Source organism: Suncus etruscus, chromosome 19, assembly GCF_024139225.1.
Source record: "Suncus etruscus isolate mSunEtr1 chromosome 19, mSunEtr1.pri.cur, whole genome shotgun sequence".
Lineage (NCBI taxonomy): Eukaryota > Metazoa > Chordata > Mammalia > Eulipotyphla > Soricidae > Suncus > Suncus etruscus.
In genome coordinates, this window is record NC_064866.1 from 31620230 (window position 1) to 31764408 (window position 144179).

Here is a 144179-nt window from a genome sequence, read left to right on the forward strand (position 1 = left end):
CCTCTCTTCTCCAGGAGAATGGATTTTGTTGCTTCCAAGATGCATCCTTTTAAGCCTCTGAGCCTCTGCCCATGCATTTTTTTTTTCTGGAAAGCTTCTTTGCATTCTTGAGTCCCATACAAATACAACTCTGTGACCTGCTCCTTATTTTCCCCAGGCAGAGACATGTGTTCCTGCTTTACTCACAGCTTTCTATGCACCAATGAATAAACCCACAGCATCCTGTAGATGATTGGAGGCATCTGTATACATTGCTGAATGGGGAAAAGCTCTTCTTAGCTTCCTCAACTGATAGGTATGATATTGAAACACATACAATGTTGAGGAGAATTAATATGTTTATTGGCAGTGCAAGGCACATGTAATTATCCAGTGGATGTTAACTATCATCACCGAACCAACGCATTCATGCTCTTTGACTAGCTCTTTCGTCTGAAAACATTTTGGAACATAGATTTTATTGGTGTAGGATCAATTCAATTGAAAGACAGAACATTGACTTGTCTTTTTGTCACAGTGCTCAGTTTAATCATATCTGAGGATCACAGAAGACTCAAATAGGCATAATATCTGGGGAATCCAGGAAATTCATTTCAACTAGGAATCAATGAATTTGACTTAGTTACATTACACATAGGCAACGCCATAGTTTCCTTGTTATTAATCTTGGTTACCATATTTGGTGGAAACTACAGTTGTTATATAGTTGTTATGTAGTTACTATAGTTGGTGAAACTGTTCAAATTTCCGATATTAGGCTTGAATGTTACAAATCGTGCTTTTTGTTGTTGTTTTTGAGCTACACCTGATAATTCTTAGGGTTTATTCCTGGCTCTACATTCAAGGATCACTCCTTGTACTCTCTCTCCAGCCCCACGAGTCAGACATTTCTTTGTCAAGCTGATGGAAAAGTAGCTGATGGAGGTATGATCCCCAATGTTAATAACATCAAGACTTCACAATTAAGGAAGGAGCCATAGCACAGCGGGCAGAGCATTTGCTTTGTATGCTGTTGACTGGGTTTGATCCCCGGCATCCCATATGGTCCCCTGAGCCTTCCAGGAGTGATTTCTGAGTGCAAAACCAGGAGTAACCCCTGAGCACCACCAGGTATGGCCGATCCCCCCCCCCCAAAAAAAACCCTAAAGATTTCACAAACACACAGAAGGGAAAGTTAATTTAACTGCTTAATATTCTCTTCCCTATATTTAATAATTCAATCTTCACCCAGAATATGGACATCCCTGCACTTTATAAAGTTTTATATAAATGCTTTATTATACATGCATAATATGCTGTTTTCATTTGTGCTTAGGAAGCACCCAATTACCATCATAAAGAAAGGTTAAGAGGCAGCCCAGATACTTGCTAGGCCTATATTCAGGGAGACCTACCCTATCTTGTGGTTGCTGCACTTAACTTAAACAGTGTGACTTTCCCATAACTGCTCAAGCTGCCTAAAAATAAATCAAAATCGAGGGGTTTATGTTGGACGTGCATGCACAAATCTGCTTTGGCATAAGCTCTTGAATAGATGGTTCTTTTACGCCTACTACCCTGACTTGGTTCAGCGCAAGAGGGCCAAGAGCAATTTCTGGAAGTCTCCGGAGGTATCTGAGCGAACCATGTCAACGAGAGGCTTCTTATACTTCTCTTGAAACTTAGCTTTTATCCCCTGAAGATCCACCTATAGGAGAGATAACAGTAGAAATGGGGACAAGAACATTTGTGACACATTTGTCATAAACAAAGTGAAGGATTGTTCTAACACATAAGTGATCATTTGTTCATTTTGAGTCTTGAAACCATTGAGCAAGGACAGTTATTATTCCTATTTGATGAAACAGAAAAGGGAAGCTAAATTCATCTGTCTAAAATTACAGAGATGCCTATATTTCAGCCTGAATTTATTTAGGACACAAAAACTTGCATTTCCTCTGACTTTGATATGAACCTTATAGACAGTGATTTTTGGGTAAAAAGACAAAAATAGGAGAATGGATCTGATTTGGATTTCAGGACCCACTCTGCTCATCTTAGTATTAAAAAAGTGTTCATACTGAGATTTGAAATTAAATATATTTCCCCCTCTTGGATCCTGATTCACCAAGATATTACTGTCAATTAACAAAATTTATCACAATGTCATTTTGTGGGATTTGTATTCAATCAAATGAATTAAAACCATGGTAAAGTCATGAGCTGGAAGTGAGGTAAGGACTCAGAAAAGAACATGAAAAGTTTATTCTTCTCTAAAGTCTCTTAACAACCTATGGCAAGGGAGATAGCATTGGCACCTGACAGGGTATGATTTCAATAGTGAGTCTCATTAGAAGCACAAACCTTTCTTTACTCAGAAAGCTTTTGTTGTTTTTTGTTTTGTGATTTAGTCTCAACCTTGTATTCTAGACTCAGAAGCTGCGGATCAACTTTCTGGTTTCTTTTCTTTAGCCCCAATTAGAGGTAGAATAGGAGAAAGATGAGAGGAGACAGGAGAGGGAGGAATTGTTCCAAGTGGCTGCCAAACAGGAGACTATGCCAGAGGGACAATGGCCCCCTAGTGGTGTGCTTTCTGGCTGGATGAGGAGGACAGAGTGGAAATGGTCGCTGTAGGGGTGGAGTAGGGAACACAGAGGACCTCTGTTCTATTCCCTGTGACTTTAGGAGTTCAGGGGACTTGCCAGTTCTACTGCAATCGAAAAGATACATTTGAGAAAATGGATCACATGTAGAAATGACCCAGTACATGTGGTCATGACTTGAACTTCTTAGAATAAGCATCTCTAACCTGTGGAGAAGGAACCTGGAAATATGGAACCCTGAAATGCTCCAGACCCATCTAAATTCCAGGGGTCCTCTGGGTTTCTTTTCCTGCTCTGTTACCAACCTGCTTCTTCGGGTCTTGCAAAGGCAGAACAATAGAGAAGTTAGAGATTAGAAAGAAAAGGGAAAGAGAGATTGAGAGCCAAGGAGAAGAGTGAGTGAAGAGAACTGAGGGTGAGGGACAGAGATTGAGTAAGGAAAGGAGGACTCAGAGAAAGAGATGAACTTCAAGAGTGAAAGAAAAGTGTAAATAGAGGAAGGAGAAGAAAAAAGGGGAGGCGAGAGGATGGGGCAGAGAAATTCCAGGAATAGAAGTCACAACGAAAGAACAGTCTTATTGCTAAATTCTATTTAAAAATAATTTCAGATGTTAAGTATTTGTTGAAAGTCTGTGGCCAGAATTTGGGTTAGTAGCTTTCCCCCCTCCTTTTATTTAATAAGTTTTTGAGGGACAAGGTCTGTGGTTTTCAAGTGTTAGGTTCTGCTTCATTCCTAAGGGTTTCTTTTTACTGCAGAAGCAATGACTTTTCTCTTTTATTTGTAGTTTCTTTTCTTGGTGACATTGTATTTGGGATTCTGCACTGAATACTGACAGCAGTCCCCAAGCCCTTGGGGGAGGTAATATGGCTTCTCATGAGGCAAACATTAGTTCTCAGAAGAGAAACAAAAAAAAATCAAATATTTTCTGCTGACAAATATTTTTTATGTACACACAAGAAGATATGTAATAGATGCATAGCGTTGAGTATTTCTCAGAAGAAAACAGTGGTGAAGGAAGCACTAAATGTAAAAAAGTTCCCCAGTGGGTGCTGAATAGTAATAAAGAGAAGGATGCACATTGTCTTATACTGATGTCTTTTGTGAAAAATTGTGCTTTGAGATGTTCAGTAAAGGCCTGGATGAGGGTTGAGGAATTCATTTGCTTGCTATGATGTGAGGTGAACTTGTCTGTGGCTGACCTCTCAGGTCCCCTGCTTGGTCAACCTCAAGATGGATTCACTGTGGGTTGCCTGAACCTAGAACGCCTGTCCAGGTTACTTCCCAATGCTCTGGAGTCACCAATGACTAAAATAGAAACAACTATCATTTTTTCCCCAATGTTGTTCTTTTCTAAATATGAAACAGTTTGAAGCAAAGTACTACACATCTCTCTCCCAAAAATAAAGTCTGGGAAGACTGTTTCTGACATCCTTTGGCTATTCATAGGCCTGGATGACAGAGAGAAGTGAGCTGAGGAGCTGAGGAAGGGGGTCATGCCTCAACCCTGGTCACAATAAAGGATGAACTCTGGAAGTCAGAAGAAGTGGAGTTGAGGGGGTGCAAATCTTACCTCAGCCCGGGTCACAATGATGTGAATGAGTGTTTTCTCATCAGTCCCAGCTCCCTTCATGGCCTCATACAGACAGTCTGCAAAATAACCCTCACAGTCCTGGGCACATCTTACTGTGGGGGTAGAGAGTGAGAGAAAAGACAAGGTAAGGCTTTCAAATCTAGAGTCACATGAAGATCCCTATCCTTTAACCATTGAGGAAATAGATTTGTCATAGTGTAGCACCTGATTGTCCTTGGACCTGACTAAACTGAAAAGCAGATGCCTGAAAGAAGCCAACTTCACACTGTTGTATAAAGGATTCTGGAAGATTCCTCCCAAACCAGAGAACTTGGGCTCTTAAATCAGAACCCAGCCAAAACCCCTTCAGACAAATAAAAACTTTTTCAGCTTCTTTCAGGTCCTAGGAGGAGGAGGAGGAGGAGGAAGAAGAATTTGAAGTTTACTCTCAGACTCTCCCTGCAGCGTTCAAGTTTCTCACCAGCAGAAACCATTTTTTACAGTGAAGGAGAAATATCACTCTGGAGTGAGCTTCAGAGGGGAAACACAGAATGGCCACTATCTCCTTGTAAGAAAACCTCAGTTCTGAGAACACCACATGGAACTGGGCTGTTCCCTGAGCTATGTTACCTGCATCCCTTTGTTTTCTTCCTAGTTTTGCTGTGGGAGCCTCAGCCAATAGTATCTTTTTATTTCTTCACCATCTCCCTAGGTTGGGATCTAGGATATGGCTGGATGAGAGGTTTGGATTTCAGGCCACCTTCTAAGGAAGCTGGCAGTCGCTTTTTTGGTCCTCTCCTGGCTCACTAGCTTTCTTCTGAAGCATAATTTCAATTCACCAGTAGGGTGATGTAGTGCTTCTACTTCAGGGAACAGATTCATTCTTTTTTTACTCCCTTCTCCCAGGCTTATTTGGGTTACTGTGACTAACACTTTGGAAGAATGAGCCATTTACTCTTTCTTCTTTAATAGGTGGGATAATTAGGGGCCCTACCCAGTTTAGGGTTTACTTTAAGGGGCTTATTCTCAGGTCTGTGCTTAGGTATCACTCTTACCAGTGCTCAGGAGACCATATGTAGTGCTGGAGATTAAGCCAACATTGGTTGGAAGCAGACAGTCTCCTTGTACTATGTCTCTATTTCTCAGGATTTTAATATTTATTATCATAAACCTAGAAGACACCATTTCTAAAATTCAAGCTCAGAACACGGTGGTGGTGGGTTTACACAGCTTTAATATGCTTTGTAATAGGACCTCTTGCTTCCCAGGTAATTACTTATTCATAGGGAGTTTAGGAGGAAGGAAGAGGAATAGCATGAGGGAAGCTGAGGTTTGGGGGTCTATCTCCTTCAACAATAGACTGACTGGCAGCCATCAAAGTATTTGTGAGAAACAGGATCCCAGACCCAGTTGTCTGACCTCTTTACTCCCAAACTAGTCAGGGTAGTCTGAGATAGTGGTCTCACAATATAAGCACCTCTCTGTGCAGTTCCAACTGATATTGTGATGCCTGGATATCTAATGTCTGTGGCACTTGTTTACCTCCTCTGGCATTCCTTCCTCATGATATTTGGAGAAGAGAATTTCCAACTTTTCTACTGTGCATACAGACAGTACCTGACGAACAATATTTGGAGGGGCCAGGGCAGGTGAAAGAGATGGCAGCTAACCTCTGCTCTCTCTTTTAGGCTACCAGCTCCAGAGAACATTAGGTAATCCCTTAGAGAAGTTTTGGCATGTGTGTGTGTGTGTGTGTGTGTGTGTGTGTGTGTGTGTGTGTGTGTTGTTAAGGCATTTTAAACTAAAATTTGTTAGTTACCATTGGCTTATATAACACAATGGTCAGTGAATAGTTTAAAATCCCGGATTGTGTATTAGCCTTACAGTAACCACCAAATTTCCATAATCAGATTGCCTTTTGGGAGCTCCTAAAAGTGTGACTTCCAGCTGCTGTATTTGAAGGTTTTAAATGCAGAACCTAGAGGGGAGCGCAGGAGATTGTGTCTTTACATCCCTCCCCTCGGTGATTTGATGCAGGTGGTCTATGGACCCCCACTTTGAGAAGGGCTATGACAAGGAATATAATTGTGGGACTCATTTAGTTTCCTATCCCCTCTTCCTCCTTAGTTGTCTCTCAAGTAGGCGTCCTTATGAATTCAGTGGGAAAAGATTCTGTAAAATATAGTCACAAAGACTGATTCTACCATTTAGTTTCTTTACCAGTTGTTTCTATATCAATTTTATATCTTCTTTCTAACTCCTGTGTTTCATGATTCCTGTCTCTAAGGACTGCACTTTTCTTTGTTCCTGAACCCTCAAAACTTTGGCTGGGTTTATTTTATTTTTTACTATAGCTTACTTAATCTGTAGATTTATGTTTCCACTTTAAGAACTTAATCACCATTGAACTTTAACTCTAAACTTTGGTGGATGGAATGTCTCATAAGCAGTACTTAGGGGACTCCAGTGTCGCTCCAGACAATACTTAACAGACCATGTCAGATGGTCAATTCTTGGGCCCTATGATATGGTGTTGTGAGGGTTAGGGGCCATCAGGGCTAGCCTGGCATTGCATATGGGGTACATGCGGTTTAGAGGCTCAAAATCAAAGCTTTACATAAGCTTTACAGCATACCTCTAGCCTTCTGAGCTATCTTTCTTGACTTGGCTTTAAAACTACTTCAGAGCAGGAACTGAATTTTATTTATTTCTTACTTCACTACTAAAGAACTTCCTTGGTTCAAGCAGATGCTAAGGTAGAGACAAATAATATAATGACTTTATTACCATGAATAATTAATGCCTTTTAACTGAACTCTAGTATTTTCCTTATTCTCTGCACTGCAAGCATGGAAGGAAGGATTGTATGCCTTTGAATATGGCCAGGAGTAGATTGTGCCTTTTACTTTTTTTAGGCCCAAAGGACCCATCCAGGTGGATCTAGTGCAGGTCAGAGTGACAATCCAAAAGTTTAGATTTTGATTACAATCAAAATCCTCAGACTTTGAACGCAAATGGATGGAAGAAAATTATCAATTGCTGACATTGTTCCCCCAAAGGGGGAAAGAAAACCCCTCAAGCCTCAAAAAGCAAAACCACCCCCAAAGTCTGGCAGCTTGAGCACATTTTTTAACTACCAGGGCTGCCTTTCAGTTTTCTCCTCTTCTGCGGATGGTTCTTCCGTTTCTTCTGCCATTTGGGATGGTGCCCTGGACTCCTTGCCACAGGCAAGGACAATGGACAATGCCTTCATTCCAGGGTTTGCAGAAAGGAAAAAAAGGACGTGCCAGACACAGTCCTATGCCCATCGCTTTGCTATTTCCTGCCTCTGGGCAATACCTGGATAGAAGGTTTGGGGATTACTTGGTCTTCCTCTCTTTCTAAACAGACCTCATTCATTACAAATGTTGAAGGGAACCAAATGGACAAAGATAGCCTCGAGCCATCAGGCATATGCAAAAATTTATTCATGGATCTGAGATGTGGGGCCTTTTGAGTATGTGTCATAGGACCACATACTCCACTTGAGACAAGGCTATGCCTCTGGGCGGTTGACAGATGTTGGTGCAGACCCACCATCCTAGGAAGTGCCTCAGTGGATCATATCCCAGATTCCCTCTAGGAACCTAGTGCTGCCTGCTTGGTGCTCACTGCTGTCTCTCTTCAGTAATGGCCTCTAGGTGGGGATCTTCCTTGCCCAAATGCTCTGAGGAGCTTCAAGAATCCACGAATTAGTTTGACCTGAGTTATAGTGACCCAACTCTTTTCTTGTACTTTGGACATACGGCTCTCCAAACCCTGCTATGATTACATAAAGTTCACTCTCTCCCTTATTCAATACTGTGGTTATATGTTCCCTGATTATTTCCCTTAAATATCCAGTATGCATACATCTGTCTCTGCCTCTGTTTCCAGAAAGTCTGACCCAAGAAAGAGGTTCTCATAGCTTTTTACCTAGAGTCAAATAGGCTGCCTGCAGATGTCCTGATGTTTCTTCTTTGATGGACTCCTCTATGTCTTTGCCAACGAGCTGGAAAAAGAAAATCCAGTCATTGTTTTTATTGATTTTTATTTTTTTCAATTAAAAACATGTTCGCCAGCCATTATTTTAGGTTTTCCTTTTGATACTGTATTTGGGGTCTTTCCTCTCCAGAAAACACTAAGCTATGTTTATTGCAGCATTTGTAGATAAGATCTAAAATATGGAGGCACCCCAAGTGCTCACTAAGAGAGGATTGATTAGAGGAAATGGGGTACGTGTATACCAGAGTTCTCCAAAATGGGTGATACTATATCCCAAAGGGATGGAGTCACCCAGGAGGGGAGTAGCCTTTGGGGAGGGGACAAATGATTTGTTTATGGCTTCTATTGGTTCACAGAGTAATTTAAAATAAAAAAAAATATGGAGGCACCCCAAGTGCTCACTAAGAGAGGATCTATAATAGAATATTATTCCATTTTGCAGCCATTTGCATCAAAAGCTGAAGAGATAAAAAAAAAGTAAGGGGTTGGAGCAGTGGCGCAGGTTGTAAGGCATCTGCCTTGCGTGTGCTAGCCTAGGACTGACAGTGGTTCAATCCCCCAACATTCCATATGGTTCTCCAAGGCAGAAGCAATTTCTGAGCGCATAGCCGGAAGTAACCACTGAGCATCACCGGGTGTGGCCCAAAAACCAAAAGAAGAAGAAGAAGAAGAAGAAGAAGAAGAAGAAGAAGAAGAAGAAGAGGAGGAGGAGGAGGCGGAGGAGGGAGGAGAAGGGAGGAAGGAGGAGAAGGAGGAGGAGGAGAAGAAGGAGAAGGAGAAGAGAAGGAGAAGAAGAAGGAGAAGGAGAAGGAGAAGGAGAAGAAGATGAAGAAGAAGAAGAAGAAGAAGAAGAAGAAGAAGAAGAAGAAGAAGAAGAAGAAGAAGAAGAAGAAGAAAAGGAGGAAAGAGACAAGGAGGAGAGATAAGTCTTGAGTGGTAGTATTTATGTATGAATATTAAAAAATAAAATTTATGAATAGATAAAATAGAAGACAAATCTGTGGACATTAACAGCAGAACAAAGGCCATCTAAGGGGAAGGAGGCAGGGAGAGAAGAGTTGGTGTATGAAAATACAAGGTGGTTTTATAAAAGAAAATAAAGCATTAAATTTCTCTAGCTGTGGTCATGTGACAAGTTGGTCATGTCTCCTGCCCAACTTCATGCCTTGCAGGGCTGTGGGCAATCATCTCTAGCCACTTGAAAGGGTTCTTCTGGCCTAGTTTGCTTAGATTTGACCCCAATCAAGACCACCTACTTGGCCCCAGTTTCTTTCTCTGTAAAATCAAAACAATGAGTGCATACTAAAATTGATTCTTCAGTTTTTATTTGCAATAATTAAAAACATTTTTTTCTATTTTCAGTGTTCTAGGAGGTTGTGCTTCTAATCATCTTCTCCACACCTTCTGGGTCTCTCATTTCAGTGCTCAGTTATCCCCAGTTTGGGAGAAATGAGTTTGAACTGTGAGGTTCCTGGTGAAGGTTAGGGCTAATGTTTCAGAGAGGGAGGCTACATTAGCTGGAAGTGGGGGGCCAGACCATTCCAAATACCCCTCTATTTCACACTGGACCCTATTTTGCTACTCATTCACACAGAGCTCTGTACAGCATTGCCTATTAGGGTTCTTTCCAAATATTTACAGAAGCTGAAGTTCAGAGTAAATTGTGACTATGCTTAACACAAGTACCACCCAGGCCAAGCACAGGACAGACAAATAACAAGAAAAGAGCTCTGTGTTGAATTTGGGAAAGGCCAGCAAGTATTAACTATATAGTGAGACTTTTTTCTTAGAGACTATCTTCAGACACAATTATGAGTCTATACATAATTGGGGTCTTTCGGGACAGGGCAGAGGAGTTTGTGTTAAAAGTATGTAAACAAAATACTTTGGATTGTATGCACAGATGTGGGGGAGAAGGGTGCGGATGGAACAAAGTGAGGCTCCTTCATCTCTTTGCCGTGGTTTGCCTGTCTAGAGTCCTGGTGTTTGTGTGTACTGGACTATACTAGAAGCACTTTCAGTCTAGCCTTCTCTTTAGTAGCTCTTAACCTTGGGCTTAATCTAAGAGCTGCTTATTTGGAAAAGGCTGCTCCCACTTTCCCAGAAACAGGGTTCTTGTTCCTTAGACTGAGATCATGTTTCATGGGGATATTGCCATCACACAGTTTGGCCTTTACTTAATTAAAGGTCATGCCAGGCATTTACTTTATGTTTCTTTCTTTTTTTTTCTTTTTTTGTTTTGGTTTTTGGGTCACACCTGGCAGTGCTCAGGGGTTATTCCTGGCTCCAGGCTCAGAAATTTCTCCTGGCAGGAACAGGGGACCATATGGGGCGCCGGGATTCGAACCGAAGACCTGAAAGGCAAACGCCTTACCTTCATGCTATCTCTCCGGCCCCTACTTTCTGTTTCTAATGTTCAGACTGGCCCAGAACCAGGTACTTCACATTTCTGTCGAATTCTAATATTCACAACAGATAAAACAGTAGCAGAGTAGTTGTTTTGGGGTTATGGTAGGTGGGTTCCTTCCACCAGCCCAATGCAATAATGCCAGGTTTCTATCCACTCAGGGGCTCTTCATTGCATATCTTAGAGGGCATTATTTGCCCATAACAAGATAATATTGCCCCTCTAATCTGTCTATTTCTGGTCCCTGCCTGCTATGTAGAACTTTCAAGGTGCCTCCAGGGGTGCTGTGCAATGCTTCATAGAAACCACTGGCCTTGGCTATTGTAACTCTCCTTCATAATGTGGCAGACTTTTCTTCGCCTTCACTAGGAATTTTAATGCTTACAGAGCTCTTTGGAGTCCAGGCTTTCTGATCTCAGTAACAAAAATATTTTAGCAAGGTGAGTTGCAAATGAGCCACAAAAAGGTTTTAGTCTAATTAAGCTGATAACAAGTCAAACTTTTGTCCTCTGGCTTTGTCTATAGCCATAGAATAAAGTCTTGGCTTCATGAAATAAAATCATATCTGGGTTTAAGGACACTTAAAGGGGAGAGGGACAGTTAGAGGGTGTTTCGGGAGACAGCTAGCTTAACTGTTAGCAATTGTACCTGTGATTATACTGATAAGATCCCTATTGGGACACTTACTTTGACAGGATAATTATGCCTCTCCACTTTGATGAACTACGAACCTATTCTTATCTTGCACAGTGCTGAACTTGAGAAAGAAATACTGCTGAGATATCTGGTATTTCTGAGGGTGTCTGTGGTTAAGAATTAGGTTTAGAGGACCAAGACAAGGCAAACTCTTGAGTTTGGGGGGGCAAAGAATTAAAATTCAACTTGATACCAGGGCAATCAATCCTACATAATATACTCCAGTAATCTCAAGCCAGCAGTTTAGCATGGCAGAGATCCTAAGAACACAGATGGAACCAGGATCTTGAGAAGCCAGGATGAAGGGAAATCAATAATCAAGGCTTTCAGATAAAGGAAATCAGCATTTTAGAGATTGGCTTCATAGGAAGAATTATCAATTTTACTCTAGGTCTATTGGTCCTCTCTAGGTGTTTAATAAACACAAGATACTGTTATTTGAGCATCCAGGGTATCCCAGAAACTAAGTGCCTTAATTCAATAAATCCTTACAAACTCTATGAAGAAGGTGCTATTATATTATTATTATTATTATTATTATTATTATTATTAGTTTAGAGTTGGGAAAACTAAGGCAGAGAACTTTGAATAACTAGCCAAGTCATTAAACACTTGTAAGGCTACTCCAAATATGGATATCTTGTAGGCTTTAAGCTTGCTCTTTACCCTTTTACTCCAACATGTGCAGAATTACTGGGTAATTTATTAAACACAGGGATTTTGAGGCAGAAACATGAGTAGGGAACTGAGGATTTTCAATTTGAAGATTGTTCTCATTCAACACTGTGTGGGGATTAACTTTGAGAACTATTGGCCTAGAAACTGAGTATCTTCTGGTATTGGGTAGTTTGTATATGTACAATACACACACACGCACACATATGCATGCTATGAGTATCTCTATAGTCCACATCTGTGGCAGGCAGCCCCTGAAACTTTGGTCCACGGCCTAATTCATGTGGGAAAAGGATCAGGGAGAAATCTTCCAGCTCAGAGTCCACAGCGCTCTAGGCACAGCGGACCCACAAACAGGCCAGCTGCCTTTGATCAGGACACTGGGAATGATCTGAAAGCAGATGGCCCTTCAGGCTCGTATACAGTGATGATAAAATTCCAGAGCATTATCCATCTACTGGCAACCATAGGAAATGCTTTTTTGAGTGAGCAGCGGCCAGCTCCAGCCAGGGTAGGAGCTGGGGGAATCTTGGAGTTCTCATCCACTTGTGCTACTGGCTTGCTGTGTGGTCCTGATATGTTACAGATGGTTCCCTCCTGTAACAGGCTTTCCTGTCTGGCATCTGACAATGGCTGTTCAGCCTACCTCACAGTTACAGTACTGTTGGGAAGTTGGGAAGTACAGGCACAGGGTTCTTGGGCTAGGTAAAAGCACTCTACAAATACAAAATAGAATCTAAAATATATTTAATCATCTTGCTATTAAAGACTGAACTGGAAATGACTTACCATTCAGTGCCTTGAAGTAGATTGCTTACTTTGTTGGCTTAAATTATCTTTAGATAAAATAAAATGGTCTGAAAATAATTTTAAGACCCATTTTTTTTTCAGGAGTGTGTCTGAGGTATACCTATCTTCCTAGGGAGAAATGGGCAGTGATAGCCCACTTGTAAATTGTAATAATAATAGTAGGGAATATTTACATGCCTACCACATGCTAGATACCATTCTGTGTTATTTTTCTTGCTTCTTTTTCTTTTTGGTTTTGGAGCTGCACCTGGTGGAGCTCAGAGTTTACTACTGGTTCAGTGCTCAAGGATCACTCCTGGTATGCTGGAGGATCATAGATGGTGCCACTCTGGGCCCTAGAGTAATTCTTTGTTGGTGGAAGGTTGGCCAGCATTTGTAGGATATTGGCCAGCCTTTCTGGCTACTATCACCCTGTAGATATCAGTAGCACCACATGCTCTGCACCCAACATGATATGACAACTCTGACCTCACCCAAGTGCTTCAATTCAATACAATCAAGCATGCCTGGGTGAAGGGGAGGGGACAAAAATCACCTCTCAGTTGAGAAACGCAACTATAAAAGATTCCTCCAGTAGCATTTGTCCATTCTTGGCTTCCTTTGGCAGGAAGTTAAGATTTAGTTTTAGCATAAACTTGATTGCTCTAGAATTTAGTTACTTACCATTTGATAGGCTTGGAAGGTAGCTCGTAGCTGTTTGTAGCTCCTCTTGGCCAAGACTTCATTGAAAGCAAGCTCATCTGTTCCCCAGCGGCCTTCCCCTGCCTTGATGAGCAAATGAAGACATTTTGAAAAAGTCCTTTGGGAAAAAACTAAATGTTTAGGGTTGTGATCATACTTACAATAGAGGAAATTAGAAAATAAGCCCTTAGAGAGCAGGAATTGACTATCCAGCACTTTATTTTATATTTTAGTGGAAATACAAGTATTTATGGACCAGATAGTACCACAGGTAGGGCACTTGCACACAAATCCAGCTGACCTGGATTTTGATTCTGGTACCCTATATGTATTCATGAGCCCTGCCAGGAACAATTCCAGAATTCAGAGCCAGGAACAAGCTCTGACCAATCCAGTGTGGATGAGAGAAAGAATATTTATGTATTTATTTATTTGTTTGTTTTGACTTGGGGGCTACACTCGTGGCTCTGTATGAGGCTAACTCTGATGGTACAAAGGAAAACATGGGTTGCTAGGGATCAAACCCAAGTCTCCAATATCCAAGAATATATGCTCAACCTATTGAAACCTCTCTTTGACCTAAGAATATGACAAATACTTTAAGTATAATCTATTTATTATCTATACTCTTATACCCTCCCTAGTCCAAGATAGATCAGAAGTGGTAATCCTCAAAATATAAGACTAGATTCATTATTTTCTATTCATGAAGCATGTTATCGATCTTTTTCCAAGTAATTCCCAGTCATATGAAATAAAGATTTGTTGAAAATAATGGCAAGAAATTAAAACAAAAGATTTTGCCAATGGGGCCAGACCGATAGCACAGTGGATTTGCCTTGCATGATGCTGACCTGGGTTCAATCCCCAGCACCCCCAAATGGTCACCCCAAGCCTGTCAGAAGTGATTTCTGAGCACAGAGCCAGGAGTACCCCTAGGGGAGTGCCGCTGCTGAATGTGGCCCAAAAGCCAAAAACAAAAACAAGACAAAACAATACAAAAGATTTTGCGACATCTGGTATATCTGGGCACACTTACATCATACAGATCTTTGGCATCCCGGTCAGCTAAATCTTTGTCCACATCATCTTCTTTATCACGATTAGCCTAGAAAGATCAGCATAATGTTACTGAGTTCCTGCTTGGCCACAGAAAGGAAAAATCCTGCCCTCATTCGTCACGGGAACAGATTACTCTAGAGTCAATGTTGCTCTTTGCTGCCATCTTTTGGGCACAACCGATTCATTTCCAAGCCAACACTTTCTATTCCTTTTCTGGGTCCTTCAGAAACTCCTGTAAATTCGCTATAAAGCAGATAGACAATCAGTTTATGAGGCCTGATAGGGTGAGTTCACTGAAAATGAGTAGACCTCTTTCCAAACTAGTAAATGTCACCTTACTGGCCCCAGTATCATGAACCCTAAGAATTGGTCAAGTAAGGTCTTGGACATCCAACCTTATGGCAAGCAGAAATCTAAGCTATCCCACTTCTATAGTCCAGCTCTCCTGAGTGAGTGAAGTTATAAATATTATGAGCTATCATTCCAATAATTATCTTGTTTTAAATAGAGCTGAGGGAACATCTACATATTTAGTTAAGATTTAAGTGAATAGTCAGGGATGTGCTGAGTGGGGCTTAACTTATCTACTGGCCTTTCTCCATGCTATGAATTGTCTGGGAGACACCTAGCAGGGAAGTGCTGGTGACCCCTCAGAGCTGAGAATGGTATCTGGTTGGCTTCTAACAACGAAGTAGGTCATCAGTTTTCTTGTTACAGGAGCTGAATTCTACGCACAATCAGATCTGTATTAAGATGAGAGCTCCCAGGTTTCAATGTAAGCCCAAGCCTGACAAACATTTTGTTATAGCTGGAGGAGACTTGACAAGAGAATTGACTAGCCAGTACCTGATTCCTTAATCTACCATAAGATCATAAATCTGAATCATTTGAATGCTAAATTCGAGTCAATTTGTCATTACAGCAAGGACAATACTTATACTTTCTACCTACTATTTTGATATTAGTCTATGTTTATAGAGAAAACTGAACCAGAAAAAAAATGAGCAAAACTCATAAAGATGGGTATACTAATGACAGGACAGACTCTGTCTGGAGTTCTAAGATTGGGTCGTAAAAGGCTCAGTTCTGAAAGTCCCACTTTCTCAGCTGACTTTGCAATTCTTACAGGTCTAGCTAGGCTGGGGTGAATCCTAGAAGGGGAATAGTGAGTTGTACAAAGAACCCTTTGGCAATCAGGTGATGTGGTTTTTGTGCCTATGTTCTTTATGCCTATGTTCCTTTCTGACTGTGTAAACCTGGACAGGTTACCCTTTCCCCCTGGGAGGAAGCTTCTCTCATTGAGCATAATAATAATGCTTAACAAGATCATTAATTTAAAAGAAAAAAGGACCACAAATTGCAAAGGATTAGCAGATTGTTATGTTGGGGAAAATACTGGTAGGATCATTTCCCAGTGACTGGGCTGATGGGGACCACATTGATTATCTCAATAATATTTCATATAAGAAGAACATGATTTGCAATGCCTGTCCCCCACATTGGTGCTATGTGGCTGAAGATAATCTCCCAAGATTATAAAGAAGGTGAGATCTCTTTTGTCCTACCTCGAGCAGGGACACCAGAATTTTTCTTAGGTTTCCACTTGTATCATCTTTGACATCTGATTCAAGGCTCTTATTAAAGACTTTGGAAGAAGAAAAAGGGAGGAGAGAAAGCACACGATTTGTTTCCCATTTATTTTTGCTGAGATATTTTGAAAAAGAACATTCCTTTTTCAAAGTCAGAACAAAAGGTTACTTACGCCTTTGGTAGGCCTCTTTAATAGCAACGATCTCCTAGGAGAGGTAATAAAAAAAAGTGAATTATCTAAGGTGGAATTACTTAAGGGTGATTCAGAAAGGCAGGAAAAAGGAGGTAGAGGCCTCCTCTCCCTGCAGACTCAGTGGACTCTAAAGACACCAGCCTGATTAGTACCTGGCACCTTGGCACCTTGCCTCTGGCACCTAAGATCATGGCCCTAAAGCTGCAAAGGAAGGCCTGTTGCATTTCCTTCCTTCCTTCCTTCCTACATTCCTTCCTTCCTTCCTCCTTTCTTCCTGTCCTCTTTATTTCTTTCTCTTTCTCTCTTTTCCTTCCTTCCTTCCTTCCTTCCTTCCTTCCTCCTTTCCTTTTTCTTTCTTTCTTTCTTTCTTTCTTTCATCTTTCATTCTTTCTTTCTCTCGTTCTCTCTTTCATTCTTTCTTTCTTTCTTTCTTCTTTCTTTCTTTCTTTTTCTTTCTTTCTTTCTTCTTTCTTTCTTACTTTCTTCTTCCTTCCTTCCTTCCTTCCTTCCTTCCTTCCTTCCTTCCTTCTTCTTTCTTTCTTTCTTTCTTTCTTTCTTTCTTTCTTTCTTTCTTTCTTTCTTTCTTTCTTTCTTTCTTCTTTCTTCTTTCTTCTTTCTTTCGTTCTTTCTTTCTTTCTTTCTTTCTTTCTTTCTTTCTTTCTTTCTTTCTTTCTTTCTTCATTCCTTCTTTCTTTCCTTCCTTTTTGCCTGCCTTTCTGCCTCCTTCCTTCCTTCTCCTTCCCAACCTCCCTCCTTTCCTCCCTCCCTCCTTCCCTCCCTCCTTCCCTCCCTCCCTCCCTCCCTCCCTTCCTTCCTTCCTTCCTTCCTTCCTTCCTTCCTTCCTTCCTTCCTTCCTTCCTATTTTTCAGATATATCCATTTCTTGCCTCCATGCCCTTTATTCCAAATCTACTAAATCAGCATTTCTTGGAGAAATAGAAATGAATAGGAAATAAGATGCTATCTATAAGTTGAATGCATATGGTTGGCTAAAAAAACCTATGGTTGAAAAATTCTTATCTTTAGCTTTTTGGGGGGGGGGTCACACCCAGCAGTGCTCAGGGGTTACTCCTGGCTCTATGCTCAGAAATCGCTCCTAACAGGCTCAGGGGACCATATGGGATTCCTGGATTCAAACTACTATCCTTCTGCATGCAAGGCCCTATCTCCATGCTGTCTCTCCAGCATATTTTCACTGAATTGAATTATAACTTAGATAAAGTAGTTGCAATAGAAATGATATCTTGTGGTGTAGATTTATAGTTAGTGTGCCCCACCAAAGTGCCCAAGACTCCCCACTAGTGTAACTTCTGTCCCCTCCAATCTGCCTCTTCATTAAACCTCATATTCCTTTGCTTGATCTTCTCAGTTTTATAATTCAGGGTCAAGGTTTTATTGTCATTTGATACTATTATGCCTTTGCTTTGTCTCTGTATATATTACAGCTGAATGAGACTATACAGAATTTGGACATGTTATATTTTCTATTCAGTGTGTCTTCAAGATTCAACTATGCATTTACAGGGTGTTTCTAAATTACTTGCACTGCTCAAGGTCACCAAGGCCAGAGTGTTTCAGGGATCAAACTTTGTACTTCACACTGGCCTAGAGGAACTCTCCCACAGTTGTCCCCTGCCTGGCCCTGCTGAGTGTTGGTATAGACATGCAATGTTCCAACCTATCACAAGTCACACTTTATTTAGTCAGCCTCGTCTTAGGTTGTTGTCCAATTTTTCTCTTTCCAACAAGCCTGTTCCTTTCAGCCAATCATGCTTCTTCTTGTGTGCTGCACATTTCTCTCTAGAACATGGCTGGCAGGAGTGGTTTTCTCCTCAGCAGTGCTTGATAAGCAACTCACATAGGTGCTGCCTTAATGCACACCTGAACTAGTAGTGTGTCAGAGTAGATACTACCCACTGCTTCCCCTGTGAGTTGTTTCAATTGACAGGGAGAAGGTGGAGGGCAATAGTGGGTGGATGCATGGTGGAAGGGGGTGGGGTAGAGGCTGACCATTGACTTGTGCTAGAGAATCCATCCTCGCTACCACTGGTTTCCTTTCAACCCAGACTATGATCTGCATGAACCTGAGGTTTGCTTTTCTCCTGACTTTGTTTTTTAATTCTTGTTAAACATATTTTACAGAAAAGAAAAAGGAGATTTGTTTTGTTGTTAGAGGTCAGGTTTGAAGAGTAATGAGACTAAAGGAATAATAGCATACAGTCAAATATGATTAGAAAAAAATAATAAACTAAACTGTCTTGAGGTGAACTGTGCTCCCTAACCTTACTATGTACACTCCTTTTCCCCTTCTCAGACCTCTCTCTCCACTTGACTGTGATGGTTCTGGAAGGAGTCTTTACCTGTGACTCTTTGAAGGAGAGTTTTCTAAGATCTCACAGGTGGCAGAGAAGTTAAGGAAGCTTAGGAAGTCATTGTAATTTGGACCAAGATCACCCAGTGCAGGATGGTGGACATAACTGCACAGAGTTTCAATCATCAGGGGTTGAAATGGCCATTTAGTGTCTGTACTATTGTAATTTTGTCTTAAATGACTATTTTGTTTCCTACCTAGTGGACTCAGGAGTGTTGGGGTTTCTGTCCTTTTTTTTGCTGGCCTTCTCCATCCTCTTATGGGTTGTGAAAGACAGAGGAGGAGACTTCAAAGATCTTTAGGGCCTTTTACTCAAAAGTTTTTTGAGGGGCCGGGAAGGTGGCGCTAGAGGTAAGGTGTCTGCCTTGCAAGCGCTAGTATAGGACGGACCGCGGTTCGATCCCTCGGCATCCCATATGGTTCCCCCAAACCAGGGGCGATTTCTGAGCGCATAGCCAGGAGTAACCCCTGAGCATCAAACGGGTGTGGCTCAAAAACCAAAAAAAAAAAAAGATTTTTGGCTTTCTGGGGTCTGGAAACAAAGACCAATTAGCTTCCACTGGTGTATGAATAGATTTCTTTTCAGCTCCAGAAATGGTGGCATGTACTCACTTGGGAGCACACAAGACTTGGAGAGGTGCGTCAAGTTATGGGAGAAATTAATTATTATCAGCACCCTACCTGTCTTTTTATACAGTCACATCTCAGAGACATTGTGGGCTTGGTTGCATATTACCCCCAATAAATCCACCCAAACAATGAAGTGAGTCATAACCTATGTTTGGGTTTCCCAAGTAGATAGGCCAGTTATATTGATACTATGATCAATAGCATGTGCAGTAGATTTATGTTTACATAAAAACAATGTACATCTTTTACTAAATATTAACTAAATACTAAATACTATTTTATCAGGGCCAGCGAGATATAGGGGTTAAGGCACTAGCCTTCCATGTCACCAACCCAGATTTGATCCCTGCCATCACATACAGTCTCCTGAGCATTGCCAGCGGTCACTACTGAACACAGAGCCAGAAGATCCCCTGAACACAGCAGGGTGTATCCCCACGCTTAAAATTTTCTATTGCTGAAAAATGCTAACTATCATTTGGACAATTGGGGAAATGGCTTAATAGGTTGGCTTGTAATAGGACTGCTTCGGTTTTCAGTCATTAAAAAAAATTACAATATCTTGGGCACCTGGAGATAGCTCAAGGGTGAAGTGCCTTGCAAAGCATGAGACCATAGATTCTATCCCCGGTTCCACCTCATATGCATCAAGTTCAAGAATCACTGTTATTTGTTTTCCCTGTGAACAGCCACAAAGTTGTTCAGGCACCACAATTGAATGTGTACGCATGTGCTGATAATGCCACAATCAAGCATGTGATCACCAGGCCAAGTATTTGCAACTCCCACTCAACAAAAAGTGGGAAGAGAAAGGGAAGGAAAAAAACAAAACAAAACACATAATCTGCAAAGTTCAATGAAGGTCAGGGAAATAAAATATGGCTGCAATCCATTTTGTACTCTAGGCTCATCATGGCAGAAACCTCATACCTGCCTTGCTCAGAAGACCTGCAAAGAAGAATGTGGAATCTTGCCTCTTGGATACGAATTTGACTAGAGAAACAAAAGCCAGATTGACCATCATTCTGGAAGATAATGTTGTATAAATACAAGGTAAAAAATTCCAAAATTGACTTCTGTAATATTCAAAGAGGTGTTTTAGTTGAGGCCAAGCAGGAACAACTGCCCACATGCTAGGCTCACTCCTAGAGTCCAATGTGGGAAACAGTTTCTCTTTTGACTGCTATAACCATCTGTGATGGGGGTAACACTCCTATCTAGACTGAGTGCTCAGCAGAGACTAACCTTGTTAGTTCTTGTGCACAGGATCTCAATGAGCACTGACTCATCCGTGCCTAGGCCCTTCATAGCCTTCTGCAGCTGCCGGGCATCATATTCCCTAGGCAGATCCAGAAGGGCCAAGGCTGTTTTCTCAAAATTTCCACTCAGCTCACTTTTGAGTACTTCTTCCAGGTCCTGCAGAAAGACAGAAAAAGAGCCTTGATTGTCACATGCCTTCGAGGAGAGGACCATATGTCTGCTATCCTGTCAGGGCCTGTCAAGGACAGCCAGAAACTTTGTAGGGACACAGGGAGGATCTCTAGGCACTAGCAAACCATCCTGGCAGGCATGGGTCATCCCATGTGGTTCTTCCTCATCCCCCAAGGCTGGTAGTGAGGCCAGAGAAAACCCTCTTTTTAGGGCTGGAGAGTTCAAAGATGAACCATAAGAGCAACAAAAGTTTTCAGGGCACTTTAGAGCTCAGAGAAATTTCAAAATGGCCCACCCAGGTGAAGCACTGGCATTATTTCACCTAGTGGATCTCAGAAAGGTGAATCTCATCCCTCAAAAAAATAATAGACTAGAAAGGACTATAAAGGTTTGTGATCTGTGGTAGATGAGGCCACTGATGATTATAGTCACTGCAATAAGATGTCTTGAGAATGGGGGGCTCTACTATAATAATTGCAGAGGACCTTCCTTCTTCTGGGAAAGCCTGGCAGCTGTAACCATGCCCACAAACATAGTCACTATGTTTGAGCTGGGCCAGCTCCTTAGATAAAGTCTTTTCTTGAACAAAATGTAAACCAAGCTGTGAAAGATTATGGTTACACTGGCCCATGCAGCACAAGCTGGCCATGTCAGGAGGAGAAAGTGTGCCAAACCCTGACTCTGCCTAAGCCATGCTTGTTGCCTCCATCTTCAGAATCACCATTTACCCAATAGTCTGCCTCATCACTGACCCTCTACTATCTTCTGCAGGATGCTGATCTGACCACACTTCAGGTATGCTGCTTGTTGGGTTGATATTTTGGGTTTTTTTTTTTTTGGAGTGAGTGTGGGCACCCTCCCATTATCTTCCTTCTTCTGGGAAAACCTGGAAGCTGCAATTATGCCCACAAAAGTAGTTGCTATGATTTAACCTTCTTCCATATATTAGGAACAGAGAATGTTTGCAGATCAAAAATAGTTTATTTAGGAATCCAGGAATTTAGCTCAGTGAGAGACATTATTTCAAACCCAGGTTCAGTCCCCAGTACCACAAAAAGGTCTTTCCTTCCCTGTGAAAGTTTATTTTAGCATGAAATCATTATTTTGTCCTTCTTATTTACTTTTTTGGTGGGAGGCATACTTACCTGTGCTCCGAACTTATTCTTGGTTCTGTATTCAGAGATCACGCCTGGCAGTGCTGAGGACCATATGTGGTGCTGAGTTTCAAACTTAAGCCAACTGTGTGCAAGCAAGCCCCTTAACCACTGTTCATATCTAATAAATTACTTCTAAAAGGAACCTTTAGGCTCTGGACCTTCAAGAAAGTCCAAAAGATTTGAACACAGGCCCTGGAATCTGTATTGTTAAAGGAACCTTCAATAGTCCCTCCTCCGTCCCATAAATCTAGTCCATCTCAGCCTATATCCCATGAAAGCTTTGTGTTCGGCCTCTGTGATGTGGATCCAAACAAAGAATGGAAGTCCCCTTTTTCAAATTCGTTGGGCATTATATTGGACAGTGGAGAAGAGAAACTCCAGCTGCCTTTTCTCACAAGCCACAAGCATAGAAACAAGTCTTTGTATGTTTACATTCAATTTTGGACATAGCAGCCTCCTCATCATACCGCAGCGTTAGCCCTGCTTGCTTGCTAACAAGCTGTGTTTCTCGTCATGGCTGTACTCTTTGGATCTCAGTTGACACGTGAATGTCGTTTTGGTTATCTCTCATCTTGCTTTGTCATGGTCATTCTAGATCACGCTTTTGGTGATCTCAACTTTCTAAAATACAACTGAGAGAATAGATGGTTGGCAAAGTTCTATGCTGAGATGAGCTACCCTTCCTACTTTTTGCAGAGGCGTGATCCCTCATTTCAAAGCTCAGGATCTTATTTTACACTAACCTGGCATCCACTTTATCTTCTTGGAAGACATAGACATAGCATTTGCAGGGCTACTACAATTAGGCACTTTGTCATGGATAAACAACTCATGAGACCCAACTAAACTAGAAAGTCCTTTATATTTCATAGTGGTAGTCAGTGAATGACATTGACACATTAGATTGTGAGGTGAGAAACATATTTTGCTGGTTGAATTGTCTGGGTCTTTAGTTTATCAGCACATAGGAGCAGTTGTTGACCCTGGAGTCAGAAGACTGGGATTGGAATTCTGGGTTTTCACTTCCTCAGTTTGTGATTGTCTCTAAGTCATGTAGACAGATGAATTTCACTTTTCCTTTCAGCAAAATGGAAATCATTTCACTCAAAATGGCCTTTCTTTTCCAGGACGGGATACTGTTTATCATGCTTGGTTCTCCCAACTCCCTAAAGGAATTAAGCAATTATCATTTGTGAAGCCTAGATATAAAGAGGTGGTTTCCCTCTGTCAAATACAGAAATTTATCTTTGTATTCGGTTTATAACAGTGATAAGAACTATCAGGTTTTAGAAATATGGATTAGAATATGCAATAATTGATATTCATTTTGCATAATGATAATTTCAATGACACTAACAGTCAAATTGTGTTCATTATGTTATTAAAGATAACAGAAACCTTAGTGAAAATGTAAAGACTTCTGTATATATGGCAACAGAAAGAAGGAAAATAAAGAAATGTAAAGAAAAATTATAAAATGTAAAGACAGAAAAAATATGCTGATATTTAATGAAATGGGGTGTATGCTTGAGTTTTTGAAACAATTGATTTTAAAGATTAGATCATTCTTGAAGGTGGCTAAATAAATGAAGAGTTTTAATATGAATATTGTCCTCTGAAAATTGATCTTAAAATTACTGACTTATTTCTTAGTTAATAATTGGAATCAGTGCAAATGAGTGGGGAAAATGACATAGAAAGATGAAGTTTTTTTAAAAAATAATGAGATGAAGATTTTTAAAATAATGAGTTAAAGTTAAGAAAGTTACAAAGAACTTTCAAATTTTTCCGGAATTTAATGTAAGTATTAAGTAGCTTCATTATTTTCCTCTTCAGTAACAGAATAACGGCTTGAATCCATTCTCTGCCGCTTTAACAATAAAATTGTAGCCGAAATAGTCAAGATCAAGGGCACTGTAAATGTCCTTTCCAATGACCCTTGGAATTACCTTGCCATATGTTGCCTTGTACTTTTGCTTTATTTGTTGCCTCTCTGCTGATGTCCTGTTTGATAATATCTGAATGATGGCTGCTTCATCAGTTCCTAAAGGGCAGAAAAAGAAAACAAGGCCACAGTGAAAAAGATACAAGATGGAGATTTCTTTTAATAAGGCTGGGGGAACGAAGGTGGTGATCAGAGGAGGGGTAAAACATGGATTGAACATTAGCTTCTTCTGCTGACAACTGTGACGTCTCTCACTCTACAAATATTGAGGCCTCACAAGGGAAGAGTATAGTATCAGGTATTGCGCTAGAAAGAGGAAAGAGCTCAACATGTACCTGTATGTCTCTCTTAAATGTATAATCAAGAGAAATGAAAACATGCTCTCACAAAACTTGCTTGTGAATATTAACAGTGTCTTCAGAAGATCCCAAAGAGGAAAATAACTGATGTGTCCATCTAGGCACAAGTGAATCTATAATATATGTGCTACATTGAATATTATTTGATAGAAAATAAGGAATGAAGTTTGGGTATGTCATGTAATAAGTATTTGATCAATTAGGCACCAAGCTAATAGCTTTGGTCTCCATTGGTTATATCAGAGACTGTACAGTCAGCTACACCATTGAGGTTTGTTCAATTACCTACGATCTTCACACAAAGACAGAATCATCTAGCAACACATTTCTTCATAAAATATTAGCCCTTAGGCAGTGCATAATTCAGCACAGTTCATTTCTATTCAAGCCCAGAATAGAAAAATCTACAGACACAGAATTTGGGTGATACTATATGATGCTATGTGGGAAAGAAATAAAGAAATCCTTGCAGGAGACCTTGGGGACCTGAGCAGGCTACCCTCCTGGGGTTTCCTGTTCCAGTGTTTGAGAACTTGGAAACCTAAGGCAGAAAGAAATTCTAACAGATTGGGAAAGCATTAGCAACCCAGCTAGTCCAAACTCACTCATGGACAAGGAAACTGAGGCACAGTGCTTCTGCTTAGTTCTTGCATGTACCTGTTCAGCCATGTTTGAATTTGTTGACTGTTCTTTGCCTGAAACATTGTCATGATTGCCTTGTGTCTTCCATGTTCCCCAGTTCACCTCTGCACCCTCCATCAACCCAACCATTCTTTTTACTTCTCCTTTTAAATCAGCTCGCAGTTCTCATTGCTAATTATATACTCTTCCTATCCAGTGATGCAATATTCCCTAACTATTGATCCTAGTCCCTCTCTTTCCTGAGTTCAGATTTTTATTTCTAGATCTCTGTGACCATTTCCCCCAAGGCATTTCAATTTCCCATAGAGCTATGGCTGAGCTCCTCTTGTCTGTCCCTAAATTTAGCCTCACCTTGTTACTTCATCTCTGTGCATGATATAACCTGAGTTAGAAACTCCAAAGTCGCTTTCAGAGGCCCACCCAAAGCACTCCTCTTCTTTCCAATATGCCAAGTCCCACCTCTCTAACTTACAAGACTCTGCCTCTTCCTTCTTGCTGCTCCTATCTAATAGACCATATAGTACCAGGTCCTACTATGTAGTCTGGCCTCCACACTGGGTAAGAATCAGCATTCAGAAGCTCAAAGGTGCATATTTTATACCCTAATTAAAATACCTTTAGTGATCCCTCATGAGTCCTAGAAATAAATTAGAATTTCTTTCCAAGGCATTAAAGGATTACTGTAATTTGATCTTTATTTTGGTTTGGTTTGGTTTTAAGTCTGCCTTTGCACTCAGAAATCACTCCTGGGGTCTCAGAGGACCATATGGGATACTGGGGATTGAACCCAGGTCAGCCATATGCAAGGCAAGTACTTTAATCGCTGTATTATCCCTCTGGCTTCTGTTACTTGATCATAAATTCTTCTTACCCCATCTCTGTGCAGAACCACATCAAATTCCTTTGGTCAGTAGCCCAGGCACCTTTATAAATATTGAAACACTGGGTTTTTGCTTCATCTGTTTGTCTATGGACCATTGATTCATGTTCTGACATTCTGAATTCCAGGGTCCCAGAGCATTGTAGTTATATGGTAGTGAACCCTGTCAATAGTTGGTTGCGTCTATGGCATTCTATTTGGGTGACCCAGAAATTAGTCCAGGTTTATTGAGATAGGCTGTGGTCTGATTGGAGGGGTGTATTCTAAGAAGATACATTTGGGTAGAACACATTTAAATTTTTGATATACTGTTTTATTCAGCAATGGAATAAGTTGATGGAAACTATGACTAAGCTCAAGCTAATTTCCTTGCCCTTAGGTAAAAGAAATCAACTGGTGCAGAGTGAGATTTTACAGCAATTATCACACCTTCTGTTTTTTTTCCAACCACCTTTGTATAGTTCTACTTGAGATTCCTACTAGTGGAATTACTTAACTAAAATATTCTGTCTAGAGGCACTACTCTGAATTCATATCATACAGAGCCACACATGAAGGAGGAAAAAGTTTGTGGAGATCAACATTTCTCTGGCAGCCCCAAGTGCTAGAAGCGGATGAGGAGGAGGAGAGGGAAATAACCCTTGAAGACAAGCAGACTGGAGTCTTGGGACACAATTGAGAGCTGTGTTTGTCCAACACTGCAGCAAATGCGACTTCAAGCATATAAGTATGACTGGACTGAAATGCACTCATGATGACATGAGTCTCAAAGATTCCAGAAAGAATGCCAAACATCTCAATAACTTACATTCTTATAATTTGTTTAAAGTGTTATATCTTGGGTTAAATACAATATATTATTAAAATTGATTTAATTAATTTGTTTGTTTGAGTTTGGGGGCCATACCTGGCTATGTTTAGGGATTTCTCCTGACTCTATCCTTAGGTGTCACTCCTGACAGTGCCCAGGTTGTCTCTTAGGTGCCATGCCATGAACAAGACAAGTTCCTTACCCACAGTACTACATCTCAGGCCCCTGTCAGTTTGATTTTACTTTTAAAAAAAATGGAACTAGGGCCTTGATAAATGGTGTCCTTCTTTAGCTAATGATCTATCATTGCATATGGTCCCCTGAACACTACCAGCAGTGATTTTAGAGCTCAGAGCCAGGAGTAAGCCTGATTTGGACAAACTTACACACACACACACACACACACACACACACACACACACACACCTATTCCTAGATGGAGCTTCTAGAAATGCTTAAGTTACTCTTGTTATCCACATTATATTTCTATTGGGAAGTACTGCTTTGACTCACACTTTTCCTCTTTGTAGATGGATGAAAATCTATACAACAATAATGGCTTCTGTTCAAATAGTAGCACTTTGTCCATTATAGGCCCAGCAGTGTGTATTTTAACAGAACCTTCCATTTGACTCCTACTGTACCCACACTTTGGGGGTCACTTATTATTATCGGTAACTTGAATCCCCCTAAATCAAATGCTAACTCTCGTACCTGATTATCTGTGACCTTATTTGGAAAGAGGGTCTTTGTAGAATTAAACTAAAATGTAATCATGGAGTCAGATATATTCCTATAAGACTAGAGCTCTTATAAAAATATAAAAAGAGGAAATTTGAACAGAGACCTAATTTTACAGAGATAAGACTATGTGAAGAGATAGAGAAAGCATTCCATAAAGGATAAACAAGTAGAGAAATAGAAACCAAAGAATGTCTACTGGTGGCTAGGTTTGAAGCCATAGAAAGACAGGAGAAAAGACCAAATCTTCCTTCACACTCTTAGCAGGAACTTTGCTTCTCTACTCCTTGATATTAGATTTTTGGCTACCAGAATGTAACATAGATATTTCTGTGGTTTCCTTCCAGTTTGGGATACTTTGTATAGCTGCTCTAGGAAATGAAACACCCACTATCCTTGGCAATAGCTCCAAACTTCACAAAAAATTAACCACAAAATAATTCCTATTTGCGACCGAAGTCTGGCCATTTGTACATTCTGCTCTCGATACCTGTTATTTGTGCAAAGTATGTGTACAATAATTTTTAAATGGAATTGAATCAGTTGGACCTATATAATAAAACTTACTCAGCCGAGAGATCAGGATTCTGAATGAAGAAGAAAAGGTACAGAGACCCTTTGATAGGAAGGTTGGTGGCTGGAAGGTTGGTTGCAAGGCATGGAGGGTGCCCTGACTGGATATAAGGAAGGGGTTAAAAAACAATGAGTTCTGGCAAACATTTAAGGCCTTTTTTCCTTGATTAAACTCTGGTCTAGTCATATCTCTAAAAATACAGCCAGGAATTAGAGAGACAGTCTACCCTGTAGGGGTCAGAGAATTGTGATCCTGTCCCAGCTTAACTCTCAGCTTTATGTCCTTGGACTGTTCACTTAGCTATTTTAGCCTTTATCATTCTGGAAGCAATCTAGTTGTTTGATTCTAATAAGAACAGGAAGACTAGCATGAGCTCACTTGCAAAAATAGCAATTAATTGCCAGCCTCATTCTGTTCTGTTCCAACACTGTTATTTATGTTTTCTTTCCTTCCTTTTCTCCTGCAGTTTCACTATGTAATGTGGCTCCAATTGCTTCCTCTATGATGTGACTTTCTGAAACAAACAAAAACAAAGACAAAAAAAACCCACACTTCTCAGTGCCAGAAATTGCGCGTCCAAGAAGGATTTGTTTTCTTTTTAAATATCTCAAGTCTTTCTCTCTTGCTTTCCATGTGGGTTCTCCCTGCCAAAGTCTAGAAACGTCTCCTGTTTCATGCCTAGATCCTCAGAGTGGTCAGCCTAGAAAGGAGGCATTTGTTCTCCCTGGTCACACGTTGCCATACTGTGCTGGTGAGAATTCTGTGGCCCATGCCTTCCTCCCTTTTCTCTCACTTCACATCAAATTGGCAGCCGTAAAGACCTTACTGTTCCAATTGCTTTTTATTTCTTAGAGTACTTCCCCATACCCTCCCCGCATTGCTCAGCAGAACTACTGTTAAGAAGATCCCACAAGGGGCTCCTGCCTTCCTCTCCCCGTCTCTAATCAGAATTCACTGTCCACATACAACCTTTCTTGGACAAATTGGCCTTGCCTTGCCAGAGTAGGTCAATAGAATGGTGTCACATTGCAAACAAGTGTGGCCAATGATACCATTTTCCTTTGGCTTCTACTTTTTGTTTTGTTTTGGTGTGGTTTGTTTTGGTTTTGGTTTGGGGGCCACACCTGGTGACGCTAAGGGGTTACTCCTGTTTACGTGCTCAGAAATCGCTCCTGACTTGGGAGACCAAATGGGACTCCAGGGATCAAACCGTGGTCCATCTTAGGCTAGTGCAGGCAAGGCTTACCCCTTGTGCCACTGCTCTGGCCCCAGGATTCTACTTTTTTATAACAGAGGTTGGGATTCCAGACCATTTTGCCAAATCATAACTCTTCATGAAGTACTAGTTTCAGTTACTCTAACCCTCACTTCCTAACTCTGACCTTGGGCAGTTTGATTAACTTCTGAGTCTCAGCATTGTCAATTTTTCAGTTATTATAAAAATTTTGCTTTACATATTTGTTAGAAAGATTTACCAAGTTCATGTGAGGGTAGTCCTTAGCAAAGGGGAGGAATTCTCAATAGTAGCACGTATCCACCTTGCCTTTTGTGCTCACATGCAAAAGAAAGAAGAGAATTCTTTCTACTTTGACATTTCGTAGGTAGGCGCTGCATCTGTGCTTGCTGAATTGAACTCAGTGCGGCCAAGGACAGTTAAGTATGCATCATTAACTGCATTAAATTATTCCCACACCCTCTTCAGCTCCTGTCTCCAGCCTATCTCCAGGTGTCAGGAACTCTCTGGAGAAACAACAGGGAAACACCTGGGAGTGTGGCACAATCACTCAGTCAAACTCAACTGTAAACACCCTGCCACCTCCAGGCTCCTAACAACCCTTGGATAGGCTAAATACAAGGTTAGTCAGGTCAGAATATAAACAAGGAGCTATTTGTGAGAACCGCTGTGCTATCATTTCCCTACCAGGTATTCTCCAACCCTATATTTTTTAGGACTCTCCCCAACATTTCTGAGACCAGACAGATTATTCTATAGTTAGATGATTTATATTATTAAACTCCATCTTAGAACTTTTGTCATGGATCCCAGCTCTTTCCACATTCCCATGAGTCTACTTGTAAGTAAAAATACTGCATTTGTTTCTGTGTGTGTGTTATTTTAGTAAAACATGCTAAATGGAAAAGCCTAGATATCAAATGGTACATGTTGTATGATTTATATTGTTATGAAATGTCTAGAATAGACAAATTCATTGAGACAGACTGGAGATTACTTGGACCTACTGGGAGGAAAATTTGGGTGTGACTGCTAATTGGAGGGAAAGATTTTTTATTTTTGCATAATGAGAATGTTCTGAAATCACAAGTGATGGTTACACAACTCATGAAGATATTAAAATCTATTGTATTGAGCCTTGCAAAAGGATGTTTTATGATATGTGAATGAAATCACAATAAGAAAAGGATTCAGTGAAACAACTGTAGGCTCACTAGATCCAACAACTATTAATGGCACTGAGTCATGTCTTCTCAATCCTACCTCATACCTTCCCAGACAGTAGCTGTGGGGCTGAAGTGGATTGGATACTCTGTCTGTAAACTGGGTGCATTTAGAGTGAGTGGGAGAAGGAGGAAAGGAGAAGAGGCTAGGAACAAAAATAGATTCATTTATGGGTATTGTGGCATGAGAAAATTCACATCTGGAAACCATAGTGCTCAGAGAGTAGGAGACAATATGACCTGACCTGTCTAGCTGTGTTTGAGATTGTACCCTCTTCCAGGCCTTTTTTTTTTTTTTTTAATCATACCCGGCGGCGGCACTCAGGGATTACTCCTGGCTCTCAGAAATCACCCCTGGCAGGCACAGGGAACCATTGGGATGTCGGGATTCAAACCACCGTCCTTCTGCAAGCATGCCAAACACCCTACCTCCATGCTATCTCTCTGGCCCCCTTCCAGGCTTCTGAGACAGAGATTTGCTTCATCAGTGATGTTCTTAGATCTCAGAATCCCTTTTTCTGGGTCTTAGTCTTAAACTATATGTTCCTTGTTCCACCTTCTTATTAGGTATATTATACTTCTGATCTTAGTCTCTCATTCTTGGTATACACAGACCTGTAAGGTGGATGCAAAGTTTGTTCCATTTGGATCTTTGACCTTTTAGTTTCACTTGATTTTGATCTAGTTGTCACACAAATTCTAGAATCAATCCTCACATCTGCTTTCCTACCACCTCTCATCAAAGGAATATATAAGGGGCTTCTATGACATTAGATTGTGTGAACTATACATCTCCTGGCTTTCACCTTAATATCAAATTCAATGTAATACTGTCCTATTTTAGTGATTATATTGAAATTTTTTTGGGCCACATCCAGCGTTGCTCAGGGGTTACTCCTGGCTGTCTGCTCAGAAATAGCTCCTGGCAGGCACGGGGGACCATATGGGACACCGGGATTCGAACCAACCACCTTTGGTCCTGGACCGGCTGCTTGCAAGGCAAACGCCGCTGTGCTATCTCTCCGGGCCCGATTATATTGAATTTTGAAGAGTGAAAAAATCTGTTATCACTTTGAGATGTTTTATAAAGAGGACTTATGAAATAAGCATATTTCCTTAGATATATCAAATCCACAGATCTTCCTAAGAGCATAGGAAAGTTAGACAGAAGATCAAGTTTAATCAACTTCAAAAGTAAAATTTTAAACAGAGTATCTTTCCTACCCATTCCTTTGCAGGCTTTGTACAGGGTTTTAGCATCTCGATTCACATCAAAACGCAAATGGCTTCTCTCTTTGGTCTGGAAAAAAAATAATTGAAAAGGTAAGTGGACAATATAAGCATTATTAAATTATTTCTGAATGAATGTTCGCCGTCAGCCAAATGAAGGGCCAGCTGCCCACTGTACACGTGACACATGTGGAAATCAGCTGGGGAAGTTCTGCCCCAGAGAGATGGCTGATACTTCTTAGGGCCAGCTGGCTTTGGGTGACCACAGAGAATGGACCTCTCTGTTCTCAAGTACAATCAGTCTGGTCAGCTCCAGGATTAACCCTACCTTTGTGTGCCTGTCTTTGAAACAGAGAGTAATACAGTGGACCAATGTTCTGGAATACAGATTCTCTCTTTTAGCAATGAAACATGATTAGCGTGATTAGGGAATAGCATTGCCAACCAGAAACCGAGGGACCTGGAGTCTTATTACAGATTTACGTGACAACCTGGGTTAAAACTTGCCATTCCAATTACAAACATGTTTGTAACCATGGTGCTTAAAAAAAAAAAAAACCTTGCTGTCCATATCAGCGTTCCTCAACTAGAGGTCATATGATATGGGTATCTATGGGCTCCTAGGATAGGCAGGTTAAAAATAGCATAAATGGGATTTTATGGCATGAAAATGGGGGTCAACTCATAGGAGAGAGGGAATGCATGAAGGGAACAAGACTGGAAGGGAGTCACAGTTAGTAGGAAGCTAAGAAATGAAGTCTACATAATGAGAAACATAATTTGTTAGAGCTAACCATATGGACCAATAAGATTACAGTAATTGGGTTTTACTGTTTTTAGGGGAGAGCAGTGGTTTATATCCTAAGTTCATGTTTCTTGTGATGAGTGATTAGCATAATTATATATTTATTTTTCCACAGCTACTGACGTTCATATTACTATTATTTGCTTCATGTTTTAACATTACACGGGTTCACTTTGCTTTTTATTTATTGAGGTGATGGTTGGATCACAATTGGCAGTGCATGGGAATACTCCAAGCTCTCAGAGTCTGGGCAAGCCAACCTGGGCCACTAATACGGGTGGCCTGGAGAGAAGGGTTGTCTTCTGGACCATGGCTAAAGGAGAATCTTGATATCACAGAGCTCAAGGTTCTTCCGGACCACCTCCCAGGACCCTGTATTTGATCTGGATCCTGAAACAAATGGAGTGGGTTTACATGGGCAGAACATCTGCCATGCGTACACAACACCTTCCTCTATAGTCCATTGCTCACAATTAAAGTTAAGAATAGGTCTTCATAGTCTGCTTGATGGAAAGAAAAATAGGTATGGACAGGTCAAGGGGTTTGTCTGCAGGTTCCCAAAATGGGGAGTGCACCCAGTTCTGCCCTAATCAAGGGTAGGGTCTTTGGGTTCTGTAGGGACATGAGAGGGTCTGTTTTCCTTTACAAATTTTGTGGAGGGAGTGAGGACTGGGATAACTATCTGTTGTTTCCAAAGACTAGCTATAAGAATTTATAGGATTTAGCACAAAAATGAGATTGCTTTGCACATGCCAACCCTGATTTGATCCATACGTAGTTCCCCAAGTCCTGCATGGAGTGATCTCTGAGTACAAGGCAGGAAGATGCCCTGAGAACAACCAGGTATGGCCGACAATCTATACTTGAGGAGAACCATTGAATGTCCTTTGTGATGGGCTCATTTGCAAAGCCTGTGCAGTAGCCCTTTGAATAATCTTTCCTGCCATTATTGTCTTTTTTTAATGTCTAACTGTGAAAATGCTGTTTAAAAACACACGAGTCAAATATGCCTTAGGGTTTAAAGCAAGTAAAAAACCTGTGTATTCATTCACTTACAACCTCATAAACATGACTCCCTGCTGACGTCTCAGGTATCCACATTTAGTATCTGACCCACATTCCTGCAGACCCACTTCAAGTGAAGTTCTGTTCTGGGCTCTCAGGTTTCAAAAGCTAAATTTCCTGATTGGTAAAACAGGCTTGGGCTGAGGCTCCCAAGTCAGCTGACTGTGGAAGGACGCTAACAGAACAATGGGAAAAGAGCAGGAAAGCCCTGCTCCATATTTGCTCTAGAAAAATGTCCTGTTGTGGTGAAAGTTCCAAGCAATATTTTTTTATTGCCTAAAATAAAATGAAATTAAACAGAATAGAATGGAATGGAATCGAATAGAACAGAATAGAATAAAGTAAAGTAAAGAAAAAAAAAATCACATAATTGCTCCACTATCCAATATCTTGTTATTAGAAGGGAAAGTCTGAACTCTCCTCTGGAGCGGTTGGGAAAAATAACCAACATGGCTCCTGACGTCAGCCTGGAGCCTGTGGTCATGCTTAATCTAAGTTATTAATTAAACAAGAAAAAAATGTTAGTCTCTAGACAAATAATTTTATTTTACTTTATTTAAACACCATGGTTTACAAAATAGAAGAAGCTACTCTGTCACGAGCACTAAGGTAGAAAAAAAAACATTTTAGCCAAACCTAGTTTCTGGACATAGGGACTGCCCAGGAACTCTGATAAATCTCTAACTGCACCAGCACAGGCCCTGACCAAGTCTATCCCTGGAGAGAAGCTCCAGCTTGAATAAAGGACTGTGATAAAGACACAAAAGTGGACCACCAAAAGTTTCGAGCTCTTCTCCTTGTCAGTGCCTCAGGTACAATCTCCTATCCAAGCTGAAAACCCCACAAAGGGGTAGTGTGTGTGTGTGTGTGTGTGTGTGTGTGTGTGTGTGTGTGTTTTCCTCATTGTTGTTGTTTGGTCATGCCTGACAGTATTCAGGGGTTACTTCTGGCTCAGAACTCAGAAATTACTTCTGGCAGTGCGGTGCTCTGGGGGACCATATGGGATACTGGTGATTGAAAACTGGTAGACCATGGACAAGGCAAGAGCACTCCCCACTTTTCTATTACTTCAGCCTATAAGAAGTAGTTTGGCCTTTCTCCCTAGCCTGGGGAGTGCTGGGAGGCTTGGCAGACCCCCAACCGCCCTTGTCTTTTTCCCCTGACTCCAGGCCTTCCCTGGGTGCCAGCTCAGATGGCCAGAAGTGGGTTCAGGTGGACTCTTAGTGGTCCTCAGGCTTCCCTCCTCCCTCTATACTCCAGGGGGGAGGTGCATGGGGAGGAGGGCGGACAGACATCTGGCTTCCGGTTTCCTCGATTCTGGAGACCAGCTCTTGCCAGGTATAGGGTTTTTCTCCCCTGGACTTCAGGCCTTCCCTGGGCACCAGTCTAGGTGGACTCTATAGGGGTCAACAGGCTTCCCCCCTACCTCTCCCTACACTAATGGGAATGTGCTCTGGGAAAAGGGCGGGCCATTCTAGCACTGGTTTATGTTAGAACAGTCAGTGGAAATTTTTTCTCCTTGTTTTCATATTGATAGTATTGTATGCTCATATTCTATATATCCATAATATCCATCTTGTATTGTGACCTTGATACTGCCCTACAAAGCTCATTTCTAATATTTTACTGCTTCAGTCCCAACCCTTATTTCCCCCCATCTTCCCATGTAGGTACAGCTAATGACATGAAGCTCACCACATAGAGTGATAAGTTCAGTTAGAGAAATAACTACACTGAAAACTATCCTAACAATGTGAATGAATGAGGGAAAAAGAAAGCCTGTCTCGAGTAAAGGTGTGGGTGGGGTGGGGAGTAGGTAGATCTGGGAAATTGGTGGTGGGAATCCTGCACTGGTGAAGGGGGGTGTTCTTTACATGACTGTAATCATACAATACAATTATATCTGTAATCACGGTGTTTAAATAAAGGTAATTTAAAAAAAAGGTAAAATGTCTCTCAGTAAGATACATATTAATATATTTCATTTAGGAATTCAAATGTTTATTTTGTAAGTCAAAACACAGGAAATGTAAAGAAAACCATACCCAACAAAACCCTAGCAACATTTAAAAAAAAAGAAGTAGTTTGGGGAAAAACTCTGCAAAGGCATGCAGGTTACTTTCCCATTCTGGGTTGGAATGGGGAATGAAGGGGCATTAGCTGTATCTTCACCTGAGATAGGGATTCTCATATCTCCTTTTTAGAGGCCTCTGTCCCCTCTCTATTTTTTGGGGGGGGCCACACCCATTTGATGCTCAGGGGTTACTCCTGGCTAAGCGCTCAGAAATTGCCCCTGGCTTGGGGGGACCATATGGGACGCCGGGGGATCGAACCGCGGTCCTTCCTTGGCTAGTGCTTGCAAGGCAGACACCTTACCTCTAGCGCCATCTCACAGGCCCCCTGTTTTCCCTCTCTTGAAGACTATTCTCTCTTTTTCCATTTTTATAATGTTTAAATAAGGCTATTTTACTTTACTACTCATCTCCTAAGCCTCTGTTCTATGAGAGAAGATGTTCCTGAAAAACCAACGGCTTTCTTGCAAAGAGCACGTTCTCACCACAGCCTGGGTTCCATGATTTCCCCCCAAAAAATGGATGTCAGGGTCATCTCTCACACTGGGTAGAACAAATAGAATTCAGGTGTGGTTTGATGGCTGCCTTGTGGGGTAGATGAGATACAAGGTCTGTGCTCACAGCAGACTTATGTCATTTCTGAACTTTTCCCAGGTGACTGAGGTGGGTAGAGAGATGAAAGCATAGATGCCCCTATTGAGCTGCCATCTCTCTTCTCCCCACATCACCTAAGTAATTTGAAAAAGAAATGAACACAGAAATCTAATTTTTTCCACGTGTGCATGGAATCTCGCTTAGCTTTTGTCTTTTAGATACTGAGATTTTTTCAATTGCCCATATTTAAATTTGTCAAGTGTAGAAACTATCTCTTTGTTCCATTCTTAGCAACTAAAATTTGATTTGGAATTCAAATTATATGTATAATTATATAAATATTATATTTATCACACATAATATGTTATTTCTATGATATTCTATGATATACATTAATTTCATTTCTATAACATGGTAGATGATGTAAAAAATGGTATGTTGCTTATATATTGCATATATTTAATATTTATATATTATATTTCACGTTGTCCCACACAACACTGTGTTTGTTGTCGGTGATCCCTAAAGATGCATTGTCAAGTTTGAGACCATGGCCTTTTTGTCTGAGTAGATCTAATCCAGAGCTCACCTTGTATTATTAGTGGGACTGTGGGCAAGTTTCAGAATATCTCTGCTGTAGTTTTCTTTAGGTAAAGTGAGAATAACAAGTCTTGCACATCTATCTGTACATCTCTTATATGAATTTGTATAAGATAAATTCTTGAACTAAATCACCACGAGATACACAGTTACAAAGGTGTTCATGATTGAGTTTCAGTCATGCAATGTCCAACACCCATCCATTCCTTCAACAGTGTACATTTTTCACCAGCAATGTCCCTGTTTCCTCCCACCATCTACCTTGCCTGCGTCTATGGCAGACACTTTTTCTTCTCTTTTCCTTTTTTACCATTATATACTGTGGCTTGCAGTATTACTACCGAAGGAGTATCATGCATATCACTTTACCTCCTTTCAGCACCCAGTTCTTGTCCAGAGTAATAATGTCCAACTGTCATTGTCATGACAATGCCAATGCCCTTCTCTGCCCTGATTGCACTTCCGTGCTATTTGTGGCAAGCTTCCTAACTAGGCCTTGTGACCAGTCCTCCTGCCCCTCATCTTTGGAATTATTACTACAATATCTTGTTTATTTTATATCCCAAGATATATATTTGTATATGTTATATATACCTTGGGACATTAAAAAAACAAGAATAGATGTTAATAAATGTTAGCAAGTGAACATATGCATATTAATATAGATTTATACATTTTATCACACAAATAAGTGTGATTATTCTATGTCTATCTTGTGTGAATTTTTATTTATTTATTTATTTTATTTTTTGCAGCTAGAGAAATAATTACACTGAGAACCATCATAACAAAATGTGATTGAATGAGGGAAGTAGACAGCTTGTCTAGAGCACAGGCCATGGTGAGGTGGGGAGGAGGGACACTTGAGACATTGGTGATGGGAATGTTGCACTGGTGAAAGGTTTTTTTAAATATAAAAATAATATATATATATATATAACACGAATAAATAGCCTTGAAAAATCACCCTTGGAGGGGCTCAGGGAACCATAGGGGAGAGCAGACATTAAAAAAATTTTTTTAAAGACTATGCTTTCAGGGATCATTTCTATAGTATGTGACTAGAGAAATCTCTTATTGTGTAGAGCACCCGAAGCCATGAGGAGGAGCCACAAGGAGGAGCCAGAGAGTCCTCTCCTGAGCGTGAAGCCGGCCCTAGGTGTCGCTTCTGTGGCTGCCTTTGGTCCTTGATGATCATTCTCCCTTTCCTCTGGGAAGGGTAGAGGGAGAGGGTGCAGTCTGAGTGGTAACCAAAAAAAAAAAAATTAAATGGGTTGCATTGACCCCTTTTGTAATGACTAAAAAAAAAAATTATTTATTTTTGGGTTTTGGGCCATACCCAGTGACACTCAGGGTTACTCCTGGCCTCCTGGCTATGCACTCAGAAATCGCTCTTGGCTTGGGGGACCATTTGGGATGCCACGGATAGAACCAAGGTTCATCCTAGATTGGCCAAGTTCAAGGCAAACACCTTACTGCTGTGCTATTGCTCTGGCCCCCTTGTGTGAATTTGAATGAATAATTCATGCAAGGCATCTAAAAGGAAATGTAATAGTTGTCGAGGACAAGTCAACAATGCACTTCCCAGAAAACTTCATAAACAATTTTCTGCATGAGGAGATTTCCCCTTGAGGGTTTTTACTGATCATTGTGACTTTGGTCTGGAGTTCTAGGCATGCCATTCCAATAGGGCAAGAGTGGTTTATAAATTCAGGTTGAAAAGGCCAAGTAATCCGGGGTGCCACCCACACATCGCATCATATTTTGTTAACTCTAACAAGTGTGGTAATTTCATCTTTGAGTTTGTGAAGCACTTATTGCAGTACAGCAGGGAGGAAGAACTTGTAATAGTGTGAAGTCAGGCTCACAATGGAAATAGATAGTTCACTCTCTAAGAATTTCTGCCTGATGCATGAGTAAGCTGGGAATTTAACAGTCGTGGTTCTGAATTCTCTCCAGCTTGTCTACATGTAGCCATGGCTTTATATTCCTACATCTAAAATAAGGAAAAGTGAATGATGTGTTTTTTCCAAGAAAAAACAGGCACAGAAAAGGAGGCAGTGTCTCCTGGGCAGATTGCAAGCTGAAAATACTCGTTTGGTGAAATGACTCACTGATAAGCCCATTAATCTTGTAGCAGATTAATGCCCAGGAGGAAGTTTCTTCTGATACCCAAACCCCTCTCCCACAGTAACACACACACACACACACACACACACACACACACACACACACACACACACACGAGTGACCAGCCTGACCATCTAATAGAAAAGGGCTCTGAGAGAGGAGTTTGTGGAAAAGTGAGCTGAGGAAGACAGTTTGAAAATTGGTTGTTTTATGTGTTACATCATAACCAGAACTTTTCAGGACCCAACCTTATGTACATTCATTCATATTAAGTACACATCTACTTGTGGGTCTTAGTAACCTGACCATCTATTTGTATAGCAGTAAGAATGGGAAGGAGAAAGTACACTGTCTTCAGAGAGGGTTAATTTAAAAACAACATTGAGCATGTGTCCCTTGAATGTTTTTTCCTCTCTGCATTCCTACTTTTTAAAAATATTTCTTCATCTATTTTCCTTCCTTTCCCCTTTACTCTCTCTACCTTCCTTCATCAGATAAGCATTAAGAATCTATTGTGTGTAGAGGGGCCAGAGTGATAGCACAGTGGTAGGGCATTTTCCTTGCACGTGGCTGACCTGAGAAGAACTCAGGTTTGATCCCTTCCTGGCAGAACCAGGAGTAACCTCTGAGCATTGCCAAGTGTGGCCCAAAAACAAACACAAAAACAAAATTCTATTGTGTGTAAAGCTCTACCCCAGGGAAGGAATACTCAATAATCTAAGAAATATAGTCCTTGACATGCAGGAACTTGAAAATACATCAGTGCAATTGTATTATGATATAATATGGTAGCTCTATTCTTTTGTCTAATATACATATGTCTATTAGACACATGATGTTCTTTGTTGTTGTTGTTGTTGTTTGGGTCACACCCAGCAGTGCTCAGGTGTTACTCCTGGATCTGCCCTCAGAAATTGCTCCTCGTAGGCACTGAGGACCATATGGGATGCCAAGATTTGAACCACCGTTTGTCCTGAGTCAGCTTCATGCAAGGCAAATGCCCTACCGCTGTGCTATCTCTATGGTCCCACATGATGTTCTTGGGGCATTATATATTCACACATATATAGGGTTTCAGATAAATTATATATTCTGCAACATATTCCAGTCTTGTCAAATACAAATATGGGAGATTGAAGAATCTACATTCCACTATGAGACAAAGAGTGATAATTGCACCATGATATGGCAGCATTATAGTGCTTTGTCTATTACAAATATGTTATTGGGCCATATATAAATATATAATATATATATATAATTGGGCTATATATAAATAGACATGATATGGATTCTAGATCAAATTTACATCACATAGATATACAGAAACACTATTATTATTTACAAAATATAGATATTACCAGAAAACAAAAATAACACTGCTTTATGAGTTTGTGTGATAAGCATATTGAGTATAAATTGCTGAAAAATAAAAAGAAATTCTAGGGGCTGGAGAGATAGCATGGAGGTAAGGCATTTGCCTTTCATGCAGAAGGTCATTGGTTCAAATCCCAGCATCCCATATGGTCCCCCATGCCTGCCAGGAGTGATTTCTGAGTGTGGAGCCAGGAGTAACCCCTGAGCATTGCTGGGTGTGACCTAAAAACAAAACAAAACAAAAAAAAGAAATTATAGAAAGATAAGTTGAGAATGGTGCTGGTTTTTGAGTAATGAATTAGGGAGCTGAAGAGATAGAAGAAGGTTTAAAATACTTACCTTGCATTTGAACAATCCTGACTTGGATTCCTAGTACCATATTTAGCCTTTGAGCACAGCTAAGAGCAACCCCCTGAATACACAGACAGGAGTAGCCCCTGAGCATTGCCCAGGTGCAACCACAACACCCATCCCTCCAAAAAGAAAAGAGAAATTAGGAGAACAAAAATATGAAAAAGGAATGAGAAGGATGGAGGCAGGGCAAGCAGTGGGAAGAGTGGAGCAGAATGCTTTCAGAATCTGTGCACCTGTAGACTCCTGGGATCCATAAGGCACTACTGTAAGAACAAAGTTGACTGACCTGAACATGACTTAGAAATTACAATATAGACCTGGGTGTTAGATACACTGAATATCAGTGTCACTATAGTGTCAGCTATACTGCCTCATGTTGGTTATAGAACCCCAAAGGTAGACCCATCTTTCTGGCTCCTTATGTCTTGTCTTGAAGGTAGGATTGCCTCTGCATGGGGATGATCTGGCAACAGTGTCCAGGACTAAGGGGCATATGGCAGCTTGCATATGCTCTGGGACTGATGCATGTAGGAGGTAGGATGCTCAGGTTCGAGGGATGAATGGGGCACTATAAACTCTAGCATTAAAGCATAAGAGGAGTGGCATTGTGATTATTTGTTCCTCCCAGTGCAGTTCCCCAGCAGTCCTGACATGCTACAGTCAGCTCAGTAAATATTTGAAAGTGGCTGGTTGGTATCGAAGTTCAGAGACAGAAGGTTTCCTGGGAAGTGCTGAGGGAAGAGGACTTTTGCACTGATGTAAAGGGAGCAGCTGTTGTTGACACTGGCATGAAATCAGGAAAAGGCTAAGTTGATTACAAATGAGGGCCAGGCTAAAAAGCAGGCATTGAAGGCTAGGATATCTGAGCAGAAACACCAGGCAGGTAGGAGACTGGACAAAAGAAAGCCTCAGATGAGCTTGCATTCTCCTTCATAGAAGTTATGTCATAGCTGCTAATTGATGATATCTTCAGAAAGGGTAGTGATTTGGATTAAGTTGAACTTGTATAAATTTTATGATCATTCTAGTTGTGAAAACCAAGTTAAGTTAGGAATTTTTATTTGATCACAAAGAAACTCTATATTACCTTATGAATGGTATATTTATTTATTTATTTACTTATTTTCTTTTTCTATTTTTTGGGGGGGGCAAACCCAGCTATGGTGCTCAGGGGTTACTTCTAGGTCTGTGCTCAGAAATTGCTCCTGGCAGGCTCGAGGGACCATATGGGATGCTCGGGATCAAATACAGGCCAGCTATGTGCAAGGCAAACACCTTACCCAAGAGTCTATCATTCCAGCCCTGACTCTTATCTTTTTCTAAGTCACTTTTTACCTAGCTAAAAGATGATTGGAATAACTCCACCTCTTAGAGGTTCCTATAAGGATATGTATCAAAAGGGCTGGGCAGGATGTTTGGCTGGCATGTGGCAAACGCTTGGTCAGTGCTTGAGTCTGATCATATCAAGTAAAAAAATGAACCCTGATATGGTGCTTTTGGGGTACCTTAAAATAACTGGCCAGACAGATGCTGTTTTGTATTTCTAGGTTAGGAATAGAAGAGAATAAGAAGAGTTTATTGGATAAACATTTAAAATTGAGAATGAGAGCAAACTATAAAGCACTTAGTATAAATTACTTATCAAAACTACTTACATTTAATAAATAACTCATTGAATCCTGATACAACTCTATGACATAGGTATCATTACCTCCACATTGATAAATAAGCAAATCAAGATATAGAGGCTAATATAGCTTACCAGAGAATACTCAACTGGTAAGGAATGAAACTCAAATGTAAACAGTTTGGATCTAGAAATTTACTGATGCCTCATGAGTTAATTATTTTGTACCTGTAATAATGATTTTTTTGGTTCACCTTCTTCAACTTTGTAAAAATTTAATAGTAAGGTCAGAGAAATAACAAGTAGGACTTGTTAAGGACTTGCATTGCTGACCCTGGTTTGATTTCTGGAATAAAACTTAGTCCCCCAAATGCCTCCAGGTGAGCTTAGAGTTAGGAATAAGCTCTGTGGACACCTTAGTGTGGCCCATAAACCAAACACTAAGGAAACAAACAAGCAAAGCCCCTCCAAATTTAATGTGAGAAAAGCTTACTACAACTTTTAGAATGCTGATCTTTCACAGAAACATCAGTTGAGATCTGTAACATTCACATATCAAGGAGTCAGGGACCCTTTGTAGAGTTGGCAGCTAAAAACTGCTCATGGTAAGAGAAAATAGAAAGTAGAATGAAAAATAAAGATCACTCGCCACCATTTGTAAGGAAAAAAGCAGAAATCTTCTAGGATCGGCTACCAATCAGATGTCCACTCCTCCCAGCTAAGGTTAGCCAGGTGCATTTCCCCCATAAGCCCTTGTCACCCCAACTCTGGGGATGCTATTTTAGTGGGGCTGGGATGCAGGGAACCCAAAGGCAGGTTTTAAACCCAGGCTGCCTGTAAATGTCCCTTCCCCCACCTGCTTCTACTGGGCCACAGGTCAGAAGCCCATCCTCCTCTTGATCAGAAGAGATCTCTATGGCATAGTCCCACTGACTCACAAATCCTGCTGACACTTCAGTCTATACCAGACAGTCCTAAGCAGACCAGGCACAACTTTTTGTCCCTTAAAAAATATACCTCCCAAAGCAAAAGAAAATCCAACATACTAATTTGCAACATCTCTACCATACTTGGGTAATCTCAAGTATCTAGCATAAAGAAGCCCTAAAACAAATATACCTTTAAACCACCTCTTACATAATTAAACAGACCACTATTTTAAAAAAACACCCTGAAACTCCAGCACCCATACCCACCCTATACAAAGAACAATGGGTAACTAAGGAAGACAACAGCAGCTAGAATATGGAAAGAAATCCTAGCAGATTTCCAAGTCCTACAAAATGCACAAACTTCATAGATGGGGAACTAAAATCAGCATTTAATGTCTTAGCAATGGAATTCAGAGAATCACTAGCCAAAGAAATTAATAAATCCATAGTCAAGTCATACAACTCAAAAAAGAACTCTATCAGAAGATGAGAAAGTTCATACAAATGGAACTAAGGAAACTAAAAAAAAACATGCTAGCAATCCACAGTAGCAGAATTACACAAATACAGAATCACATGGATGTACTTGAAGACAAAATGCAAGCCAGCAACAACAAATAAGTCAATAAAGAAATGAGAGACAAAACACTGGAAGAAAATGAAAGGCATTTAATGAACAAAGACAAAAGAAACAACCTATGACTTATAGAAATACTAGAAGGGGATGATAAAGGGAAAGGAAAAGAACAAGTAGTGAGGTAAATAATAGCAGAGAATTTTCCCACTCTCTAGAAAGAGACACCTGTACAAATCTAAGAGGCAAAAAGAATTCGGAATAAAATAGACCCTAATAGATCAACACCAAGACATATAGTAATTAAAATGGCAAAAAACAAAGAGAGAAATGAATTATTCAAAGCAATATGGGAGGGAAAAAACCTCAAGTACAAAGGAAAGAACATAAGAATCAAACCAGATCTCCCATTTGAAACAATTCAAGCAAGAGGACAATGGAATGAAATATTTAAACTACTGAATGAAAGAAATTTCCAACCTAGAGTCCACTACCTGGCAAAACTCTAATTTACATGGAAGGGAGGACTAAAAACATTCTTAGACAAAAAAGAACTTGCAATATTTATGCTAACCTAACTGACTCTAAATGAACTACTCAGAGATCAATTACACAATCCAAACACCTAGTTGTAATAACAACAACCCTACACAACATAACAGTACAACAACCCTTTCTGTCAATATTCTCCATAAATGCCAATGGACTAAACTCCTCAGTAAGAGACACAGAGTAGAGAGTTAGATCAGGAAACAAAACCCAGATATCTGCTGCCTGCAGGATACGCACCTAAAAGATTAGGATAAACACAGGCTTAGAATAAAAGGATGAAAATCAATTATTAAAATCACTTGAAAACAAAACAAAACAAAAAGCTGGGACAGCCATACTTATATCAAACCAAATTGCATTCAATCTCAAGAAAGTGCTCAGAGACAAAGATGGACACTACTTATTAACCAGGGGAACATTACACAAAGAAATACCAGATTTTCCAGTGTATAACATGACTTTTTAAACCATGAAAAACTTAAAAGTCAGGGGTCATCTTTTATGCCAGTATACAGCATGCTGAAACTTACACCAGCTTCAGGGACAAGTGATCTGCCCCCTTCTTAGTGCCACATCCCATCCTGCTGCCAGGTGTCATCACTCAGTCTTCTGCTTGTCCTGATTCATCTTTCAGGGCACACAGAGGAGCTGAGTTACCGAGTGCTGCATCCCATCCAGCCGCCGGGTGTCATTGTTGGTATGTGGCTTTCTGGTGCTCAGTCCTCTGTTCAGTTTTTATGGGACACAGGGGAGGCGCTCTGTCTCCCTCTAGTTGTTCTATATCTGAACCCCAGCCAACTGCTCTTGGAGGACCCCCCCTCCCTGCTCTCAATGTAGATCACAATTAAAAAAAATCATAGTCACTCACTACAAATGACAAATGTAAAATGACTGTTGGCACCCCAAAGTCTAGCTTTATTAAATATATGCTGTTAACCTTTGAGGGTTCTACTCTTTCTCACGTTTTTTAATCTCCATTTGGTGTGCATTAAAAGAGAGGTAGTCTTATATGGCGAATATAGCCCAAACCCTATATATTTTTTATAATAATTTTTATTTTTTTTTAAAAAACCAAAAAAAAAATAATAATATTATTATTTTGACCAAAGTGGATTACAAATCTTTCACAGTGCTATTTTAGGTACATATTGACATTGAATCAGGGGAATTCCCACCACCAAAGTTGTCCTCCCTCCACCCACATTCCCAGCATGCATCCCCTATTCCCCCTCAGGAAAAATAGGGGGTCATCTTATATGTCCAGTCATCTTATACTCTGGAAAATACGGTACTAACAATGATCAACATTTATGTACCAAATGTAGAGTCAGCAAAATATGTAAGGCTTTATTCACAAACCTAGAGAAACATATGAACGAAATGTGGTAGTAGTAGGAGACTTAAACACACCATTATCACAGTTAGACAGATCCACTAGAGATATAAGCAAAAACATGAGCCCTAAAAGAAAAACTAGTAGAACTAGGAATAATGAACTTATACAGGACGCTCCATCCTCAAAAAACAGAATGCACATTCTTCTCAAGTGCACATGGAACCTTATCTAGAATAGACCATGTCTTAGAACAAAAATCTAACTTACATAAAATCACAAATATAAGAGTTATACCCAGTACCCTATCAGACCACAACACAACAGAGATCAATGTTGACTGTAAAAAGATGTGGAGAAAATCTAACACTTGGAGACTAAGCAACATGCTGTCAACAACAGCTGGATCAAAGAGGACATCCAGGAAGAAATAAAAAGATTCCTTGAGATGAATGACAATAAAAACAAATTGCCAAAATCTATGGGATACGGCAAAAGCAGAAATTAAGAGAAAACTCTTAGCAATATAGGCCTATGCCAATGAAAGAGGAAAATGACAAAATCAACAGCTTAAAGGGACACTTTAAATATCTGGAAAACCAGCAGCAAAGGAACCCAAACACAGGTAGAAGAAAAGAAATAATAAAAACAATAGCAGAACTAAACAAAATATAAACAAAGAAAACAATACAAAGAATCCAAGAGAGCAAATCAAGTCAAATCAAACAGGAGCTGTTTTTTTTAAAGGATAAACAAGATAGAAAAACCTCTGGCAAGACTCACAACGTTAAAAAGGAAAAACACTCAAATAAATTGGATCATAAAAGAAAAGGGAGAGATTACAACACAGCATTAAGAAAAACAACACATCATGAGGACATGGAGAACCCAGAATAAATGGACAAAGTCCTGGAAAAATATCATGGTAGGAGGAAGGATAAAGTCTAAACAGGCCAATCACATGTAAGTAATTGAAACAGTTATTAAGAAACTCCCCAAGAATATGATTCCAGGACCAGACAGTTTTACAGGTGAATTCTATCAAACATTCAGAGAATTACTCCCATTGATCTTTAGACTCTTCCAAAACATCAAAAAGACAGGAATCCTCCCTAATTCTTTTTATGAAGCTAATATCATGCTCATTCCCAAAGTTAACAAAGATACCACCAAGAAAGAAAAACTACAGACCAATTGTACTAATGAATATGGATGCAAAAAACCCTAACAAAATCTTAGATAATTGAATCTAACAATACATCAAAAGGACTTCATTATGACCAAGTGGGTTTCATCCCAGGAGGCAAGGATGGTTCAACTTATGCATATCAATCAACATGATACACCCCATCAATGAAAAGAAAGATAAAAACCACATGATCATATCAATCAATGCAGAGAAGGCATTTGACAAAATCCAACATTTGTTCATAATGAAAACACTCAGCAAAATAGGGCTAGAAGGAACCTTCCTCAAGATAGTTACAGCTATCTATAAGAGGACCACGGCCAACATTATCCTTGATGGCAAAAATCTGAAAATATTTCCACTAAGGTCAGGCACTGGGCAAGGCTGTCCAATATCTCTACTCTTATTCAACATAATATTAGAAGTCCTAGAAATAAGGAGCGGAGAGATAGCATGGAGGTAAGGCATTTGCCTTTCATGCAGACGGTCATTGGTTTGAATATTGGCATCTCATATGGTCCCCTGAGTCTGCCAGGAGTGAATTCTGAGCATAGAGCCAGGAATAATCCCTGAGTGCTGCGGGTGTGACCCCAAAATACAAAAATAAAAAAGAAGTCCTAGAAATAACAATCAGACAAGAGAAGAAATCAGAAAAATTCAAATAGGGTAAGAGGAAATCAAACTATCTCTATTTGTAGATGATATGATGATTGAAAACCCTAAAGAGTCCAAGTAAATCTCCTGCAAACAATAAACCAATACAGCAAAGTGGCTGGCTAAAAAGTCAAACCACATAAGATAGTTGCATTCCTTTATGCAAATAATGAGACAGAGGAGAAAGAGAAAAAGGAGTCCATCCAATTTAAAATACTACCTAAAAATATCAAATACCTCGGAATCAACCTAACAAAAGAGGGGAAAGACCTATATCATAAAAATTTAGAAACACTTCAGAAAGAAATGGAAGAGTACTTAAGGAATAGGAAGAACATCTCATACACATGGGTAGAAAAAATCAATATCATCAAAATGAATATCTTACCTAAACTACTATATAGATTAATGTAATCCTTATGCAAATTCAGACAACATTTTTTAAGGACTTAGAACCATCAATAATAAAGTTCATGTGGAGCTACAAAAGACCTAGGTTAGCCAAATCCATATTGAAAAACAAGAAATTACCTAACTTTACCTAATTTGAAGCTTCAATACAAAGCCATAGTGATCAATACAGCATGGTACAGGAACAAAGAGTCTCAGGCCAATGGGTCAGAATAGAATATTCAGTAACACACCCTAAATATATGGTCAACTAATATTTGACAAAGAGCTAAGAACTTGAAATGAAACAAAGAGACTTCTTCAACAAATGGTGTTGGAACAACTGGATAAACACCTATAAGAAATTAAAGATTAGTACACACCTCATACCGTACACAAAAGTCAACTCAAAATGGATTAGAGACCTTGAAATCACCCTGAAACTATAAAGTTTATTGAGGAAAACAGAACACTCCAAGACTTACGTCTCAAAGAAAATCTTTGATGAGAGGCCAAAGTGATAGCATAGCAGTAAGGAATTTGCCTTGCATGCAGATGACCTGCGATGTACCCAGGTTTGATCTCAACATCCCATGGGTCTCCAAGCCTTCTAGGAGGGACTTCTGAGCACAGAGCCAGGAGAAACCCCTGAGCACTGTCAGGTGTGGCCCAAAATCCAAAAATAAATTTATTTAATTCTTCATTAAAAAAAGTCTTTGGTGATAGGCTGCCCAAGAGCCATAGCATCAAACCTAAATAAATGGGACTACATCACACTAAAAAAGTTTCTGTGCAGCAAAAGAAACACAGGCCTAGCCTAAAAAGACAACTAACTGATTGAGAAAAAATTTTTACACTCAACACATCAGATAAAGGTTTGATATCTGGGATATACAAAATATTCACAAAGGTTAGCTCCATATAAACTAAAAAAAAAAAACTATCAAAAAATGGGAAGAAACAAACAGACATTTCTCTGAGGAAGATCAATAGATAGCCAAGAGACACATGAAAACATATTGATCATCACTTATTTGTAGGGAAATTTACATCAGTGAGGATGGCACATATCAAAAAAACAATGGGAACAATCTGTTGGTGATGATATGGTAAGAAAAGAACTCTCATCCACTGCTGGTGGGAATGCTGCCTGGTCCACCACCCTAGGGAAAACAGTATGGAGGGTTCTCAGTAAATTCAAAATTGAGCTACCTTATGACCCAGAAATCCCTTGCTTGGGTATCTCAAGGACAGAAATACATTCATCCAAAGGTATATAGGTATGCTCACCACTATTCATAGCAGTACTCAGTACCATAGCTAAGATTTGGAATTCACCCTTGATGTCCAACAACAGATGATTGAATCATAAAGATGTGGTACATATACACAATGGAATACTACATAGAGATAAGAAATAATACAATCATGCAATTTGCAGCAACATGGATGGAACTAGAAAATATTGTGTTAAATGAAGTTAGCCAGAAGGATAAATACAGAATGACGCCACTGATATGTGATATTTAGAGTAATTCCAAGAAGAAACAGAATGTTCCAAATGGCGATACTCTGAACACTGTAGTAGTCAGGTTATAGTGAGGAGAAGGAAACAAACCAACCAGAAGAGGAGAAACACCAAGCCATGGCTGTCTTTTATACTACAAAGAAACCTTCAACATCAGAATCAGTTGTTTACAATGAACAGTTGTCCAATCAACTTCTCACTACAAAGGCCTATAATAATGTTTTAATGTTTTTTATCCCCGGAATCAGGTGCAAAATACATTTGGAAGCCAGACAACCTGCAGTGCTCGCTTATCAGTATGTCTTAGTGCCTTAATTTTTTATGTATAAAATAACTTCAACTTCTCTGTCCACAGTGATTCTTGGAGATAAAGGTTATAGGTATAGGTATAGGGTTGTGCACTCTAACTTCACAATTTAGTATTTTATCATATTAGACTCCAAATACAGTGCTCAATAGGACAATGTCTTGATAAAATACTCCAATTTACCCATTTCCCTTTTGGGTACATCTGTTACTAAGACAAAATATTTAGGCCCATAGAGACCACTGAAATATGCACGCCATAGACTGTTGTTACAGACCCTATTCTAGTGACAGATTATCAGGCATAGGCTAGTTCTAGGGAAAAGAACTATCTACTTATAGGTTTTCACAGATTGTTAGGAAGCTAGAGACCTCTGAAGGGTGTCAAACTTCAGATATCCAATTTACTGCTGTGTTGGGAGCAACAAAAGTGAAGTTGAAGGAGCTGGTGATGTGGGGTGATGATGGCTAATTTTCTTAAATGTTAAAGGAGCCATGCCTTTTGCATTAGAAAAGAATGATCCATGTCCTTCTATTGCCAAAGGCTGTTTTTGTTCTTTTATCTCCCATTCAATGAGATTGTAGCTTGAGATTCATTGCATGCAGGCAATGAATATATATATTCATATATATATATATATATATTCATTGCCTGCATAAGTATATATATATATATATATATATATATATATATACTCAGAGATTTTCAGTAGTTGGTGATAAATTGGCAGATGAAATTGGGAGGAAAATTCTGGAGACAGAACTGGGCTCTTAGAACATGGAAGGGTGTGTGCGAAAGAACAGAACTAATTGAAGAAGTTCAATTTGCTGAAAAGGAAACAAAGTAAAATAGCTAGATTTTTTTTTTTTTTTTTTGGTTTTTGGACTACACCCGGCGATGCTCAGGAGTTACTCCTGGCTGTCTGCTCAGAAATAGCTCCTGGCAGGCATGGGGACCATATGGGACACCGGGATTCGAACCAACCACCTTTGGTCCTGGATCGGCTGCTTGCAAGGCAAATGCCGCTGTGCTATCTCTCCGGGCCCAAAATAGCTAGATTTGATGGGAACAATTTCTGTTTCAATCAGAAACGAAACAACAAATGGTTTTCTTTTTCTGTAGTGGTGAGAGCATTTAAATATGCTTGGAAGCCCAACCCCTTCATCCTTTTCTTAAAAGTACTTTTAAGCATTTCAGTCTTCCTTTTAATTACTTATCACAACCACCCAAACTCATTAATGGAACAGTGAATCATTATTACTGAGTTTCTATCTGGTCTTTAGATATTCGTTCTCTCTCTCTCTCTCTCTCTCTCTCTCTCTCTCGCTCTCTCTTTCTCTTTCTCTCTCTCTCTGTCTCTCTCTCTCTCTGTCTCTCTCTCTCTGTCTCTCTCTCTCTGTCTCTCTCTCTCTTTCTTTTGCCTAATCCATATAAGTAGCAGTAGCAGCAGCTGCAGCAGCAGTGGTGGTGGTGGTAGTGGTGATGGTTTTAAAATGTTAGGATCTAAGATTTAGAATTAACTGTAATCTAAATGTTGATATTAGAACATGGCGAGCCTTTGCTTAGAAATAACATTATAAATAACATTGCATTGGCTTCTATACTCTGCTTGCTTAAGGAAGTTAACTGCTGTAAACCTGATTTTGCTGTGAGCCTAAGTGCAACCATGACAGGCTGCAGTTTTAAAGTATAAATACTAAGAGCAGCCAGTTCCTGGAACTAGATCCTAGGGGAGGGGTATTCCAAGAACTGACCTCCTTGTCAGATTTCAGAGGCTAAACAGCAGCTTCCATTCAGCCAGATGACAACCGCACTCTGGATCTGGAGATGTCTGATCACCCCTCACTGATTTCTGTTTCAATTTCACTATGATTCTCTAGACTGAGGCTCAATTCAGTGCTCACTCATGGCTAAAATATAAAATCATTCTTCATTTCCAATCACATTTTTGGGGCTGCAAGAGAGGGTCACATGCAGTACTTAAGAGTTCAGGGGTCACAATCAGCAATACTCAATCAATTGGGCCACAATTCAATTCTTGTGTCTGAGCATATGGTGCTATACAGGTCCTGTGATACTGGGTGAGGGAACCACTAGGTTACCTTAGAGGGGCTCAGGTGTGATCAGGGTCTACACCCTGCACCAGTTGGAGGACAATGTGCTACAAGGGATATGAAGCTGGGGTCCCAAATATTAAGATCATATTCCCCTGACCCTTCTCTCTTCCAAGTATAGTCCCATTTATACCTTCCAGCAGACCCTACCTTCTTCTCTAAGGGGCCCTGTTTCCCATGGCATGCAATTCTCAGTTATTCCAGAGGCTACATCAACTGAGCTTGCCAGGCCCTCATTGGTGACAAATCACAAACTGTTTTCCATTTTTTGACTGAATTTATGTTGGCTAAAATTTGGCACAAAAGGGGGACAGATAGATAGTACAGCAAGTATGGTGCCTGTCTTGCACACAATTAACCAAGTTTCTATCTCCTGCATCCTATACGGTTCCTTGAGCACTACCAGGAGTGATTCCTGAGTGTGAGCCAGGAGTAACTCTTAAATATCACCAGGGTATGGCCCCCAAACAAACAAAAATTGATACAAACTAGATATGAATATGGCCATCTTCACTACACTGTGACTGATTGTGGAGCATCATTTGATGTGGCAGCATTTGCAGGTTGGCTCTCTTTTATGGCGGAAGCCCCCTGTAAAATCACTTTGCTGAGTGGAAGCCACAACTTGGGGAGAGAAGGAATTTCTCCAAATCACGTTTCTCAAACTGCACCTGAGACCTAACTGGAGAGCATAGAGAACATCTCAGCACCAAACAAGCAAACCAACGAACAAATAGCACCAGCACCAGCAACCTTCTTCAGACTCTCAGGGTCTCTGGTACTGGTGGTTCCATATGCAGAATTGGAGCACTAGCTTCCCTGACTCATGTTTCTCAGGTTTTAAACAAAGAAGGGCTTGAGCTTCTTGTTAAGTGCAGGTTCTGGGACTAGAGAGATAGAATATCTATTCTATCTATTCATGCGTCCTGCATACAGTCAACCCTGATTCAACCACCAGCACCACAACATCCCCTAAGCATTCCTGTAGATAGAACCAACACTACTGAGGTGGTTTGGATAATCTCCAGTATTGTCGAATCCAAGTAATAACACATTATTGGGCCCTTGCATTGAACTTCTACCTGATTGACTGGGAATCTCAGGGAACCAATTGCTCCCCCTGCAAATAAATAACTACACTAAATAGATACGCTAATTCTAATTTAGTAGATCTGAGTGGGCCTAACTGACATTTTGACCATGTCCCCAGACAACAGAGATGCTGTTACTTGTTCAGGGATAGTACTTTAGGCTGAACTACTTTAGAACAGTGCTCTTCAACCTTTATACACGTGGACAAGAACCTATGAGCATACCTGTCCATAGACCAACTCTTATAACCACTGCAGAGACAACAGGTCTTCAACCTTTCTATACCTGTGAACTTTTGCCTTTGGACCTAAAGTTGAAAACAACTTTAAAACACCCTTCTAGTTAATCAGCCTTGAAAATAAATTTCTAGGAAGCATGAGACTTCTTGAGTTGGTGATTATTTCTACATTGAGTTGTGGTTCTCCTCTATTTCGTTCCCTCAATAATGCTTTGCTCTGACCATAGAAACACGCTCATAGCAAACCCATCTTGATATTAATCTCAGTTCTCTATTTTCCTCTTGATAACAACTCATATACTGAAACAGAATTAAAGATATTCCAAGCTAAAACTGAGTAGAATTTTCTGATCATCCAATTTTTCTGTTTAGGAAATGTCAATGTGTGCCTGGACACCTCTTTAGGCTGAGCAAACTCTTTGAACATTGTGTGTTTCAGCAAATGATAATAATCCATCAGCTCAGCTATTACTACTCCAAAAAGATTATTCACAAATAATAGTTCTAGGGATAGAGTAAAAATACAATGGTAAGGGCCAATGGTAATGGCCATCCCAGGCATCCCATATGGTCCCCGAGCATGTCAGAAGTGATCTCTGAGTACAGTCAGAAGCAACCTGTGAGCATCTCTAGGTGTAGCCCCCCCCCAAAAAAATGAACAAAAGATACTAGGCCTTCAAATAAAAAAATATTATCAATGAAGGCAAAAGATCTGGGAAAAGCAACACACACAGAATTTCCCATAATTCTAATGTCATCAGGTTCAAAATTGGTAATCTGGGTTTTTTGGTCTGTGGACATATTCTTAGGGATTCTAAACTTTCCTAGGAGACTTTTAAAATTGTATAATGATGATTACTTAAAATTAAAAAGGACACATTGGATCATTAAAATGATTAAAGGGCTAGCATATACCTGTATTTATGTTGCTATTTGTGATCACACACATGCCACACAACCAAACTTTATGTGTTCTGGCTCCAACAGAGGAAAGTTTAATGCAGAAATAATGCTTTGTGGCTGGGGATGTAGCTCAAAGATCTAGAATGACTTTTGTGTGTTGGACGCCAGGAATTGATCCCCAGCAGTGTATGCTATAGCAGCACTGACCTATTAGCACTGAGATGACTGTAAGTCCTTGTACACTAGTGGGTTTACACTTCCCCCAGGCCAAGAAAACTACAGCTATGAGCCAATAGAATGCCCGACTGTGTCATGAAGGGGTATATAAGTAGAAGCATGTCAACAGGTTGAATAAGGGGCAGACTATTGTTGTGAAGAGAACAAGAAGTCACAGACAACATCATAAATTACATGTGCTGCAACTCAAAAGAAACCATATTATAGCAATTAGGACCTTTTTTATACTGAGCAGCACCATTTAATCAAGACAACATTATTTAGGGCAGTGTTTTTAAACCACTGATGCTGGTCGACAGGTATAAAAAAAAAGATAAAAAAAATAACGAAACAAAGCAAAACACTCTGTGGCACTAAATCAATAATGTTGCATAGTTCATGGCACCTCTTAGTACAATATGGAAGCAACCCAAATGCCCAACACCAGATGGAAACTTTAAGTCATGCTGTTTGCAGCCACTTAAATGGAAGTGGAAGGTATCATGCTGAGCAAAATAAGCCAGAGGCAGAAAAACAAACACAGGATGATCTCATTCACCTGCACTATATTGAGAAACAAATCAAAGGTGCAAAAAATAATCATTTGATAACAAATCTTGGATACTAGAATACAGACCTGTAAATACTAGTTGGAGAGGAGAAAGAAAAACAAAGAGGCTGCCAGGGAGTAATCCGGGAATGTAAGTGAATGGTCTGGAGTACTCAGGAATGTCTCCCTTAGTGGAGTCTCCTTCAGACTTCCAGTGCCATCACTGTTCATCTGACCTTTGGTGACAGCCAGGTTGTTGTTGGGGAGTGAATAGGGAACTTCACGTCTTAATCCCTTCCACCAAACTCAAATGGGGCTGTCTTTTTTGAGTATTTACCATCATCCTTCTGGGTCCCAGCACCATTGCTGAATCTTTGTTCCCTAGGGACAGTGACACCAGTGTCTGGGTGGGAACAGGGAGGCTCCAGGCCTAATCCCCTCTACCAAGCTCAAACAGGGCCTCCTCTCCAGCCTTCCCTCAGTCTCCTTTTGGGTTCCAATGACATTACTGAAACCCCTTTCCTTCCAATCAGTCCTCCTTTACCCAAGTCATTTCAATATATATCATAGACTTCCTGGCAGATTGAATCTAGCACTTCTTCCAACACCCTGATACTCCGGCACTCCAAGCATTTAATGCAAAGATCAATGGAGAGACTAAAGAAGACAGCTACTGTGGGAGATAAGAAGAAAAATTCGGGCAAATTTCCAAGTCCACCCAAAAGCCTGAGCTTTATAGATAAGGACCTAAAATCAATACTTAATGGTTTAGCAATGGAAATCAAGGAGTTACTAGTCCGAGAAATGAAGAAATCTATAGATGAACAATTCAACCAACTCAAAGAAGAACTCTTTCAGGAAATGAGAGAATCCATACAAACAGAACTGAATGAACTAAAAAAACATGTTAGCAAGCCATAATAGTAGAATTACACAGGCGGAGAATCACACAGACGAACTTGAAGACAAACTACAAGCCAGTAGTGATAAAGAAGTAAAAAAATGAAAGGAGACACAAAACCCTGGAAGAAAATGTAAGGTATTTAATGAAAAGAGAAATAATCTCTGAATTATTGGAATTCCAGAAGGGGAAGAAAATGGGAAAGAGGAAGAACAAGTAGTGAGGAAGGTAATAGAGAACTTCCCTACCCTTGGGAAAGAGGTTTCTCTACAAATCTAAGAGGCAAAAAGAGTGCCAAACAGAATTGACCATAACAGAACAACACCAAGACATTTAGTAATCCAAATAGCAAAAAACAGAGAGAGAGAGAAAGAGAGAGAGAGAGAGAGAAGAGAGAGAGAGATCAACTCTTTAAAGCAGTAAGGGAGAAAAAAAAACCTTAAGTATAAAGGAAACAACATAAGAATCAAACCAGATCTTCCATTTGAAACAATTCAGGCAAGAAAAGAGTGTAATGACATCCAAACTACTGAATAAAAGCAACTTTCAACCTATAGTCCACTACTCAGCTAAATTCTCATTTACACGGGAGGGAAGGTTATTAACGTTCTCAGACCAAAAAAAAAAAAAAGAACTCACAAAATTTGCACTAACCAAACCTACCCTAAATGAGCTACTCAAAGAGCAATTACGCAAACCAAATCCTCAGTTGTAACAACAACCCTCCACAATATAATAGCTTAACAGCCCTTTCCATCAATATTTTCCTTTAAATGTCAATGTATTAAACTTTCCCATCAAAAATGAATACAGCTTTCATGATTGGCCAATCATGGTTGTCCCAGAAAATGAAAAATCTTTCCATCTGACTTGCCAGCCTCATATTTTTTTTTTTTTTTTTTTTTTTTTTTTTTTTGTGGTTTTTGGGTCACACCCGGCAGTGCTCAGGGGTTTTTCTGGCTCCGTGCTCAGAAATTGCTCCTGGCATGCACGGGGGACCATATGGGACGCCGGGATTTGAACCGATGACCTTCTGCATGAAAGGTAAATGCCTTACCTCCATGCTATCTCTCCGGCCCCATTATTTTTTAAGTGTTCTGTCCCATTTCACCTGGGTCGGCTTTTCAACTGTAACCCATGGATCGATCCTTAGTGTCTATCTATGTGTGTGCATCAGTGCATGCGTTGGCCACCTCAATGTCTGTCTAATGTCCATCTGTAATATGATCAGTCTATCAGGTGTCCAATCAACTGCTCTTTATAGATGTCTATAATAATGTTCTAAAGCTTTTTTATTCACAGAAACGGGTGCAGAATGCATTTGGAAGCCATGGACTCCCACTATAGTGCTTGCTGTAAGTAGTTTTAATGTCTTAAGTTTCTTTCTTTCTTTCTTTCTTTTCTTTCTTTTCTTTCTTTCTTCTTTCTTTCTTCTTTCTTTCTTTCTTTCTTTCTTTTTCTTTCTTTCTTTCTTTCTTTCTTTCTTTTCTTTCTTTCTTTTCTTTTCTTTCTTTTCTTTCTTTCTTTCTTTCTTTTTTCTTTCTCTCTCTTTCTCTCTCTTTTTCTTTCTTTCTTTCTTTCTTTCTTTCTTTTTCTTTCTTTCTTTCTTCTTTCTTTCTTCTCTCTCTTTCTCTCTTTCTTTCTCTCTCTCTTTCTCTCTTTCTTCTCTTTCTCTCTTTCTGTCTGTCTTTCTGTCTTTCTTTCTTTCTTTCTTTCTTTCTTCTTTCTTTCTTTCTTTCTTTCTTTCTTTCTTCTTTCTTTCTTTCTTTCTTTCTTTCTTCTCTCTCTCTCTCTCTCTCTTCTTTCTTCTTTCTTTCTTTCTTTCTTTCTTTCTTTCTTTCTTTCTTTCTTTCTTTCGTTGTTGTTTGGGTCACACCCGGCAATGCTAAGGGGTTACTCCTGGCTCTACACTCCTGGCAGGGTTGGGGGACCATATGGGATGCCAGGATTTGAACCACTATCCTTCTGCATGCAAGGCAAATATCCTAACTCCATGCTATCTCCCCAGACCCTAATGTCTTAATTTTTTTTGTTTTGGTTTTTGGGTCACACCCAGCAGCGCTCAGGGGTTACTCCTGGCTCTATGCTCAGAAGTCGCCCCTGGCAGGCACAGGGGATCATATGGGATGCCGGGATTTGAACCACTGTCCTTCTGCACGCAAGGCAAACGCCTTACCTCCATGCTATCTCTCCGGCCCCCTAATGTCTTAATTTTTTTATGTCTATAATAACTCCTTGATTTTTTTGTCCACAGTGGTACTTGGAGATATAGGTTGGTCACCCCAATTCCACATTGCAATGCTATATTATATTAGACTCAGAAGACAGGACTCATTATGATAATGTCACGACTAAAATTCTAATTTATTCATTTTCTACTTAATTATGCCTGCTAATATAATCTAATATTTATGTCCACAGAGAGAAATGGAATATGCAACTGTATGCCATGTACTCCTGTTACAGTGTTCACTTATTTAATATGTTATTGTAATCTGTTTTCAATTGTAGGTAGTTTACCATTATACCATAATGCTCATGTTTTAGATTGCTTTTAAGAAAGGAACCTGGATGCTCAGGACAATATTTCATGGTGTAGACTCCTCTTACAGTACTCAGTACTATAATCACTTAGTTTTCTAGACTTAAAAATTATGATTGTTTTTAAGAATATTCTATACACAATCTAGCCCTTGAAGCCTTTCTTCAGTAAAGGTTACCCTTTCATGATTGGCCAATGTCTAATGTCTTAATTTTTTCTAATGTCCATTGGTAATAAACATAATGTCTGTCATTGTTGTATATTGCCCTTCCCCCTGTTATATATAACCCCTTGTTCCCCCTTTGCTTACCACCTTACAAATATTTTTAACCCTTCATGCCCTCACCCCCATTTATTATTTCCCCCCATTAAATCCTTTTTACCCTCAGTTCTTAACTCCTAAGGAAGTGAAACATTCCTCCCACCCCAGCCAGCTGCCAACCAGCTGCCAAAGTGAAGATAGATTCTCAGCCTAAGAAGAAGCTGCCACTGTTGCTGCTGATTTGCTCTCAGTGGCCTTTTCCCCTCATCTCCCTTCACTGTGGACTGTTGCTCACTACTGGATTCGGTTTCTGAGAAGCCCCCAGCTCAAGGATATTTCCTAATATGTGACTGTTTGGAGCCAGTTTTTAGACTTCACAAGACCAAATCACAGGCTGAAGCAATTCTCTGGATTTTATCCCCTCCTCCCCAGACTATTTCAAAAGACTTAAAGGGGACATGTATATTTTCTTTGAATATTTCTTTAGATGTATTTTCTTAATAGGTATCACTTTTACTGTCTATCTTCTTATGTAGTGGAAATATGTTTCTATAGTGTTCTGAGTTCATGTTATAACCAGGTTATAGGGATTTTTTAACTTGTTATCTTTACCCCCATATTCAATAGTAGTACCATGTTGCATTGTTCCTTTTTGCATAGGCACATTAAAGTGGGAAAACCTTACATGTGCAAACAAGTTATTATTTAAAAGAGATAGGAACACATACATTTTTTTTATTGCAGTGGGGTCTTCCACCCTGAACACTTGTCACAATGACTTGGCTTAGACTTCAGAAAATTGGACATTGACAATTCACCCCTGAAAGTTGGACCCCATCTTTGGAAACAGCATGGTTTTCTACACTAGCATTAGGAATTGGACACCAGGGAAGGCCATACTGCTGCCCTGGTATCAACTTATTCCAGAGTAGGTTTATATGACATCCTGATGACTTGGTTGGTAACAACAACAACCTGCTTTCAGGACAGGGTTCTCTGCATTGTCAACTAATGCTGTGATGAAACCAGAAGACACTATGTGTCACCTTGACTTCAACATAGGATCTGTACAGAAACCAGGATGTTTAACTATAGAAACCTGACAGCAACAACTGTGATTGTGAAGAGCTTTTACTGGGACCACAGGAAAGACTTTGGGGTTAGACAACTTAGCACACCTGGAGTCTGTAGTTGATCTTATGCCAAGATAGTTCATGGGTAAGTTCTCCCTGTTTATAAGCCAAAGGTTTTTACTTTCTATTTTCTCCAAGTTTTGCTGTGCCTATGCAAACAACAAATACCATATACACACCTTTTTCATTGTATTTTTAATCTCTTTAAAAATGAGAGATCTTACTCAACCTTCTACTATTGTATTAATGACTTTATTGGAGATACAATAATTTCTACAAATATACTTGCTACTGAGCTTTCTCTTTCCTTTCTCTTCTCTTCCATTTTATTTTTCAGTTTTTCTTTCTATTTATCTCAATAACTTTGCTTCTCCTTATCTTGAAAAAATGTATTATGATCCATTATTTCAGCTATGTGATGCATTTTTTTAAATAAAAACTTAAGTAAAAACAAAAAAAACCCTACAACTGCAAGTTAGCATGTAATGGGGGCAGGAGCGTGAAAAATAGAACACTGAACTGAAGGTGATAGGGACGTGAGTGGGAGGGCCACGAGCACTTTGGTGGTGAAGATAGGCAATATCTTTGTGTATCAGTACTAGAAACTTTTTTCTCCTACCTCTGCCACCCAGTACTAGAAACTTGAACTTGATTGTAATCCTGTAAGATGTATGTAATTAATAATATGTAATATGTAATAATATTAGAACTATATTAAAATATAAACACATGTGTTTTAAACAACTACCAGCACTCCAATATTTTTTTTTCATTTTTTTTTACAAGCATTGTCACTTTTTTTGTTGTTTGTTGTTGTTGGGGGTCACAACCAGCAGCGCTCAAGTGTTACTCCTGGCTCTATGCTCAGAAATTGCTTCTGGCAGGCTTGGGGGACCATATGGGATGCAGGGATCCGAACCACCATTCTTCTGCATGCATGGCAAACACCTACCTCCATGCTATCTCTCCAGTTCCTCAAGCACTGTCACTTTAAGGTTTACATATTTAAGTTACATTCTAATACAACTGTGCCATTGCTAAATGTCCTTTTGAAACATAAGGCTCAGAACAAATTTATGCCTCTTACCTGTTCAACTCTAACAGTCTTTTACTTTTCTTTTTGGTTTTTGGCCACACCCAGTGGTGCTCAGTGCTTACTCCTGGTTCTCTACTCAGTGATCACTCCTGGTGGCCCATGAAGGACAAATTGGTATGCAGGGGTTTGAACCTGGGCCAGCCATGTGCAAAGAAAACACGCTACTGGGGCCGGTGAGGTGGAGCTAGAGGTAAGGTGTCTGCCTTGCTAGTGATAACCAAGGAAGGACCCGGTTCGATCCCCGGCATCCCATATGGTCCCCCCAAGCCAGGGGCAATTTCTGAGCGCTTAGCCAGGAGTAACCCCTGAGCATCAAACGGGTGTGCCCCCCCACAAAAAAAAAAAACACGCTACTGTTGTACCATCTCCTGGAGCCCTAACCATGTTTTTCTAAGGTGTCTTATTGTAGCGTCATGCTCTTCATCCCAAGGCAATGTTAAGGCAACATAAGTGGAACTCATCATTCCCTTGAGCTGTTATTTACACAGCTGTCCCAGGAAGCAATTTTCCCTCCTGGAAGTAATGCCTGAGAATGATATTTTCAGACCACAGATTGTTAAGGGTCTGAGATGACAAGATATTGGTGGGTTGCAGGGTCCCACAAGAGTCCCTGGTTATATCTGTAATTCAGGGAGAGAAGCAATGCTTACAGGCTGCTGGGTGTCTGGCTCTCCTCCACCTGCCAGGTGGCTGAGTGGTCGCACGGCTGCTGAGGGTTGGGTGTCCCCTTTGGGTAACTGCTGACTGCCTTTAGAGAGGATGAAAGACTGGCTCTGAGGATTGGAAAAAGAAATACAGAAAAAATGCTAGACTGCTGATAGCCTGTTGCTCCAATGAGGTAGATTAAATATATCTTCCTTGATTGTTAATATAGTGGCCAGTTACATTTGCTTGTATGCAAATGATCCGAAATCAAACTCAGACACCTCGAATGGTCTCCTGTCTGACCTCCCCAGGAATAATTCCTGAGCACAGAGCCAAGAATAAGCTCTGAGCACAGTTGGGTATGGTTGAATCCCTTTTCCCACCTTCACCCAGATTGTTTCTCGGGAAGACATGTTGAGTGGAAAGCTTGGCTAGTATGGAAATGCTATTTACAGATGATATTTTCCAAGAATGCCTTTTCAAGACACTTGTAGGCCTGTAACCACCTGAGTGTGAGTTCAATTTCTAGCAAAAACAAAACAAAACAAAAAAACCACACACACAAACACACAAAAATACCCCCTAATAAACAAAATCATTGTTTACAGAAAAAAATTGTATTTTCTTTGTTCCCAGTGTGTACATATAATAAATTATTATTGCTAGGGAAACAACTGTAGGACAGTAAAACCTGATTAAAACTTTTTATCACTTCAGCTTTTGACATGTGTTTTTCAATATAAAATAATTAGGATAGAACTTTGACCTGCCTTGTAACTCCTTGCTTTGGAGTCATATTTTAGTCATTAATAGTTTCTAGGCATGAAATTCACAAGAGTCAATACATTATAGAGGAAAGTAAAATATTAAGTACACTCCATGATTCTATTAAAATGTATTATTGTTAGTTTACAAATAACATTGAATATTTTCTTTTTTAAAATACTTCATAAGAGTTGAAGAAACACTTTTGCCTTGCTCTACCAATTGCAACATACATTCTATCTTCTCAACAAAACTCTGATAGCTGCTGACACTTGGGTTTTATGCAACTTGCAACAGATTTATAGATATAGTCACATATCCTATAAATACATATGCACCATTTGCTCTCTGCTGGGTCCACTTTATTATTTTCTTTCAAACCCACCTCTTCAACCTCTCCTAAGAAATTTTTTGCTACTAAAGAAGAAATAATAGCTGCATTTTAAAAGCCTAGCATATTGTGATAGTCAAAAAAATTGGACAATCACAATAACAAAGTATAAAAGTATTGTTCATGACTTTGGTACATGCGGCAAATATTAATATTTGCCCAAAGCAATGAATACTCACATGATGGTTGCCCATATTCGTTTTTCTGAGATAGTTCCTCTGTATGTTATCAAGAGAACAGTTCTTCAAACCACGTTTGATCTTCCCAGGGAATTATATCTCTTGAGTTTAATAAGTAACTCAGGCACTGAATTTGAATACATTGATGGGATAGTTAGGGAGTGGCAATAGTTACAAATTAGCTTAAACTAATTAATCTGTCTTTGTAGTCCATATTTTCAAAATAATAAATTTTTTAATAAATCAAGTATAGATTTTTAAGTTGAATTACTTATTTACAACTAAAGATATAGTCTGTATCGTTTCTGAATTGTTGAGTTTTTCGTTGCTTCTAGGGTATTATTTAAGACCTTATAAGTTAGATAGAGAAATAGTATAGAAGGTAGTGTGTTTAACTTGCATGCATTTGACCTAGTTTCAATCCCCTGGACTCCAACCCAGCTAGAAGTAATCCCTGAGTGCAGAGTCAAGGGTAGGCCCTGAGCACTGCTGGTTATAGCCCCAAACCCAAAGGAATAATAAATTAAAATATTATACCTTATAATAATAATAATAAGCACATTATATAAACAAGAATGAAAAAACTTACACTTTTATTAGTATCACTAACGCAAAGAATCCTTTTGTGGCATTGGTGGTATTCGAGGACCAGATATGCTAGGGATCCAACTCTGGGCCTCATACATGCCAGACTTGTACTCTACTTTTTGAGCTCTATCCTCACCCACCAGAGAATCTTTCTGAATGCTACATTGAGTTAAGTTAAGATCATTTTTATAATTCAACTTATTCAAATGAAAAAGTAACCCGTGCAGATTGTACATTTTTTCTAAGAGCATGAAATGATAACATGAACAGTCAGTTCATTGACCACTATCGTTCATCACCCAACAGGTTTCTTCCTGAAACTGAAGCAGTAATGGTACCCACACACAGGATATCTGTATGTCTTTTTTTACTTACTACCAATGGCCTGTTTTCCTCCCAACAAATGAGTTGTATGATGCATTCTCCCCCATGTCTGTTTCATATGCTAAATATACACATGAAACTAGTTGATTCCTTCTTCAGTGGATTAACCTAAGATAATTCTGTATATTACCCAAACCTTGCTATTCAAAGTAATTTAGGTTGTGATATTTTTTACATTAATATATATTCTTTTTTAAAATTACTTTTTGTGTGTATGCATGTATTAGGAGAATAACTCTTAGAATGGAGATCTGGTCAAAGCATGTGTGGCTTAGAAATTCCCAAGCGTATTTCTAAGTTGTTCACAGATATATAAAATGGCCAAATTACTCTCAAAGACTAGCTAACTTTGAATTGATTACCACAATATAAAATATAAAATATGATGCAATAATACCCAGTGCTTATTTGCCCTCTTACTAGCCCCCCCAAACTTTTGTTTTGTGACTTTGTCACTTTAGCCAGTTTAGAAGATTTTCAAAAAATAATATCACTGTTTAATTTCTTTGATTTTTATAGAATTAAATATTCTTTCAAGTGATTTGTGACTTCTGAGGTCTGCTTATTTACATCCTTTATTTTTATTTTAACAGAATTTTCTCATTGATTTGTTTGTTTGTTTTTGGGTCACACCCAGCAGCATTCAGAGTTTCTCCTGGCTCAATGCTCAGAAATCACTCTTGGCAGGCTTGGGGACCATATGAGATGCAGGGATTCGAACCACCATCCTTCTGCAAGCAAGGCAAACGCCCTACCTCCATGCCTACCTTCATGTGTAGCCCAAATCTTATTGATTTGTAACAAAAAACTTCATAATATAATCTAAGATTTTTGTTATTAATGATTATTTTCCCTTGAATATTTTTGTCTTCTGTCTATTTTTATGTTTTAAATATGTGTATGAAGAAGATGTTAGTTTTTATGCACTTATATACTAATCTTTACATTGCTTAGGAAAATGTTTCTATAATAAGATAATTGGCATTTCATGTACAGTTCCCTATTTTTTGATAGCTCAATTTTAAAAATGCTTTATTTTCTCTTATGCATTTGAATAAATTTTTGTTTGAAAGGAGGAAAGAATGAATTTAGCTTTAGTTTTGGTTGCTCAATTGTTCCTGAAGTGTTATTAAATAATTCAGCTTTACTCCTTTAGTCTAGATGGCATTTTTATTTAGTCTAAAATGGCATTTTTATTTGGTCTAAGATGACTAAATTTCTGCAGTCAAATGCTCTACCACTGAACTATACCCCCTCAATGGGAGATTACTAAATTTCTATATAGCATTGTAGTAAAAATTTGATTACACATGGTTATTCTTGTTCTTTTCACCTTTATTGAGTGATTTTAATTTTGTAGAGCTGTTGAACTACCAAAGTGAGCAAGATGGATATAAAATTATTCTTCCTAGATTTGTTTTCATCAAATAAAGGAGCTATATAAGAAAAAGAATACCAGTATTTTCATAATATAATAATAGTATTGGTGTTCTGAAATAGAGGCTTGTGTGTGTGTGTGTGTGTGTGTGCCTATGCGTGACTTATTTTAAATAGAAAGAAGATTCTGCTAACATTTAAATTATAAACCAAAGGATGAAAAGGAGCTCGTTGTTTGGAAAAAAGAAAAAGAGCTAAGATAGAAGGTTTTAGTTTATGTTAAGACCAGAAATATGGGGTTTGCGGGCCAGAGCAATAGTACAGCGGTAGGGTGTTTGCCTTACATGCAGCATACCTTGAATGGTCCCCCTGTGTCTACCAGAAGCCATTTCTGAGCATAGTCAGGAGTAACCTCTGAGGACCACCGGGTATAGCCCAAAAACCAAAACAAAAAAAAATGAAAAAAGAAAAAGACTCAGAAATACGAAAAAATTTTCAGATGGGAGGAAATGAAAGCAATGAAAGGTGCCAAAAGACTGGAGTGAGTAGACTCAGACAAATGTTGAGTGTTGGTGGTAGTGGGGTGTTGAGACAAAATCTCCGCTGGGAATTATCAGTGGAACAAAAACTGAACATGAGTGACTGAGGAAAATTTTGAACATGAGCTGTGGCTTGCAGGCTATGGTTCATTGCTCCCCCTCCCACCTTCCTGTGATTGACTCACCTCTGGCCCACCTTTGCATTGGCCTTAACAACCCCCTCTGCGTCATTATCCTCTCCTAAACCCCCTCTGATAAGTCTCCTTCACCGCCCCCACTCATTTCCTGCTCTACTAAAAGCTCAAAGTTCAGATGAAACTGGACGATTTATGCAGCACTCTGTGGAGATAAGCTTTGTTCGGGGATACCTGTGGGTTTCTGAACAGGAAATGAATACTTTAAGAAGAGATATAGTTTATGACTGGGGGGAGCAGAATAATTGAAAGCTTAGTTGTCAACTAAGAGGTGGATATTCCTTTTAATTTTTTTTCTAGATGGCCACTACAATAGACACCACTTAGGATTGTGTTACTATTGATTTACAATATCATGGAATTTTAGGAGTTTAACTGAATAACTGTGTGTATATGACTTGCTGCTACCAGTATCAAAGTTCTATTGCCTTTGCGTCTTGTCCTTTCCTTCTCAGTTCTTTAACTTCTAGTTATAGAGTTAAAATGGTCTTATGACCTATCCATGAGGTACCAAATATTTTTAACTACAGAGTAGTATTTGATTGAATATATAAATATATACACTTCCTTTTTATCCGGTTAGTAAGATGAGTATTTCCATTGATTTTTTTTAACTATTCTGACCTATGCTACTATGAACATAGAGTTTTAAATATCCTTTATAGTTAGTGTTTTAATTTCACTTAGATAAATGCCGAACAGTGATAGTGACACATTTTTTGTTTATTTACAATTTATTTATTTATATAAATTGCTTTATTTAAATCACATAGTTGATCACAATACATTTCTTTCTGGTAAGTGGGATATTATTATAATATGTATAATAATTATTTGTAATAATTATTATTAAAAAAAAAAGGGGGCCGGAGAGATAACATGGAGGTAAGGCATTTGCCTTGCATGTGGACAGTGGTTCGAATCCCGGCATCCCACATGGTCCCCTGTGCCTGCCAGGGGCGATTTCTGAGCATAAAGCCAGGAGTAACTCCTGAGTGCTGCCGGGTGTGACCCAAAAACCAAAAAAAAAAAAAAAAAAAGAGAGAGAGAGAGAAAAGAAAAGAAAAAATAGGACAGCAACAAGAAAATTTGTGAAAATTAATGTTTCTCCCAATTAGGTCACTAAGTCTATATTGTCAGAAGGTTTAGTAAGCTCTTGTTGCTAGTTGATCATTATATTACTCTTTTTGTTTCTGAACATTAGGTGGCTTCACATACATGCTGGAATCTAAATTGGTGTGTTCCTATGGGATGACAGAATTAAAAATTGGAGTTGTCTGATAGTCCAGGAATTCCAAGCACTATTGCTAATATTGTGACTTTCGTGGGGGCATATTTTCAGCTGGTAAGCCTTCTGGAAGTGTGAGAAGACAGGTGGGGTGGGCAAAGAAGATGCCCATACTTACTCCAAAACATCCTGGTAATGTCAGCATACCTGAACTTTTGGTTAGATTGGTGTCTCTGCAGAGAATTATAGATGAAGCTGGGCCACTGGCAAAGTGACCGTTGTAGGTGTGTGACTGTTGTGGGTGTGGATGCAGGTGGTGTGGCTAGTGCAGGGCAAAACTTAACTGGCCTTTTCCTCCTGTGATAGCTATTTTTTCAACTGCACAGCTGGTGTAATGATTTTTCACGGCTTGGTTTACATCTCTTTCAAGAAAAAAAATGAGTTTTTATAAAGAGTTAGAATCTAAGACTTAGATTTAACTGCACCTAAATGTTGAGGTTAGAATATGGTGTGACTTTATTTTATTTTAGGTTTTTGAGTCACTAGTGGCACTCAGAGGTTACTACTGGCTCTGAGCTCAGAAATCGCCACTGGCAGGCATAGGAGACCATATGGGATGTCGGGATTCGAACCACATCTGTCCTGGATCGACTGCGTGTGAGGCAAACATCCTACTGCTGGGCTCTCTCTCCCATTCCTGGTGTGACTTTAGAGATAACATTGCTTTGAGTAGCTTCTATATTCTGCTTGCTTGAGGAAGTTAACTGCTGTAAACCTAGCTTTTGCTGTGAGCCTAAGTACAGCCATGACAGGCTCTAGTTTTAAGGTAAAAAGAGTAGGCCCAGAAGAACAGCCAGTTCCTGGAACCAGACCCTGGGGGTAAATGCCAGGAAATGCCTCCATATATGGCTAAACATCTAAACATCTGACAGATGGCCAGATGACAACCGTACCCTGGTCTGCAGCAATGGCTAGCCAGATGACACAACACCCTGGATCTGGGGGCACGCAGCCCACCCAAACGTATGTCTAATGCTATATTTGAACTGCAATCAATCCTAGCCCAATCGTGTACTAAGGACCAAAAATCTTCAAAGATCACTACCCAGATGCAGGGATCCCCTAGACTGAACCCTAGATACCCCTTTAAATTTGGCCAGTGAGCCATTCTGAGGTTCCTCATTTTTTTAGGAGATGTTGGCCCCCAGCATGCTGGAATAAACTCCTTTGCATTTACATTACTGCTTGTCTCTCTGGTGGTCTTTTGGGTGATGGATCCTGAGTTTGGGACTTAACAAAAACTGACCAAATGCAAACATGGCTACTGTGTTTGTGGATGTGGTTTTGGTTGCCAGGTTTTCTAGAAATCTTGACGTATTTTACACAATTTTCATGATCACCTTTTTTGTTTTGTTTTGGTTTTGGTTTTTGGTTTTGGGGCCACACCTGGTGACGCTCAGGGGTTACTCCTGTCTATGGGCTCAGAAATCGCTCCTGGCTTAGGGAACCATATGGGACACCAAGGACTGAACCCAGGACAGACCTGGGTTAGCTGTGTATAAGGCAAATGCCCTACTGCTGTGCTATTGCTTTGGACCTCGTGATCACCTTTTTAAAGGAATCTCCATACTGTTATCTAGAGATGTTACACCAATTTACACTATGAGTGCCAGAATTCCTTTTTCTATATACTCTATATAAAAAACTTCTTTTTCAAATCTTTTTTGATATGACCTTTATTATAGCTATGTGGTGTCAATATGGTTTTGATTTGTATTTCACTAATGAGAAATTATATTAAATTAATCATCTAAATGTCATTTTTAAGACGTGTCTATTTAGATTTTTTGTCCATTTTCTGATTGCTTTTCTGTTATTGATGTTAAGATATGGGTGATCTTCTTCACTTGCAGGTGGGCTGGATAATTCTAAGCAACAACAGCAGGGGTGAGGAAGTGAATTTTATAACTGGTGAAAAGAGAAGGACTTCTTGGGAAGAAGAGATGAGTGAGGGAGGTGAAGAGGGCACAGAAGAGAGAAGGAAGTGGTTTTATTTCTTTTAGAAATATTTGGTGACTCAAAATCGTTGCAAGTGCTCCATATCTTTCTCTACTTATCTGAACAAGTTTATTTATCTCTTGAATTTGGATGGTGATCAACATGGTGATGTCAGCCAAAACCCTCTCAAGTTGCTAAGACTCAATAACAAATAAGTCATAACTCATGATAAATAATTTTGTCAGTACTTTCTTTTGTACTGCTTACCACAGCAAACAATTTAACACCTCAAAACAAACAAAAAACAAACAAATTCTGGAGCTAGAGACATAGCTCAAAGAAATAGCTCATTTGCATGCGAGAGGCCTGGGTTTGATCCCTGGCAACATATAGTCCCCTGAGCACTGTCAGGAGTAATTTTCAACTACTGAGTTGAGAATCAGCCCCTAAATAAAAGAAAACACATTGATTATGCATTTTGTAGCCATACACACACACACACACACACACACACATGCATGACACTTTTAATCCTAATTCTCAGTACTAGGAAATGTGACTTCATTTGAAGTAGCCTCTTGGCAGACACTGCTAGGGTCCTCACTCTTATAATGAGGACCTTGGGGTGATCCTGAATCTGCTATAACTTGTGTCCTCATATGAGGAGGTAGATGTCACTTGAAGACACATATGCACACAAAGGATAAGGCTGCATGACAATGGAGGCGGAATGGAGAGGGAATTGGCTTCAAATTACCATTATCCAGGTTGGATATTACCAGTAGAAGCCAGTTGAGAGTCAAGAAAGGAGCTTCTCTTCAAGGTTTCTGAGTGGGGACAGTCCTGCCACCTCCTTGAAATTAAATTTCTAGCTTCCACGACTGTGAGAGCATATATTCCTATTATTTCGGGACACCTATCTGTGATACTTTTCAATGACAGCCCTAGGAAACTCGAGAACATCTAAAAAGAAATCCAAAACAGGGGCCGGAGAGATAGCATAGTGGTAGGACATTTGCCTTACATGCAGCTAGTTCAGGACAAACAGTGGTTCGAATCCCAGCATCCCATATGATCCCCAGAGCCTGCCAGGATCGATTTCTGAGTGCAGAGAGTGTGGCCCAAAAACAAACAAACAAACAAACAACAAAAATCTAAAATAGTCTCAACCTTTGCTGGCGTTTTCAGAGTCAATCCATTGTGTTGTGTCGTTTGTTTTTTAGTAGAATTTCCAATTAAAAATACCTCAGGGATAGCAGGGATAGTGAGATAGTACAGCAAGTTAGGTGTTTATCTTCTTGCAACTGACCCTGGCATTCCATGTGGTCCTCTGACCCTACCAGGAATGATTCCTGAGTGCAGAACCATGAATGAGCCCTGAATACCATGGGGTTTGACACCTAAATTTACCCCAAATTTTTAAAAGTGCTTCAGAGAAATGTCTCAAAGTATGTGGTCATAAGATTATGTAAATATGACATATAAACATACATGAGGGAAATAAGCAATCAAATGAAACGTGAGCCAGGGGGAGGACTGCTGTTGTGTATGTGTGTATGTTCAGGTGTAGAGGGCAGGGTGTGTGGTGGTGAGTAGGAGGGACAAGGCTGAAGAATTAACACTGAGACCAGCTCTTTAAAGAACAGAAAGGAAGAGGGGAGTAAGGGGAAAGAGGAGAGGAAAGGAAAGGGTTAAAAAAAGAGAAAAAAGAAAAAAATTTAAACAACAGAGAGGTGGGCCAGAGATATAGCACAGTGATAGGGCATTTACCTTACATACGGCCAACCAGGGAGGGACTTGGTTCAATTTCCAGCATCCATAGGGTCCCCCAACCTACCAGAGGCCAGGAGTAACCCCTGAGCACCTCTGGGTGTAGCCCAACAACCAATTAATCAATAAATTAAGTTTTGTAAAAAAATAAATAAATAAATAAAGAGGGGCCTGAGAGATAGCTTGGAGGTAGAGCATTTGTCTTGTACGCAGGATGGTGGTTCGAATCTTGACATCCCTATGGTTTCTAGAGCCTGCCAGGAGCAATTTCTGAGCATAGAGCCAGGAATGTGAGCATTGCCAAGTGTGACCCAAAAACCAAATAATAGTAATAATAGTAATAAATATTAAAAAAATAAATAAAGAACAGAGAGGTGATTTAAAGCTGGAGAGGAGAAACCTGAGGTAGAAAAGCTTTAGTCCATTGGAAGAATGAAAAAGAAGTAGTATAGTATCTAAGCTTAAAGAACATTCTGCGATTCTGGAAATTGAATTGTATTATCAGCCTCAAGGCAAAAAGAAAAAAGAGAGAGAGAAATAAAAAAGAATATTCTGTGAGAGTATCAAGACTGATTTATATTCTGGGAGACTGATCTAGTGCTAAATATTTGACTGACTTGGATCTTGGTAAGGTTTCATAGATACCCAGGTAGGAATAAGTGTTAAACATGCAGCTAGGTGTGGCTGCGATTTAGGGACAGCTCATAAACAAATGTATAAATCAGACACCGGTAAGATATGATTGATGAAGTCTGAGTCAAGAAAAGGGAGTGAGTAAGTCAGAGCTTACCTGCTAGAGAGAAGATAGCAAGAGGCAGAGATGGGGCTGGGCAGAGCAGAGGGGACCTGGGAAAGTGGTGATCAGATGAAGGCTCGAGAAGAGGGAGTTCCCGAAAGGAAGCAATGAGCTCAGGTATGCAGAGAGACTTGAGATAGCTTCCATTTCACTATAAAATAATCATCCTAATATTATAGCTCAATAAAAATAATTTAAATAAAAAGATATATTTCATTTCTATAAATCAGTTTGGTTGGTTTTTTTTTTCCAGGTCTATATGTATCCCATGAACAGAAGCAATCCTTGTCTGATAAGTTTTTTAATCTATGATTTAATAATCAATATATTGTTTTTATCAATCTATTAAACTCTTTCAGTTGATTTAATCAAAGTTGTGCAAAATGACTCAATAGAATTGGAGTTGTCTGATTAGAATGAGGTGGGGCAGCTGACTGCTCACCGGGTCATTCCAGGGACATTAAAGTCCTCCTGCAGAGGTGGCAAGTCTCATCTCTCTCCCCAGGAGAGGTGATGACCTGCTGGAGGCCTACAGAACAAGCCTTTTTCCTCATAGTCTTGCATTTTCCCAGCTCAGAAGCCAGGGAGCAGGTCAAATGTTTCATCATGTTTCTTTCTACTTAACAGAACCTTGGTTTTATGATTCCAACTAGGATCTATTCTTTCTTATTTGAATGTATAGACATCAATGTGAAAAAAAACACTTATTGCTCTTCCAAAACTTTACTAAAACCTGCATTGCCCGTGTTCATTCACAAGAGATTATTGCTACTTTTGACTATGCACATCACAATTCTGGCCAAGATTCCCATTTTCTGTCCATTTTATTTTTTCTTTGAAATTTTGATGGCTAATTTATTAAAAATAGACAATAATATTACTGACAAACATTAGCAAAGGTAGCCTGACAAATTTTTATTCTCTTGATTTTATGCAGGTATGTTTTACGTGCCAGCATGTCTATCCACATGGTCTATTTTATGGCATTTTAAAACCTCAAATCTGTGAGTAATGAAGCTAAACTTCACAAGTGCAGCCTCAGTCTAAGATGTTGAAGATAAGATTCCATTGATTTTGGATCTCCCCCACCTTTTGGTTCTTGATTACGGGCCAGCCTTAAACCTAAACTCTCTCTCTAAAGAAGGTAGATATTGAGAGTAATTCATTTTAAGACCCTGTGCTTGCCTCCACCATGTGTGAGAGGCCAACTAAGCTTGGTTTGAGAGGTCATACAGAGCCAAAAAAGAATGCATTTCCAGGGCCCGGAAAGATAGCACAGCGGCGTTTGCCCTGCAAGCAGCCGATCCAGGACCAAAGGTGGTTGGTTCGAATCCCGGTGTCCCATATGGTCCCCCGTGCCTGCCAGGAGCTATTTCTGAGCAGACAGCCAGGAGTAAACCCTGAGCACCGCCGGGTGTGGACCGAAAACCAAAAAAAAAAAAAAAGAATGCATTTCCAGAAGCATTTCTTGTCACCCTACAGTTCATGAAAAAAATTCATGGAAAAATATTTTGGTTTCTGGTCCACACCCAGTGGTACTCAGAGGTTACTCGTGGCTCTGTGCTCAGGAATTACTCCTAGGAGTGCTCAGGGAACCATATGGGATTTTGGGGATCGAATCCAGGTTATCTTTGTGGAAGGCATATACCCTACCTACTGTACTATGCTCCATGAAAATTTTTAACTTATCAGGTGGTAGAAAATGGAAATATGTCACACACAGTGATAACAGATAAATAATTAACAGAGCAACTGCCTCTTGACCAACATGACAAGAGCATGAAGATGCCAAAGGGTGAAGTGATGAGTTCCCCACTTTACTTGTTAACAAATATCTTGGGTTTCCCAATTTTTCCTGATCAGAAAGACCCCTTTGTGTATGTTTATGTTTATGTGTATGTTTGTGTGGTGTTAGGGATCCAAACAAGCTTCACACATACATGGCAAGCAATACCAAGACTACTTTTACAGAGAAAATTATTTTTTTGATCAGGCCTTATTTCTAGTTCTGAGCTCAGAAGTTACTTCAGGGGGCCCTATGAGGTGCTGGGAATATAATCTGGATCAGAGGTATGCAAGGCAAGTACCATACAAGCTGTATTATCATTTTGGCCCTGACAGAGTTTTTAAAGTAGGGACCAGAGTGATAGCACAGTGGGAAAGGTGTTGGTCTTGCATCAACTGACCTGGATTTAATCCCTGGTTGTCCCATATGGTATCCTGAGTAAAGAGTCAATAGAGAACCCCTCAACTTTGTCAGGTGTGGCCCAAATACAACCTACCCCCAAGAACACTTAAAGTATCAAATGACATCAAGCATTACTATGAAATTAGTCAGTGAATTTAGACATACGTCTTCTTCTATTTCCCAGAATTTGTTTTTTCTAAGTTGCCCTTCCTCCCAGCTCATTTTTATGCCTTTTTTTTTTTCCTCCTGAGAAGAGCAGATTGAAAACTCTGTATTTTCTTTGGAATCAGAGGAAGTAGAGAGAAAACATGAAAAAAAATTAAGTTTAAATTATTTTTTTCCACTTGATTTATAGTGCACATGATTTCCAGTGCTGTTCATGATAGTCCATGGATACATCATTCCAACACCATATTCACAACTGAGTGTCCACTTTCCTTCAACAATATTCCAAGAACCCACCCCACATTCCCAACCACAACTAGATAAGCTCAGTTTTGTAGGCCAGTTCTTCAGTTCTGTTGTCTTTAGCCTTTACTATGTTGTCTTGTCTCTCCTTTATTCTGTTTCTTTCATCCCCATGTATGAGAGAGATTGATTTGTATTCATCTCTCTTCTGACTGACTTCACTCAGACCCAGATCCTTCCACATAGTGACAAATTGTGTAATTGCATTTTTGACATGAAGTCTTTCAAAAGATGGGTGAGTGGAGATAGTTTATCTGGGTTTGCACCCGTAAGATCTGTAGTAGACAACTGGGAAAACAAACACTCAAACAAAGAGTGAAAGTGGATTCAGAAAATGAACAATGATAAGCACTAGGAAAGACACATCCCCCACCCCCAGCAAACAAAATTCCATAGGTCTGGGAACTATCTTATGTAGAAAAATATTTATTTCTTTTTTTATATATTTAATTTTTTTGTTTTTGTTTGTTTGTTTGTTTTTGTTTTGAGACACACCTGGAAGCACTCAGGCATTACTCCTGGCTCTTGTGCTCAGAAATTGCTCCTGGCAGGCTCAGAGGACCATAAGCAGAATTAGAGAAGAAGGAAAGAAGGGGTAGAGGGGGATCCCCATGAGAAGAAGCCTTGCAAACTAAGACAATCAAGACCATTAAAAGGAACCTTTTCATTTGGCTGAAAAAAAAAGTCTGAAATCATCTTGAAGAAAACTCCAAAGCATGTTTAGGCATATGAACACTGCTCAACATCAATAATGGGAAACCCACAGATGTCTATTTATTGTTATTATATGCACTACAGGAGATTTTATTGTGTGCAAGTTCATTCACCCATGGAGAGTTGTCCTGTGTTCCCAAGAAGCAGCCAGGTACTTGAGTGACCAAAGCAGGAGGGTTGGAGAAGAAGATCAAAGTCAGCGTGAAAAAAGAAGTCAGTGTGCTTTGGGCTGACAGTTTACTTCTTAGAGTGAACCTGACTGGACCAAGAACTCCTAGATAACTGGTAAAATAGCAGGCTGCACCCTCCTCAGGAATCTTCTATTTGTGCAGTGACTTGTGTTTGCTTTCTGCCCTTTCCTGTCTCATCATTTCCTGTCTTGTTTGCTGCCCTAAAATTATACATATATACAATGGAATATTATGCAGCCGTCAGGAGAGATGAGGTCATGAAATTTTCCTATACATGGATGTACATGGAATCTATCATGCTGAGTGAAATAAGTCAGAGGGAGAGAGAGACGCAGAATAGTCTCACTCATCTATGGGTTTTAAGAAAAATAAGTCATTTTTGCAACAATCCTCAGAGACAATGAGAAGAGGCTGGAACTTCCAGTTCACTTCATGACGCTCACCACAAAGAGTGGTGAGTGCAGTTATAGAAATAACTACACTGAGAACTACCATAATCATGTGAATGAATGAGGGAACTGGAAAACCTATCTAGAGTACAGGTGGGGGTGGGGTGGGATGGAGGGAGATTTGGGACATTGGTGGTGGGAATGTTGCACTGGTGAAGGGGGGTGTTCGTTACATGACTCAAACCTAATCACAATCATATTTGTAATCAAGATGTTTAAATAAAGAAAAAATACTAAAAAAAAAAAAGAAATAAAAGATTATACCTTCACAGCGAGTGAGAGAAACAAAAGATTATACCTTCATGGAAAGTGTTAGTCTGTATCCTTATTCTTTTATTTCCTAGAGAAAATTGTGGCTCAGACACTATGTGTTTTTTTGTTGTTACTGTGGTTGTTTTTTGTAATGCCAGGGTTTGAAGTACTCTATCTCTGAGGATAAAAGAATTCAGAAAGAGCTTCCTTCAGGGAGATGCAAATTAAAAAAAAACCAATTAGGTACCATCTCACACCACAGAGACTGGCACATATCACAAAGAACAAGAATAAGTGCAATAAGTGCTGGTGGGGATGTGGAGAGAAAGGAACTCTAATTCACTGCTGGTGGGATGCTGTCTAGTCCAGCCTTTATGAAAAACAATATGGAGATTCTTCAAAAAAAACTGGAAATTGAGCTCTCAGATGATACAGCTATACCACTCCTAGGAATATACCCTAGGAACACAAAAACACAGTACAAAAATGCCTTCTGCACACCTATATTCTTTGCAGTGCTATTTACAATACCCAAAATCTGGAAACAACCCAGATGAGTGGCTAAAGAAACTGTGGTATGGGCCCGGAGAGATAGCACAGCGGTGTTTGCCTTGCAAGCAGCCGATCCAGGACCAAAGGTGGTTAGTTCAAATCCCGGTGACCCATATGGTCCCCCGTGCCTGCCAGGAGCTATTTCTGAGCAGACAACCAGGAGTAACCCCTGAGCAACGCCGGGTGTGGCCCAAAAACAAAACAAAACAAAACAAAACAAAACAAAAGAAACTGTGGTATATATACAATGGAATATTATGCAGCCATCAGGAAAATAAAGTCATGACATTTTCCTATACATGGGAACTATTATGATGAGTGAAATAAGTCAGAGGGAGAGATAGATACAGAATAGTCTCACTCATTTATGGGATTTAAGAAAAAGAAAAGACAGTATTGTAATACTACATAGAGACAATACAGATGAGGGTTGGAAGAACAGGCCTACAATATGAAGCTTCCCACAAAGAGAGGTGAGTGCAGTTAGAGAAATAACTACACGAACAACTATCATGTCAATAATAGTGAGTGAGAGAATAGAATGCATGTCTAGAATGCAGTCAGGGGATGGGGGAGAAGGGGGATGAGGGTCATAGGTGGTGGGAAGGTTGCACTGGTGAAGGGGGGTGTTCTATTTTATAACTGAAACCCAACTACAAACATGTTTGTAATCATTGTGCTTAAATATATTATATAAAAAAGAAAGGGCTTCCTAGAGGAGGTGACTCTCTAATGGTGCCTAGAAGGAAAAATGGGATAGTGTTGGGCCAAGTGGGGTTAATAAAAGAAGAAACAACATGTGAAAAAGTATAGAGATCTGACTTGTATTTTTAGGGAGTAAAATTTCTGTTGGAAAGGCTGGAATTAAGGTAGATGTCTGAAATTTTTACTAATAGTAGCTATTTGTTATCATTAACACTTAATATTAATATGTGGAAATATTGCTTATTAACATCAACAAATATCATTGATTAATGTTAATGCAACTTCTTTTTTTTTTTTTTTTTTTGGTTTTTGGGCCACACCCGGCATTGCTCAGGGGTTACTCCTGGCTGTCTGCTCAGAAATAGCTCCTGGCAGGCACGGGGGACCATATGGGACACCCGGATTCGAACCAACCACCTTTGGTTCTGGATCGGCTGCTTGCAAGGCAAACGCCGCTGTGCTATCTCTCCGGGCCCTCAATGCAACTTCTTAATATCACTATAAAATAGTTTTTTCCATAATACAATATTAATGGAAATATTACTAATATTACTATTTTAGTGAAGTTTCAGACTTCCACTGAGGGTAAGGAGGTGGAAGAAGATTAGGATTAGGAAAGCCTAACATTTGCATCTAAGTGAACGGGGTAGAGCCTTAATCACAGACCCTTATTGATCAGTGAGACTTCAAACAATGGATTTTGATGGTGTATTTAAGTTGGCTGCCCAGTTGTTTCACCTAAAACTCAGCACTTCTCTTAAAATCTCAGCCTCCCAAATGAATGGATAGAATGGAGTAAAGAGTATCCAGGCCACATACAAGGAGTGTTAAGTGGTCCCCTGCTCTTGGTCCACATGTATGCCACTTGCCTTATCCCTTAACCAAGAGTTTTTCCATCTTTTTGAGACCTATAAGGTGTTAAAAATAAGGAGAGGGGCCAACCTTGTTCAATCCTTAGCAACGCATGTGTCGTCCTCTGAGAACTGCTTAGGAATGATCCCTGAGCACAGAGCCAGGAGTGTAAGTCCTGAGCACCACTAAGTGTAGTTCTCTACCATCGCCCCCCAAAAGGGAGAAATTCACTAAAAAAAGAAATAAAACTATTATTTATAAGAAAAATATTTGTAGGTTGAAGCCTCATCCCCCACCCTTTTTCCCTAGGTAACTTGACCTTACCTGCAAGACCCCGCCCATTCCTGGGAGGGGTCTTGGAAAAGGTAGATAAGGCCTTTGACCTAGGGGATTAGAGCTCTGCCCTTTTGGTCTTTGGCCAGCATGGAGGTCAAAGGGAAGATGGCTGAAAGGAGTTAAGATGCAGGGCTTGCTAAGAATGGCTGTGCTTGAAAGGTTATGATATAGGCCACACACATGTGGTGAATAGGGCATGAATAAAGTTGATGCTTCCTGATGCCTGTCTCTGGATGGTGATTCCGCCGTTCACCTAAACCTGGGACCCGCCAGTTGAATGGGGGTTGCGGAGCCACGTGGCCTGGGATGGCAGAGAAAAATCCCTCCATCCTCCACCATCCTTAATTATTTAACACTACAGTAGGTCATATTAATAATTCTACCACATAGGTGTACTGTCATTAAATGGCAATATTTTTTTCTGATAGACTGGCTAGAAACATTTTGAGGACTGAAACCAATCTGCAGACTGGCAGTTGAAAAGCCATGGCTCTGGCCTTGGACTTGCAATTTAGAGAGTTCAATATTGAGGTAAGCTGGAAGCAGTGAGATGTCTCTAGCACTGAGGACATGGGGGCTCATTTAATTGAAACTGGGAAGATGGTGGTTGAATTTGCTTCCTCTGTCTTTTAACTATGGGCCATAGCCAACAGTGCTCAGGGGCCCAGAGACACTCTTGGTGGTAAAGGCATACACATTTACTGCTTATGTTCCTACCACCAGTGGCAGTTTGGTAGTGAGGGTAGGAAGTAATGGAGATTGCATGTAAGATCTTACATGTGTGAGGTGTACAGTCTATCTCTCTATTTTTCTGACCCTCTTTACCTCTGCTTCATTGGGCCTCAACTCCATTTCAGATGTAACTGCCAGCATGTCTGATTCTAGAAGCCCGTGTTCAGACTAGCCGCAAAGGTAGCCAGGAAAGGAAATATTTGCATTTATGGCTTCCTCGTGACAGACTCTCTCTCTCTCTCTCTCTCTCTCTCTCTCTCTCTCTCTCTCTCTCTCTCTCTCTCTCTCTCTCTCTCTCTCTCTCTCCCCCCTCTCTCTCTGTCTCTCTTTCTCTCTCTGTCTCTCTGTCTATCTCTCTTTCTCTCCCTCCCCTCAGCAAAATCTGTAGTATGTTTGGATGTTATGCAACTAATGTTAAATAACAGAAACCCCTAGAAAGGGATTGGTTGTCTGTGGCCATCTGCCGATGGAGCATGTGAACTGATTTTTGTGTGGAACACAAAGTATTTTGCATCCACAGCATTGCATTATTTTATGTGGTGTAGGGAAAGAAACCAAGCCATGGATGGCACAAATGTTTATAAGAGTTATAAGTGGAGAACTGACAATATATCACAGTGGTAGAGTGCATATCTCATATATATGAAGGCTGGGGTTCAATCCTTAGCACAAGAGAGTTTTTGGCAATTTGAAGAAAATTGAAGTGACTGGTAGTATAGCTAACTCTTGAAAATACTGAATTAATTCAAATAGTTGAATTTTTGTGAACTTATCTAAATAAATGCCAGTCTTTATATTTCTCTTTGTTTTAAGTGCTAAAAGTAAAAATGATACAAACACATTTATTTAGTGCTATAAGTCAGATTCTGTTCCAGCTAATTTACATGTGCTTGCTTACTTATCATAAAAATTTTAGGAGAAATTACAACGATTTCCCCATTTTATAAATGGAGATACCAAGGTGAAAACTGGCACAAAGTGGACCAGAGGTAATTCCATAAGAAGTCAATTGCAGATTGAGTCAATCCACTCTCTTCTTGATATATAAGTAATTCAAGAGGGTGTGGACTTCTATAAAATGATTAAACAGAACATCTTCAGAATGTATTCAGGATTGGGAGTCAGATATTTAGGGGTGAATGCCTTTATTATGCCCCTGGTTTGTAGTCTAAAGAGTTTTAACCTCTGCACTATGGCCATTTTATAAAGATAAATCTTGATTTGTGGTTCCAGGAGAGCAATCCTGGCTTTTACCCTCTATATACATGTCATCTCTTACCCACTTGGGTCAATTGGTGATATCTTGAGATATCGCCAAATGTTGAGAACTTTTGGTCTAAAAAGTACTGAAGTGACTCAGGAAGAGTCCCCAAATAATTAGAAGCACATTGAAATTATGTGAGTTAGCGTTCAGGTATGTTTTCCTGGATGTTCTGTCACTGTAACATGTCATTATTTGTTAATAGCAGGTGTGTCTGGCTTCTCATATCAGAAATAAATATACTGTGTCAGCCTGTACCAGTTATTGGTTTTAAATGCACTGTGGAGTGAATCTTTAACTTTGTAGTTGACTTATAATTGAACACCCAATATCTCATGTTTCTAGATTTCAGTGGCTTAACAAGAAACTGTATGTGAGCACTGGCTCTTTCAACAATTAAGACAGTCTACATTTCTTTCCATGAGTTGTTGAAATTATACTAAGAATTTGGGAAGTGAGGCTTTACATTCTATTGTTTTTAAAATGGACTCTGGTCCATTTGTATACTTTTTTTTGTTTTGTTTTGTTCTTGTTTTGGGGCCACACCTGGCTGCACTCAGGGGTTACTCCTGGCTATCTGCTCAGAAATCGCTCCTGGCAGGCAAGGGGGACCATATGGGATGCTTGGATTCAAACCACCTTTGGTCCTGGGTCGGCCGCTTGCAAGACAAACGCCCTACCGCTGTGCTATCTCTCCGGTTCCCCATTTGTATATATTTGAGTGTTTTTGTATACATCTGGGGTACACACCTAGCAGTGTTCAAGGCTTGCTCTTGGCTCTGTGCTCAAGGTTTATTCCTAGTGGTACTCAAGGGACCATATGCAGTGCCAGGGATCAAACCTGAGTGATCCATATGCAAGACAAGCACCTTTTTATGTACTACTGGCCCTCTGGCTTTCTAGAGTATTAAATAAGAAAGCCAATCTTATGATCATGATTTATGCGTACATCAGTGCCTGACGATTTACTGAGCTGTTTGTTGCTCATTGAGCTTTCTGTGTTCCTGCTTTTCCTTATGGACTTATATACTACTTTGCCATGTAATTTTTGTGGTCCTACTGTGCTTTCAGTAGTGTGGAATTTGGAGGTGTCAAATGACTCTCTTATGTAGCCGTGTGCTCCAGGATCTCCAGAATCTGTGTATCATCTTCAGGATCTATGTGTCTGGAAGTATCATCTACTTGGTGTCTGCAGAAATTAGTTGTGAAGTAGGACCATGAGGTGTGGGTACAGTTGCTGAGTCTTTGGCAGGTCAGGGACTAGGCCCACCTTACCCCAAAGGTTTTCAGCCAGTTTCCAGTCCAAGCATAGGTGTATCTGTGGATTCACAGGTAACTTGCCTCTCATTTGAGATTAGTTATGAAACTGTAAAACCGTGGAGTTCTTTAGGTGGTGGCAGCTGTGGTGTGTGTCTGTGGCTGGTGGGGCTTTTGGCAGTATAGGGGTATTGCAGTAGGGAAGTTGCCTACCCCACTCCAGGAAGAAATAGCAGACTTCCCTCTAGATCGTCTTGCTCTTTATCACTGTGTACACAAAGTCTTAGATCAAAGGTGGCAATTCTTTAGTGTCATAATGTTTGTATAGGATGATTCATATAGACCAGGGGTCTCAAACTCGTGGCCCGCGGGCCGTTTGCGGCCCTCCATACAACATTTTGTGGCCCGCGGCCTCGCAGTATTCGCGATTATTCGCTTACCAAATAATTGCAATAAAAATCGCATTAGTAAGAAAAAAATCGCATTAAACATTCGCATACCCCGAGCAGTTCCGTTTGGGGTATGCACATGTTTAATGCGATTTTTTGCGATTTTTTTCTTACTAATGCGATTTTTTATTGCGAATAGTCGGTAAGTGAAATCCCTTGTGTGGCCCTGCCTCACCCTGACTTTGCCTCCTGCGGCCCCCAGGTAAATTGAGTTTGAGACCCCTGATACAGACAGAGAGAAGCTTCTACTTTATTTTTGAGGGTGGACCTAATCAATCACCTTTTGCTCCCTGGGTAGTATAGGGAGATGGTACTTTAAAACTCTACACGAAATACTCAATTAAGACTCTTTTTATTTGTTTGGGGGGGTATTTCCAGCCATACCAACAGTGTTCAAGGTTTACTTCCACCTCTGCACTCAGATAACTCCCGGAGATTCAGGGGTAATATGCAGTACAGAGGATTGAACACTGCATGCAAGATTAGTGCTTTTCCCATATTCATCCCACAGGGCCCATTGCATCTGTTTTGCAAAGGCTCCACCTTGAAGAACTCATTTTCACACCTGCGCTTCTCCTCAAGATATGCCAATGGGAACGAAGATAATTGAGAGAAAATATTCTCACCAAGCCTGGCTTTGAGTTGACGGTTTTACTCAGACTAAGCGGTATTTTTTTTCAATTTCTGAAGGTCAACTTTGACTTTCACTTTCCCCATTATTTTGAATAATCTATCTTCTCAAAGAAAAATAAATGATATCTCTTTATAATATTTTTCTTGACTTTCACTTTCTTGGGCTTATCTTTTTCCCAATTTAGTTGGCTATACAATTCCATTGACTTTCTATGTCCTTATAAAGTAGGAAGGAGGGGGAAGAGAAAAGAAAGGGGCTCGAGTAATATTAATATTAATAGTAATAGTAATAGTACAGCAGGCACACTTTTCTTACATGTAGCCAATCAGATTCAACTGTGGCATTCCATATGGTGCCTCAAAACCCACCAGGAGTAATCAATCCCTCAGTGCAGTGTCAGGAGTAGGCCCTGAACACCTCTGGGTGTTGCCCAATTCCCACTGCCCCCCAAAAAAGATGAAATAAGAACATTAATAAACAAATATAAAAATATGAAAATTATGAACAATTAGAATTCTTAATTCATGGAGTTTATGACTACTGTACACATGGTAAAATATGCTTGCAACAACATTTAACTAAATCTTCAGAAATTCTATAAAAGAAAGAGAAAATTTCTAAGCTAAGGAGATAACTTAATGGTCATGTTCAAATTGTATAACTTCCTGGTTTTCCTGCAGGGGTGGCCCTAGAGGCCATGGACACTGCTAGCTATGGCCCTGTTGGTTGCAGCACCGTGGGCCCAGAGCAGCTTCACATACTCAGCCCCTAGAATTTAACAACCCAGTCCTGGTGGTCAAATTTCACTGGGACTGGCTTCCAGGTTCAGTGTGTATACCTGAAACCATTTCCCACCCATCTGCACTCCCAAGAAATATAAGTTCAAATTTCTTTACAGACAAGAACAAATACTTATACCTACTTTGGCTAGGAAAGAGCCAATTGACATTTTCTTGGGATTAGCTATAGTTGGAGCCAAAAAGTTATCCTATCTCTCACTCAAATCTCATTCTAGAGGTCACAAAACAGTCATTTATACTTGAGTTTACTCCCTGACCACAGTTTACACTAGTAGATAAACTTGTATTTCTTGTTAGACAGTTAACAGAATTATGGGCTGCTATAGGTATAAAGTTTGAATGACATAATGTAGAAGGAAACAAAAAATATTTCATTTCAGTTCTAAGCCTTTGTGACAATACACTCAAATGAGTAAAGAGATCTGAGATAGACCAATGCTATAGGCATAACATGAACTCAGATAATTTCCATATTTGTCATGTAGTGTGTATTCATTTATTTATTTTATGATTCTCCAAGTTTACAACAAGGATTGAGGAAATTATTTCCTTGTTCTAACAATTTAGAGATTATTAACAGTATGGTCCCATTGGCCCCTATCAGAAAACAAGAACAACTTAGCACCACCCTGAAAATCTACCTTAAAAAAAACCGCACAAAGATTACAAGTTTGTTGAGAGAAATTTAAAGAAGTAATGCACTTCTGGGGGCATACTTGGCCTTATTCAAGGCTTACTTCTGACTGCACTCAGGAACCTCACACCCCTCCTTCTTATTGGGCTTGTGAGACCATAAGAGGTACCAAGTGATTGAGCTTAGGTTGTTTGCATGAAAGACATGTGCCTAATCCTTTGTATTATCTCTGACTACAAGAAATAATTTAGAGAAACCAATACATGAAAGTTTTCAAAGAAAAGACTTGATTGTTATTAATACTCAGATTATCAACAAAATCAGTATAAATTCATATACTATATTTTTGTTGTAGAAGATTTAAAAACAAGATATAGATACATAAATAGAACAGATAAAAAATTAACTTCAATGTGCAATTTTATGCTTTAGTAGTTCTCAGCAAATGATCATTTTTGTTTTATGTATGCACCCTCAAAATCAAAAATTGTCCTTATTTTTTAAGGGTTTAGGTAATTTCCAGCAGTATACAAGGGCTATTACTGATTCTTTGCTCAAGCAGCTCTTGGAAACCATACATGGTTCTAGGAATAGAACTGGGGCCTTAAGCCCCTACTATATGACCCAGAGAACATTGATCTAAAAGAATGTTGTATAGATGCTTCATTATTTCTTGTGTAAAAAAAAAGCATAGTTTGACTTAAGAAAAAAAATTGAAGAAGACCTAAGGAAGTGAAAAAGCATTTCATGCTTATGTATTGGAAGAATCAATATTATCAAAATGACTATCTTACCTAAATTACTATATAGATTCATTGCAATCCCTATTCAAATTCAGAAAGCATTCTTCAAGGACTTAGAACAATCAATTATAAAGTTCATGTGGAACCATACAGAACCAAGAATAGCCAAGTCCATATTGAAAAACAAGAAACTGGGAGACATCTCATTACCTAACTTGAAGATTTATTACAAAGCCATAGTGATTAAAACAGCATGGTATTGGAACAAAGACAGGCTTTCAGACCAATGGTCAGAATAAAATATCCAATGGCCAATTAGTCTTTGACAAAGGAGCCAAGAACTTAAAATGGAATAAAGACAGTCTTTTCAACAAATGGTGTTGGAACAATTAGGTAACCATGTGTAAGAAATTTAAGATCGATCCATATCTCACACCTTATACAAAAGTCAATTTAAAGTGAATTAAAGACCTTGAGATTAGAATTGAATCCATAAAGTTCTTTGAGGAAAACATAGGCAGGATACTCCAAGACTTAGACCTCAAAAAAGTCTTTGATAATAGGATGCCAATGGCATCAGCTATAGCATTAAATCTGAATGAACAGGACTACATCAAACTAAAAAATTTCTGTATGGCAAAAGAAACATGGGCTAAAATTAGAAGACAGCTAATGGAATGGGAAAAAGTTTTCGCACTCAACACATCAAATAAAGGCTTAATATGTAGAATATACAAAGTACGCCAAAGATTAGCTCCACAAAACCTAAAAAAAAAATCTAAAAATGGGATAAAGAAATGAACAGACACTTCTCTGAGGAAGACCCATAGATGGCCAACAGACACATGAAAACATGTTCATCTCACTTATTCTTAGGGAAATTCAAATCAAGACAACAATGAGATACCATGTTACACCAGTGGTGGCACGTATCAAAAATAATGGAAACAATCTCTGTTGGCATGGATGTGGTTAGAAAGGAACTCTGATTCGCTGCTGATGGGAATGCTGCCTGGTTAACCCCTATGGAAAATAGAATGGAGGGTTCTCAATAAACTCAAAATTGAGCTACCATATGATCCAGCAATCCCTCTTCTGTTTATCTATCCGCAGGATGGAAAAATATTCATCCAAAAGTATGTATACACACCACTATTCATTGTAGCACTCAGTACAATAGCTAAGGCTAGGAATCAACCCAGATGCCCAACAACATTTCAGGATGACTTTGAAATTATATGATCTGCAGTGCCATCAGCAACTCCAAGTATATCACTCTCCAAGAAATAATTGCTAGTATCTGGTGTTATTGTAAACTGAAGACAAATGACAAAAGGATTTTAAGATTTGAGAAGATGGTTCGTATACAAGTTCATCAGCATGGGGACATGAAGAATTTAGTTATAAATTGTTAGGCTAAGTCGGCCCCTAGTGGATTTCTTGAATATTACAGTCACTCACTATTGAGCGATGAGTTTATTAGTAGTGTTCATTCATTTCTTCACTAGATCACAGAGATTTTTTTTTAAGTACAAATACATTTAAAATGACAGAACTGTGTTGTTATATTCACCACACAAACTATATAGTGTGACTTCCATCATTCTATCAAAGAGAATCAGCCTTCCTGTAAAATATACTCTTACGTAGTTTCCCATCATTTACATAAAAAATTCTAGAAACTTGTAGCAAAGAAAAATGACATCACAGCATTGAAAGAACAAAAAAAAGTAAAAGGGTTGGACAGATGGAACCTCTGGCCTTTCAGTGTATTTTTTTCATTTCCTTAACTTGCTACAAAGATAAGAAATATTTCCCCATTCCAAAATAAATACTGCAAATGGGCTAACAGCATCTGGGGAACAGAAAGGGTATGGACAACGGAAAACTCAACATTTTGTCTTATCTGGAAACCTTGAGGTGATAGAAAGAATTTCAACATTTTTAGGAGGGTCTTCACAGCTGAATTTTTAGAATTCTGCTCTCATTGTGACATAATATTTGTTCATACAGAGTATACATACTCTGTATGTATAGTATTAAACTTGGGCACATGGATAAAAAAAAGAGGCTAAATGCCCCTACTTTTAGGGTGACTCCAGTTTAATGGGGATGAAAAATAATTTTGAAACCCAAGAGAATTATTAAAAATATTAAATAGTCTCAGCATGAGACCCTGAGTTCAATATTAGCACTGATTTCATGCTCTATACCCATGGCACTGTCATTTGGGTATCTAGTGCCTTAACAGTATCATTTCTGGCACCAAACAACCAAGACATGTGAACCCTAAAATTACCCTGGGTAATCACAACAACATCAACAATGGGAAGGGCAGGAAAGCAAAATTAAAAATAAGGGTTTTTTGTTTGTTTGTTTGTTTGTTTTGGGGCTACACCCGGTGATGCTCAGGGGTTACTCCTAGCTATGTGCTCAGAAATTGCTCCTGGCTTGGTGGACCATCTAGAATGCTGGGGGATCGAACTATGGTCCGTCCTAGGTCAGCGCATGCAAGGCAAATGCCCTACCACTTGTGCCACCACTCTGGCCCCCAAAATAAGTATTTTTGATAGAAGTGAGAGACTAGAGTGGTGGCACAAAGCGGTAAGGCATCTGCCTTGCTGGCACTAGCCTAGGATGGACCGTGGTCCGGTCCCCCGGCGTCCCATATGGTCCCCCAAGCCAGGAGCAATTTCTGAGTGCGTAGCCAGGAATAACTCCTGAGCATCATCAGGTGTGGCCCAAAAAATAGAAAAAAAAAAAAAGTGGTGTGGAGAAAGTGAATTTAGGAGAGGAAGATGAGGAGGGTTAGAGAGGTATTACAATGTTGAAGAAGGTTGGTTGAGATGACTGAGGTGATGTTTGTGAGAGCTGATGCTATGTAACTGGTCTACTCGTTAGCATATTTGGTGACATTTATAGAATACTAAGTGCAATGCCTAGATCTACTCCTTAGTTTTTGTATTATCTCCCCTCCCCTTCCTTCTCTCTACTCAAGTTGTTTTGCAATGACCTGAATTCACACCTTACAGTGCTGCTGCTACATTCTGGTTGTGGTCACACCATTGGTCATTACCATTGGTCACACCTCTTATTGTAGTTGAATAGTATATATCAGATTATAATGCAGTTGGAAATCACTTTCAGTGCTGGAGTCACTCACTACCAGGATCCCTGTGAGCAGAGGTAAGTGTCACTGGGGATCAACCTCATAGCTTCATGCTTGCTAGGCAGGTATTTTAGCCACCAAACCATCTTTTGGCCTGTGCTAGTATTTTCTTGCTGTGACACTGAAACTAAGCCAGATACCAAATGGGGGGTGGGGGGAGAAAGAGAGATAGAGAGATAGAGATAAACAGAGAGAGAAATCTGACATATAACAAAAGAAGTAAACCAATATACATCAGAGAATGGCTAGAGATGGCCATGTTGAAAGAGTAGTTGGAGAAAGCCAACTAAGAAACAATAGCTGGAATGAAGGGAACCTACTGTGCACAGCTCTGGGGAAAGGCAGTCAAGGCCAAGGGCACAAGGACACAAGCAAGGACACAAGCTGCAGGTAGAAGCAAGCTTGGTGTCCAGTGTCAGCCTGTGGAGCAGAGCAAAGTATGTACAGTATGAAAATCCAAGGGCATGCTCCTGGGAAACTGTGAAATAGAAAATGTTGACCATTACTTGCTCGGAAGTCAGGTGGGTAAGGGGGTCGGCATAACAAAAGACTGGAAGTCTTGGGTGCTAGAAAGTGGCTAAGAGCTTTGGCCTGAGCCTCTGCTACAGAGCAACTGCATTTATTTCTCGAGGATTTTTATACATTTAACAGCAGGATATTGGCAAAAAATCAAAATATATCAATTTACAGGTTCCTTATTTCAACACATTACTAACAATTTTGTAAGCATGCTGACCTCATCAAGAATCAAATCTAATCTTAGTATTTCTAAACAATGGCACTCTGGTTATTGTCGCTATTAACTATATGACCTAAGACTAGTGGTTAACGTGGTTAATCTTTACTTGATTTTAGAAACCTGACCAGCCTGAGCTGTGAGCAGAATTTTTATTATATTTAATGTTATAAATCCACCATTTTAAATCTATGTCTGGGCATCCAGATTTAGGTCTCCAATCATGTACTGCTTTGATCCAAGCCTCCCACAGCCTTCTCTATTTGCTTTTTTAGTAAATCCTTTTGTTCCTGTGTAATATAAAATCAAAGAGGCATTGCTCTTATTAATATCTCTAAAAAGGGCAGTTTATAATAAGACACGTTTTTTTCCTTCATGCACCACTTCTCTGTTACCAGCCTCATCATACACTTCTGTATAAGGTAAGAGATCAGGTGTAGTTAATCCTATGCTAAGTGGGCCATAGTCTAATCCTATATATAGGTGGTTGCCATCTTTTGCCCTGTGTTAGGTATAACCATCATGTGCCTTGCTTTTTCTTAGGAACATAAGAAATCCTGTTTCCTTATCCTGATCTATTTCTGCCTTATTATAGGGACACTCATATGAATCTGTCACAGTCCCTCAAGTGTCTCCAGCTGTCAGATTTTTTGCTATGGGCTTTTCCCTAGATTCTTTTATCAGAGACTTTTCTACTTATAACTGATTCAAAGTTGTGGTTAAATGATTCTTACTATTATTATTCTTAAGAATATTAACGATAGCTTTTAAGCACAGAATATTAGTGATAGCTTTTAAGCAAAATTCCTTGATTTTCTGCTAAAGGCTTCTTTTCTAAAAAAATCATTCTCGAAGTTTCTGTGTGATTTGTAAAAACATTGACGTGTTCTCAAATAATTATGTTATGGGTTTTCTATAGAACCCAGTGTTCTCAGGTTACTGCAGCATGGAGTAAGAAAAACAATCATCATTGTTCCCAGAAGCAGTACATGACGTGGGGAATATTTTCTTGCTCTGGGACCACCTGCTACTGCTCCAGGAGACTAACTTCTGTGAAGCTTTTGCCTCAGGTCTGAGAGCATGGCTTTCGCCATGTTACACAGACCCCACTGGAGCTGCCATGGCAATTACTTTTTCATCTATTCTCTGTTCAAGACACTGTTTCTCTGTCTCTATGTGCTTCTCTGGCCTCACCTAATGCTGAGCTCTTTTGTAGTTCTCCCTTGCTCACAGAAGAGGGTGATAGCTTGTATATGCTGAAGATGATAAGGTGATGATTCTTACTAAGAGTATTTATGTTGCAAGCATAATGATTTAATTATGAAAGTTGATGATGCATCTACTGTTTGGATATTGGAGCATTTTATGGTTGGGGAAGTATATTAATTTCCTAGGATTGCTGTAACAAATTACTGTAAATTGAGTGGCTGAAAAACAACACCAATTATCTTAGAGGTCTGGAAACTAGTGTCCAAAATAAATCAGTAGCACTTGCACTCTCTGGTGCTTCTGGGGGAGAATTGGTTCTTCAGATTTCTTTTTCAGCTCCAAGAAATTGCCCACATTTTCTGCCCTGTGGGTCTATGTCAAATTGTCACCTCTAGCCCTGAGCTTCCTTCCTTTCTTTTATAAGGACTCTGAGATTGCAACAGCTGACTCAAATAATCCAAAATCATCTCTCTCAGTCTCAAGATCATTACCATAATCACATCAGCAAGGTCCCTATCACTGACATAGCACATTTCATATCACTGACGTAGCACATTCTCCAGTTCCAGGGAGGACATGAACATATTTGGGGGCCACTCTATGAGGCATGAGTTGTGAAATTAGATCACCCAAGAGTCTCCTTAGTTTTCAGTTGCTCCCGTTAACTTTATTGGAATTTTTGGAATGAAATAATTTGATGATCTTTGCAAAGGGCAGAATGCCCAAACCAATTGGGTAATTTTCCTAAGTCTCAGTTGGTAAAGTCAGCTAAGATGAAATCTCACTGCACCCGTAGTTTTGAACTCATTGTTTACCCACAAGCTTAACTGAGCTTGCTGTTTCTGGACTGGCACTTACAAAATTACAGTTTCTGATTTCTCTGGAATCTGAAAAACAAAGGTCAACTGAAACAGAAGTAGGAGTCTGAATCAAGGATCTGAAAAGATGCCATTTTTGTTTTTTTAAAAAAAGTGATGATGTAATGAGTGCTTCTTGGGAGGCCCAATAAGGATTCTTCTCTTCTTGATGTTTCAGAGTGGATATAGGTTTGAACTTCTCTGTAAAGGGAGAAAATGGGTTCATTTAGGGTCTCTGATCTTTGTTGTTTCCAGTCTCTGACTGGTCAACTTGGAGCAATGAGGCAGATCGGTATTTTCATTAGCACCCTGTAATTTATAAGCCAAACTCAGCTAGTTATTTGGATTCTACTTCCCATATGCTTACCTTTGACCCAGTACCACCAGTTCCTCCTTCAAATTTCCTCTTTCAGTGAAAATCTTATACACTTTCTGGACATTTTTCAAAGAATTGTGTTTTACTGATTAATAGTCATATGTTCATTTTCACCATCCCTTGTCTTCTGTAGTTTTGTTGTTGCTGCAATTGTTTCTGATGTTTTGGACCACAAAGACAGTGCTTAGGACTCACTCCAGGTTTTGTGTTCAGGGTTCATTCCTGGTTGCACTCAGAGGATTATATGGGGTGCTGGGTGAAGGAAGAGAGTCAGCCACATTCTAGGCAAGTGCCTCAGTCACTGTACAATCTTCTCCAGACTTGCTTTTGTTGTTTTCAACGTGTTCAGGTTTTTATATATTGGGGGGGGGTGGGCCAAACCTCACAATGCTTAGGGTTACTCCTGGATCTGTACTCCTGGTGGTGCTTGGGGAGCATGTGGGATACCAGAGATTGAACCTGTGTTAGCTGTATGCAAGGCAAATACCCTACCCATTGTACTATCACTCAGACACCCTAAGTTCAGTTTTTATAAGCCTGATTAATAAAGACAATATCACAGATTAAATTACAGGCACTCACTTGTCTCACTGATATAATTGACTAAACTAGTTATTTGCAGGGATTTTTCAAACTATGCTGCCATTAACTTTCTTTTTTTTTTTTTTTGGATTATTTAATATATTTATTTTCTTGTGATTAACAATGTAAATGGAAGTGCCATGAACATAAATTTTTGTTCCATTTTGTGTTCCAGGAAAGAAACTATAATTTTAGTATAAATGTTACATATATATTACATATATAAGATGAAATATTGTAATAATGGCAATAAGAAAAGAATGCAAGAAAATATGCATATCAAGTATAAATATGCACAGCTTTAATTTAGCTAGTTTCTGAAAGTATATTTTTTCTAGTATATTTTTTACAGTATCATTGCTTTATTTTATTTTTTAAATATCTTTATTTATACAACTTTATTACAAACATGATTGTAGTTGGGTTTCAGTCATATAAAGAATACCTCCTGTCATCAGTGCAACATTCCTATCACCAATGCCTCAAATCTCTCACCTCCCTACACCCCCCCACCCTGAATGTATTTGAGACAGGTTTTCTTGCCTTTAACTTTCATTGTTTCCTATGTTGCATTAAATTTGAGACTTGGAAAGACTATGGACTCTTCTACACTTAGACTTACAATTATCACCAGAATTGGACTGTTGATTTTCAAATAGACTGAATAGGACAAGGAGGAAAAAATAGGTCAGTGACTGCTTAAGTTTAGGAACTGAAAGGGATGGCTGGTGGCAGGGACAGGGAGGGCAGTGTTCTGAGATTCTAGTTTGGTGCTGTCACTACCACAACTATGCCACACTGTGAAGCCTTAATTTCTTCCTCTATTAAAGTAAGGTGGTAGTGGTTTTTTAATTGACTTTGAGGGAAAACAATCTATGGCAAGACAGGGGTTTCATCCAGTCTAAAAACAACTTTGGAGAGCTAATGAATGATTCACAAATCAGACAGAAAGTAGAAGGGACTACAAGGAGAAAGCAAAGCAGAAGACTTATTTGGACTGAAAGAGGATGCCATCAAATTCTTAACCAAAGATTATTTCAGGAAAAACTACCACCCTAGGAGAAGTGAGTATATGAGACTTCCTCACAGGTGCAAAGGGAGAATTTAAGAGTTACTGGTTGAAGATTACAACACTGGCATAGGCTGAAACAGCTCTTGGGCTAGGTATTAATGCTAAGTGTAGTTGCCCTAATAGCTCCACTTCAGGCTTTCCCTCCCTCTCTCCCTCCCTCCCTCCCTCCCTCCCTCCCTCCCTCCCTCCCTCCCTTCCTTCTTCCTTCCTTCTTTTCTTTCTTTCTTTCTTTCTTTCTTTCTTTCTTTCTTTCTTTCTTTCTTTCTTTCTTTCTTTCTTTCTTTCTTTCTTTCTTTCTTTCTTTCTTTCTTTCTTTCTTTCTCTCTCCTTCCTTCCTTTCCTTCTTTCCTCCCTTTCTCTCTTTCTCTCTCCTTCCTTCCTTTCCTTCTTCCCTCCCTCCCTCCCTTTCTCTCTTTCTCTCTTTCTTTTTCGCTCTTTCTTCTATCTTTTTTTCTTTCTTTCTTCTTTCTTGCTTTCTCTTTCTTTCTTTCTTTCTTTCATTCTTTTTTCTTTCTTTCTTCCTTTTTCTTTCTTTCTTTCTTTCTTTCTTTCTTTCTCTTTCCCTTCCTTCCTTCCTTCCTTCCTTCCTTCCTTCCTTCCTTCCTTCCTCCCTTCCTTCTCCCTCCCTCCCCCCCCCCCCCCCTCCCTCCCTCCCTCCCTCCCTCCCTCCCTCCCTCCCTCCCTTCCTTCCTTCCTTCCTTCCTTCCTTCCTTCCTTCCTTCCTTCCTTCCTTCCTTCCTTCCTTTCTTTTTTCTCAAATTACCCTGCAGTGCACAGTTCTCAGGCCTATATACAACCTTGTGGTATAGGACTAATGGTTCAAAACTTGGATGGTGATACATTCTGCTCTGGTTCAAAAGTACTGACAAGGAGGAGAATATGGAGTTAGGGTGGGTGGGTGGGTGGGGGGCAAACAGGTCAGAGATGCTCAGCCTAAGGCACATGTTTCAGCCCTTTGAGTAATCTTCCTACCCATCCCTCCACAAACTTCTACCTGTTTTCACCACTACAGATCTGTTACCTTTATATAGATATAGATATGATGACAAGGTTTGTAAACATAGCACTCAAAACACTCAAGCATGGGCTCTTATCGTTGGATAATAATAATAATATCAATAAATCTGACCAGGGTCATTTTTGTTTCAAAGAATTAGACATTCCTTCTGTCTTAATAAATTCCCAAATGCTTTAAGTTGGTCAGCTCTTGACCTATGCATCAAAGAGATTATAAAAAGTACGAGTAGGGTGGGAGATAGGGATAGGGCACTTACTTTGCAAAGGACAGATATGGGTTGAATTCCCCAGCATTGCATATTTTCCATTCCCCCAGCACAACCAGGAATAATCTCTGAGCACACCTGGTGATGCTCTCACTCATTCAAGTCCTGTGCATGCAAACTAAAAAAATCAGTTGCAAAAATATCAATAAATTTGACTTTGATTGGGTCAGATAACTAATCATGGATTTACTAGGCTGGTTACCACAGACCTTCTTGTTAGAATTGAACTGTAGACAGGGTGCATTTTTGTGGAAAAAACAAAGCAAAACAAACAAACAAACAAACAAAGAATTCTAGAGGCATGGAGCAGAGAAGGGTAGACTCCCACAAGCTGCAAGATGAAGGTTGACAAAGTCTTATCTCATTGCCTTCCTCGGGGTCTCCCTGAGGTGTTAGCTTTGGCTATTTAAAACTTCAGCTCTGGTAGTCCCTCCTTGTTTAAGAATTTGATGTGAGGCCCCCAAATAAATTAAAAAAAAAAAAAAAGAATCTGGATCTGTGAAGGAAAGCAGAATATTTTCCTTTCCTAAACTCCAGGAACTAACTTGTCAAGATGAAGAAGATTTTTTGCTCTGTTGCTCTCCTGAGGCTTCTCCGTTCCATTTTGAGGAGAAACCTCAGACTTATTATACATTCTCTCATGAACTGGATCCAGTCCACTTGGCCAAGGTTCATAATTGGCTTTGGAAAGCAGCACCCTTGGGAGCATCCTTCTCTTCCATTATTTGGAGCCAGCTACAACTTCCTTTCCAAGATTCTCCTCCTCGGAGAACAAGGGTTGGATCCTTCAGTGCTTAGCTTCCTTGGACTGACATTCCGGGGGAAAGAGAGTCGTTTACCTATCACTGAGAAGAAAGACCCACCTGGATGTGTGTGGATTCTCCCCTAGGCCTCAGGTAGATCAGTTGACCCGCCAGAAAGCCACACAGGAGGGTTCCCTTGGCCACGCCCCCAACCTGGAGCCAGCGGGCGGAAGTGACGCACGCCACCACCATTTCCGGTGGGTCGAAACTAGGAAGAAACTTGGGAGCCTGCTGGGGCGGCTCTGGCTGGCTTTCCGGCTGTGCGTGTCTCCGCCGCTCGAGTCGTGCCCCGGGGCCCGCTCCCCTCCACTCCAGGGGCCGCGCCGCCGCGCTGCCTGCCGGGAGCCGTGGCCATGGGGCGAGCTGTGGTCTCCGCCGAGTGAGCAGCGGGGGCCCTTCCGGGACGGGCTGGGCTGGAGGTGTCGTGGCCTGGCTCTCAGCAAGGATGAACATAGACGTGGAGTTCCACATCCGCCACAACTACCCTTGGAGCAAGTTGCCGGCCAACGTGCGGCAGGTGCTCGGCTCCCCGGGGGAGGGAAGGGGGTCTGAGACCCTGACAGCTTCCTTTTGGGGTTCCCCTGGAAGGCTGCAGGAGAGCTGGGGCCTGAGGGGCAGAGTGCTGGGTTCTGGATTCACTTCACCTGGCTTCTAGGCCTGCAGCAGTTTGCATGCTCTGAGCACCTGGAAACCTTCAAAAACATCATCCTTGCTCTGCAGAATCTTGGGAGGGTAAAGAAAGGAAGAGAGAAGAAAGAAAAGAAAGCTGGCGGGGCCCATCACTTACCTGGACCCCCCAATTTTTACCCCCCCCCCCATGAACCCGAGAGGGAGCAAGAGCTCCTTTTTTCCAAGCCTGACATGTCAGGGGCCCTTGCAGCACAAATGGGAGTGGACGAAGAAGGGAGAGGGAAAAAGCATTTCAGAGGAAGGAGGCATAGAAATTGGGTCCTTTTTTCCCAGTCAGAATCTGGGGTAGAGGTGTTAGGAGAGGGGATACTGGAGGAGAGAGACTGGCCATTGGAGTCTGCAATCCAGTGGAGGCTGCAATCTAGGCCAGACTTTCCAGAAGGTACCGATACAACTTTGACTTTTTTCTGAACTTTGTCCTTCCAACAAGGTGCAGTGATTCCACCGAGAGTGTTTCCCCGTGAGTGTTCAGATTGGTGTGTTGGTTGGTTGGTTGGTTGTGTTGCGTCCTGGTGTTGATTTGCAAATGCTTGAGAGTTCTTTTTCTGTTCAGTTGTTTAGCAAATAGCATACCTGGTTGAGGGTCAGGTAGGTAGTTGGTGGCAAGAAGAACCAGGACGCAGACTTGGTGTGCATTTCAGGAAAGATTCCCTTGGCAAGTGAACGCAGACTGGCATAGGAGAGATGCTCGAATGTACAGCTTCTCTGTTCAGGTTCCTCCTCCCCTTTGCCAGGTTGACAATGTTGTTTTCCAGAAGTGTTTAGAAAGTGTTTAATAGTGGGTGGTAGTGGTGGTTTATGGATGACTTCACTTCCTTTCCCAGTTTGGGGACTTTGTACTAGGACATAAAAAAAAGTTGACATTCGGGTAGGATTTTGCGTGTTAGAGAAGCTTTCTCCTTAAGATATATAGATACTGATTGGTAATTGCCTAGCAAGCCAAGAAAGGCGAAAGAAATTTAAGAAACATAGAACTCTTGGATATTAGTGGCTGCCTTTTGGAAATATATTCTGACTTAAGAAAACAAAGCTCTTAAACCTCAGTGAATTTGCTTTATTAAGTTCAATGAGGATTTGAACAGATATTTTATTATTATTTTTATTTTTAATTTAATTTTATTGAAACAGTTGTGGTGTACACAGATTCTTTCATAGTTGAATTTCAGACATACAATAAGTCAGGGTCCTTCCCATCACCAATGTTAACTTCCCTCCACTAATGGACCCAGATTGCATCCTATACCACCACTCTTTGCCCCTAGGCTTGCTAGTATAATAGGCCCCATTAAAGTTTTGGTTCCTTGATTCTATTATCTTTGACTTTGGATTGGATATTTAGTTATGTCCTTATTTATGCATCTGAGACCACTTGGCCCTTGGCCCCAGCCTTTCTTTAACACTTCTTAGTTTTATAGATAAATGCGGGAATATGTGGTAAAATAAAGTACTCTATGTCCCAAGTTTTTATAGAATAAAAAAGGTGAGAGCCCCAATTTAAAAGATAAGAGATTAAAAATTTCAATAATAAAAAGGTGTGTGTGCAGCACCTTTTTTGTTGTTGTTTATTTTTGCATAGGCACAGCAAAAGATGGAGGAAATAGAAAGGAAATACTTTGGTCTAAAAACAGGGAGAACTTGCATCTGGGCACAAAACTAACTTCAAGCTCCAGGCATGCTAAGTTGTCTAACCCCAAAGTCTTTCTCTGTGGTTCCACTAAAAGCTCTTCATAACCACAACTGTTGCTGTCAGGTTTCTGTAGTTATAGATCCTGGTTTCTGTACAGATCCTATGTTGAAGACAGGGTGACACAGAGCATATTCTGGTTTCATCTCAACATTTTGTGGCAACGCAGAGGCCCCTGCCCTGAAAGCAGGTTGTTGCTGTTACCATGTCTTCAAGGTGTCATGAACCCACTCTAGAGTAAGTTGATGCCAGGGCAGCATTAGGGCCTTCCCTGGTAGAAGTCCAATCCTGGTCTTGAACACTGTGCTGCTGGTTTTGTCTTAGATGGGATCCATGGTTCAGGGGTGAATGGCCAATGTCCCATTTTTCTGAAGCCTCTGAAACCTAAGCCAAGTTACTAAGACACTTCTTACGAGCTTTTGTGACTTTGTCCTAAGATCCCTGGAGGAACCAACAGTTGTTTTCTTTGCAAAACTTTTGTTCCGTATTTATTTTTGAAAAGAGGGTTCCATGTTGGGTAAAAGGTGAGGATCCCTTACACTGTTCAGCATAAATAATTTAACTTAGTTTTTGCAAATGTGTCTCATGCTTATGATTATGATATAAGACCACAAGTTAACATGAGATAATGAAATTAAACTCATGGGTGTGTGTGTAAGATTTAAAAGAATAGCTTGGGATAAAGCCCCATTCTGAGAAGGTATTAAAAAACTTTTGTGGGTCCCGGAGAGATAGCACAGAGGTGTTTGCATTGCAAGCAGCCAATCCAGGACCAAGGTGGTTGGTTCAAATCCCGGTGTCCCATATGGTCCCCCGTGCCTGCCAGGAGCTATTTCTGAGCAGACAGCCAGGAGTAACCCCTGAGCACCGCCGGGTGTGACCCAAAACCCAAAAACCAAAAACCAAAAACAAAAACTTTTGTGTAAGTACTGCCATGAACTTTGTCTACCTTTGCCTCTATTTCAGTAGCCTAAACCCCACCTTGGTTATTGCTTTTTCTCTGGTCTAATTCCTTTAGAGAGTGTCTCTTTTTTTTTTTTTTTCTTTTGTTTTGGGACTATACCTAGCCATGATCAGGTCTTACTTCTGGCCTTGTGCTCAGTAATCACTTCTGGCCCCAGGAGAATCATATGTGGTGTAGGGATTAAACCTGAGTTGGCAGTATGCAAGACAAGTACTTTACTCCCCCTCCTTCTCCCATGAATTATCTCATTCATTCCTCACACTAGGATAAGGGTTCTAAAACTTAGGCAGGGTCAATCCTGTCACTGATGGTTACAGAATATTTGTACTTTCTGTATTGAATCTCTGAAACTCCTCTTGTGTTGCAAGTCAGCCCTTGATGGGGTTGACTGATGGAGAGATGGAGGATGAGGTCTTTCTCCTCCAGCTTGGACCACGCGTCTGCCACTCTGTTCAGCCAGTGGTTCTGAGGTGAATGCGGCAGGTATAAAGCTAACAGGCAGTCAGGCTTCTGAAGATATCAGCTTTATTCCGTGGATAAGGCTGAAGCTAAAAGCCCCAGAATCAGCCCCAGAAAAAAGCCCCAGCCTTCCACAGACCCTTGCTTTTATACATCAGAATCAGGTACCACCCTAGGGTCGGAGCAGAATGCCAGGTCACACCATAGGGTAGGGCACAATCACAGATCACTGTAGGATTAGTAACATAATAATCCCATGGCAATGTTTACATTTACATACACAACACTCTTGGAAGGGTTTCTTTGCTCTAAGTCTGGACTATTTGACCTTGGGCTGTGTTGTCATTGAGTTCTCTTGATATCACTAGCTTCACTGTGTTTTGATGTATTTTCTGGTTGTATTACTTGCCTTACTTTTGTATCTTGAGCTCCTAACCCATAGTTTTTAGTAATTTTTGGAGTGGGTGAATGGTCACACTAGCCTGATATTTATTTTTCCAGGGCAGCTGGAATTCACTTTAAGTGTGGGAAATACTCCTCGTATGGAAGGAATGTGTCTTTTGGCAGTATAGTTACTAAGGCTTGAATAGGCTTTCTAATAAGTTTGATGGATTTATTTTGGAAATGGTGAAAATTGCCAATTTCTCAATTCTGAAAGCTTGGGAATTGGGTTCCAGTTTCTTTTCCTTTTTTCAATAATTAATTTTGTTACACTAATATAAGTTTTTGCATATAAGTAGCTAATTATTATTTTTAAATGATTTTTATTTAATTACAGAACTATAATTTACAGTTCTTGATAGTTAAGTTTTAGGCATATCCTATTTCAACACCAATCTCACCACCATTGTCAGCTTAAAGAAGTTCTGTGATTGTAGCTTAGATCTCATGGTGAGCCCAATTAAAAAATATTTTATTTTTTTATATGGACAAGGTTAAATATTTGTGTGATAGGGTCTATGTTTGCTGGACTTGAAAAAACCACATTAAGAAGTTACGGATTAACAACCCACCCAATAGTCCTTGGTATTCGCTGGTACCACAGGACCTGAATAATTACATCCTCTGGCTGTACAATTAAACCATCTTCTGGCCTGGTGGTTGAAAATCCTGGTAGTGGCCTGATAGCCCTTTAGCACTGCTTAGGAGGCTCCCCTAAAAAAACAACTGGGGATAGGGTCATTGTATCAATATTTTTTTGGTTTTGGTTTTTTTTTGTTTGTTTTTTGGGTCACACCTGGCAGGCTCGGGGGACCATATGGGATGCCAGGATTCAAACCACTGTCCTTCTGCATGCAAGGCAAATGCTCTACCTCCATGCTATCTCTCTGGCCCCATATCAAGATTTTTTTGAAGTTGATCAGTTCTCCTCGTTAAAACCAATTTATTAGGAGAACTTTTATGGTAAATAGGATGCAAGAAGAGTCATTGAAAAATGTGTATATTTGGGGAGGAGGGAATACATACTGTGTTTGGGGTTTGTAGAAGCAAAGATTTTAGGAAGAATTCTTTGTGCTTTCAGCATAATGTGAAATACAGTGAGTATTTTATCAGTTGCTGCCATGCATGAAGCTTGTCTTTGCTTGTTAGACTTGGTGGTTTTCTAGAGTCAACCCTGCCTTAGCAAACCCAACTCTTTGGTTACTTTTATAGTGGCAACTGCTGTAAAATGCCAGTGGTGGGAAATTTGGATAGATGTGGGTGAGGGAAGGAAATTTTGCGAATAAAGCCAATAATAAATGCTTTATTAAATATGAGAATAGTGAAGAATAAAATCAACCTCATATTGTTTGCATGTACAAAAATATTTATGATTGACTAGATCCAGCTACTAATGAATGATCAGATCCATTTAATGATCCTACCTGAGATGTTTGGCTGATGTATTCTTTTTGTTTGTTTGTTTGTTTTTTGTTTTGGTTTTGGGCCATACCTGGTGACATTTAGGGGTTACTCCTGGCTCTGTGCTCAGAATTGCTTCTGGCTTGGGGGACCATATGGGACGCCAGTCGTAGGCTAGCCTTACTGCTTGCACCACTGCTCCAGCCCCAGGCTATTGTATTCTTAAATTTGCTTATGAATGATGAACTCAATATTTAATATAAATGATTTGATTGTTACTTTTGGTTTTTGTTGTTTTATGTTTGGGGGAACACATCTAGTCCTGGTTAGGGGCTCTCTCCCACTTTGTGTTCAGAGTAAATCTTTAATTTTGAGAATTTTTAAGATTTTGGCAAAATTCTGTGCTCTCCGTGTGTACAGTGTTTTGTTCATTGAGAAAGAGATTTGTTTGGTGGTAGATATAGAGTAAACTTTTAAAAAAGTTTTACAGCAAATCCAGTATTTTGAATTAAGTCCTACCTAGCGCTCACATTATCTTTGGTGTAATAAAGAGGAGCGGTCTTTAGCCACTAGTCCATGCTTCAGCAGCCTTCTCAAGCATAGAAAGGGTGACAACCATTGTTTTAGAATAGCTGAGAGCGCCTATAGAGGATGGTAGTTGACTTCTAAATGGACCTTTACTCCTATTTGCAACATTAAAATAGATGGAAAAAATGATCAAGCTTATACATTTTGGCAGTAACCTGTGATAAACAATCCAGAAGCAGGAAGAAGATGGTTTGGTGTTCCTTTTTTTCTTTTTCCCTTTTTTAAAGTTTAATGTAAAATGCCTTATTTTGGAGGGGGTAGACTGGAGAGATGTTGCAGGGATTAGGTGTTTGCCGTACATGGTGTTAACCCTGGTTTGAATCTCCAGTACCACATGTATTTCCCTGAACAAGTACCAGCTACAGCTTCTGAGCTCGAAGCCATTAATAGCCACTGAGTACCACTAGCTCTGCTCCCAATTTTCCTTCTTTAGAGATTTTTTGTTGTTGTTGTTGGATCTCCCATGCTGTGCTCAAGAGGACCACTTTGAGCTTGGCCAGCCTATTCAGGTAAATGACCTGAACTGTTAAAACTGATGCCAGTGCCTATTGGCATTCCCCTACACCTCACCCTCTGGCCCCACCCCGAGATGCCTAGAGATTTCCAAATCCACCCCTGGTGGTGCTAGTGAGAAGCCCATGTGGTGGTGGCTTTGGAACTTGAGTTTTTGCATGTGGAAGTTCCTGACTACTGAAGTCAGATTCCCAGCTCCTGAAGCAGATATTTTTATTTAGGTTATATGAGAGAAGAGAGAACCTGGATTAATAAAGGAAAGGTCTTAACATCTCAAATTGGAATGAGGACAACCCCTGGCCAGGAACACGCCAGAGTAGAGGGGTATGGGTGGCTGTAGAGGGAGCTACTGAAGAAGAAAAGGCACAAACTCGGACATGTGCATTTTGCAGTGGAGTGCTGTGGCCCCTTTTCTTCAAATTTTACCTACTGAAGAGTTCAGTTAGGTGCCAGTTCATTTCAGTGCATTTCTCCTGCCTTGTGAAGTGAAGACATTTGACTTGGTGCCTTAAGCCAAAGTGTATGTACGGACATTAGCTGCAACTTTCAAAACCTGAGTAAGAGGATAATGAACTTAGTCCTCTGATCTTTCTGTCTTTAATTTTCTAAAATGTCTAATGCTATTTTATAGCTAGGTGGAAAGACTAGTACTTAGAAGGGGTGGGTAGCAGTCATGTATCAAATTAGTATTTATGGTCACAGATTAAATAGCATGCTGACTCTAATTAGGTAAATGTTTTCATTGCCTTCTTGAGAATTCCATTTTAAACTTAAACACTAAATGCATAGCTAGGGGTTTTGCTCATTCAAAATATATCAGAGGGGGCTGGAGAGGTAGTACAGCAATTGGCACTTTTGCCTTACATGTGGTTGATTGAGGTTTAGATCCCCAGAACCCCCATATGGACACTTGAGGACCCCCCCAGGAGACAGTGTAGAGACTGAAGTAAGTCCTGAGCACCATTGGTGTGTGTGTGTGTGTGTGTGTGTGTGTGTGAGAGAGAGAGAGAGAGAGAGAGAGAGAGAGAGAGAGCCATTCGTCTGTGTGTGATGTAAGAGAGAGAGAGAGAGGTTGACCACTTGTAAGAAAATGCCTTCCCCCAGCTTATCATTTTGATCAAGGAGTCTGACTTTTTATTTTCCAAGGGATAATGAGACAGAGAGAGAGAGAGAGAGAGAGAGAGAGAAGAGAGAGAGAAAGAGAGAGAGAAGAGAGAAAGAGAGAGATTGAGTGAGCGAGTGAGCGAGTGAGTGAGTGAGTGAGTGAGTGAGTGAGTGAGTGGTGAGTTAAACAGTACAATGGGTGGAGGGCTTGCCTTGAATGCAGCTGACTCAGGTTCAGTGCATGACTGGAAGGAAGATAAGTTCCTTCAAGCTCCAGTCCTCAACTGTAAATCAGCATCATACAGGAATCTGTCCTTATTTGCCATTCTTGACTTTAAATCAGATACAAGAAATCATTCATTGGTCCCACCAGCCTGGTAGCATACAAAGTTGGGGACAGAAGGAAATAAATCTTTATAGGTAGAACTTTGTTTTTTTGTTAAGCAAAGTCATGTTTCAGACTCTTCTTTTATTTGATATGAAATTGTTAAGTCCTTTTTGAAAGTCAGTTTAAAAACAAGTGTGGTAAGTTTTTAGTCTAATAGAAAGACTAGTGTAATAAAACTTAGGATAATAGCTTTTTATTCAGTTCTGGCAATTAGGGCTCCTAGTTTAAAATCAGAGAACATGGGGCCAGTGTGATAGCACAGTGGGTAGGGCGCTTGCCTTGCTTGAGGCCGACCCAGGTTTCATCCCTCGCATCCCATATGGTCTCCTGAGCCTGTCAGGTGTGATTCCTGAGCACAGAGCCAGGAGTAATCCCAGAGCCTGCCCGGCATGGCATGCCCTTCCCTCCCAAAAAATCCAGAGGGCCTGGTTTTGAAGTTTCTATGGGATAGAATAATAACTTGAATTTAGCATTTATTTTAAATCTGTTTGGATTTCTTTTTCTTTAGAGTCTTGGAAATTCACAGAGAGAATATGAAAAGCAGGTTGTCCTGTACAGTATCCGCAATCAGTTACGATATAGGAATAACTTAGGTAAGTAGAAACATTTAAAATGACTGTTGTTCATTTATTTATACGCCATCCTGGTTTTTTCCATATATATTTCATAGCAATGCATTTATTCCCTGGAAGGAATTTAAGAAACCATTGATGTCCACATAGAAAGTTTTTACTTTATTTAAAAAATTGTGTATTTATTTTTATTTTGTTTGGGGCTTTACTTGGCAGTGCTTAGAGTTACTTCTGGCTCTGCAGTCAAGATTCCCTCTTGGTGGGTTCAGGTACCATATGGATTGCTGGGGATTGAGCTTTTGAGCCATATTCCTCACATCTCCGCCTACCCCCTTTTCAAGGTTTGCTTTTTTGTTGTTGTTGACCTTTGTGCTTTATTTCAACTTTTTTATTTACTCTAATAAATTTTTTAAAATTTTATGAAGACAAAGATGCAAAGAAAGAGGACAAGGTGCAGTTACAGTGGGAAGACGAGCACCCATAAACAGAATTCTCTGAAGAAATCCCCTTGCTGACACCTTAATTTTTAACTTTTAGCCACAAAATATTAAGAAAACTAAAACATTGCCTTTTATTTGTGAAATTAAATCATTAATTATTGTTAGGTATTATTCATTATTATTATTAATTATTGCTAAATTATTCTCTTTCATTGCCCTACCCTTCATTGTATTATTTTTATTTTAAGCATAGTATTTCAGAGATGGTTTTTCTGTTTAAAGCACTTAGTAGAAAGCAAGTTCTTTTACATTTCCGAAACAAAAATGCACAAATAGTATTTTAGAAAATTTGACTTCATTGGAAACTACTCATTTTGACTATCTTGTAAAGTAATTGCCAGGAATTTCTTTCCTTTTTTTTTTTTTTTTTTTTGGTATCTTTGGGTGGACATTCTGTATTTGTTTTCTTTGCTTTCTAGTTTTTTTTTTTTAAATGATTTTTCTATTGGTCTGTCATATTCTACATGTTAATTATATGATCTTAAGTCTTTTCCTTGTGTTATGTTTCTGTGTTCAACTTAGGTTATTTCATTTATTCTTTTCTAAGTTACATATTTTTAAATTAATGTCTCACAATGTTGTGCTGATTGCATTTTTGTGTCACTTAAAGTCCTTGAAAACAATTAGACATTTTCTTCTTTTTTTCCCAGTTAAACATGTCAAGAAAGAGGAACGGAAATACTATGAGGAATTACTAAAGTATAGTCGAGATCATCTCATGCTATACCCTTATCATTTATCGGATATTATGGTAAAGGGCCTGAGGATAACACCATTTTCTTACTATACTGGAATTATGGAGGTGAGTTTACATTTTTTTTTCAGGATCAATTTTGTATTTTTGTATATTTCTGCTGATAATATTACTATGCATATTTCTTTTCTTATCAAGAAAAAATGTATAGTTAAATATTTTAAATTTTATTCTACTTGTGGTAATTATAATAATCAAATTTCATTTAAATTAATTTTAATTTTCTATACACTAATACTTTTTTAATATAATTTTTATTTTGATCATAGTGGTTTACATATTGTTGACAATAATATTTTAGGTACATATTTACATAAAATCAGGGGGGATTTCCATCACCAGTTTGTCCTCCCTACACCTCCGTTTTTTGTCCTACCTCCCATATGCTCTTCCCTCAAGGAGGTGAGTTTACATTTTGCGTGTAAGATTAGGGATGGGTGATATCAGGACACTTTGCCCACGGTGATCAGTCAGCCCTGTAACTTTTAGACATAGAGGCCATTGTTTCTGCATTTATGATGTAAAAAGGACTGCCAGTTGCTTGTTAACTGTTTTAGTCACTTTTTTTTGGTAACTATCTTTTTCTTAGTGGAAAAATAATCTATTTCTATTTTGTGCTTTTGGAAGTATCGTTGACTCTGATCTGTTATAGTATTAATCAGTCATTTATTTTAGCAGCCTATAAAAGTTATTGCTCTCGATGTATCATTGAAGTTGAAAATGTGATTCGGACATTAAGTTGTATAGTATATCAACACACACAATACACAAACACACACATGTGCTCAGGGCTTACTCCAGCCTCTATACTCAGGCAACTGTGAATCAGACATTAAATGTAGAGTATTCGATTATGCATACGTGTTCACTAATGGTGCTCAGGCTCTATACTCTGGCATTTCTCCTGGCAGGAGAGTAATTGAGGCTATAGATCAAACATTATTTAATGTGTCAGGAAAAAATATGTATCATTACTCTGGCTGCTAATCTCTTCCTGTTATTAATTTTTAGGTATTAAACGTTTTCCCAAGGTAGTTTTTAGGCCAGTGTTGGATTTTTAAGTACAAGCTATACACTCTTTAAGTAAGCTTGGTGTAAAGGTCAGCAATATTTATTAGCGTTCCTTTGTTCATTTTTCTTGAATTCTGTGTTGTATTACTTCTCTTCCTTTTAAGACCTGAAAGGAGTCTAGAACTAAAGGAGTTGGGAAACTGCAGTGATGGTGATGTTAGGCTCCCTTCTGGTGTGGGTTTTTTTTTTTTTTTTTAGAAGAGCTCCTTTGCTTTTTTCCTTTAGTTTTTCCTCAAGGCCATTTCTCCTATTCTGTGTCTTATGTTGGGAATCTACACCAGAAAAAAATATTAAGTTTCTTCAGTTCTTTGTTTTAGACTTAGGTAGTATGTTGAAGGTGGCAGCTAATCTGGTATTGTTCATAATTTTAGGGGAGATAAAAGAGCTATTTCCAGCTTTCAGTTACGTTCATGCACCACTGGGTATAGTACCAGGGTTGAAAGTGGGTTTTATCCCCCAGAGTAGGCAAATGGTTTTTACTCTTGGAGAAATGGATGGACATTGGAAAAAGCTGAATTCTAAGTGTGACTGTTGCCAATTGGACTGAAATAAAAAAATAGCTAACTGGCTGAAATGTTAGTTTGAGGAGCCAGTATGGGATGCATAATTGATATAACTATGACATTAAATGACCCTCTCAGTAGAAATCTAGTACAATGTATGAAGTGCGAGAAGCCAAAACACTGAGCTCTAATGGAACTAATGGAGGTGTTCCTGGCATAACTTCCATAGGGCTGAGTCAAGAGCAGCTACTGGGCTTTTCATTGTGCTGTGGGAATCCCAGCCTCAGATTCCTCTTCAGTTCTAGGTAGGGACTCTCTGGGAAGTGCCACAGTGTAATTTAGGTCACCAAACTCTTATATTTCTCAGTGTATCACGTAATCGTTCGTGTTACTGTTGAATATAATCGTTTTTATTTCATATGTGTGCTTTCATTAAGGAATTTCAACATTAAAACTTCATTTTCTTTTTAAAAGGACATTATGAACAGTGAGAAAAGTTATGATTCGTTGCCCAATTTTACTGCAGCTGACTGTAAGTATGTTGGGGAATTAATGTTGAGAGTATGTCTTTGTGTGTATGCATGCTCTTGCCTGTCTATATAGTAGTAATGCATGCTTTAGTTTTTTTGGCTTTTGAGTCACACCTGATTATGCTCAGGGTCAGCTCCTGGCTCTGCACTCAGGATTCACTTCTGGCAGTGCTTGGGGACCATATGTGATGGCGGGGATCCAGCTCAGGTCAGCTACATGCAAGGCAAGCTCTTTAACCTGCTGTACTATTTCTTCGGCTCTGTAACACACACTTTTCATCAGAAACATTTGTAAGCTGAAGCTGAGAACTGCATGCAACATCTTTGATGAGAATTTTAGCATAAAGTGATGTAAGCTAAGAATAGGATTTAGTCTAAATGGCTTCGGAATGTTCAGGGTTTGTAGAATCAGAAAAAAGCTTACCATTTCTAGAGAAATTCTTTCTAGTACTCTGTCCAGATAACAAATGAGGGAAGTAAGATTGCACTTAGTATTTTTATAACATGAAACAATTCTTATTAGCCAAGTCATTGGCGTTTTATTCTGCTTATGTTAATAAAGAGTGTGATGACATTAACACAGTTCTTTGGAATAAGAAGAAACTTTGACTTCTGAAATGGGGTGGACTTCTTTCTTTTTTGGTTTTTGGGTCATACCTGGCAGTGCTTAGGGGTTATTCCTGGCTCTGTGCTCAGAAATTGCTCCTGGCAGGCTCCAGGGATTCCAGGGATCATATAGGATACTGGGACTCGAACCACCATCTGTCCTGGGTTGGCTGCATACAAGGCAAACGCCTTACCGCTGTGCTATCTCTCGGCCTTGGGACTTCTGTTTTTTGTTTTTTTTTTTGGTTTCTTTGGGTCACACCCGGCTGCACTCAGGGGTTACTCCTGGCTCTAAGCTCAGAAATCGCTCCTGGCATGCTTGGGGGACCATCTGGGATGCCGGGATTCGAACCACAGACCTTCTGCATGAAAGGCAAACGCCTTACCTCAATGCTATCTCTCCGGCCCCAGGACTTCTGTTTTTAAAAACATATTTTCCATTTAGCATTTTCAAAAATTGCAACTTGAATACATTTAGTTTTCTTTTTCCTGTTGAAGACAGCTTTTAAGTTTTGTGTTGATCATCATTAGTTAAAAGATAAACCAATGTCAAAGATTTTTCCCTGAAAGATTTATAAGTGTATTGATATTGCAAGATATAATAAAATTCTTTTTTAAAAGAAAGGTTCTTTCTACCAGGTCTGAGACTTCTTGGCATAGGAAGAAATCAGTACATTGATCTGATGAATCAGTGTAGATCATCAAAAGTAAGTTAGGATGTTCTCTTTTATTTGTTTTCTTTATTACTCTTATTTTTAGAAGTGTTGGAAATTGTATGAATGTAATTTCTTTGGTCAAATAAAATATACTTAATTTATAGTGCAAAATTTCAAATATTCTTGGCCCAAGTAGTCATTGATTTATTTTTTTATTATTTATTTATTTTTTTGGGGGGCCATACCCGGTGATGCTCAGGGGTTACTCCTGGCTATGCTCTCAGAAATCGCTCCTGGCCCGAGGGACCATATGGGATGCTGGGGATCGAATCGCAGTCCATCCTAGGTTAACCACGTGCAAGGCAGACGTCCTATCGCTGCGCCACCTCTCTGGCCCCTGATTTAAACATTAGTTCATAAGATATTGCGTTTATTTACTTATTTTTGCCCTCCTAAGTGGTGCTCACTGGGGCAAAGGGTTAAGCCCTGAAGGTCCTGATTGAACTCTGTGACATTACTCGGCTCATGCTGGAGATGCTCAGGGCCTGCAGGACCAAACTCAACATGACTCCGTTGATGCTCAGGGGACTCATGGGTCTATCTCCAGCCCCAAGGCATTCAATTTATTTTTAAAATTAATTTTGTCTAGCCAATTTCTTCCTCCTCCTTTTCTCAGGGTTAACTAAATTGGTGAAGTAAGAATGTACGTAATCTAAATGCATTCCACCTTTCAGGCTTTATCTTAGGTTATGGTTTCAATCCAGATTTAATGATTAGCATTTCCTTGTTTTTTTTTTTGTTTTTTTTTTTTACTAATCTGTCTCTAATAATATTAGAGAATTTTAGGGGCATACTTAATACTTGTAATATGTGTAAGTTTTCATGGCACCCACTAACTTCTAGAGTCCTCTAACCAGCAGAGACCCTTTTGCTCATTTCTTTTGCTTATCTTTCTTTCTAGTAACCATCATAGTTTTGATCAAGTCTTGGAGTTAGTTTTGTTGGCTTTTGCCAGATTTTTTGCTTTAGTTACTTTCATTTTGCATTCCAGTGAAACCATCTGCTGCGTTGCACTTCTTTATTTTATTTAACACAGGTACCTTGATTTCCCATTACCCATTTGTGTCCCATGTGGTACAATTTCATTCATCCTTTCTTAATGACAGTGTTGTATTCCATTAAGAATATTATCACCACTACTCATTTAGAATGGTTGGTTTTTTATAAGTAATGTGCTTTTAAAATAATTTATTTCAAAATAACTTGAGTACTTTTTTTTATTAATGTTCACTACAACTACAATACTTCAAAGTTAAAAATTTGAGGTTTTAAAAAAGTGTATTTTTTTAGCCAAGTGTGAAGAGTCTTACTATTACAGATTAAAACAAAACAAAACAAAAAACTAAGTATTAATTTGAGCATTTGAAAATTCTCAAATGTTTGTACTTTGCAGAAATTTTTCAGGAGGAAAACAGCACGGGATCTTCTTCCATTAAAACCAGTGGAAATTGCCATAGAGGCGTGGTGGGTGGTGCAGGCTGGCTATATCACAGAAGATGATATAAAGGTAGCTGTTGAATTTGTATAGAATTGTACAGAGTTGAATTTGTATAGAATTTGTATGCTATAAAAATTATCTTGTTATTTTTTCTGAAAATAGATCTATGGCTTTGTTTTTAACATTTATTTTTATTTTTATTTTTTTAAATAAAACTTGTAATGATCTTAGGCTAGAATATTGAAGGTTTTTCAAGGTACTTGTTAATAATGGGGGAAACATAGTCATGTCTGGGCCCTTGTGTTGGGTTAGAGCAGGAGTCCTCAAACTTTTTAAACAGGGGCCAGTTCACTGTCCCTCAGACCATTGGAGGGTCTGACTATAGTAAAAACAAAACGTATGAATGAATTCTTATGCACACTGCATATATCTTATTTTGCAATGAAGAAACAAAACAGATACAAAACAGATACAAAACGCGGGCCATAGTTTGAGGACCTCTAGGTTAGAGTATAACATAAAGCGATCTGGTATCTCATCTTCAATAGAACATTGGCTGATACTTTGCCCATACCTTGCAGTGGTCATGGTTTACATGTTCTGTACTCTGTGATTACTCCTGGTGGGCCGTATGGGGTCTGGGAATGGAATTAGGGTAGGTCTGTGTGCCAAGCAGGTGCCTTACCCTTTGTAATATCGCTCCAATCCCTGGTTGACCATTTTTGAGCATGTGCTGTATGTTAGATGAGGCAGGCACCACTCTTCCAGGCATTTTTGATAGTGTCATTTAATTCTTAGAGTAACTCCATATTAGGTCTTTGTGCACCATTTCACGGATGAGGAAAGTGAGCATACAAGTGAAAGAGGCACCAGTCATTGTGGTAGGCAAGATTTTAACTTGAGTTATTTGCTATAAAACAGTGCTTCTAGTCTATGCTTGAGGGCTGTTCTGTGTTGATGGCAGGACAGTGTCACCATCAAGGAGAATTAAATTCCCCTGGGACAGGTCACATCTGATAGAAGCTTGATGTGTTTTAAAGAGATTTGATATAGAAGCCTCCAAATTTATTTGGACTGTCTCATTTTCAGAAAAAAAATTACTCTGGCCTTTGGGAAATCTCACTTTTCTAAGCAAACACACAAAGAATACTTTCCACCCCTAATTACCCCCAACGCTAATTCTGTTCTGCTCACATTGGGAAACTTTGGTTCAAAGGAAAGAGGTGGGACAACACATAAGGGCCCTAGAATCAATCAGGTTATCCTTCCCTGTAGCTGAAGGAATATCCTTGAACATGTGGACTTGTTTGTTCTGCTTTTTGTTTGACTCCAGAGGACAGAATAATTATCTAGTAAAGAAAGGGCTTAGAAATTTTGCTTCAAGTAAGTACTTCCTCACAGAGCTGTCAAACTCATGAATTAGACAGATTCTTGTCACTGACGACAGTATTGATAGGGAGTTTGTGTGAATTTCTGATTGAGAGATTCAGAATCAACAAGTGGATTACAGTCCAAGTCAAATGAAAATGAGTGAATGTTGGTATCAGCGAGGACTTGCTATTTACCAGCAATGCCTGTATTTATGGTATTAAGTGTCTCTAATGCTGTTAGTAGCATGCTTGTGTATCCCGATTTTATGTGTATAGTTTTTAGTTTAAATATTAGAGTGATAAATGAAGAACATTGGCGACTTCTACAGCTAATGACAGAATCGTTGTTAAATGTTAACAAATTTGCGGATCTTAGGAATTAATTTGTATAGCACCTAATCTAAAATATCTTGCTTTCCTTAGATATGCACTTTACCTGAGAAATGCGCTATTGATAAGATCATCGATTCAGGCCCCCAACTCGCTGGATCACTAGACTACAATATAGTACATAGTAAGTGGTTAGTAGAAAAGGGCTTTTGCCAAAAGCTTGTTTGGGACATCAGCAGATACTTGAAGTTATCTACTCATTGTGTAAGAATAATCTTTAATCACACTGTTGTTAGCAATTTATACATATTAATTATCAGACAAATCGTGGCATTCCAGGTATATGAGGGGAAGTAAGGTTTAAAAATTTCAGTCCTTCAATTCTATTTTATTATACTCCTAGTATTATTTAATAAAAGTTTTGCAGAACTTAACTAACATTGAATTCTAAAATAAGATATTTTTGCTTCTGTAGGTTTGTATAATAAAGGATTTATCTATCTTGATGTACCAATATCTGATGACAGCTGTATAGCAGGTGAGGATTTCCTTATAAGTTTCAGTGTTTTGATTAATTGTTACATGCTGAACTCTGCATAGCAGCCCAGTGAATTAGATAAATAACCTAGGAATTTTCATTACAGCTTTCCCAAGAAAATCATTTCTTCATTACATTGTGAAGCATTCTGGTTTTTATTTAGTTTTGCTTTATATACTATAAAATAATGGAGTGATTTATGGATATTATCTTTTAGTCCTTACTCATAGCTTAATAGTTTTTACTTATATGCAGTAATACAATATGCAATAATATGCCGATCACTTTCATTTAACATATCTATGTCTTTTTTTCATGAGTCTATTATCCTTTTTCGTTTTTTCCTCTTCAAGTAAATAGCATTAAGGTTTGTGAGTCCTTCGTTTTATACCTATGGTTTTGTCAATTTATTAAACCCTGCCCCTATTGCTAATTGTTTAGATTATTTACAAGGTTTGCTTTTAGTTTTTGTTTAGTTTTGTTTTGTTTGTTTGGGTTGTAAGTAGCTGTACTTAGGGATTATTACTTCTGACTTTGTGCTCTGTGATCACTTCTAGTATTGTTAAAATAATACAGGGATTAATTTAAACTTTGGAAAAATAGTCAAGAGAATAAAATACTTATCTTGGGTATAGCAAATAGATAGGTTTAAAAAAATACTATTTATAGCTATAATGAGAGATTTGACAATTCTTTCCAGAAGACAGATCTTCTGTTATTTTGAAAAATATGAAAGCACAACTTATTACTTTAATCCCTACTTTCATTTGATAGAAGTGAAGTTAACAAATTTGAGATACACCTAAAAGGAACAGTCAGTGGTTAGTTGACTTCAAATCCATTGATGGGCAATTTTGAAGCCTGACTCATTAGCACTAAGTGAATTTGAAGGAAGTAGCCAAATGGATGTTCCAGCGATTGTGTGTGCTGCTCTTCAGGCCTTGCTGTTCTTATTGCTACAGCTGGACTCTGGTGTTACTGTCTATCTTTGATGGTTCCTTGGCTTGCAATAACCCACGAAAGGAAGCAGTTTGACAATGGGGAAGCTGTTGAATTGGCATAAATCAAGGCACTGTTTCATATGTGTTTAAAAAAAAACAAAACATGTCTTGGTGGTAGAACAGCTTGCATGTGAGTGTTGAGTACAGGGTATTTTTGGAAGGAAAAATCATGAGAGGATTTGTTGTTAAATAAAATATATTTATTCTATCATCAGACCTTATATGTGCACATTTTATGTTTATCTTAGAGCATCTGGATTTCTGTTATGCTTAAACAGAATACTTGAATAATATTAGTAGTCTAGAAGTTCTTTAAAACTTTGTTGTGTATATACCATACTTATTTTTAGAAACTTACTCAGAATTTTTGTAGTTGATGTGGAAGGTATTTGTATTCGTATAACCAGAATTACTTGAATAAATACTGGTAGTGTTTTCTTAATAACTTTTATCACATACTAAAGCCCCTATAAAGTTTTTAATGCTGAGAATCCTTTTGCTTTCCATATTGGATTTTATTTTGGAGGTGGAGCAATAGCACAGCTATAGAATATTTGCCTTGGACACAGCCTACCCAGGACTGACCCCAGTTGATCTTTATCATCCCTGAGCCTGCCAAGAGCGATTTCTGAGCACAAAGCCAGGAGTAACCCCTGAACACTGCCTGGTGTGGCCTCTCCCAAAACAAAACAAAAAACACAAAACGTTTCATTTTATTCTTAGACCATACTGTTGATCACAATGACAGGAATAACCTTTCATATTTGTTACCACTAGTTAGTTCTTGTTAGTATTTTATCATGGTCTTAGATTTTCCAGGTACCTTTTCTTTATTTGAAAAAATTTTTTAGAAAATGACAAGTTGGGGCCGGGCGGTGGCGCTGGAGGTAAGGTGCCTGCCTTGCCTGCGCTAGCCTAGGATGGACCGCGGTTCGATCCCCCGGCGTCCCATATGGTCCCCCAAGAAGCCAGGAGCAACTTCTGAGCGCATAGCCAGGAGTAACCCCTGAGCGTCACAGGGTGTGGCCCAAAAACCAAAAAAAAAAAAAAAAAAAAAAAAAAAGAAAATGACAAGTTGTAAATTTAGAAAAGTGTCGTATAAAAATGCTGATTGCTTAACCCTTGCCCTTAGTTTTCCAATTTCTCAGTAGCTACTGTTAAATCTGTGATGCTTCTTTCCAAAAGTTTACTGTGTACAGAAGCCTTTTTATGTGGTAGTTGTATTTTTACACAAATGATGTACTCTAGCTCTCCTTTAATTATTTTTAATATAATATTTTTAGACGGTTTCATATTTTTAATGTAAAGTTAGCTTTTTTTTTTTTGCTTAGATAGCAATATACACTTCTAACTTTTTAGTGCTTTAGTTTCTTAATTTCTATAATGGGAATGCAGTTTTGGACACTTTATGAAGTTATGAGGATTAAATGCAATTATATATGTACATTATGTGATGTTGCCTAACCTTAGAAAGTGTTTAGCAGGGGCTGGGAAGGTGGCGCTAGAGGTAAGGTGTCTGCCTTGCAAGCGCTAGCCAAGGAACGGACCATGGCGTCCCATATGGTCCCCCCAAGCCATGGGCGATTTCTGAGCACATAGCCAGGAGTAACCCCTGAGCATCAAACAGGTGTGGCCCAAAAACCCAAACCCCCCCCCCCAAAAAAAGAAAGTGTTTAGCAAATGTTTATTACTATTTACACAGCTGAGAGTTGCAGAAAGAATGAATGGTGTCAGATTTTCGATGTTGAAATATTTTTGTCTTCTGGGATACGTTCAAGATTGTAGCGGCCACTCCTGTGATTCTTGTGATTCTGGGGGACCATGTGTTCCAAGGGATTGAGCTTGGGACTACTGCTTTCAGAGCAAATATCCCAGCCCCTTGAGCCATCTACCTGGATTTAAATGGTTTTAAAAGGAAACTTTTGATCCATTAAAAAATACTTGGATGATGAGTAGGGGGGGGGGGAGAAGAAAGAAGAAAGGGGGGTGGGAGGGAGGGAAGGAGAGAAAGAGAGGAGTGAGACAGAGAGAGAAAGGAGAGAGAGATTGCCCTAGAGACTGGCGGGGTGGGTTGGGATGTGTCAGGGTAATAAAGGAAAGACATTGGTGGTGGAAAGGGTGTACTGGTATAGGATGTGTACATTGTATGCCTGAAACCCAACAATAAACAATTGTTTAACTGCAGTGCTGAATAAAGGAGGGAGATTTGGGATATTGGTGATGGGAATGTTGCACTGGTGATGGGTGGTGTTCTTTACATGACTGAAACCCAAATACAATCATGTATGTAATAAAGTTGGTTAAATAAAAAAAAGAGACTTATTATATTTTATTTTAATATCTGCCTCTCTTCCAGAAAAATAAGCATTTTTCAATAATTAGACTTTCTTCATTGCCTTCTGAATTACTAATCAAAATCTGAAGCAACTATTAACAGATCAATGTACTTATTAATTCAACAATATTTGTTCAAATGTATCCTATGCTACAAGCACTATTTTGAATACAATTGTGATTATCCAAATATATAAATAAATAAAATATAGAATTTTATTATTAAAGAAAAAAATATACCTGGATGATTGGAAATATAGCTTGTACTAAATTAAAAAAAGTAATTATGGCCGTAAAGTGAATAATTTGTAAATATGCACTGTTTTTACACACTGCTTTTATTTTTGTCAAGGCTAGGAGCCCACATTTAGTAGCGCACAGAATTTACTCCTGTCTGCTTGGGGTTCACTCCCGAATGGGCTCGGGATTGAACTGGTAGAGCATATTCAGAGCCAGCACCTTAATCCGTGTGATATCTCTCTGGTCTACTCTCTTTATTTTGGTGACATAAACTTTTTTGGGAATAATTGACGTTTTGGATATAATGAGTTGGTGTTAGGGCCAGGGAACTTAAGGTTTCTAAATCGTTATCTGTGTGGCAGAGGACTCTAATATAAACGAATTTAAAGCCTCTGAACCAAAGAGGTAGGAGAAGTGAATATGGATCGGCCTTGAGGCGGGAGTAGTGATTGGGCTCACTTCTTTATTGAAATGGTCTTTTTTTAAAAAAAAAAAATAAATACTTTAATTGAATATACAATTTCAATCATACAATATACAACACCCTTCATTAGTGCACATTTTCTGGCATCAGTGCCCCAAGTTTTCTCCCGCGCTCACCCTTGCCCTCTCTCCTTCCTTTTTCCCTCTCCCTTTCCTCTCCCTCTTTTCTTGACCTTCATTGAGGACAGAGTGGAAAGTCCCAAAGGGCAGATTTTACTTGCGATAGGTGAGGAATGAGACAGTTAAGCACACTACTTTCCTCTTCTTAGGGTGAAATGGGGAGGTAAGAGAAAAGTGGAGATCCAGGGGGCTGATTTCTGTATGGATGGCATCACAACTCAATTTAGCCTTAAAGTTTAAGGCTTCACTGCAGTCCATAGTACTGCTTCTGGGAGGCATCAGAAGTACCTGATTGCAAGATTTCCTATCCTAGAACACTTCCAGTTCCCTTGTCTTCTACCTAGTTCATGTCTTTCAGCACTTCTTTTGCCTCAGTAATGCTTAAGAATTCCCCGGGCTTAAAGTACTCTTCGTAAGATTTGTGCTATTATGTCTTTCCTGTGTAGCTATGGCTAGACAGGGCCTTAACTTTGAGAGTTTCAGTAAACTTGAAATGAATAAAGTAAGAATCCGAAATCTATCCTTAATTGGAATTAAATTGAATTATGCTTTTTTTTTAAAACTATATATAATCTTGGTATATACAGTTCTGTTACTGAGAAAAGTCTGTTGTTTATTTTAGTTCCTCCTCTTGAAGGCTTTGTAATGAATCGAGTACAAGGTGATTATTTTGAAACTCTTCTCTATAAGATATTTGTTTCAATAGATGAGCACACTAATGTTGCAGAGGTAAGTATGACCTTGGCTGTGGAAGAATTTAATCAAGTTTTTGTAAAGTAGGTGAAATGATTTTAGTGTTACTAAATAGTTCCGTGTTACTTTTTGCAAATGTCTATTTTTTAAATCACTTATAACTTGGTAAATGTTACATGATCAACCTTAAATTATGTTGTAGTGAACGAATTATAAATTATCAGTTAGTCTAGGAATTCTCTTTTTGTTGTGTTTTATTTTTGGGTCACACTTGGCAGTACTCAGGCCTTGCTCCTAGCCTGTGTCAGGGATCACTCCTTGCTATGCTGAGGATCAAATACATGGTCAGCCACATGTAAGGCCCTACCTTAATGCCTGTACTCCTTACTAGGCTCTGTGAATTTTTTTTTGGGGGGGGGCCACACCCAGCGGTGCTCAGGGGTTACTCCTGGCTGTCTTCTCAGAAATAGCTCCTGCCAGGCATGGGGGACCATATGGGACACCGGGATTCGAACCAACCACCTTAAGTCCTGGATCGGCTGCTTGCAAGGCAAACACCGCTGTGCCCGGCTCTGTGAATTTTTTTGTTTATATCACAACAAAATAAAAGAGGAAGGAATTTAAAATGGTTACAGTCACTATTAGAGTCACTATATACTTCTTAGAAGCTTGGAAAACTAGGATCCAGAATGTAATCAAGGCTTCAATTATGCATTGCTTAAAAATAGCTCATGATGATTTACATGGTTGTGACAACTATTCAATCCTGGGGTCTTCACACTTTTTAAGCGGGGTGGTTTCCTGTCCCTCTGATTGTTGGAGGGCTAGACTATAGTTTATATAAAAACTATGAACTATAGTGGCTTGTGGTGGGCCGTAGTTTGAGGACCTCTGGATTAGAGGCTTAGCCTGGGAGGAGGAATCGAGAGACAGAGAGAAGGAGAGGAGTCGAAGTGTGTGGTGCGCATCCCACACATGCGCACTGTGGGCCTGAGATGAGTTGACTTTTAAGCAGGACAGGCATTGGTGGCAAAAAAACAAAACAAAACAAATAAAAACCGGCGGCCCCTATAATTTGATGACTGTGGTGTAATGTGTGGATAATTCTAAGGATGTAAAATAATTTAAGGTTTTATTTTCCAGCTCGCCAATGTCCTTGAAATAGACTTATCCCTGGTTAAGGTATGCCATTTTATACTTTCTGCATAATAGGTAAATCCTAAATGGATCTTATTATAGATTCTATCTTGATAGGGTACTGTGAAAGGGAAGCATGAGATTGCTATTTGCTGTGAGGATTCTGCACAGTACAAGGCTACTTACAAAGAGAGACAAGCAAGCAAAGGGCCTGATATTTTGTTTTTAGGAGTTAATTTGAAGGCTTTCATGTGTGAGAAGCCTAAACTAGATTTCTCAGGCCAATGAAAGGATTTACTGTGCTTCCCTGAGTGGCGAGCGGAGGGTTACCACACCAGAAACTACTTTCTTTCCAATATAAGAATGGCTTATGAGAGCTTTCAACATAAAATGTTTCCCATATAAGAATGGCTTATGAGCTCAAGAATTTCCTACACAAAGTTTCCAACATAAGAATGTCTTATGAACTCAAAAATGGTTCTCTGAGAGTTGGTGTTTTTTTTCCTAGTTCTAGGGTAAAAATATTTCAGCATCACTAAAATTATAGTCTGTGGTTCTAGTTTACTTCTATAAGGATTATATCTAGTTTATTTTAAATGCTATTTTTTTATTCCTTTTAGAATGCTGTTTCAATGTATTGCCGATTGGGCTTTGCCCATAAGAAGGGACAAGTAATAAATGTGGAGCAGCTTCATTCATCATGGAGGAATGTTCCATCTGTAAACAGATTAAAGTAACTCCTTTATTTAGTTCTGAGATATTGAAATTTCTTTTTGAGCCAAGTATTCTGTTTCTTAGAGGAATTTTGCTTAATCTTTCAGTTAAAGTAAACTTTATAGTAGTGTTTTTAATCTTCCCTGTTAATAGTCCTTTACAAGAATATGATGCAAACTCCCTCCCCCCTAAAAAGGCTATATAATATTTGGCATATAATTTTAAAAGATTCTTGAATTTATTGAAATCTATCCATGGGTAAGAACTAAGAACTACTAATATATGTGGACAAAGCATCTGGGGGCTACTACTCAATTTTTGATATGAATGTAAGCCTGTATTTATTTAAAAGATTTTTTTATTTAGTTAAAGAACTATTCATTTACAAAATATTGATAGTTGATTTTAGCTCTATCATACTTCAATACCAGTCTTATCACCAGGATCCCCACATCCTGTCATCTCCCCCCCTCTGATAGGCACATTACAAGTTCAGTGGTTGCAACTTAGATCTTAGTTTTTCAGCATGATGTCTGTATAAGCCTAGTTTCTGTGAGTCATATTTATCTAATTTTATAGAAGATTGTTCAAATAATTTTTAAAAAGTAAACGTTTTTTTCTTCCTTGCTAGAAGTACTTTAGACCCACAAAAGATGTTGCTCTCCTGGGATGGCGGGGAAAGTAGGAGTCCTGTACAAGAAGTATCATCGGCTACAGACACTGACACAAATAGTCAAGAAGATCCAGGTTAGCATGAACTCATTTGACTAGAGTCTGCCAATAGAAAAGCCATATATCTGCACATGCATGTGTGTAGTGAATGCTCAGACATGATGGTTTTATAGTTTTAGATCTCATTCAAAATGCAATGCTTGAGTACTGATGCATATACTAGGTACTATACTGCGTCTTAGGGGTATAGAACTGGCAAGAATGTAGTATCTTCTGAGAATTCTGACTAAGGAGAGAGAAGACTGTATAACCACAAGTCACATCAGTGTGGGAAGTTTTTGGCTTCTGTGGGGAACAAAGAGGAAGGTGCCCCTTGACTACCTGGAGTAATTTGGGTGATTGTTATGGAATATTGGGCTAAGTATGAGTAAGAGCTTCCTTGCTAGTGAGTGAAGAAAGGCAAGATCATTGGCCATTGTAGGGTAAGCTTAGTGGATGAGGGCACTGCACATGGTTTTGTATTGAGGCATCAGAGTTCTTTGATCCCAGGTCCTTAGCTGAATAGGTTGTACTAGTTAGTCTTATTCATCTGATAGTTATTAAATCCTGGTTACTTTTATTTTCCAAAGAGTTTACTACAGAAGTAAGTGCTTTAAATTGAAAAAACTTCCCCTTACCACACCGTAGGCAGCTAATAGGCTTGTTGTTATGATCTTTTATTGACTTCTTAGTATTTATTGACTTGTTTTCTGTTTATTAAAACAGAACTCTTTTCTTACTTGACTATAATGTTGATTTTCTTTTTCAGCCGACACAGCCAGCTTAAGCAGCTTGAGTTTGTCCACAGGCTATACAAAGCGTATTGCATTCCTCTTTGATTCAACTCTTACTGCTTTTTTAATGATGGGGAATCTATCACCAGTAAGTCACAATGTGAAATGTGAAAACGTTTGAGTTATTAAATCTATGAAAACATTTAAATGTGAAAATATTTTAAAGAAAAAAACTAATGTTCTTTTTTAATATTATGTACTATTTTCATTCTTGAAAACAAACTTGATTACTTTTTTATTTTGTTTGAATTTTTTGTTTTTGGATTTTGGGTCTCACCCAGCAGCTCTCAGGGGTTACTTCTGGCTCTGTGCTCTGAAATCTCCCCAGGCAGTCTTGGAGGAATATATGGGATGCCGGGATTCGAACCACTGTCCTTCTGCATGCAAGGCAAACACCCTGTCTCCATGCTATCTCTCCGGCCCTGCTTTGTATTTTTTAGATTAATATTTTCAACACTTGTTCTGACTGTAGCCCTCTTTTTTGTTTTTCTTGGTTTTTGGTTATCGAGCCACACCTGGGGTGTGCTCAGGGGTTACAACTCCTGGCTTTGTACTCAGGGATTGTTCTTGGTAGTGCTTGGTGGACCATTTGGGATGTGAAGGACAAAACCTAGGTTGGCCATGTATAAGGCAACTGCTCTGCTTCCTCACTGTGATCCTCATCTGAGTTTTTTATCCTTACCTACTGCTTGTTCTGTTCCCTAATTTCATGTTATCATTTCCTGCTTGTAACATTTTTATATGTGGCCCCCTTGGCATATCCTGGTTGACAAATTTGTTTCAGAGGAATGAGATACATTTTTAGTGAGGATTTTGCTTTCTAATTAAAAGAACTAATACCTAATCTCAGTTTTAATATTAGACTTGTATAAAGCCCCAAAGTGTGATTTTAGGTGTTTATATTTATTTGTAGAACTTGAAAAGTCATGCCGTCACAATGTTTGAAGTTGGTAAACTCTCCGACGAATCTCTGGATAGCTTTCTGGTAGAACTAGAAAAGGTAAGTACAGATTGCCAGTTATGGGATGTTGGGGTATTTGGAAACTTTTCTTACTGACAAAGCATCAGCTTGGCTGTTCTGTTGCTTATGTATGGTACTACTCTTTTGATCTCATTTCCCACTTTAATATTGTGGTCATTATTTAGACTTAGGTAGGGAATGGGTGAATTAATTATGTGATTTTAAAAGGAATTTGTTTCATCTAATTCAGCATACATTGAAATAATGAAGAAATTAGTATAGAAGCTTTAGCTTGAACTTTCTTTTTTTAAGTTGCATTTTTTTCCTAAAATATAAGTTCTTATAAGTTGGTTTTTAAGATTTTTGTTCTCATCTTAAATCTGGAACATTGCCCTTTGGGATCATATTTATGACTACTCTCTCTATCCCTTTTAGCATTCTTTTTTTTTTTTTTTTCTTGTGGTGTTTGGGTCTCACACAGCAGTGCTCAGGAGTTACTCCTGGCTCCATGCTCAGAAATTGCTCCTGACAAGCACGGGGGACCAAATGGGATGCCGGGATTCGAACCGATGACCTTCTGCATGAAAGGCAAACGCTTAGCATTCTTTTTTAAGTTTGATTTAAGGGCTGTGATTTATATGAAACCTACCTTTAGCCCTAATGTTGAAATATATCATGTGTAAAACATTTTAGCACCGCATTCTTCACCCTTATTAATTTTCTTGGGCATATTTCCTTACTATCTTTTTTTATTCAGCTGTGGGAAAGATTATTCAGTATCTCTCTTCTTTGAACTTCACTCAGCTTAATACATTCTAGTTCTATCCATGAAACAGCAGATTATATGATTTTTATCTATTATTATAACTGAGTAGTATTCTAAGTATTCCATTATTTATATGCATTAAAGCTTTTTTATCTAGCCACCTGTTCTTGGACATGTGGGTTGTTCAAGATTTTGGCTATTGTAAATAGTGCTCTGCAATAAATATAGGCATACATGTCTTTTGAAATAGAATTTTTGGGCCCTGAATGTAGATACCAAGAGGTTTAGTTGCTTGGTCATATGAAAACTTAATTGCAAGTTTTCGAGAAGTGTCCATATTTTTTCTAAAAAAGATTGGATTGGTCAATATTCCCACCAGGAAGGTCCCTTTTCCTTCACATTCATGCCAACAATTTTATTTTTGTGACATGTTCCAGATTTATTGCTGTGAATTATCTTGTTTTGATTTGCATTTTCTTGATGATAGTGATGCAGAAACTTTTTCATATCCCCATTGCTATTTGTATGACTTCTGTTTCTGTACATTTTGATTTATTTTTTTACATGGTGTAATGCTGGACTCTGGGTTTATTTTTTTTTTTTTTGTATGTGATTAACCATTTATTCCAGCATTGTTTGTTGACGAGGTTTTTTTTTTTTCTTTCCACTTTTTGTTTCTTTATCAACATCACTTCTCCATATACCTGCAGACCTCTCTGTGGACTCTTAATTCTATTCCATTGGTCTTAGAGTCCATCCTTATTTTTGTACCACATTGTTTTTATTCCTATAGCTTTATAATTTAGTTTGGGGAAGTAAAGTTTTCCATCTTTTATCCTAGGATTTCTTTGGCTATTCAGTGTTTTTTATTCCCCCTTTATATGAATTTTAATAGTATTTTATCTATATCTTTAAAATTTTATGGGTATAACAAATAAAATAAAAATTTATGGGTATACTTATAGGGATTGCATTGAATCTGTATAATACTTTGGACAGGATTAATCAATTCATGAGCAGAAGATGTGTTTTCATGTGTCATATTTTAGTAGTGATTCATAGTTTTCTTCTTATAACTCTTTCACCTCCTTTGGTTTTTTTTTTCCACCTTTGTTAAATTGATTCCTAGTTGTGATATTTTTTGAAGGAGATTATTTTTTTTTTCTTTGTTTTGGAGCCAGACCCAGCTGCGTTCAGGGATTATTCTTGGCTCTGCTCAAAAGTCACTACTGGCAGGCAAGGGAGACCATAGAGGTGGTGAAGAGTGAACCCAGGTTGCCCTCACACAAGGCAAAAATGCCCTACCTGCTCTACTATTGAATGAGTTTGTTTTTTGTTTTTTAAATGGGGCAGAGCCTGATTCCCCGCTGCGCGCATATTGATGTGGGCACCATCTTGACCCACCACTGCTGCTGTTGGGAACCATCTTGCCCGGGAGACATTGAGGGCAAGAACTACGGAGGTGACCCCGCCCACAAAGGACAGAGCCTGATCCTGGCCATGCCATTTCGACATGAGTACCATGTTGACCCGACACTGCTGCTGGGAACCACCCCACCCAGAAGAACTTGCTGAGGGCAAGTCAGCAGAAGTGAGCTGACCCTGCCCACAAAGGGCAGAGTCGAAGAATTTGGGCCGCTCTGTTCCACTTGGCAGCTGCTCGCCTTTCCTAGTCATTGAACCCCAGCACAACACATATAAACACCACACTGCAAGTGTGACAGTGAGGAAACAGCACAGGCCTCCACCATGCTTAGAGAAGGAAGGTACCAGCTCTGATGACCTGGAAAGTACCTCTCAGATAAGGACTTTAGAGAAGCAATATGGAGGATCCTCATAGAAGTCAAAGAAAGCGTGGAATGAACTGAACTAACCATAAATAAGAATCAAGAGGATATGGAAATAGAAACGTGAAAACTCCAAACTGGAATAATATGACTGAAAAACTTGGTAGGTGAGATGAAAACTTCACTGGAAGTCTCCCCAGCAGAGTAACAGTGACTGAAAACATAATCAATGAGCTGGAAGATGAGATGCATAACAACTCCATACAGCAGAAGAGATTAGAAAAGAGCCTTTAAAACTCGATCTGACAATGGAAAAAAATCCTCAAAGAATGTGAGCAGATGAAAAAAGAAGTCTTTGATAAACTCAATAGAAATAACGTAAGAATTATTGGAGTCCCAGAGACCCAGGAAGAAAATCTCTATGAAGAAGCAACAGTTAAGGATATCATTGCAGAGAAACTCTCAGAGCTTAAGAGTGCATGAACCCAAACCCTGCAGGCACAAAGAGTACCAGCTAAAAGAGATCTAGAAGAAAAAGACACGTTTTGGGGTCACACCCGGTGATGCTCAGGGGTTACTCTTGGCTATGTGCTCAGAAATTGCTCGTGGCTTGGAGGACCATATGGGATGCTGGGGGATCAAACCACGGTCGTCCTAGGTTAGCACGTGCATGGCAGACACCTTATTGCTTGTGCCACTGCTCTGGCCCTCAAGACACATCTTAGTCACAATGATGAGTCCCACAGATAGGGATAGAATCTGAAAGCCACAAGAGCAAAAGGGAAATAAATTACATTCAAAGGAGCATCTTTAAGATTTATAGCAGACCTGTCATAAGAGACCCTCGAGGCCAGAAGGCAGCAGTGTGACATAGTAACAAAACTCAATGAAATGAATGTTTTGTCTAGAATACTTTGCTTTTCAGAGATGAATCCTACTTGGGTGACCATATGCCATGTCTGGAATCAAACTCTGGTTGGCTTGTATAAGGCAAGCAACTTACCAGCTGTCCTATCTCTTCAGTCTTACAACAGACTTAATCTGAAGTCTAAATTTGTTTTGTTTTGGAGACACATCACCTGTGTCCAGTGCTTGCTTCTGGCTCTGAGCTCAGGAATCATTTCTGGTGGGCTTGGGGAACCATACAAGCTTCTGGGGCTCGGACCTGGATTGGCACCAGAAAGACAAGTTCCCTATTTGCTGTACTATCTTTTCAGCCCCTGAAGTGTAATTTTTATAAGTCATTTGATTTAAAAATATTTGGTTTTGATTAAGCTTAATTTATTGCTCTTTCTTATATGCAATTCTTATTAGTTAGTCTTATTTAGACTAGTTTTTCATTTTCTGGGATGTGTATATTTTTAATTATAAAACGGTAACAGGTATTTTTGGTTAGAAGACATTATGTATTATATAGTAGGAGTTCATTGAAGATAGGTTTTATCTACTGTTCTGTTCTAACTCATAGATCATAGAACATGGGATTAGTGAATTCCTATTAAATAAATGTAAGCTTTATCTTCAGCAGTGGTGAATGATTACATTGAATAATTCTCCATTGTTCCTTACAGCTGTTGATAATAAATGTTTTTGAATTAAATTATTTGATTCAGAGATTATAATTGGATTGGAATACTTTTTTGGATCAAGCTAATACAAGATCTCAGACTTGAGTCATATATGGTTCATACAACTTACATAATGATATAATTTAACATTATTTAACTGGAAATTGTTAGTTTTTCTTGTAGTAATTTTATTTTCAGAGACATAGTGAAATTGGAAACAGATTAAAACTAATATTTTATTATTGCCTAGATAAATTCGATGTACTGAGTTTTATGTCTTGCTATGGGACAAAAGTGACATTTGCTGCAAAATTATTTTCTCTTGTTTTTAGGTTCAGAGTACTGGTGAAGGAGAAGCCCAGAGATACTTTGATCATGCCCTTACTTTGAGAAACACAATACTATTTCTGCGTCATAATAAAGATCTAGTTGCACAAACTTCACAGCCAGACCAACCTAATTATGGTATGAGAAATATTATTAATTTGAAGATTTTATTCTGTGTAATTTCTAAGAAATTAGGTTACGCCCACTTACTAAGTTATTTAATGCCTATTGTACTGGGAGCAAGTTAAATTGATCGGTAAAGCCTGTTTTATAAGTTTCTTTACTTGCATATGGTCTCTTTATTTCACTTTTTACTTTTTTTTTTTTTGGCTTTTGGGTCACACCCGGCAGCACTCAGGGATTCCTCCTGGCTCTACGCTTAGAAATTGCTCCTGGCAGACTCTGGAGACCATATGGGATGCTGTGATTCAAACCACTGTCCTTCTGCATGCAAGGCAAATGCCCTATCTCCATGCTATCTCTCTGGCCCCTTGCTTTTTACTTTTCTGTGTGCTGCTTAGTAAGTTTAGATACACCTAGTGTCTGATGACTCACTCTTGAGCTTTAGTTTGTTTCAGGGGTTATACCATATTCCAGTAACAAGTGATGCCATGCTGGACTTTACTTGAGATCACAGTCACTAAGTCCCACAAAGCCTAAAGCACTTTCTGAGAAGGATCTGTTGACAGTCGCCATTTTGGTTGGCTACCAAATTGACCACTTGTTCTCACAAAGTGACACAATCTCAGAGATGTCTTTGAATGGTAACAATCCTGGAATTTCTGGTTCTTTTTAGTGATTTACTAAAATAACTGATTAGATTACTTGAAGTGGTCAAGTTAGATCTGTCTTTTCTGTCCTCTCCATCATGGATTTAGAGTATGTTATACTCATTTTGTGAAGAAGGAAATTGAACTTATCTTGACTAAATCTCCTGCCAATTTAGTCCTTAAAGTTCATTTGTAAAAAAAAGTTTATTTACAAGAAAAGCTCATTATAAGTTCATTTATAAGGAAGAGTTGGGACATGAATCCATGTTTTTTTTTTTTTGGGGGGTCACACCCAGCAGTGCTCAGGGGTTACTCCTGGCTGGCTGCTCAGAAATAGCTCCTGGCAGGCACAGGGGACCATATGGGACACCGGGATTCGAACCAACCACCTTTGGTCCTGGATCGGCTGCTTGCAAGGCAAACACCACTGTGCTATCTCTCCGGGCCCTGAATCCATGTTTTTTAGAGATTTTCCTCTGTTCCTTATGTTATTTTATTTTCTCTTGAATGCAAGGCTTTTTATTTCTTTTCATAAATAGTGGTCTGGATTAATCTTTGGTTCTCATGATGTGTTGTCTGTACCACACACCAAGTAAGTTAAATGGTAAATCTAATCCTATTCTGCATGAAAATAGTTACATATAATTCAAATGTAAGTTAATAGTTGACTGTAGTACCAGTTGGAGCTTTAATTACTTGGAAAAATAGATGTGATTCTAAGGTTAAATTGTGATTAAATTTCTTCACAGAAGTTCAGATCTACAATTATTTATGAATTACTTTATTCCCAGGTTTACTATTTATGAAGTTTCATTATTTCTTAATTTGGGCTTTCTAACAGAATCACAGACTAGAACATATTTGAGTGACAACTTCCCAGTTTGCAATAAGAGTACATGAGTATTAGTACTGTTTTAAAAGGGCTTTTATTTCATATAGAGATTAAATTATGACATTGGGACTTACTACACTTCTTAGTGAGGAATGTTGTTTTCTGGTACTGCATGTGATAATTTAGTTTCTTTTTGAGAAAAAATAATCCTGTGGTATTAGTTTAATTTTAAACATCTTTTTTGCGTAGAAGTAACTTAATATTACTGGTAATTTGTAGAAGGAGCATATCTTATATTTGGTGTCCACTGTAAAACAAAACCTTATTTTTCACTTAATATTTTTTTCAGCCATCTTAAAATTTTTTTTTTACTGGTATAGCAAAACTTGGGTAACAGGCTATTGTAACTTGGCAATCTGGTTCCGTAAAAATATTTAGATATTCAACTATATTTATAGAGAAACCACACTATTGATAAAAATTGGCTCTAACCATTATCAACTCTGTAGGTTTCCTTCCTTATCATAGTATTCATGATATATTTCTGTAGTTGGACAGTGTTGACTTTTATTTGAAAGACAAGAATTTCTTTACCCTTCTTAGTTTTGGAATGGCTTATTTGTAGGGACTGACCATTTTCCTATGTGGTTTACTTACAAGGTTCATAAGCTGGTTTCCCTCTACTGGTTTCCCTCCACATGAAATGATGCAAATCCTCTAAATTCTCTTTCCTTTGCTAAACTCCATATTGCCACTGATGAAGAACAAATTTTGGTTAAAGCTCACTCTCCTAGACTTTTTAACTTTAAGTCACCTTTGAACTAAGCTAATAAATTGCCCCTCCAGAAGCCCTTTCCTGGAGAACAAGCTGCCCTAAGCAAAAAGCTCATTGATTGTTGTCTCTCATTGTCTCTCAAGGTTCTCTCTAGCATTGTTCATACTGCTCTAGTAAGGGAAACATTTTTTTTCTTGTGGCCTAACTTTAAAGAATTTTTTGGCTTGGTGTTTTTCTCCCCGTTCCAATAGTCCCATGAAAATCATTTTTTGAATTCTCTCTTCTTGCTCGGATTTTTTAAATGAAACTTTCCCCTCATGACTCATTTCTCTGTTTGATTCTGAAAGTAATTTTGCTTCTCCTCAGTGAAAAACGTTTATTTCTAGTCTTCAAAGGAATTGTTCCCTTCTCTGACGCCTGTTGGCTTTTCCAGTTTTCTTCAAGCTGGCCCCTTTCCCTTGCTCTCATGCTTCCATCTTAGTTCCAGCTGTGGCCCAGGTGCTCTTTTATGACTTACACCATTAAATCACAGTCCTCATTTTAGTTTTAGCATTTAATTTGGAAAAGCTTTTAATTTGGAAAAACTTATTAATTCTTATAATAAGAAGTAAATTACTTTTACCAAGAATTGGGAGTAAGTTACAAGTCAGCTTTTTTCTTTAAATTATTCTTTAAAGATATATTCATAAGGTATATTTCTTCTTCTTCTTCTTCTTTTTTTTTTTTTTTGGTTTTTGGTTTTTGGATCACACCCGGAGGTGCTCAGGGATTACTCCTGGCTATCTGCTCAGAAATAGCTCCTGGCAGGCACGGAGGACCATATGGGATTCCTATGTGGGCTGCTTGCAAGGCAAATGCTGCTGTGCTCTCTCTCTGGCCCCAAGGTATATTTCTTAAGGAGAGGCATTTCTTTGAATGTCAGCTGCAGAAGATTTAATATTTTACAAGGCTAGAGTGCCTCGCACATAGTTGACCTGGGTATTATTTCTAACATTCTTGAACTACACCAGGAATGATCCCTGAGCTCAGAGCCAGGAATAAGCCCTGAGCACCATTGGGATAGCTGAAACTAACAAACAAACAAAAGTTGATCCAACACCTACCATTTAAGTTCCAGTTCTTTGGTTGAACCCAAAAGCATGCTTAGTATTATCCTTGAACTCTAGATTAAGACCAGGTGCATTTAATTTTCTTACCTTTATTTTTGAACAAATTCTGTGACCCTTTAATCTTATTTTGTTTGGGGCTAAACTTGGTGGTGTTGGGGGCTATCCCCAGCTCTGTTGGTTGGGGGATGTCATTCCTAGTGGTGCTTTGGGGAACCTTGAGGTGCAAGGCATTTGTCCCTGCTGTCTCCCAGCCATTTTTACCTTTTATAACATTTTTCTAAACATAATGAGCCCTTTCTGTTTTGCTAGAAAGGCTCTCATCTTTCTCTGATGTTTCCTTGTGATTACTCAGTTCATATATTTATTACCCACAATACTATGAAAGTTGTATTGTGTCCCTCATAGGGTATCATGTCTGGAATTGTGTGATTTCTACCTGTCTTCTCAAAAAGGATGTTAATTTTAATCTCCCAATTCCCATATCTTCTGATCTCTCTCCTCTGTATGGTTAACAGTTTTTTTTCCCAACAACCAGTAATGTAGAGGGAACACACTTTATGATGATGTGTATATCTTATTCTACATCAGTGTCTCCTTTAACATTCATTGATGATCCTTGCCTGAACTATTTATTGTGATTATTGCAAGTTAATCATTTTCCCCCAGCTTTCAGCTCTTCATCATTGTGGAGTTGGAATGAAGCATTCTCTTGTATTCTTTGGCTTTACAAATTCTTATTTATCTAGTGGTTTATAGTTAGCTATATTATTTTTATGCTTAAATTTTTCAGATTTTGCTGGTGGATTTTCTTCAAACTGGCTTCTCCTTTTATTGTACCTCCATATTAAAAAAAAAAAGGCAACAATAAAACAGGGCTGGAGCCAAATTACTTTTCTAGTGGTTTATAGTTAGCTATTACAGTTTAATTATTTTTTTTGCTTAAATTTCTCAGATTTTGTCAGTGGATTTCCTTTAAACTGGCTCTTCCTTTTGTTGTACCTCCATATTAAAAAAAAAGCAACAAACAACAGGGATAGAGCCAAATTACTTTTCTACTGGTTTATAGTTAGCTATTACAGTTTAATTATTTTTATACTTAAATTTCTCAGATTTTGCCAGTGGCTTTCCTTTAAACTGGGTTTTCCTTTTGTTGTACCTCCATATTTTTAAAAAGGCAATAAAAATCAGGGCTAGAGTCAAATTACTTTTCTAGTGGTTTATAGTTAACTATTACAGTTTATTTTTATGCTTAAATTTCTCAGATTTTGTCAGTGGATTTACTTCAAACTGGCTTCTCCCTTTTTTTGTTTGTTTATTTTAGTGTCACACTCGGCAGCGCTCAGGGATTACTCCTTGCTCTATGCTCAGAAATAATTCCTGGCAGGCAAACACCCTACCTCCATACTATCTCTCTGGTGGTGGTGGGGGGGGGGGGGCAGGCAAGAAAACAAAGACAGGTCTGGAGCCAAATTATAGCTGATAGGGTATGTTTTCCTTGCCCGTGACTGACCTTTGTACTATCCCCGGCATCTCATATGGTCCCCTGAGCAATGCCAAGAGTAATTTCTGAGTGCAAAGCCAGGAGTAACCCCTGAGCATCATCAGGTGAGGACCACCACCACCCTATAAAAAAAAGAAAAAAACTGGGGCCGGAGCAATAGCACAGCGAGGAGGGCCTTTTCCTTGAACACTGCTTACTTGGGTTAAATCCCTAGCATCCCATATGGTCCCCAGAGCCTGCCAGAAGTAATTTTTTTTTTGGGGGGGGGGTTGTTATTTCACCTAATTTATTTGTTGTGTCCAACCATTCTTTTCTATCTACAGAGATTCATTTGATAGTATTTTTGTGAGTCTTATAGGGGATCCTTTATGTGTAAGTTTCTTTTTTGATCTTATTACCCTTAGTATTATACCCTTGTCTTTGACCTTTGCCACCTTAATTAGTGTAGATGTTTGTAAATTTTTTCTAAATTTATTTCTAATTTTTTAAAAAACTTTTATTTTAATTATGAGAACAAAGATGCAAAGAAAGAGGACAAGGTAAAGTTACAGTGGAAAGACAATCACCATAAACAGAATTCTCAGAAGAAATCCCCTTTCTGATACCTTAATTTTGAACTTTCAGCCAAAGAACATTAAGAAAAATAAAACAGAACCCATGTACAATTACTTTGTCCCTCAAGTCCCCAGATTGTAGTACATTATAACATTTCTTAGCAGTACACAATGCAATCTAAAGCCATAAAATTTATGAAACTCCTTAAACATTGAAGGCATAGTATTTTTTTATATTTCCATGCACATGCATATTAGTTTAAGTTAACCTCAAAAGTTTAAGTGGGTTTTTTTTTTTAAGGATTAGAGTCAAAGGAGCACAGTGAAAATGGTGTTAGAGTGGCAATTATTGTTTGCATAGGCCCACCAAAATATGGGGGACATGGAAAGGAAAAGCCTTGTCCTAAATACAAGGAGACCTTACCCCTGAGGTTTCCTGGCTTAAGACCAACTCTAGGCCCCAGACAAACTAGTTTGTCCAATCCAAGTCATTGTCTGTAGTGCCAATACAGTTTTCTTTTTCTTTTTCTTTTTCTTTTTTTTTTTTTACAGTTTTATTTTTCACACTGTCTCTGTTGTTGGTATCATGACTCTGTATTAAAGATCCTGGAATCTGCATATCCTACATTGAAGTCAGGATGGTGTGGAGCGTCCTCTAGTTTCACCTCACAATTAAAGGACAATGCAGAAAGCCCTGTCCTGTAAGCAGTTGTTGTCAAGTCTTCTTAAGGGAAGTCTCTTTTGAGCAGATTGATGTCAGAGTAGCGGTAGGGTCTTCCCTGGTAGAGAATTGCTTCCAGGTGATGTTATAAACAACCTTGGATGTTTCATAGATAGCTTCCCTGGTTCAGGGGTGAGTGGAGAATGCCCATTGCCAGAAGTAATTTTTAAGTGCAGAATCAGGAGTAACCCCTGAGCACTGCTGGTTGTGGCCTCCAAACAAAAACAAATAAACCAAACAACAAACTTCTATTTTTGTTTTCTTGGTGGGGGAATAATCCTTACTTTTTCCAAATTTATCTTATTCTTATATTGTATACCTAGAATCCATTCTTTTCTTTTAGTTTCTTTTATTGTTAGCATAGAAAAACAAAACAAAGCCATGGTCTTGGTCTTCAGTGTTTTCTTTCATCAGCTTAATAGAAGTCTGTCAGTTGGTCTTTTTTTTTATTCTTCTTGGAGAGAGATTTGGGTTAAGTTGATCAGAACTTGTGAACATTCTCAGCCTTACATATCTTATTTTAAAGAACAATGAGAGTGGGGGCTGGAAAGATAGTATGGAGGTAGGGCATTTGCTTTGCATGCAGAAGGACGGAGGTTCGAATCCTGGCATCCCATATGGTCCCCTGAGCCTGCCAGGAGCGAATTTTGAGCACAAAGCCAGGAGTAACCCCTGAGTGCTGCCGGGTGTGACCCAAACCAAACCCCCCCCCCCAATAAAGAAAGAACAATGAGAGTGATAGTTCCCAAGGGATTTAAGAAAGGCAGAGCCTACAATCTATTACAGACAAGTGAGTTCATGATTTATGGATGGCTCATTTTAGGCATCTGATACTGTTGCCTGTATGCTGAACTCAGAACTTGGCTGTAAAGATTTTTCTTAAAGACTGAAATTGGTGGAGGGGAGAATCCAGCTTTTCTGAGGCATTGAGATTTTCATTTTATGCTAGTGTCATCATGTGGTAGGGATGGTGGGAAGATGGGCAGGGTATATCAGACTTCCCCTCCCCCCATTTTTAAAATGAAAACCTGAAATACCAGTAAACATTTTCCTTTTTAGACCAGAGAATAAGTACTTTCATTTTTTAGGTTTGAATCTGTCTTGAGTTGTCTTCTAGAAAATTTGGTTCTTTGGGAGAGAGCTATGCATAATTATTTTGTAATCTCAAAGTAGTTATTAATGCTTTTGTTTTAGATTTTTTTTTGTTTAGACATTGTCAATCTTTCATTATGTGTGTATGGTTGATCGCATGCAGGTTTTCCTCTGGATCTCTTACGATGTGAAAGTCTTTTGGGTTTGGACCCTGCAACTTGCAGCCGAGTTCTAAACAAGAACTACACACTGCTTGTTTCCATGGCTCCTCTGACCAATGAAATCCGGCCCATCAGCAGCTGTACCCCTCAGGTAATGCCCCAGTTGGAAACTGGCTAGTTTTTCATTTTATTCTTCCATGCTGTGAAGGAAAAAGAGGTTTTAATAGTTTCATTGTTCTCAGTTTGCAAATACCTCTTACTTTATTAAAAGTCACTGACTCACAAACTTGTTTTTTATTTTGTTGTAAGATACTGTAGTTAATTTGTGAAATGTAATTGACACGTTTTGTTTATGTATTATTCCAGTGGCTTATGGATCATTAGATTAAATTTTTCTTCATGCATGCAGTTTTTTTGAACTTTATTGATTGAACCCCAGCATTGCTCAGGGGTTACTCCTGGCTCTGCACTAAGAAATTACCCCTGATAGGCTGGGGGACAGAATGGGATGCTGGAATTGAACCAGGTCCCTCCCTGGTCAGCTCCATGCAAGGCAAATGGCCTACCACTGTTTATTTCTCTGGCCCAACATGCATCTTTTGAAGAGAATATTTTTGATTGTTCTGGACTAGATTGCTTTGATAGATAAGATAATAGGAAAATGGAGTGTTTGGGGAGTGGGGTTATGATACTAAATAAGTTGGAAAGAAAAGATTGTGCTTGAAATTTAGAAAGTGATCTTTAAATTTTACTTTTTGAAAATTAATTGCTGGTTCTAAATATAAACAAATATAAGCTGGAGATATAAGGCTTACTGTCATAGATCATATGCTGTATCCATGAGAAGCCCTGAGTTTGATCCTCGATCTCCTAAACCCCCCCTCACACACTATTGTCATTGCCGGCCTGGTGTGGCTTTGGTGACCCTGAGCACCATTGGGTTCAAGCACCTAACTCAGCTTATTTGTTGGGCAGGCATCAGTGTGAGAGTTACCCGGATCCTCACCTTCACCCCGCTTTCCTGGCTGTAGTCCCTGTTCCTTCCCTCCCTCCCTTCCTCCCTCCCTTCCTTCCCTCCCTTCCTCCCTACCTCCCTTCCTCCCTCCCTCCCCCCTCCCTCCCTCCCTCCCTCCCTCCCTCCCTCCCTCCCTCCCACCCTCCCTCCCTTCCTTCCTTCCTTCCTTCCTTCCTTCCTTCCTTCCTTCCTTCCTTCCTTCCTTCCTCCCTCCCTCCCTCCCTCCTTCCCTCCCTTCCTTCCTACCTCCCTTCTTCCCTCCCTTCCTCCCTCCCTCCCTCCTTCCCTCCCTCCCTCCCTTCCTTCCTCCCTCCCTCCCTTCCTTCCTTCCTTCCTACCTTCCTTCCTTCCTTCCTTCCTTCCTTCCTTCCTTCCTCCCTTCTTCCCTCTTTCTTTCTTTCTTTCTTTCTTTCTTTCTTTCTTTCTTTCTTTCTTTCTTTCTTTCTTTCTTTCTTTCTTCTTCTTTCTCTCTCTCTCTTTCTTCTTTCTTTCTTTCTTTCTTCTCTTCTTTCTTTCTCTTTCTTTCTTTCTTTCTTTCTTCTTTCTTTCTTTCTTTTCTTTCTTTCTCTTTCTTTCTTTTTCTTTCTTTCTTTCTTTCTTTCTTTCTTTTTTCTTTCTTTCTTTCTTTCTTTCTTTCTTTCTTTCTTACTTTCTCTCTTTCTCTCTTTCTTCTTTCTTTCTTCTTTCTTTCTTACTTTCTCTCTCTCTCTCCCTCCCCCCCTCCCTCCCTCCCTTCCTTCCTTCCTTCCTTCCTTCCTTCCTTCCTTCCTTCCTTCCTTCCTTCCTTCCTTCCTTCCTTCCTTCCTTCCTTCCTTCCTTCCTTCCTTCCTCTCTTTCTTTGTTTTGTTTTGTTTTGTTTTTGAGTCACACCCAGTGACACTCAGGGGTTACTCCTGACTATGCTTTCAGAAATCACTCCTGACTGGGGAGAACATATGGGATGCCGGGGATTGAACTACAGTTCATCCAAGACTATGCAGGCAAGGCAGATGCCTTACCATTTGCACCACCGCTTCAGTCCCTCATTTTTTCCTTAAGATACATTTGTGTACTTAGCAAGGAGAATGTGGCCTGTGGCATTTTTGAAGAATGGGAGAATTAGTATTTTGTTGATATTTTCAATGATGCTTCTTGTCTGCAGGGAGTAATGATGTACAAAGGACAGGAAGATTCTTGTAAAAGGTTGATATTGTTGTATTTTAGCTGTCTTCTTGAGAAATAACCCTCATCCTCAATTTTGTTTTCTATTCTGATCATTTTTAAGGGTGGGTGGCAGGAGGTGATGGGGGTAGAGTGCAGGAATGGACTTTATCTAGTGGTGCTCAGGACTGGCTTTTGGCTTTTTGATCAGGAATTATTCCTGGCAATGCTTAGGGGACCAAAATTGGGTCAAACCTGGTTGGCTGTGTATAGGGCAAGAACCTTAACCCCCTGTACCCTTTATTTGATTATTGTGTCTCTCCTACCTCAATCCCTGTACATTGTTCTTCCTATTTCGCATAGCCTGTGGGTATAGTAGGAATCACAAGAACTATACGAATGAATGATAAGATGGCAGGAAGGTTGTGGAAAATTGTATGTGATTAATGATAATAGTAGCTAATACTTTGATGAAGCTTTATTAGATGTCAGGTAGTATTTAAAATACATTTTAACAACCATAACATCCTTTTGAGTTAAATATTTTATTTTATTTTTTTAACCAATGAACTAATTGATCCATAGAGTGCTTAAATGACTTTTTTTTCCTTTTTTTTTTCCGACCCCACACTCCATTTTTTTCTCTAAATAATGATTTAAACACCGAGGTTACAGACATGTCTGTAGTTGGGTTTTTGTTATAGAATGTACACCACCCTTCACCAATGCAATTTTCCTGCCACCAATGTCTCCCAGGTACCTCCCTCACCCCCAACTTCTGCCAGTTTCTGGGGCAGGCATTCTGCCTCTCTAACTATTATTCTTATGGAATTTGTCAGTGTAGTTACTGTTTCAGTACCAGTGCTCACCCATAGTGTGACCTTCCATCACTAATGTCCCCAATTTCCCCCTTCTCCTCCCACTGCCCCAAGCCTGCTTCATAAGTAAGCACAAATTTACTTTATATTGCTTATAAATTTGCAAAATAGCAAATGTGATGATCAGATCAGTAAGTATTTTTGAAGATTAGTATATTTCATAATAGTGTACTAAAGACTTTGAGGATTTATTGAACCGTTTGGTGCTGGTTGAACTTTCCATGTTACTGATTTTCTTTCTTTGAGCTTGGTGGGATTCTTTGCAACTTTTCCATCAAATTTGCTGTGCATGTACAAGGCTATCAGTACGGTGAAATTTGGAGATGTAGCAGTCCAGAAGGTGTGGAGCTGGACTATTTATATGTCTGATAATGTCAGATGTGGCAGCTGATGGGCCTATTCAGAAAGAAGGGGAACTTGCTCACCCCCATTCCAAGAAGGCCACAGTTCTCAGCCTAGAGATAGATCTACCTAAGACACTAAGACAATTTGCTTAACATTTGTTTTCATAAATTACTTTTTTTTTTTTTTTTTTTTGGTTTTTGGGCCACACCTGGTGATGCTCAGAGGTTGCTCCTGGCTATCGTTCTTGGCTTGGGGACCATATGGGATGCTGTGAATCGAACCAAGTTCTGTCCTGGGTCAGCTGTGTGCAAGGCAAACGCCCTACCACTGTGCTACTGCTCCGGCTCCTTCATAAACAACTTCTATTTAAAGCAGATGTTATAAGACTATATCCAGTTGCGAAATTCGGTTTATTTTGCGAAGTATTACAATCTTACGTTATTTATTTTGTAATTATAGCATATTGGGCCAGCCATCCCAGAAATCAGTTCAGTCTGGTTTAAACTGTACATTTACCATATTACTGGTCAAGGACCGCCATCTCTTTTACTGTCCAAAGGTACAAGACTTCGAAAACTGCCAGATATATTCCAGGTATGTCAGAGGAGGTATTTGCTATTTTAAAAATATTTTTAATTTTAGTTTTGAGGGGGCTCCTGGTCAGGAAGCAGTATTACAATAAGTCTGACTTTGTCCCCTTATTCTAAATGCCATAATACCATTAATTCATTTCTTTTCTACAGGGTTATGATCGATTACTAATAACATCTTGGGGACATGATCCTGGGGTAGTTCCCACATCAAATGTTCTCACCATGTTGAATGACGCTTTAACACACTCTGCAGTTTTGATTCAGGTAATGTATTTGAAATACCTTTGGATTTGTATATTAAAAAAATCATAGTTTGTCTTCTTTTCTGCTAAGTTGCAGTCAAATAGCAATACTTTGAAACTGGTGAGGCTGAAACATGAAAGATTGGATTTGAGTTTAGTTCTGGCTGTTGGCAGTTTGTTTCAGGTAGACACATTGTGGACTTTCAAATTAGATCTCAATTTGCTGTATTTGAAATAAAACACAAAACCTCTAATAGGATATAACTCATATACTGTACAATTCATCACTTGAAATGACACAGTTCAGTAATTATTTTTAGTATATATCTATAGCTATCATCACATTCAATCTTAGGACATTTTCATTCTTTTCATAAAGAAACCCTTTATCTTTAGTTCTCACTTCTCTATTCCTTGTCTGCCTCTTCTGTACTCTATCTCCCAGACCCAAAGAATTCTAATATGGTCTCTTTGTAAATGCCTATTTTGGGTATTTCTTACACTAGAATTCTTATAATATAGAGTGTTTTGTGACGGCTTCTTTCACTTTATAGAATATATTCAGGGTTTTGTCATATCCAGTGTATTACTCCTATATTCTTTTTTTTTTTTTTTTTTTTTTTTTTTTTTTTTTTTTTTTTTTTTTTTTTTGGTTTTTGGGCCACACCCGGTGACGCTCAGGGGTTACTCCTGGCTATGCGCTCAGAAGTCGCTCCTGGCTTATATTCTTGTTATGTCCTAGTAACAAGATTTTTTCTGTATTGATTGTATTTCCTGTATTGATTGACATTTGGGTTTCTCATGCCTTTTGTCTACCATAAACAGTAATAAAAAGTAATAAACATATTTAATTTTTTGTGTGGATATATTTTCGTTTCTCTTGAGTGTGTCAAAGGAGTAGAAATGCTGGGACATAAGGTAACTTTTTTGTTTTTAATAAATTATGTTTGACTATTTTTCAAAGTGGTCGCACCATTTAACCTTTATACCACCACTTGGAATTACCAGAGATTGTAATTACAACCAAGGAGGTGTTAAGTGTTCCTGTGGTTTGATTTTGATTTTCCTGGAGTTAAATCTCTTTTCATGAAATGTTTGGGTTGTTTGCTATTTTATAGCTATTCAGCTTTTACTTAGTTTCCCATTTATAAAATGGAGATGAAAATACCACATATATAACAGAATAATAATGACAGCTAATGGTGTGAAATGAGCAATATATAGTCAGGATTGCTGGTTGAGACCTCAGGTGCACAGCACATCTCTGGTATGGGATCATGTGCCCACTCTATTTAGTAATGTTGATTTACCATTAATGCCTGATCTGTCTCCAAGAATCTTAGATCTGGTGAGAAAAGTTGCAGGAGTGGTTAGAGTCTTTTGTTGTAATGGTTGTTGTTGAGTGCTGAATAGATTTAGCATGGAAGGAAAGTACCAAATCCAACCTTTGGCAAGAAGAAGGGCTTAGGGAAAGTTTCTTAGAGAAAGTGAGACCTCGACTGAGAATCAAAGGCTGAGTTGGAAGAGAGCCAGGCCATACATGGTCGGGATAATCTATTCTGGAAGGCTCTGTTGTTTCTTTTTCATGACCTTCTCCTAGTGTTAGGAATAATGCCTGGCTCAGGAAATTGATTTACTGGATGTGCAAAAAGTGAGTTGAATTAGGCAGTGGTATCCTCTTTTGAACCTCTTAACTGTTAAGTAAGTAGTTTTGAGGTTCAGTTGCAGTATTGGTGTTGGCCAGAGATGGGTCAGAAGTAGGCAGATGTGCTGGCCTCTGTGTCCAGGATACCTGACTGTCATAGTGTCATAGATTGATGACAGCTAGTCAGGAGTGTGCTGAGCAGGGACGAACACAGTGAGTTTGTGTTTTGAGGAGATCAGCTTGGCACTTTTGGGTGGCTGGATAAGGAGAACATTCCCTGAAGCTAAAGGACCAATTAGAATTCTTTTAAGGATGGAGCCAGTTCTAAGAACAGCCTAGACTAGATTAGAGGTAACAAGGATTGAATATTACTCAGCTATGTGAAGAAGATAATTCATCAGAAGTTTAAAAGAATATGTGAAGAAAGAAAATGAGTCCTAAAGCAATATGATGATAAATTGTCAGGGCCATGTTGTTGGGCCTCAGTGCCTATGGATATTTGGAGGTAGTGCTGTCTGTTAGCGAGTAAAAAGTGTTTAAAAAGCACAGGAGAAGCTGACTGAAAAAGAGAGAATCGGGTTAGATGGTGGTTGAAACCACATGAGAGGGAGAAGGAAAGCAGTTTCTGGGGCAGAGCAATGGCTCAGCCATTCACTTCTTACCTGTAAAATCATCACATTGTCACCACCTACCGATAGACAGTATTCAGTGCATCAAGCCAAATTAGGGTTTTTGTTTTTCCCTTGCAAAAACATCATGCATAAGAAAACAAGCTTCTTAGGTGGTACCTATTTTTAAAGTACTTGTAAAGGAGTTTTGCTTTTGCTTAAAAAAACAATGCATCCTTTGTTAAATAATCTCCTGGCTGCCATTTAAAACTTTAAAAAGTTAAGATTTTTTTAGTAAAATTACATTTATTATAGTCTAACCATTTAGGGTTTAAAATAGGAATCAGTGGCATAGAAGCAGGGTGTCAGAAATATATTCAGGTTGTTTACTAATTGGTTAAATGTATATGAATTTCCTTTGATGTAGCTTTTTGTTTTTCCTGATTTAAGTCAAAGTATATGGGAATACCTCTTAAAAAAAGTGTGTTGTGGGGCCAGCGAGGTGGCGCTAGAGGTATGGTGTCTGCCTTGCAAGGGCTAGCCAAGGAAGGACTGCGGTTCGATCCCCTGGCGTTCCATAGGGTCCCCCCAAGCCAGGGGCAATTTCTGAGCTCTTAGCCAGGAGTAACCCCTGAGCATCAAATGGGTGTGGCCCAAAAAAACCAAAAAGAAAAAAGTGTAGTTTTGTTTTCTTTAAGGACACCTTTTTGAAAAATGTATAGTTTTAACAGTGTAGATATCCAGTGTTAAATTTTATTTTATAATGCTTAATATACATCAGTAGTTAAAATCTTTGTGTTTATTGTTTTTACACAATTACAGAATCAAGACAAACTTGGGAATTAAAAATATTTAATGAACATTAATTGAAAGTCATCCTAGGAAATAAAACTTACCTGTATATATGGGAGTATTCCATTTAGACTCAGACTTCTACCATTTTTTAAGTTCTAAATCTGTAGTATGCTTACATTATTCAAAAATAAAACTTTAAAGATAAACAGAGAAGGGCCGCTGTCTTCGTGATGCAGTTGACCCACTTCTTTCTCCCCATCTCACCTCCAAGCCAGAGAGGCACTGTCTTAGTGTTTTGTGTGTCTTCTAGAATTTCTTTGTGTATCTGAATAATTCACACTAACGTGTCCTTCGTGTTCCCATTTGGCTGTTGGAGAGTCTTAGGTCTTCCCGTTTGTTTGCAGCTACATTGAAAATACTTTCTTTAACCAGTCTGTTCGTTATTGGTGGGCATCTTATTTATTTCCAGCTGTATGTAATTGGACTGTTGTGGCAAATGATGTTGATTAAATATCTTTTCAGTGCAAGTTTATAAGTTTTATAAGTTTTTGAGAATGTTAGGAGATAGTAGGAATTTTTCCGTAACTTTTTCAGAACTATAGTCAAACCTTGTGTGATTGCACAGGATCTCCTCCAAAAGTCTTCCCTGAAGGACTCTGAGACACATCCTAGTCACAAAGATGAATTGCATAGATAGGCATAGGATGTTAAAAGCAGCAAGATCAAAAAGGGAAATTACATTCAAAGAAGCATCCTTAAGATTTACAGCAGACCCATCACAAGAAAACCTCAAGGCCAGAGGCAGTGAGTTTTGGGATTTAGTGACAAAACTCAATGAAATGAAATGAATGCTGCATCCAGCCAGACTCACTTTCAAATTTGAAGGAAGTCTAAATAGCTTCATGGATAAACAATAGTTCAGAAACTTGACAGTCTCAAAAATCAGCCTTAAAAGAAAAACTGAAAGGTCTACTTTAAGACAAGACAGACCAAACTCCTACACAAGGATAACACTAAATCTCATGATAATCTTCTCTCTTAATGTCAGTGGACCAAATTCATCAGTTAAGAGACAGAGTGTCAAATAGATCAAAAAACCTGAATCCAAAATTCTGCTGCTTACAAGAAACACATCAAATAGAATAAACATGGACTCAATCATCCAAGCAAATAACTTCCTAAAAAAGCTGGGGTAGTATTGGTATTCATATCAAATGACACAAACTTTAGACTTAAAAAAGTTATAAGGATAAAGATGGACATTTCATAATAATCAAGGGATATGTACAACATATCCCAATGAGGGACCAGCAAAATACTTTTAAAAATTATTGACAAATCTGAAAGGAGACATCGATATCAACACAATAATGGTGGGAGACCTCAAAATCACTGTCACTCCTTGATAGGTCAATCAGGATGAAACCTAACAAGAATATACTAGTTCTGAAAGGAGAAATGAAAGACAGTGGACTAGTATATATAGATAGAGCCCTCCAACCCCAGAAAACTTGATATACATTCTTTTCCAGTGCACATGGATCATTCTCCAGGATAGACCACATGGTGGCCCATAAAACATACCTCCATAAAATCAAGAGGATAGAAATTGAACAAACTTACCTTCTCAGATTATAATGCACTGAAATTAGAAGTGAACTACAAACAGACACGTAGAAAAACAGTAGGTCAGAGATGAAATTAAAGAGAAAAAGATTTCTGGAAACAAATGCAAATGAAGACACAAATTACCAGAATTTGTGGGACATGGCAAAAAACAGAACTGGGACGAAAATTGATAGCTTTACAAGCACACATCAGGAGGGAAAGAGGGGCATACACAATAAATTTATGACACAACTGAGAAAATTAGAAAGTGATCAACAAAAATAGACAGGCAGAATAAAATAAAAAAGCTTAGAGCAGAAATTAATGAAGTAGAAAACCAAAGAAAAATTAAAAATAAAAATAAAAGCCAAAGGTGGTTCTTTGAAAAAATTAAGATTGATAAAACAGTGGCAAAATTCACAAAGGGAGAGAGAGAGAAACTTAATAAACCAAATAAGAAATATAAGACATAATAAATATAAGACATAATAAACCAAATAAGAAATATAAGACAAATAAGAAAAATAAGACTATACCAAAAAGAGCCTAGAAACAATAGATTCAGTGGCAGACTACAAAATCAATGTGTAAATATCAATGGGCTTCTTATATACAAATAATGATACAGAAGAAATGGACCTTAAAAAAAGTCCCATTCACAATATTGACATAGAAACTCAAATACGTTGGAGTCAGCTAAAGAGGTGAAGGACCCATACAAAGAAAACTAAGACACTGCTTCAAGAAATAAAAGAGAACACATGGAAATGAAGACACAGACCCTGTTCATGGATTCGGAAGATTAACATTTTAAAATGGCAATACTCCCCCAAAGCATTGTACAGAATTAATGTAGATTCTCTAAGGATACTCTTGATTGATATTCTTCAAAGAAATGGACCAAATACTCCAGAAATTCATTTGGAACAACAAATGCCCACAACTAGCTAGAGGAAACCTTGGGAAAAGGAATATGGGTGGCATCAATTTCCCCAACTTTAAATTGTATTGCAATTGTATTGTCATTAAAACAGCATGGTATTGGAATAAAGACAGACCCTCTGATCAATGGAATAGATTTGAGTATTCAGAGAATGTTACCTAGCCATAAAATCAATTAATCTTTGATAAAGGGGCAAGAAATGCAAAGTGGTGCAAGGAAAGCCTCTTCAACAAGTGGCGTTGGGACAACTGGTCACATTAAAAAAAGCTAGCTCAGACCTCTATCTAACACCATGCACAAAGGTCATATCTAAATGGTTTAAAGACCTTGATATTAGACCTGGAACCATAAGGTATATAGAAGAACACATAGGTAAAACACTCTATGACATTGAGACTAAAGGTATCTTCAAGGAAGAAACATCACTGTTCAGACAAGTGGAAGCAAGTGGAACTATATTAACTATATTAACACAGAAGCTTCTGCACCTTAAAGGAGATAGTGACTAGAATACAAAGGCCATCCATAGAATGGGAGAAACTACCTAATACCCATTAGGTAAGGGACTAATAGCTAAGATATATAAGGCACTGACAGAACTTTACAAGAAAAACACATTGAACCCCATCAAAAAGTGAGGAGAATAAATGAACAGAGACTTCCTCAAAGAAGAAATACAAATGGCGAAAAGGCACATGAAAAAGTACTATACATCACTAATCATCTGGGAGATACAAATCAAAGCAACAGTCTTATGCCACAGAGACTGGCACACATCACAGAAAAACAAGAAAAATCAGTGCTGGGAGGGATGTGGAGAGAAAGGAAGTCTCATTCACTGCTGGTGGGAATGCAATCCAGTCCAGGCTTTATGGAAAACAATATGGAGATTCCCCATAAAACTGGACATTGAGCTCCCATATGATCCAGCTGTACCACTTCTAGGGATATACCCTAGGAACACAAAAATACAATACAAAAATACCTTCCGTACACCTATATTCATTGCAGTGCTATTTACAGTAGCCAGAATGTGGAAACAACCAGACGAGTGGCTAAAGAAACTGTGGTACATATATACAATGGAATACTATGCAGCTGTCAGGAAAAATGAAGTCATGAAGTTTTCCTATATATGGATGCACATGGAAACTGTTATGCTGAATGAAATAAGTCAGAGGGAAAAAGATAAACACAGAATAGTCTCACCTGTGGGATTTTGGGAGAAAAAAGACATTATAGTAATAATAC

General features: G+C 39.1%; 2 protein-coding genes and 1 pseudogene across 2 annotated transcripts in view; 2 read left to right on the plus strand and 1 right to left on the minus strand.

Annotated features, from left to right (window-relative positions):
* Nucleotides 1-1547: 1547 nt before the first annotated feature.
* ANXA13 (annexin A13) lies at nt 1548-62642 on the minus strand. The gene is made up of 12 exons (XM_049765781.1): nt 62628-62642; nt 61298-61420; nt 31512-31587; nt 23828-23922; nt 20536-20706; nt 16270-16303; nt 16073-16152; nt 14485-14553; nt 13428-13529; nt 8108-8183; nt 4154-4266; nt 1548-1687 (listed from the first exon to the last, which is right to left on the minus strand). The coding sequence occupies exons 1-12, from the start codon at nt 62640-62642 to the stop codon at nt 1568-1570; spliced, it is 1074 nt and encodes a 357-aa protein (XP_049621738.1). The 3' UTR covers nt 1548-1567.
* Nucleotides 37677-37901, plus strand: LOC125997861 (uncharacterized; annotated as a pseudogene).
* Nucleotides 62643-95067: 32425 nt separating the features above from the next.
* FAM91A1 (family with sequence similarity 91 member A1) overlaps nt 95068-144179 on the plus strand; it is a 62490-nt gene continuing 13378 nt past the window's right edge. Inside the window, exons 1-18 of the mRNA XM_049765676.1 lie at nt 95068-95322; nt 103546-103630; nt 104760-104911; nt 106912-106969; nt 108213-108280; nt 109683-109796; nt 111521-111611; nt 111903-111965; nt 116766-116872; nt 117980-118018; nt 118594-118706; nt 119319-119434; nt 120168-120280; nt 121106-121192; nt 125607-125739; nt 133119-133267; nt 136954-137088; nt 137238-137351. Of these exons, the coding sequence (XP_049621633.1) occupies nt 95251-95322; nt 103546-103630; nt 104760-104911; nt 106912-106969; nt 108213-108280; nt 109683-109796; nt 111521-111611; nt 111903-111965; nt 116766-116872; nt 117980-118018; nt 118594-118706; nt 119319-119434; nt 120168-120280; nt 121106-121192; nt 125607-125739; nt 133119-133267; nt 136954-137088; nt 137238-137351 (1809 nt within the window). The 5' untranslated portion in view covers nt 95068-95250. The remainder of the gene's footprint in view (nt 95323-103545; nt 103631-104759; nt 104912-106911; nt 106970-108212; nt 108281-109682; nt 109797-111520; nt 111612-111902; nt 111966-116765; nt 116873-117979; nt 118019-118593; nt 118707-119318; nt 119435-120167; nt 120281-121105; nt 121193-125606; nt 125740-133118; nt 133268-136953; nt 137089-137237; nt 137352-144179) is intronic.

What these genes read in the sequence shown, in the direction of transcription:
- ANXA13 (XM_049765781.1), bottom strand. An exon ending in ACAAGGCAACATATGGCAAG is followed by an intron (nt 20,707 to 23,827) that starts GTAATTCCAAGG and finishes GTCTTTCTGCAG; the next exon opens with GACCTGGAAGAAGTACTCAA. An exon ending in TCATTGTGACCCGGGCTGAG is followed by an intron (nt 1,688 to 4,153) that starts GTAAGATTTGCA and finishes TCTCTCCTATAG; the next exon opens with GTGGATCTTCAGGGGATAAA.